At 47.0% G+C, this 144,179-nt stretch overlaps 1 long non-coding RNA gene across 1 annotated transcript; it reads left to right on the top strand.

The window, feature by feature from the left end:
• The first annotated feature begins 40,299 nt into the window (after positions 1-40,299).
• On the top strand, positions 40,300-106,573 carry LOC121833832. The gene is made up of 3 exons (XR_006076875.1): positions 40,300-40,472; positions 76,859-76,888; positions 106,527-106,573. It is a non-coding gene; the product is annotated as an uncharacterized LOC121833832 (long non-coding RNA).
• Positions 106,574-144,179: the final 37,606 nt, after the last annotated feature.

The following is a 144,179-nucleotide window of genomic DNA, read 5'->3' as shown; positions in this document are numbered from 1 at the left end:
AAAAATGTTGCTTTTTATCTCTGCCTCCTTTCTCCATAAGGGATAATTAAAGGATTTGATTTTGAATCCCCGCATCAAGGTCGTGTGCCAATTTCTAAACTAAGCGGGCACCTTTTTTTTTTTTTTTCAGGAGACACGTTGTTTAGTGAAGACATGCAACGATGTTCAATTGGCATGTTTTTCACTTTACACGAGCTTACTGGCAGTAGTGGGACTCAAGGATACTCGCACGCAACGCCACTGGCCAAGAGACTCCTTTGTTGCGGTGTAATTTCAAGGACAAAAGTGGTCATTTTCGTTGAATCTCTCCTTTGCAAAATTTTATGACGTAATGTGGGGATCGCAGTACACCCCAATGACGATATTTGAATGCATTTCATAGATTGGACCCGAGCATTGCGTGGGCACTCGACTTGGGCTCGTGATAATTACTAGCTCGAGAAGCATTCGGGTAGTGGCCCGTGTCCAATCGCTGCAACGACGCCGGGCCCTAACAATGTCTGGAACTCCGCGCGTGTCCTGTGCTTTGCCGACCCCAGCGCGTGGCTATGATCAACATTGGCGGCATATAATCGGTTCCAGATCACGTGACCGCTTGTTCTGGCTGCAAGTTGAGGGGATGAACGCTGCTCGTTTTCTTTAATTATTTTCTGGGACTTCTATTGCGTGTGGTGAAAAATTAACGCGCGTTTCATAAGTCATTAACGTCAGGGATCCGTTCTAAGCGGTATTTGCGCAAAGTACAAAAATTGTTGCATCGCCCCTTTAACCCATATGCACATGACCCACTGCCACGTGCTGAAGAACCTCGCAGGAGGAGTGCTTCTGTCTGACACCACGATGCGCGCGAGTGCGTACCGAGTTGCTCGCTGAAACGAGCCTTGGAGTCCTCAGAAGCGAATAAACAAAAGGCTATTAGCGGCGAGATGTTTCGGTGGCGCCCTCCTATGGTTCCCCCTTGTGACGTAATTACCTTGCGAAGAACAAGTTCGATGGTGTTTGTAAATAGCATGGTGGAAGCCTGAAATCATTGCGGTCTCAAAGCAACACTGCCAACACCGTCAAAAATAAAGTTCTTTCATTCCTCTTATTTCCGTCGATGGTATACCCTTTCCGACGTCATAGTCAGCTTTTGGGCCAATCGTGGAAGGCCGACCACAGCGACGCTTTCGGTCGCGCACGTCGCCAATACCGAACCTGCACGGGCTACAGATAAAAGCAACGGTTAAACACGCCAAGCACCAGCCGAAGTAGCGGCGGTAGCGTCTCAAAGAAGCGCACTTTACGCCACTCGACCGCGCAACGGGCAAGCCCGTCCGGACCGGCGAAAAAAAAAAAAAAAGAAAGAGAACGACCGTGACGTCACAGCCCAAGGTTGCTTTGGCGATCGGTGACCCGCTGGCGGCCCGCTAAGGAGTGGCTGCTCGCAGCGGGTCGCATTTTTATTATCGGCATTAGTTGGGAATGCGGCGTCCCCTTGACGTAATATTTTGGCTGGGCTCGTATTTTGTGTCACTAAAGCGATACCAGTAATTTGTTTCCTTCTGAATTTTGGCCGGAGTTTCCCTTTAAAATGCAAACCTTTCACCCTTGTTGGTGTTAGACTGGGGGCGGCTGATAAAACCCGTTTGCTCTACTGACGTGTAACCTGTGGTTAGCTCAGTTGGTTGAGCGCTCCACTGGAAATCGAGAAGTCCCGGATTCGATACCCGGACCAGGCGGATATTTTTGGTCGCGCACCAGTCACCTAGCTATGTTTGGAGATTTGTGTTCGTCTTTTGTCCCTCTTGTTTCCCTTCTCCAGGGATTATTGACGTCATTTTGTCCAGCCCGCTTGTACCTTTGCATTTAATTGCATTATAATCGCTTTTGAGGTATGGCTGAAAAGCGCCCGGCGCGAGGCAAAGAGCATCGTGTTCGAGGGTACGGACGATACTTCTTTGGATTTACTTGTCTGGGCATGGTGGTCGAGTCCACTTCCTCACTTTAGGGTCAACTGTGAACATAAAGGAAGGAAGAGGGGGCGGGCGCTTACACCATCTAAGGAGTCTCGACAGAGAGAGAGAGAACGCGAAAAAGTGGTGTAATCCTCTATTTTATGAGACCGATGGCCAACGCTTCTCTCGCTTTCTATGCCGTCCTTTCACCTCTCCTGGCCTCCAAGAATATTGGTATGAAAGTGAGAACCGATGAACGATCGATAACCCGTAACCGCCACTTTTTTCTGACTGGCTGAATTTTCGGTCATGGAGTGTCCGTCGTCTCCATCTGAACATCTCTTAATGAGATGTTCAAAATTCAGGGCATCAAGGAGAACGGAAACCTAGAGTTTCAGTGCATGCTTTGCTTGCCAAAAAACACACACACTGTCATTAGCAAGAACAACAAACTCTAATCCACGGAAACACATCAAGGTAACCTGGGACACCTGCATTCTGCATTGGCTATACATTTTAACGTTAGAACCGAGTTTTTTTTTTTTTTTTTCTTCTTGGGAATAACAGGCGAAACACCCGAGTCAAAAGGGAGCTTTAGAAGATCGCTTCTTTAGCTCCGAATCTCGTAGCGAAGGTAGACGCTGCTACTGAGCATGCGCACCGCTAGCGTTGTCTGCACAATTCCAGGGATCATTTCCGGAGGCCGTAAGCTAGCGGAATGGCGGGTGGGGTTGCAGTGTTCGGTGCCTTAACTTACAGGTGAACGGAGTGAACGGAGTGCACCTACACTCTTTCTCTTATAATACAATATTTTATTTTTACAAGCAGTGCAATAAAACGGGCGTATGAGAAATGAAACGTAGTGTTGCCGAACATTTTTGAAAAATATCAAAATTGTTTTTATTGTTTTCGGGATAAGTGTACAGAAAACGTAACGTGAAAGGAATTTGTAACGTAACGAGTAAAGTAATCCGTTACTTTTCAGCAAAAGTAAGTTGTAACGGTAATCCATTACATTTCAGGCTCGTTAATTTGTAATTGTAGTCCTTTACATTTTTCAAGTAACGAGCACAAGTCTGTCTGGTTGCTACATTGAAAAAACACACGTGACCTGTTTCTTGGCATTGTCATTATGTAAAAATTTTATCTTTGCAACAAAAGTACCGTAATACCCGAGTCTCGTGGAAAGGCCTCCAGCGTTGGAATTGTCCGCGGCACTGACAGCACCTTTCTGACTCCGCAATACTTATATTTCTACGCTCAACAGTAGGCATCCGTAATGTCCGTCGCATCGGCAAGTCCACTACTATTTGTGTTCAGTATGCCTCTCCTACACTTCCTAAACGGGTCTACGTCGGCCTGGTTCGACTTGGCGTCGACTTGTATGTCAACAACCCCATCCAATGCCACCGATGCGGTTTGTTTGGCCATGTTGCGGCTGTTTCTAAGCGCTCGCTAACTTGCCTCCGATGTGCACAGCCTCACGCAACTACGGAATGCAAAGACTCGAACACTCTTTGCGTCAACTGCAAGAAACCAAATGAAACAACATTATAACAGTGCCCATTCTGGCAAGCTGAGCACTCTGTGTGTCGCTATCACTGCAAGAACAATTTGTCCTTCGCAGAAGCACGAGTCCAAATCGACAAACGTATGGTCGAGCGCGCGGCTTTACGAGCCGAAGCTACAACAGAGATGCCCCAACGGAGACGACGTCAATCTCGACGACGCCAGGCGGAAGAACCTATTGCAGACAAACAAGACCCGGGATCATAGCTTGTCGCCAAAACCCCGAAGCCATTGGACACAGAGCCTCCGCCTAAGGAAGCACCTGTCCTTGTCTCCTCCGGCGAGAACAACGGGCGACAAATTTACAAAGCAGCGCTGCAAAACAAGGTCACCACCAGTTCAGGCCGGACCTGTACTCCCGGCCACTCAAGCACCTCTGAGTGTTGGACAGGAGGGCTTCGTACGCCAAATACTCGTCAGAGCACGAAAATGTCTTCCGCTTCTACATTATGCATGGGCAAATCAGCTCCTGAATTTTATCACACTTATAGAGCCTCTGGTCGAAAGTGTTCTGCGATGAAAGCTTTTACTCTGCCTCGTTTTTTTTTGGATTCCTGCCCACCCATTTTACAATGGAACGCCCGCAGGCTCACTTCGAAATTAGCAGAGTTGCAGTATTATCTTTCAGCCGGTAACTATACTTGTAATTTCGGAATGCCACCTCAGACATGGCTCTTGAATGCAACCCTATGTCCATTACCCTAGCGCGACGGCCTAACAGCTCGTCACTGGCATCACTCTTTGTTCACTCCAGTGTGCAACAAGCTGCAGAGGATTGTCCCATCTGTGTAGAGAAACAGCTGAAATTTGCAGCATGCACGGTCATATTTCACTCCTTTAAGATGAGCATTGTGTCTGTATATATATCAGGGTGTCGAACCGGAACCTAACCGAACCGAAAACCGGAACCGAACCGGTATTTTTTCCGGAACTGAACCCGAACCGTTATATTGTTATCGCGATGAACCCGAACCGGAAATGAACCGGAAAAAAAATAACGGTTACCGGCTCATGTCAAAACGGTTCGGCCACGCGCTGTTGACAATGAATGTGTTATCAATGCCATTTGTTTTTTAAGTGCCGTCAACTGACACACACCTCGCTTACATATTTTTCTTCTCCACTCAATCTTAGGAATATAAACGCTGCATCCATGAATCTTGACAAACGCTGCATCCATGAATCTTGACATAGGAACCTGTATTGCACTGGTCGCGGCTTGCACGAAAAAAAAAAAAAAGAATTAAAAAACTGTGCAAAAAAAAAAAAAAAATCGCGTCACGGGATTTTATTTTTTTGCAATCTCGTAAATCCTAAATGCTGCTGTGTGCTCATTTCATAACACGTTTCTAGAACGCGCGAGTTCTTGAAGCTTGCTTCCATCGGAATGAGAAAGGAAAAGGCTGTGGAGTTTGGTAATAATGCATCCGGTTTCGTATAGGCACTTAGAAGCTAACATATTTGCGAGACAGCGAACTCTTCTATTTTAATATTTATCCTATTACGTCCTTCTGGCGTTGCGTTCGGTGAAGTGTTTTTCGTATTTCGTATCTTGTTTAATGAAAACTTCTTTAAGGGGCTAATTTGAGTTATCGAAGGCTAGTTCAAATAAAGAAAGCTGTATTTTCTCCCCACTGTTCCTTCAATTGCTTACACGCCGAGGTGGCGGGATAGTTAGCGAGTTCTACTTGTAAGTGGGTTTGTAAGGAGGTCGCGTATTTTACAGCTACTGCGTCGGACCCAATTAGATGAAGTCCGAATGCGTAAACGTCGGTGAGGGAACCTTTGAGTGCACATAAAGAAACCATTCCTGGTAGAAATCCCTGACCCTTACACTACGATGTATCCCGTTTCGTATGTGCTGATTTCAGATGTTTTATTTGTAATTTATTTTGATGTTGCAATTTGTCATTTATAATTTCCGAACCGGTTCGCGAACCGGTTCGCGGATCGAATTAATCGAACCGGAACTGAACCGGAATAAAATAAATTTACCTGAACCTGAACCGTAACCGAACCCGTATTTTTTTCGGTTCGACACACTGATATATATATATGATATGTCCTTCTGGTCACTTTGGTGCGAAGTGCATCCGTAGCCTACGTCTTCGATTTCTTCGTCGTCTCCTTATATGCGGAGATATTAACGCACACCATCCTCTCTGGGGTAGTAAACGCACGACGCCTCGGGGTACGGCTCTCGCAGATGAAATTGAATCAACAGATGTGATTATTCTGAATGACGGCTCTCTTACATTTTTTGGTCATCGCGGAGAACCTAGCGTGCTGGCCCTTACTCTCGCTTCCACAAATCTAGACGTCTACTGGTCGTTGGATGCGGACACTCGTGGAAGCGATCATCTTCCAATTTTAATGAAGATACCCGGAGTGACCCGCCTCCCACGTCGCCAATAAAGTGCAACAAACTGGGACGTATTTTGTGAAAAATTTCGCTTTTTTGAGCCATCAACACTAAAAGCTATTCCTACATGACTCGTTCAATCCACATATAAAATATCTTTAAGGTCCCCGGATTTGAAGTTTGTATACGCTTAAGTGCTGTTCGCCGCCGCACTCAGCGCCGTGCGCGCCGATCTTGTAAAGTCTCCCATTGGATAGACTGTCGTCGTGTTACGTCAGCTCTACTCCGTAATACTCGCGCACTTTGTCGTCCACATTTTCGTCGATTTGCCTCGTCACTAACTCCATGTACACCTAAGCCAAAAATCTACAAAGTACTGAGAGGCATGGGCTGCTCTCCAACACCTCGAGATGTGTTCATCGCCCTCATTATTAAAACTGGCCTTGAATTATCGCGACTTGCTGATGATTTTGCGGTGCGCTACATTGTACCCAACACCCTTCTGGATCTTCATATCCTGAATCACCGACTGGTCATGCACGGAGTCCGCAGAGTCTGGATCGTCCTTTCATTATGTCGGAACTGGATGCGGCTCTTAGGAAATGCAAACGCCACAGTGCTCCTGGGTCTGATGGCATTACTTCCCAAGCATTGCGTAACCTGAGCGACAAGTCACGCGTCGTTTTGCTCGAACGCTCACATTTGGAGTGGACTACTGGTATCCTTCCTCAAGAGTGTAAGCATGCTGTAGTAACCCCCATTTTAAAACGAGGCAAGCCTTCGTCGGAACTGTCATCGTACCGCCTATTATCTTATTATCTTTGCCCTCGTGTGCTGGGAAACTTCTGGAACGCTTGATGCTTAAAGCGTCTCCAGTGGTACCTTAACGACATTGAAGCACTGCCACCTGAATTAGCGGGATTCAAAAGTGGACGCTGCACTGCTGACTGCATTGCGAGCCTTACATCAGTGTTATAAGACGCTCGTTCACGAGGAGACACTGCTTTGGCAGTGTTTCTTGATGTTGAACGAGCCTTTGACTCGGTTCCACATGATGTAGTTCTTGCCTGCTTGGATCAGCCTGGTATTACAGGAGGAATGCTAAAATATTCCCAAGGGTTTGTGAGCAGCAGGACAATCAGTGCTTGCTTGGGCAAGACTACGGGAGCCGTGTATCCACTGTTGCGTAGGTTACCTCAAGGTAGTTGTTATTTAACATCGTTATGACGACAATACCTTTATGCATGCATAAATCACCACACCCTAGTGGTATTTTCATCTACGCAGACGACATTTGTTTCTGGGCTTCCCATTCTGATCGACGCATTCTACGTCCCTTTATGCAAACATGCCTCGCGCGCATGCTAGACGGCCTTGGACTTGCCGTCTCAGCACAAAAAACAGCGGTGCTCGCTTGTTCCCACCGCCATGGATTTCTGCGGCTTACTTTATGCGGGACTCGAAAACCGCGCGTGAGTAACTATCGATACTTGGGAGACGATCTTGATTACCGACCATGTCGGCGTCGGCACGTTACGAATCTTGTACGTCAGACGGCGATGAAGACATCTCTTATTTGTCGACTTCGTGGACTTGAGTGGGGATCGGCCCCTAAGGCCCTAGTAAGCGTGCACCGGGCGCTTAACCTCTCCCGCATTCTTTATGCCGCGCCATATTTTTCGCCTACGCGATCTCTATGGGATCAGCTGGAACGATGCCACCAAGCCAGAATAAGAATGGCTCTCGGCTTTCCCTCGTATTCTCACATCGATGCAACATGGATTGAGGGTCGAGAGATACCGGTAGCTTTACACGCTGTGAACCCAGGGCCGGATTAAGAAATTTCGGGGCCCTGGGCTAAGGCTGTTCAAGAGGCCCCTAATGGTGGTGATATACTGACTATGATACGATAGTGGTAGTGGTAACGACCATGACGGCAATATGTATATTTCACTAACTTAAAAAATACAAATATCTTTCATTTTATGATATATTTCGAAAGGTTTTTGTATCTGTAGATTCGATGATTAGGAAATTAGGGTTTCACTGGGTGGAAATGAAGCAGATGCGATTGTGGATTAGAGGCTGTTTCGGAAATAGTCAATCACTCACTAAGAGGTACAAAACGCAAAGCAATGAACGATTAGGGAAAATGATAAGTAAGTGTCGCGCATGTTGAGCAGGGCCTCGCAAACATCCGTTGAAAAGTTGAAAATAATGACTCCGCGTTCCTATGAACTTGTGTGTGACCAAGTCGACAACTTTATTTATACAGTAACTGTCTCTGCCGACTAATTAAGAACTTTTTTTATCCATTTGAACGTATTACTCTACGCTAAGAATAATAGGTCATATACCTCAGAGGCAGGAAAAGTGCTGTCTTGCACTGGCAGATCACTGAGATCAGACACAAGCTCCAGAGCAGTTTCTTGCTGTTGCTGCCTCTCGAAAACTTTTGGGTGACATCTCAAGAGCCGGCTCCTTGACACGCCTGTTAGTGGTTCGAAAGGATGGCTTCGGGAGGTTCACCGATATTTCTTTTTGCTTGTTTTGAAACTTGTCGTTTCGGAGGAAAATTTCCATATGGAACTACGCTAAGTGACAAAAAAAAAAAAAAGAGAATAATGTGTAGCATGTATGTTGCTCGTGTAGCCTTCGGCAACACTTTTATTGCTTGCTTTCCAAGCCACCATTCTCCACAAAATTCATCGGGGCCCCAGTACAATAGAGAACCCCCTGGCCGTCCTACCGTCTGGCTTCAATTAGAAATTACTTCAAACGGGACAACCAGCATCGACAGCTTTGCTTCCTTCCACAAGAAGCGTGGGAGGCAACGCTAACATTTTGTTACTCTAGCACAGACTTTTACAACGAGTTCACGAACCAGCTCGTCTAGAGAAGGCAACTTTTTGGCAAGACTATAGTGACTAGAAAGCCATGGCCCAGAGGCTCATGTGATCCTCCTTTAGGTTTGAGATGTTTTAAACTGAAACCGACTAGCCTTCTTTTTCTTTTTTTTTTTCTTTCATATTTCCAGTGGCCAACACGGGGCCCCTTCGCAGCCTGGGGCCCTGGGCTGCAGCCCCCTTGGCCCGTACCTTTATCCGGCCCAGTAAACGTGCTCTTCAACACCTCGCTCGACTTGCTGAGTCGAGCAGTGGTGTCTCGCTGTTCACTGACATACAACAGCGCCATTTTTCACAATATGGTGGTCACTGCACCTCTCTAGTTGAGGCTCTCAGCTTCATACCCTCCGTCCATTCTCATCCAGTCGACTCCCCGTGGAGCAAGCACCCGTTCACCAACTACGAGGACATCCCGGGTTTCCACGGAAAATCACGACCCCTGTGTGGTTAGTCGAACCCTGACAGAGGCGGTGATGACGTCTCGACATTCCTCGTTTACGGCAATTTTGACAGATGGCTGTGTCGACTTCATTCGTAATGTCGCGACTGCAGCGTACCACATAACCTCAGAATGCTCCACATGGTCAGGGCGGTTCGACCATGCCGTGTCGTGGGCTACAGCTGAGCTGAGTGGAATCCCCGCAGCTCTTCTTCACATCGCGACGAAACCGCCGAATAAATGGCTTTTGGCAAGAGACTCTCGGTATGCGGTGCAAAATATCCTCAGCAGCAAAGGCGCCAATCCCGATTTGGTTCGTGGAATAATTATTCTGGTTCGTCTAGTTGTCTCCCATGGCTCTAACCTGCGAGTACAGTGGATCCCTTCGCACATTAGCTTAACCGGAAATGAGATGGCTGACCCTCTGGCCTCAACCGCTCTAAAACTACTCACTGCGACGTTGAATCTCCCCAGCCACTCTGACTCCAGATTGGCTATTAAGACGTGGATACAACACAAGCATCCCGATTACAGTGTGGCGTCTGATGAACCTCCTCCTTCAGCCTGTACGCGTGGCCTAACACGGAAGTTCGCTTCCCTTCTCCACCGTCTAAGAGCAGACTGCACGTACACGCAAGTGAACCTGCACCGCATCAAAAGAACAACTAGCTCCTTCTGCGAGCACTGCGATGAGCCAGAAACGCTGACGCATATATATATTTTTTTAATGTGGACACTACAATACAGAACCAACTGTGCTTCTAGCTTCACTGAAGAGCCTCGGTGTTTCATCCATCCTCGTGGACCCCCAAGGGTCCACCATCCACGGGCACACGTCTCCGAAATACTGTGTTCAGCTTCTCGGTTGCCTGTGGGTTTCTGGCAAGGCTGTGATGTGTGAGAAAATACGACCGCCCACTTCTTTTTTCGTGCTTGTGTGCCAATGATAGTTTTCTCTTGAAGTTACTTGCGAGAATTTGTGAACATTTTGTGATACTCGCGTTCTAGATGTGCCCATCTTCTCACTTTTGACTGATCTCTTGCCGACTCTTTATTTTACTTTAATTAGTTAACTTGTGTTTCATCATCCTATATTTCTCATCGCCATCTGTTCCTCCACCTTTCCCCTGCATTCTTTCTCATCAAAATTGCAATAACCGAAGACGGTGAAAGTTTTCCACAGCCAGTGAGAAAACCTCTCGCCAGGCAAACACCACCAGCACCACCACTAAATAGATAAACCGAAACCGAACATTTCAATTCAACTACCAACAGTAAAGTGCTGGGGCAAAGCAGACTGCCTGTGTAAAAAAGGAGGTAAAAGAAACCGAGAGAAAGATGTGGGAGGAAAGAATGCAGGGGAAATCAGCTTTGACTATGTATAGGGGACGAGAACAGGAAATAAGCAAGGGACATCGGTATGAGAATTCGCGGGGGAGCTCGTTGTTATTCGAGGCTAGAACAGAAGTATTGAGGACTAGGACATATAAGACAAACTATGAGGAAATGGATACGCGGTGTCCCGTATGCCAAGTGGAAGACGAGACAATAGAACATGTAGTGGTTGAGGTGCACAGGGCTTGACCCCGTCCTTCCGGAAAGGGCGACGGATTTAGTGGGACCGTTAGGGTTTGCAGACGAGAATGGAAGAATGGATGATAAGTGCATTTTAATTACAAAGAGGAGTTTGGAAGACTGGTGAAAATTGTCTAGGGAGAATTGAATTACGTACAACTAACTGACACAGTTGGGGACAGGCGGGACAGAGGAAAATTGGAACTCCCTCCCACGTGGCTCCGGCCCAAAGTCTAACCCAGTGGTTCTCAAATGGGGGTCCGCGGACCCTTTGGGGTTCGCGAAGCCCTGCTTCATCAGTCAAGCCCGGCAACAAAAGTTGTCTTTTTCCAGATTGAGAAGAAATGTTTCAGTTGTCGCGCGAGTTTTCTCTTGTGTACGTTAATAAGAGAGGTCTACTTCGCTCTAGCCCTTAGTTATATCCATTTATTAAATCAATACTATATTTAACCTATATTTTTTCTCTCCTCTCACCACGAACGGGGTCCTCCATCATCTCCGCCGATCCACAAGGGGTTCGCGAAACATCGATGGTTGAGAACCACTGGCCTAGCCTATCTCCTAGTGGGCCCGGTGCCGGGGTAACGCGATTAGGTTTGACCAGAGGAAAATTGGCGACTCCCTCGCCGGGAAGAAGACGCGGGGGGGGGGGGGGGGGTGGATGGATATTTTTCGTTTTATTTTGCCTGATCCTCGAAAAGTTATCCTGGTGATATCCTACACCACCTGGTGATAGCTACGAAATTGCAGAAGGGAAACAAACTGGCTAAGGGAGGAAATCATACTATCGTTTTTATTGTCTGGGCTAGGTTGCGCAAGCTGTCGCCCGTTATAAATGGCACAGCCGTTAGCATTCACCCATCCATCCATCCGGTGGGCAACAGTGATCAAACATTGCACTCTGGGATGCTCACGTAAACGGTGTCGGTTTGAAAGTTTGAAACCTTTGAAACTCTTTGTTTTGGGAATGTTTAGAGAATTATAGTAGAGGGCAGCTAATAGTACCGGTTTAAGCATCTCGTGAAGCACCTCGATCTTGATGCATACAGCACATCTGCAGCGGCTTGTCTCTGCCCCGTCGGAAGAAAAACGCGACGAAAAACATGAGCGGCGTGGATGACATTGTGCAGTACGAGGGTCGCGACCTTTGGGTGGACCGTTGGGTCGGAACGCTCGACGAGGCAGAGACAAGCCGCTACAGATCTGCCGTCTGCATCAAGACCGAGGTTCCTCAGGAGATGCTGGAGAACGTTCTGGAAAAGGCAAAAGGTGAATGGAAAGAACAAGAAGAATGTCTCAGGTCGCAACTCGAAGAGGGAAGGACAGGATGATAGAACGAGTAAGGAGGGAGCAATTAGAAAAGCGAATCACAGAGCTCGTGAACGCAGTGGAGGCAATGCAAGAAAGGACAAAAGAAAAGTCGCAGCGACTAAATGGCAGTGTTGTGCCCGTTACCGAAAATAAGTAACGAAATAGCGTTGCTCGTTAGCTTGGGATAAAGCTAACGCGTTACAGAGCTCCGTTACCATTTTGCAAATGTAACGAGATACCGGTGTCGTTACTTGCCATGACTAACAGAGGTTCCTTTTAAGTTAGTTTGTCGTTACTTTGTGTTTCACTCTTAGTAAATGATTGTAGAGTCTCAACCACAAACGTCTCCACAACATCGTCCATTGCTTCTTGAGAATCGGGAACCTGGTGCATACGGTCGATCTTCATCTGCTTCAGAAAGGGCGCGTCGGGAAAATGGGTTGTAGTCTCGATCATTCGTGTGTTTTTTTTTGTCTTTTTTTTGGAATTACCGCGCACTCTAATAGCTTCTGCGAATCGAGGGACGGGCGGAAAAGGAAAACAACAACAACAACAACAACAACAAAAACAAACAATCAGGACTAAAGTGAAGCACCGCTGTTAATTTCTAGTTATCAGTGGTGTCGAACAACAAAATATTAACTAAAGAAACTGCATCACGAATTAGTATAGAAAATAACTCTCTGAATAAATCGCAAACTAAAAAAAATAGGCGTGTATATATATATCTGCCATGATTGATTTATTACCCTCCTGAAATATACAAGTAAACTAAACTAAGCCGTTTTTGAAGACTTTTCGATAGCTTACATTAATGAGCATTGTGAGATGTAGCTGAAAAACTGCGACTAACAAAACGATCTCGAAAGAAAGGTGCGTTGTTTTGGCTAAAAAAGCTTAACGACGACAATTTAACAGAAACAAAGTAAGTGACATTCAAGAATAACTCATATTAATGTGCTTTTTCAAATTAGAGTTTGACGTCCTGGATGTGCTCAGCGGCTTGAGTTTCGGCATACAGAGCAGACATTTAAACAGCAAATTGTCTGACTTCGTTTCCCTCAGTTCAATCATAGCACTTAGCCCGGGCCATAATAACGGAGTTTCGGTGGCCGTTGCCATCTTGCAAGAAAAGTGAGTGCGAGATGGCAGTAAAAGGGGATTTTATAACAATCGTTCCAAAAAAACGGCCTTGTTGGTTAGAGGCAGACGTTGCATGGCAGAGGCAACTGTACAGCACACGGACTGCTCACAAACAACGCACCTCATAGCCACACCGGTATTAGTCACAGTCCGGTTTAGGCTACACAAGCAACCAAAAGAGAACACCGATCGCTTATTAGAACCAATAGTTATAACCAAAGAAGATTATTGGTGATTATGAACGAAGTAAGGTGCCGGCCATACTTTGGTTATAATCACACGCATACTCTTAATATCTTTACGTGTATATATGATTAAAAAAGGCGGAGAGTGTTTATAAGCTCTTCACCACAAGTTTCTCTTTCACGTCCAAAAACTTTCTTTTTTTTCACGCCGGCAACAGCAAAGTAAGGGCGAAGCAGACGAAGGCCATCACTAGTGCTACGAATGTGCCTCTCTAGAAGAATGGTACAGTAGCCTTCACACACAACCAGGAACTGCGAGAAGGATAAGGCGGGCACAGCGTCCAGCAATAAATAATTCGGTCTTTGAATGCCAGGGAGTTGGGGGCTAGCTGCGATACAAATAAGGTGCCGTCCGTGGTGGTTACGCAGTCTTTCGTCTAAGTTTCGAGGCGCTATGGGAGAAAGGATGCCCCGAGGATTCAGTGGGAGGCGACCTTCTGAACGGGAGTCGTCCAGCGAGAGACCGCACCTTTGTACCACGGCAGCAGGGATTCTAAACGATGGTGACGTCTTTCTGGTGACGGACGCCTTTCAATCCTGCGATAACCTTACCACTTGTTTTGGTTCAAAACGTGGGAACGACAACGCTTCCGAATTTAAAGTTCATCCTTTCTGTTGTTGACAGAACGAGAATTTATTTATTTTGAAGAAAAGGATTTGACCAGCTGGAATAGCTAGGGGCGATTAGGCAGAATCCTTCGAGCGGCGGCAGACTGTTGCCTTCTGAGCGTATCTCTCTTTCCAGCGAGACGGCTGCTCCTTCAGGGCACGGCGACCGGTAGTGTTAGTAGCTTCTATACAAAGACTGCACCAAGGACGATTAGGAATTCTGCAAAGTGATAATCTCTCGTCTTTTGGGCCCGGTCGTGAGAATGTTGAAAGTGTCTTCCAAGGGCTTTGTTGGGGTTTCTTTTCCACGTTTTTTAGTACGCAGAATAAAAATTGTTTTAGAGCGCAGCTCTTAGGGGCCCGTTCCCGGCTTGAGCGGCGTCGGCGTCAGCGTAACCAAGTTCACCCCAAGGTCACGTGACCCCCAAGATCATCCCGAGGTCACCCCAAGGTCACGTGACCCCCCCAGGTCACGTGACCCCCCGCCGAGGTCACGTGACCTCCCCGATGATGTCATCGTCACTGATGACGTCACCGGAATCCGCATCGTCATCATCATCATCACTGATGACGTCACCAGTGACGTCACTGATGACGTCACCGGCATCCTCATCGTCACTGATGACGTCCCCGGCATCCGCATCGTCATCGCCATCATCACTAATGACGTCATCAGTGACGTCACTGATGACGTCACCGGCATCCGCATCGTCATCATCGCGGATGACGTCATCAGTGACGTCACTGATGACGTCATCGGAATTTGCATCGTCATCGTCACTGATGACGTCATCAGTGACGTCACTGATGGCATCATCGGCATCGTCACGTGACCCCCAAGGTCACGTGACCCCTCCAGGTCACTTGACCCCCCCCCCAGTACCTTCCCTCCTCCTCCTCAAGAGCTGCGCTCTAATTCGGTGTTACAGGGAGTTGTAAACGGCTTTCACTTTTTTCTATCAAACTATCATGCGGCCGTTTTTAATCTATTTATTTATTTATTTATTTATTTACATACCCTCAAGGCCCTGGGGGCGCTAGAGAGGGGAGTGAGTGAAAAAAAAACAACAACAAACAGTAAAAGAAGACATGGAATAGGTCACGGGTCACTTTCGCAAAAATAATTAGTAACAACACTTTTAAACACATCTAACGAGGGTAATAATATTGATGACGCCGGAAGGTGGTTCCACTCTGGTGATGTCCTAGGAATGAAAGAATCGTGATAGGCTGAGGTTCGAGAATGAGGAATGCCGACTTTGTACTGATGATCAATGCGTGGAGAAACGTAAGGTGGGACGAGGAAGAGCTTTTCTTTAAGAATGGGGTTAGAATTATATATTTTATAGAAAAGACATAGACGAGAACACTTACGGCGCAAAGAAAGCAGTGGCAAGGAGAGAAGAGATTTCATGGATGATACACTAGCTGTACGGTGATAATTGTTAAGTATGAAACGAGCGCCGCGGTTCTGAACTGACTCGAGATGAGAAGTGAGCGTCGTCTGACCAGGATCCCAGATTGAAGCTGCATACTCTAATTTTGAGCGAACCAAAGATTTGAATAATATTAGTTTGAGAGAAACTGGTACTAGAGAAAAGTTACGTTTTAGGTAGCCTAACATAGAATTGGTATTAGCAATGATGTGGTTAATATGAATATGCCAGGAGAGGTTAGAAGTAATATGCACACCGAGGTATTTATATGAAGTCACACATTCTAAAGAAACGTTATCAAGATGATAGATAAAAGGCGTAGTGTTACGGCGAGACACTTTCATTGTTTTACATTTTTTAGTATTAAGTGTCATGGACCACAGCTTGCACCAATCAAGAACAGCATTTAAGTCGTTTTGAAGAAGGAGAGAGTCAGAATCATTAGTAATCTTACGATAAATAACGCAGTCATCCGCGAATAAACTAAGCGATGATGAGACACACAACGGCAAGTCATTGATGTATATGAGGAATAACAAAGGACCGAGAACGGAGCCTTGAGGGACGCCAGAAGTAACAGAAGACACTGAAGAATTAGAGTTATTTGCATGAACAAACTGCGAACGATTTGTAAGAAAACACTCAATCCAAGTTAGTATCTGAGGGTCGAGGTTGAGTTTGCTAAGCTTGAGGAGTAGCAGTTGGTGAGAAACTTTATCAAATGCTTTGCTGAAATCAAGAAAAATACAGTCAACCTGGGATCCATGATCAAGTAGTGAAAATAAATCGTTAGTAAAGACGAGAAGTTGTGTTTCGCAAGAAAGAAATTTACGAAAGCCATGCTGTGAGGACGAGAAAAAAGAGTTGGATTCGAGATATTTAACAAGATGTGAATAAATAATATGCTCTAACATTTTACAAGGAGTACTGGTTATGGAAATGGGTCTATAATTGTCGGGGCAGTGTTTGTCGCCTGATTTATGAAGTGGAACCACCTTGCCAGTTTTCCAATCTTCAGGAAGGACACCAGTAAGAATAGATTGCACTAAGAATAGATTGAAAGTAACGAGTAAAGAGTAACGTAATTTGATAGCAGATACCTTAAAATAATAACGACGTTACTTTACTCTTTACTCATTTGGGATTCTAACGAGTACGTTATTACATTACTAAAAAAACTAACGCGTTACCAGTAACGTCGTTACTTCTAACATGATAGTTCCAACACTGCTAAATGGAGACAGCGGGATTTCTAGGGAAGAACGAGGCACGAAGAGTAAGGCGCTAACGCGGACAACAACGAGAACGGGACGCTAGTACAAACCAGCGCGGTTCAACGAAGTGCAGGGAAGAAAGAGGAAAACGTCGAGACCCCGGAGATAGCAAACCACAAACAACCTAACAGAAAGAGCTACAGCGAGATCCTTTACCACTAAATGACAAATAAGGTGGAGTCTCCCGCAAAGCAGTGGAGGACAGACCGAAATAACGGGACAGGAAAGCAGGAGAAAGAAAACGAGACAGACAGGAGAGTCTTGTTAGTAGGTGCCACCAACACTTTCACGAAGAAGAGAGCTACGCCGGAGGGTGTGGATTACGACGGGAAGGTAAAATTTGCAGCTAAACCAGGAGAAATACTGAGAAAGTCATTGGCTTGGGCAGCAAGCAACGAAGATATACGGAAGGTAGAGACTGGAATGGTATAGTCATACGTGCATTGGCGACAGACATGCTAGGAGAAGAAGCGCTGGAAGAAGCAGCTGCAGAGCTAGAAAAACAGCTCAAGGAGTGGACCCTGAAATTTCCACAGCACTCCTTTCTGATGTAAAGAGCCCCGAGATCCAGGACAAGACACCAAGAGAGCGGTCTGTCAAGTGGAACAGGCTCCTAGAAGGGAGAAGCCAGTAGTGGGGACAGCGGTTGAAGTTGGTTGTGAACCGGGTAATAGAAAGAGACACGGAGGACAGCCACTCGAACAAAAAGTGTCAGCTGAGAAGAGACGGAGACGAGGCAACGACATCTGGAATTTTCTAGGCTCGACAAATCAGGGACAGAGTGCGGCCTGGCGGAAGAGGTCACAGGAAAAGAAATAAAACAAGCATAGCACAGGCCTTCACTCGCAGGCTGGAAAGGCTCGATGAACAGGTCTGGGAGATAGGCCTACTACGGAAACACCGAACAGTGAGGGTGTGAGACGGGGCGCTCACAACAGTGACATGAGAGGGGGGGAGGGGGGGGGTGCTCGCACGGATACTAAAGAGAGAAAATGCAGAGGATTGAGGGGAGGAAGAACAAAAAGGAGATATATAGACGTGAAAAAAAAAAAAAAAAAGAAAAAGCGGTGGGAAACGAAGAGTGTTTTTCTCAAAATGCAAGGGGAAAGACGAGCTGGAAACTGGGAGGAGGTGTTCCAGATGCTACAGGAGGTGGAAATTGGAATATTTGCTCTAGCATAGACGCACCTTAGTATAAGGAAGAACCCCCGGCGTGTTAAAGGGACACTGACAGGGTATTTATGCTCGCCGAGGTTTTTAGTTGTACGTGACATTTGAGAGCGGAACTACCCAGAGCAGAATTTGCGGCTCCAAATTCGGGTTCTTTCCGCCCGAAAACCGCCGATCGAGAACTGGCCGGTTTGAGTCGCGCTAACTTTCTTTTCCGTAGTCACGGGCCGTTTTCTAAGGTTTCGACGCGACCACCAAATTTAATCAAAGTCGTGGGTCATTAAAGGCACACAGTCAATACTAAAAAAAAAAAAATGAAACCTATTTTTTGTGGCTTCCAAAACGCTGCAAATACGTTGATTAAAAAAAAAAAGGTTGTACAGACAACCGGAAGCATTCTGTGCGTTCACTGCACAATTTTCAACATGGCGTCGCTTCGCGTTTCGTGGGACTCGCGGGTGGCAGCAGACGACAAGCGTGGGACCTCTACTTCGGAACTGTTTTTCACGGTACCGGCGAATTCTGTCTTCCTTCGAAAGAGAAATTTTGGACCGATCAAAGAAATTAATATTCATGCCGTACGATACGCCCGACCAGCAAGCCGATCGCACTGAGACGCCGCCGAGCCGTCGTCCCTTGTCGTGGCTGAAGACATCGCTCGCTCAAACGTCAAGCACGAAGTGCGTACATCGAGTTGAATACGCACGCGTACTGTTTCTTTACTTGGTACGAATGTGGCTAATTTGTGGTGCTGCCCGACTTGAAACAGGGAGTGCATGTACTGAAAGGAAATCGACAGCAAACTTTCCGACGCATAGTCGACCGGATGCATTACTACGAACGAAAGAGTTCCCTCAGTAGCTCAGTGGAAAGACGTCCACTTCACACGCTGCGGGCACGGGTTCAATCCCGTGTGTGGGCGTACCATTTTGTTTTTTCCAACATTTTGCGATGTTTACATTTCTTTTCTTTTTACAATTATCACCGAAAAAAACAAAAACAATTGTTGTGGAGGATACGTCACTGAACTAAATGGTATGGGATTCTATATTTGACACCTCTGCCGCACAATGCCACTTTCAGATGTGAGGCAGCTCTTCACGCAACATCTTGGCAGTTCTTTTCGGAGCCAATCACGGGAATTCCCCACGGGCACTCACTACTAATTGCCAACACTTAAATGTGCAAAACAACTCATCTTGAAGTACAGAACAGCGAACGGAACAAATATAACTGCAAAGGAATCGCACGGCGTGCGGATCCCAAACGGATTTCGTCTGCTGCACCCGAAAGAAAAAATTACACCATCTTCCCGAGGGGAACCATGGGGTGATGCGGAGCATCGCGAAGTTTCCAACAACGTTGGGCTCCGCGTGCTGCTTGGCTCGCGCCGCCGCTTTCGCTGCGCGCTCGCGGTCGCGTGCAGCATCGGGAGCAGCCTCTCGTTGTTGACGTTTACACGCGGCTTCCCGTTCTCGAAGGTCGGGTTCCGCCGCTCGCTTCGTACGTTTACGTTGAACTTCACGGTCCCGAACCTCAGGTTCTGCTGCTCGACGTTCACGAACCAACGCGGCTTCCCGTTCTCGAAGGTCGGGTTCCGCCGCTCGCTTCGTACGTTTACGTTGAACTTCACGGTCCCGAACCTCAGGTTCTGCTGCTCGACGTTCACGAACCAACGCGGCTTCCCGTTCTCGAAGGTCGGGTTCTGCCGCTCGCTTCGTACGTTTACGTTGAACTTCACGGTCCCGAACCTCAGGTTCTGCTGCTCGACGTTCACGAACCAACGCGGCTTCCCGTTCTCGAAGGTCGGGTTCCGCCGCTCGCTTCGTACGTTTACGTTGAACTTCACGGTCCCGAACCTCAGGTTCTGCTGCTCGACGTTCACGAACCAACGCGGCTTCCCGTTCTCGAAGGTCGGGTTCCGCCGCTCGCTTCGTACGTTTACGTTGAACTTCACGGTCCCGAACCTCAGGTTCTGCTGCTCGACGTTCACGAACCAACGCGGCTTCCCGTTCTCGAAGGTCGGGTTCCGCCGCTCGCTTCGTACGTTTACGTTGAACTTCACGGTCCCGAACCTCAGGTTCTGCTGCTCGACGTTCACGAACCAACGCGGCTTCCCGTTCTCGAAGGTCGGGTTCTGCCGCTCGCTTCGTACGTTTACGTTGAACTTCACGGTCCCGAACCTCAGGTTCTGCTGCTCGACGTTCACGAACCAACGCGGCTTCCCGTTCTCGAAGGTCGGGTTCCGCCGCTCGCTTCGTACGTTTACGTTGAACTTCACGGTCCCGAACCTCAGGTTCTGCTGCTCGACGTTCACGAACCAACGCGGCTTCCCGTTCTCGAAGGTCGGGTTCCGCCGCTCGCTTCGTACGTTTACGTTGAACTTCACGGTCCCGAACCTCAGGTTCTGCTGCTCGACGTTCACGAACCAACGCGGCTTCCCGTTCTCGAAGGTCGGGTTCCGCCGCTCGCTTCGTACGTTTACGTTGAACTTCACGGTCCCGAACCTCAGGTTCTGCTGCTCGACGTTCACGAACCAACGCGGCTTCCCGTTCTCGAAGGTCGGGTTCCGCCGCTCGCTTCGTACGTTTACGTTGAACTTCACGGTCCCGAACCTCAGGTTCTGCTGCTCGACGTTCACGAACCAACGCGGCTTCCCGTTCTCGAAGGTCGGGTTCCGCCGCTCGCTTCGTACGTTTACGTTGAACTTCACGGTCCCGAACCTCAGGTTCTGCTGCTCGACGTTCACGAACCAACGCGGCTTCCCGTTCTCGAAGGTCGGGTTCCGCCGCTCGCTTCGTACGTTTACGTTGAACTTCACGGTCCCGAACCTCAGGTTCTGCTGCTCGACGTTCACGAACCAACGCGGCTTCCCGTTCTCGAAGGTCGGGTTCCGCCGCTCGCTTCGTACGTTTACGTTGAACTTCACGGTCCCGAACCTCAGGTTCTGCTGCTCGACGTTCACGAACCAACGCGGCTTCCCGTTCTCGAAGGTCGGGTTCCGCCGCTCGCTTCGTACGTTTACGTTGAACTTCACGGTCCCGAACCTCAGGTTCTGCTGCTCGACGTTCACGAACCAACGCGGCTTCCCGTTCTCGAAGGTCGGGTTCCGCCGCTCGCTTCGTACGTTTACGTTGAACTTCACGGTCCCAAACCTCAGGTTCTGCTGCTCGACGTTCACGATCCAACGCGGCTTCCCGTTCTCGAAGGTCGGGTTCCGCCGCTCGCTTCGTACGTTTACGTTGAACTTCACGGTCCCGAACCTCAGGTTCTGCTGCTCGACGTTCACGAACCAACGCGGCTTCCCGTTCTCGAAGGTCGGGTTCCGCCGCTCGCTTCGTACGTTTACGTTGAACTTCACGGTCCCGAACCTCAGGTTCTGCTGCTCGACGTTCACGAACCAACGCGGCTTCCCGTTCTCGAAGGTCGGGTTCCGCTGCTCGCTTCGTACGTTTACGTTGAACTTCGCGGTCCCGAACCTCCGGTTCTGCTGCTCGACGTTCTCGAACCGCCGCTGCTTCACGTTGTCGTAGTTCAGCATCCGCCGCTCGACGTTGACGAATGGACGCCGTTTCTCGTTGCCGTAGTTCAGGGTCTGCTGCTCGCTTCAAGCGTTTGCACTCAGCGTCGCTTGCCCTTCGCTGCGCAGCTTTGTCTTCAGTGGACGTAGCGTTGCTGCTAGTTTGTGGGGTGGTGCTGACGCTTGCTTTGCGCCAACCCACTAACTGACGGGACTGTTGCTTCCATCACACTTCATCGGAAGAACGGAGTGAAGTGGAGTCAACAGCGGGTGAACTGAACGCGCGCAGAAAAAAATTGGCTTGCTCTTTATGTTTATACAGCCTTGATGGAGATGCGCCTCAACGGGTAATCGGACTCTTAGCTGTAGATGAGTAACTTAGCCAGTGCAGTACAACCGCTAACCTGGGGTTTTTAACGTGCATCATGCAGTAGTGATCACACGAACGCGTGCCGGTACGAAACTCATCCAGATCGAAACGGGCGGGGGTGGCGGGGATCGAACCCAGGAGGTTCCCAGCGCAAGCTTTCGCTCCACGCTCCGAGCTGAGACGCGTTAGCCCACTCGGCCACTTCCTCCCCTAACGCGCGCAGCGCGCTACCGCTGCTTATACACCAACTCAACTCTCCTACGTCACGCCGCGGTGGTGGCGCGCCGGACGCACTTCCGGTCTGGGGCGGTGGGCAGAAGTCGCCGTGCCAGACATGCATTCCTGTGATCCTTTGGAAGAAACGAGACAAAAAACCTGCCTCCTCGTCAAAATGCTGCGATGGGGGCTTTACAAAGAGAGTCTGGGAAGGTTTGAAGATCAGTTTTCATGTGTTTTTGCATCCTCCGTTCGTCCGAGAACGTCGATAGCAGCCGTGAAAAGGGCAAACCAGACGCTGTCGAACTACGATTGCGTGTGCGGGCCACAATTTGTAGTCGCCAGATGTATTTGCTTTGTTCCAACATGACCGAGAGAAAACCCCTAAGTTGTCCGGACCACCCACGGGTTCAGTGCGTCTTCAAATTCACACGGCCGCCTGATCGTTCGAACTTTCGTCTGCTCTTTCAAAGTTGTCTGCTTTTTGTCGTCTGCTCGTTCAAAGCGGCCCGTAGACCAAACTTTGACCCGGTGATTGCAATAAGAAGTAATTGCAGGCCTCAAAAGACTTAAGTAGGCTCGGTGTAAGCAGTAGATACAAGATGTTGATCATTGGTACCGGTGGCCATCACCTACTTGTTACGCTTTGTCTGTTCCCGCTTCCGATTTTCAGTATCGACGTCGATCATCGCCGCTACCTTCTACACTTTTGCAGCACGAGGGTCGTCGCGACCGAAAATAGCTAGAAGAGTCTCATCATGGTTTTGTACGTCCGTTCTGCGGCGGTCATGCAAATACATCGCCGCACGTCAAATTATTTATGCTAAGTTTAGCAGCGTAACGAGCCTTGATGATTTCGCTCAGGCGATTAAAGTGGTAAGACATTGCGATGAGGACGTAGAATCGACAACCCCAACGCGAAAAAGAGTATGCAGACTCACACAGACGCCGACAACGTGACATTCGAATGGTTTGTTGACGGGGTACGCGGTGCTTCTTGCCCGTACTCCATTGCGCGTGCGTTCCAACTGTCGTCTGCTCTTTCAAACTTGGCTGCTTTTTGTCGTCAGTTCGTTCAAACGACAGCGGCTCGTAAGCCAAGCATTGACCCGGTAATTGCGATAAGAACTAAGTGCAGGCCTCAAAACACTTTTGAAGGTTGGTTGGGGTAAGTCGGCTAAGTGTAAACAGATACAAGAAGTTGTTGATCATTGTTACCAGTGGCCATCACCGACTTGTAATGCCCGATTCTACTTGAGGTTTTCAGTATCGATGTCCACCATCTCAGCTACGGTCCACGCGTTTGCAGTCCGAGCGACGTCGCGACTGAAAATAGCGACCAGAATCTCGACGTGGGAGTCAGGCTTTAGCGCCCATTCTGCGGCGTCCACGTGAAATGTATCGCCGCAAGTCACATTATTCACGCAAAGTTTTGCCTCGATAGTTTTCCTGAAGCCGCTCAAGTAGTCAGACATTGTTAGGAGGACGTAGAATCAACAATTCCAACGCGAAAAAGAGCACGGGGACTCCCACCGACGCCGACAACAACGCAATTCAATGGTTTGTTTATGGGCGACGGCGGGGCTCTTGCCCACCATCCACGGCGCATGCGCGGCGCTGGTGGCGTCCGCTAGGGGCGCTCCGGTTTGTTTGTAAACATGAGTTGGTGTATATTCACACTTGAAGGAGAGGAGACTAGAGGAGGAGAGTTGCGCGTGCGCGCGCGGTGTGAGTAGAAGCGAACGCACGCGAAGTGCACGCAGCTGGTAGAGACTAGGGTGCCTTCATGTGCGCTTTGCATAGAGTGATGCCAACTGCCTGTTTCCTTTTCCCACTCCCTCTTCCACCGCCATTTTGTTCCTCTAATTGTTTCCCCGTGCGCCAGAAAGTGGCCTTTGTGTCCATCGGTCCTCCCATCCGAGGGGGAAAATGCTAATCCTCCCTCCGTGGATTCCACAACGCTGCTCCGAACTTGTGAGATAAGGTGCTTGTTTCTGGGAGGGTTATAAGCCCCACAGATTATCGCCGAGAACCAAAATGGCTGCTGGTTTGTCGGCGAGTGGTACTACAAAGGGTGGCATCACCCTAGCAAAGCACACATGAAGGCTCCCTAGTAGAGACAGAGAGCGGAGAGAGTAACGCCAACACCTCCTAGAAGACAAGGCCGTAGAGCTCTACTCGTGACGTCGCGAGGGAAGGCCATCGGGGGCGCGCGGCGAAGCGAAGGCAACGCGCGTGGATCGATCGTCGTAACGTGCTTTTAGTCACATTAGCGTGTCTTATTAGCTAAATTGAAAGCTGCACATAGCAACGGGTCTCGAAAACATTTAATTACACTGGCAAAATATTACACCGCTAAGTGATCGGTATGAAATGGTACGAGGAAGGCGTATAAGAGAAAACATTGATTCACGCAATTATTGCTACAGGAATGCATATTTTACACAGAAATACTTCGACAAAATGGCAAGACACGCAGTGATTGGACACAGCAAAAACAGGTCACATTGAAAAATCAGGTAGACGTAGTCAACGCGGACACGGCTAGAGGATTGTCACTTACGATCATGTAAGCGATGTTATCGCGTGCAGTCACTGAATTCCTGCATCATACCCCGGCCACATGGCAAAAGTAATGTAATTTCGATCGAATGAAGATATGGGGCCGACAAATCAGCTTGCGACGCTCATATAATCACTCAAAACAGCGAGCTGATTAAATCCCGTATTATTCAATCAAGATATATTAACTTTTCCGTGTGGCAGGGGTACTAAACTTACTATTTCCAGTCAACTAATTTACTTCTCCCTACGGGCTGGAGGTGCCTAAGAGAAAAATATAACCTATTCTGCATACAATAATACTATTACCTTAATACAGTTAAGATTCTAGTATAAACGCGCTAAAGGAAACAAAATAACATTAGTATAAATAAACACATAAGCACAAATAACGCACGTTCAATAATCACACAAACTTGTTGTTTACCTTCCAGTAAAAACTAGCATATTACCACGCATAATTATAAATGTCGACGCAATAGCAAACAGATAATGACGAAGAACAAAACTCCATTCTATCACGATATTAAAAAAAAAAAAAAAAATCGACTGTAGCACTTTACTTGCGTCTTACATGACCAACAAAGCCCGTAACTAAGTTGTTCCTCACCTGTCGATCGTATCCATACGTCCCACACGATCCATCACAAAAACATTTTAACACGAACTTCAAGAAGTCTCTCTCTGTCGAGAGAGGTCATCGGCCAGTGTCATCGTTGACTAGTTGCCACACACGTCAGTCAAACCGTAGCAGGATTTGTTTCGCGAATCCACGTAAATGCCGTAATATCAAGCGTACACAAAAAAAAAAAAAAAAAAAAAAATCTACCCGAGGTGACGACAAAAAAAAAACAAAAAAACGATGGGTAGGACAAAACCACACGCACACACACGCGCGAGAGCAGCACCAGCAGTGTGGGACGAGAGGCTTAACATTGTCGACCCCTCTCTTCCTCGTGTGCGCTCCCTCCCAGCGGCTATGAATGAATTTTTTTTCGGTTCTTTTCCCTTCTGAAATGTCTCAGCGTACCTTTGCATGCAGTCAGCAGCTCACACGCAACGTAAATTTACCAGAATCAGAGCCCGTACGAGGGAAGATGTCGCATCGGAAATTCGGAGCCGGTTCATTCGAAAAGTGTGGGGAGCTGCGGGACTGCGCTTAGTCCCGCGGTTACGGGAATAATCAAAAATATAAATTTAGTACTTTCAACCTTGGTAACGCGTTGTATATTACGTTTATATCATATATATAATAAATTGTACAAGACTGCGCTTTTAAAACGTGTATTAATGTCGGATAAACGCGCACGAACATTAATGCGCCGATACGCGTCGACAGCTACATTTTCTCACGTAGTTGCGCCATGGCCTTCCTTCCTCCGCCATTGTGACGTGCCCGCTCGGAGCTTTATGGCCTTCTCTTCTAGGAGGTGTTGGTAACGCGCAGCTGTTGGAGAGAGGGAAGGCCCTTACAAAAATCATCAATGAGTTTCTATTGAGTTCTAACGTATTCTTATAGAATACATTAGAAACTCAATTGTAACTCATTAATCATTTTTGCAAGGGGGAGGAGAGTTGCGCATGCGTAGTGTGAGTGCGGACTACGACGCCGACGCCGCGGTACATAGACCCGAGCAAGAGATGCTCCGCATCTAAAAACAAATCTCACGGTCGGGTGTAGTCACGTGACTTTCGCCACTCACTCTCTCCTCTCCACATCTCCGTTCTGTACGTGGGTTTTGGTTTCAGTTTCGAGCAGATGCGTTTTTGGCTTTATTAAAAAAATACGTGACTCTGTAGCAACATATTAATTGGGTAGTATTCCGACACCATAATAAATCGCCTGGCAAAAAATTAAAAAAAAAAATTTGGGGTGTGTCAGTGTTTCTTTAAAGCGGTTTGGGATACATCAAATAGAGAGGGCACAGAGAGAAAAGGAGCTGGGGTGGGGTGTTTCAGTGGGCAAGGCTGGCAGAGACAGAACTCAGAGTGCAAGGAGCATCTGTGGATGACGGGAATGCTGGCATGGAAAGAGATGGCAGTGGCTGTAATTTACCATGGACTGGCGCAGTCAGTGGAGAGAGAAACAAGGAACTGGTCAGGTGCATAGAAAAGGATTACCAGAATGTCGGAAGGCCCACCATCATGACGGGGAATTTTAATTCGCATCTGGAAGTGCTGGATGGCGGAAAAGGCAACGATGGAAAAAAATGGTGCTGGACATGGTGCAAAACTTGGACATGCCAATAGTCAACACCGAAAACAAGCGCACAGGAACGGCCACGTGGACAGCCAAAGAAATGAGCTCATTGATAAATAATTGCCTGCTATGTCCCCATAATTGTAAGAAAAACTGACGTACATGGATACAGACGAGCAGGGCAACAAGAGCCTCGGAAGTGATCATAACCAGCTACGGATTGCGTTTGGAGGAAAATCGGCAGGCAAAAGAGTCAGCGAACTGACAGGACAGCACAAAGTAACGCAACGGGAAGCCCGAACCATAACGAAGCTGGAGGCGGAGGCAGAAGACAGGCAGGTTGAGGCGTACGAGGACCTCATGCAGTAGTGGAATGGTCACCTAGGAGATGGGGGGCGAACACGTCACAAAAGGAAGAGAAGAAAGCGATGGTGGGATATAGAAATGAGGGAGCCCATAAAAAGGATGCAACTGGCATGCAGGGCCCTTAGGTGCACAATCAGAGAAAGGAGAGAAACAAGAGAGCCTTCAAGGAAAGATTTTGAGGAGTGGAGGGCATACCAAAGCAAAAAAACAACAAAAAAAAACAGAGGTGACAACTTTGATCCAGAGCAAGATGACCAGGGTAGACAAAAGGTTCCTGGATAAGCTGAAGAAGGCAGAAAGACAAGCTCCAGTAAAGTTCTGGCGACATGTGCGGAGACGGACGGGCAGGCCCAGGGAAGACCCGCTGATCAAGGAGGACACAAAGAGAATAGAGCTTGACCAAGCCGAGACCATCCAGTTCGTCGAGGGGAGAATTAGGGAGATGTTTGCAGGGATCAGCACAAAAACCAAGAACGAAACTGGGGGTGTTGAGGGGGAGCTGGAAGAGCAGCCAATTCATGGACAAAATCACAGAAAGAAAACTGAAGAAAGAAATTAAGAGAGGGAGGGACCACAGCCACAGGTAGGGGCGGAGTCACAATTAGGCTATAGGAGCTGGGGCCGGAAACAGGAAGGATATCCTACAGGAGACCCTGAGCCAAGAAATGACGAAGAGTTCCCGATGAGTGGCGAATGTTACGACTCTGCCTGATCTACAAAGGCATGGGGGCCAGGACGTTTCTGAGGAACTATCGCCCAGTGGCAGTCACACCACTGCTGTACCGAAGGTGGATGCAGGGGATCCAGGATACACTTCAGGCATGGGCGGAGACATAGGGGTCCTTGGTGACCTGCAAAACGTGTTCCGGTGGGGCGGGTACCTGGAAGACAATATCTTCACAACCAATCGAGATCGCCCACAGGAGGTACCGGCCGATAAACCTTTGCTTTCTAAATATTAGCAAAGTATACGACATACTGGACCACGAGAAATTATGGAGGCAACTGGCGTAGCGAGGACTCTGCAAGGAGTGGATCGACCGGCTGAGGGATGTGTACAGAGAGACTAAGGTGGTGGGACAGTGGCGACAAGAAAAGACAGCACCAGTGGCCAGCACGAGGGGGCTGAAACAGGGCTGCCTACTATCGCCGTTGTTAGTCATGCTGTACATCGCAGAAACAGAGAGGGAGCTGTAGGAAAACTCCCAGGGCTTTTTCCTGCAAAACATGGAAGAAGGAGCCAGGAGTCGGCGGGAGGGGTCCCGGGTCTGTTCTATACAGAGAACATCGCGCTAATGGCGGAATCCCTTCAGGACCTACAGGCCCTCATGCCTGAGTGTGTGCAAATGGGGGTAGCCCTGGGGCTGGGATTCAGCACCAGGAAATTGGTACTGATAGGTTTCGGGGGTGGAGTGGAACTCAAGACCGACGATCTGACCATCCAGGGTAACCCAGTGCCGTGTGAGGAGCTCCCAACAGGCACTGCCTTGCTTGTTGGGAGCAACGCCGTCAACCAACGTTGCCGAAATCCCGGCCTTCCAAGTTCCGGCTTCTGACAGTCATCGCTCGGATTACGGAAGTCATCGGCTGCAACTAAGTGTTATCGTCTTCACAACGTCCCTTGCCTCGTCCGGGTCAGTGACATCAAGTTGTGCAGCGTCTCTAAATGATGATCCTCAAGACTTCCACACCAGTGGGCGCGGCGAGGCCATCAACAGCATGTGGCTTACCATCTTTTACGTACAGGTTAGTCACCCTGTATCATGCTTTAAGAGCGACTTTGTTTCTCTCATTGTTGTGCCGTGCCCACGGTCACTCTGTGAAATTGAAGTTGATTGCTTCGAAGTATGTAAGCTGCTATTATGCGGTGAACGTTGAGATTAACCCGGGACCTACAACTGAAGATATGTTTTATTCAATAATGGAGGGTCAAGCCGAAATTGAAAAGGAAGTTTCCGATTTAGTTACAAAACAATCCGGTACCGACAAATCAATCGCCGAAGTCTTATCAAAACTTTCAGGTGTTGACAAAGTATTACTTGAGTTACGAGCTAAGCCCCTTGAGGTCTATGCTCTTAAAAAACTGTCAACGCATTCGAGGCTGGCTGATTTGGAAGATCGGAGTCGACGTTCAGATCTTATCATCTTTGGAATTCCAGGCGAATCAGAGGAAACCGAGAAAGATTCGAGGGGTAAAGTAATTGATATTTTCTTAAGGCGACTGGACGCTACTTGCACTTCTGTTGCGAGGATTCATCGTTTTGGTACACTCGCAGGCAAGCGGCCGATGATTCTTTACATTCAGGACTTCAATGAAAAAAAATAGAAATCCTGCGTAATACAAAAAAAAAAGCTTAAGGGGACAAATATTTACATTCAAACGATTATTCCCAAGAAACCCTTAGCAAAAGGAGGCTACTATGGAACAGTTCCTCCCCCCCCCCCCCCCCCCAAGCGAAGATAGAAAGAACAAACTAAAGGTTTTCCCAGTGAATGACAAACTTCGACTTGCCATTGATCTGTATGAATGGAACGAATCTACAAACGAGCGTGTCAAGCTATCCCCCTTCAATGAGCCACGTGTCAATGTTTGACAAGAATTACCTCCTGTAAACAAACAGTTTTCTGTTTTGAATATGAACGCACAAAGCATTGTCAATGAAACGGAATGGTTCGGATTAGTTCTCTTGAATCATGACCCCCATGTCACGGTCATTACAGAAACGTAGCTGAATGAAAATGTGTCATATAATAAACATTTTCCTGAATCCCACAAAGTTTTCCGTCGGGAACGCCCCTTCGTGGTGGCGGAATCGCAATGGTAACCAAGTTATCAATTTGTGTAACAACATTATTTAAATCGACTATATGATTATCTATTAAAATACAAGGCTGAATTCATTCTTCTGGTTGGTGACTTCACTCTCCCCCATATCGTCTGGTTACGATTATCCAGCCCATGTGATGACGAGACCATTTTTGACATAGTGTTCACATGCGATTTTTCTCAAGTTAATCAGGAATTTACACGTGAGCAGGGCTCGAGCCGCTCAATTCTAGACCTTATATTTGTTTGTAGAGCATTCGCTGAATGTTCTGTAAGCCTTGAGGGAAGTAAGTCTGATCACAAACTTGTACTATTTGATTGCAATCTTAACCGACCTTTGCCAAAGAAAAAAGTAATTACTATGGTAAAGGATTTTTTGAAGTCTAATGACGAGAGTGTTTTGGATTATCTCGACTACTGTTTCGGCAATTTCGTTGAAGATATGATTTTGCTTTGGGACAAGTTTATATCTATATGCAACTATTGCTTAGAGACGAGGGTTAGTCACACGTCGCTACAATAAAGTTTATTCATTCATTCCTAGCCAACGCAAATACACGGGACGAAGGAAACCTTGGATCAATCGAAATATAATCCACCTTACTCGCAAAATAATAAAAAAGGTATAAGAAAAACCGTTCCAACAGGGGAACTATACATCCCCTTCAAGCTGAACTGGCTAGTCAAGTCAAAGAAGCGAGAGAGAAATATTTTTTGTACACCCTTTTAAACTTCATGAAACATGGTCCTGTAAAGCAGAGGTGGCCAGGCTGACCCGGCCTAAGAGCCGCAAACAAAACCACGAAACTTCCAGGAGCCGCTTAGGGGGAGGGGCAAACTTTTGTTCAGAGCAATAAACGAAACTCGAACAACTTTCAATCTATCCGAGGCAAAAACAGTCCAACTGTGCGTAAGGTAGCAGTAGCACCCAAGACTACCAGACCGCAACCTCTCTTTCGATTTAAAACGCGTTCCATTTCATTTTTGTTTGGTAGTGCTCGTGCGAACGGGAGGGAGGCGGGGAGGGGGGGGGGGGGGGGGGGCGTTGGTGAGGGAGCCGCGAGCCGCACTTTGGGGGACACGCGAAGAGCCGCATGCGGCTCGCGAGTTGCAGCTTGGCCATCCCTGCTGTAAAGCTTTCGAACTACCTTTCAGAAAAGGCTAAACCGGTCTACCAGATGAAGGTTAGCAACGTCATAATCAATGACAAAAAACATGCCGCGGAGGAATTTAACCTTTATTTTCAACCTGTGTTCTCAAATACAGATCTTAACACTCCAGTTGCCACCGCTGCAGCTACACTGAACGCCGATTTTATCCCCGTTCGTGGTGTGTTCGTCATGTTATTGAATCTCAATACAAAATCGAGCAGTGGGCCTGATAAGATACCGAACGCCTTCCTCCGTAGATATGCCGAATCTATTTAACGCTTTCTTGCAGTCATTTTTCGTGCGTCTTTTCGTTCACGTGTGCTTCCGAATGACTGGCAGTCAGCGCGTGTTGTGCCAATTCATAAGAAGGGTGATAAGTTGTTGTAAGCAATTTCCGTCCTATTTCCATCACTAGCAACTCATGCAAACTTAAGGAACACGTGGTTAGTAGTTATTTTCAAAATGTTTTGGCAGAGAGGAATTTTCTGGACTTCTTTTCAGCATGGTTTCCGGAGGTGCCGGGTACTTCACAATTGCGCAACTAGTTACAACAGTTAACGACCCTAGACAAGTCTGGACAGGTCGATATTATTTTTTTTTTATTTTAGTAAAGCGTTCGACAAGGTCCCGCAACATAGACTTATTTTTAAACTAGAACATCTTGGGCTACCACCAGAGATAGTTAATGAATAGGACCCCATGTGTTCAATCGTAGCCAGTTTGTTCAAGTTGGAGGCCATTTTTGCGGTACCCTCGATGTTTCCTCTGGTGTTCCCCAGGGCAGTGTACTTGGTCCCCTGCTATTTCTGGTCTATATAAATGATATTTTATCAACTGTGAGTACCAACATTAATATTAGCTTATTTGCAGATGATTGTGTTTTGTTTAAAACCATATCCTCTGTTGACGACAAAAAATGCTTAATTCTTCTCTTACTCTAGTTGACGATTGGTCTAATGAGTGGGGAATGCAATTGAATTCCGCGAAGACTGTTCACTTACGCATGACCAGGAAAATGAAATCTTTGAAATTCACATATCAAGTAATTAATGTTACAGTAACCGAAGTGAATGAATACAAATATCTTGGAGTAACCCTAACAAGTTACGGTATCTACGATGGTCAAGGCATATTCAAAATATCAGTTTCTCAGCTTTTCGAAAATTAGGTTTCCTACGACGCAAGTTAAGAAATGCTCCAACCTCCTTTAAACTCCAAGCGTGCAACTCATTGGTTATGTCAAAAATAAAATATGCAAGTATTATCTGGGATCCGAACACGACAAAAGATGTTTCAAAACTTGAGATGGTCCAAAGGAGAGCAGTTCGTTCTAATTATGGAAAGTGCAAGAGGCTTGACTTCCCATCCTCCTTAATAGTGGCAAACACTATCATGTCCCTAGAACAGCGTAGGAAGATTGCAGTACTGAAGTTCTTCTATCTTATTTATTATGACAAGGTGTGCGTTGACTTAGTTCATATTTATAACCTCATTATCTTCCAGGGCCACTAGAAACAACCATCAGTTTTCTCTTCAACCAATATTTGCTCAAACCAACATTTTCAAGTTCTCATATTTTCCACGCACCATATCAGATTGGAACGCCCTCCCTACAGTATATTCACAGCCTCTAATATTAATAAATCACTTTATGATCATCTTCTTTAGGTATTTCCACTGTGCTCTTGTGTTGTAAACCTCTTTAAACATGTGTTGTACAAACTTTTTTTTGCAGTTGATCGTCAGTTGATGAAAGTGTTAATTAGTAATAATTATGATAGCCGTATGTAATGGTGGTTTGAAAATCTACTGTACCCCACACCTGCATGGGCCTATCAAAATACCTGCAGCATGTTATAAATAAAATAAAATGAATAAATAAACAAGCACTGGGAGGTGTGGATCCACGCGGGACACAACTACCTGATAGAGCAAGAGGACAAGCTCCAGGCAAAGAGTAGAAGTCGCGGAATCGCTGCGGCCAAGGCACTCTGTGGACACAACCGCTACGAAGAGATTTGTGCAGTGTGGAAGATGGTCGCGGTGCTGGGGCTCGCGTTCGAAAATGGCGTGCTGCGTCATTCGTCACGAATCCGGGAATGCCTCGAAGTGCGACTGGGTGAAGTGGAGCGGGCAGCTCTAGGAACCAACAGAGGAGCACTGTATGAGACCGTGCAGGGGGGCATGGGTTGAGCCAGTTATGATGCCAAGGAGGCCCGAGCAAAGCTGGGTTTCGAGCGGTGCCTCAGCAGGATGAGGGAAGGACACTGGGCGAAACAGGTGTACAAATATGTACACCTGAGGAGCATGTCGACCCGATGGGTGCGTCGAACACGCTAGCTGTTACTGAGGTATGTCGTGAGCGATCCACTCTTGTATCCGGCCAAAGAACAACAAGAAAGACAACGGGAAGACATACGGGCCGGGGATGAACGAATGGGAGACGCAGCGGTGGGCTGAGACGGCGGTACGGTACTTTAGAGAGAAGCAGGAGGTCAAGAGAGTGGGCTTCCTGTATAACAGCAGGGGCAGTGCACTACTTACTCTTTGAAGCCCGAAACGCGATGCCGGAACACGTCATACTCGAGTGCGCGGGCCTGCAGCCGGAAGTGGCGTGCGGCAGGAAAATGGCGGTGGCGCTGGGTTTCCGGGACTGCGACGACGACGAAGCCGAGCAGCGAGCCAAGGGGGGAGGCCCACCGATCCCGCCAGCTGAAGCAACAAAACGAAGACTGGACTCTGGAGTGCTGGTGGACCGCGAAGCAAGCGGAGAAAATCAAGGAAAAGACGAGTGGCAAGATCCAGCGCCCTAGTTGATATCCCCAGATAAGAAGGGGTTAGCCCTAAATCTGAATCCGAAATGAAGAAAAGATGGCGCCGTGACTGAACAAACAAATTGAATCTCTCGTTATTCTGATTCTCTAACATTCAAAAGTGGGATAAACCCTTGACTTCATCGGAGCAGTGCCGCAGTAACCACGGTACGCTGATAAAACGTGAGTTTTTCACAGGCGGTGGTCGACCCTATTGTTTACGATACGTTGTGTAAAGTCGTGAAGCTCCTTTAGTCCTTCAAGATTGACCATGGCCGGAAACCGCGAAGTCATACTGTAGACTTTTCCCACAAGTAAGCGACCCCTTATTGCTAGTATCCGGCGGCGCGACTACGCGTATAAGAACTTTCGTGCGAAGTCCGAGCGAGGCACCGAGCACCGAGGCCGCTCCCACGGATCATGTTGCGCGGAGCTGGCTGTTACCGGGCGCGGTCTCCGCAGACCAGACACTCTCAACTTACGGCGCAGCGTGCGTCTCGCTGCGCCGTAATGCCTGTGTGGCAACGGTAAACGAAAACCTCAGCCTGTGTGGCGTAAACCTCAGCCTGTGTGGCTACACGGAACCTCAGCCTGTGTGACGACAGAAGAACGGAACCTCAGCCTGTGTGGCGACAGAAGAACGAAAACTCAGCGTGTATGGCCACCTCGATTTGCACTATAAGTATTAAGTCTCACTTTTATCTTCTTTTACCAATGTGAGCAGTCACCTTCAACCTTTCCGATCTGGGCCAAGACGAAGAAAGATAACAATACGGACTTTGTCAGCCCTCACGGAGTAGCTAGCAAGCATTCAGCTCAGAACCACACAACCGGACTTCGCATCGGTGACTGCGATGCCGGACTTGAAGGCGTCCATTCTTGCTTTCTCTGGCGCGTCGACAGCGTGCGGTAAGAGAGAAAGCACAAGGGATTGAGTTTCGCACGTCAACACAGTGGCTGGCGACGCAAGCTGGATGGGGCGAGGGAATCTCTCTCGCCGTGGCTTCGTCGAAGATAAGCGGGACGGCTCTCAAGTGGAATCGGGCGAGTGGAAAGAGGCTGCAGACTTGGTCGGAACGGTCCGAGTAGCTACTGAAGGTGTTCCCCAATGACAACAATTCTCTTGCGCTGTATGACCGAATGCTGCGGAGAACGCAGAGCCCTCGTGAACCCGTTACGGACTACTTCCTTGACAAAACATATCTGTGCTCAAAAGGTGACGTCACGGAAATTAGTCCCCAGTTGCAAAACCTAGTGATCGCAGGCCTTCGCAACGCTAACCACGCAGCAATCCTCCGATTACAGGCAACTAGCTACGGGACCTCCCTGAACCTCGTAGAGGCAGCGAAACACGTAGAGTCGGGAGAAACCGCCTTCCAAAGTTCACACGGAAGTTACCGCGTGCCGAACCAGGATTGACTCAAGCCTGCGGCAACACCAGCAACGGGAGAAGTAAGGTCGAAGCAGATCAATCGGGGCAAGGTAAAAAGGTCAGAAGGACCCAAGTGCTTCAAATGCCGAAAGTACGGGCATATTCAAAAGATTGTGCGAAGAGCGTAGTTGACAAAACCACCGACAGCGTGAGGTCCAGCGACAAAGCACTGTACGTTGCATCTCAGCCGGCGAGCGTGCAAGGTGAGGTCAAGTATGGTAAAAACTAGTGATGGACCGAATCTGCCAAACTTCAGATTCGGCAAAGTTCGACAAACATCCGGCAAAAATTCCGCAAATGTCTGCGCACGCGCGAGAACGCGACGGGGCCAACGAGGCCATGGACTGGAAATGGGCGCCTTGCAGTCGTGCTGTTACCATCGTACAGTGTAGTACAACCAGCCGTTACGCGTCGACTTGGGGAGTAGGCAACACGGTAACTGTGCGTTTGTGAGCGGGTGTGGTTCTCTTCTATGTTTTCTGCCACAAAAACAGAAGATCGACCAGTTATTTACGCAGTCCACTGAGCAAGTGACATATTATGAGGTACATTCTGGATAACGTGATTTTCATTTGAACTTTCCAGTGATGCAACGAGGTAGTTGAAACATTGACTGATAATTACTTCAAAGCACTCCTCCCAATTATAACAATCCTGTTTTCAGCTCACAAGTAGTTTGTGCGCAAACAAAACAATATTGCTTCTTAATTAGCGTCATTTCACGATTTCCGTGCATCAGCACAAAACTAAACGCAGAACTATCATGTTCGACGTTGCACATCCGACATTCCCAACTCTTCCCATCTTGCGAAACGTCCGTGTGTGCCCTAACACCAGGAACCGGGATTTTAGAGGTTAGAAACGAGACGTTGCGAATATGGCCGGGACGCACGCTTTCATGCAAAGCTGACGTCAAGTGACTCAAATCGAAAAACATGCATGCATATTTACAATAATGTTGTTATCTCTTCTGGTGAAGGCTCAGCAACCGTTGCATTCGGTTTCGCGCACGAAACGGTGACTCCCAGAGAAAGTAAGAACGCAGTGTTATTGCCTTCATTTTAACAACGTACACAAACTTGCGGTCTTGCGCTGATGAGGCCTGAAAACAGAAACTCTCGTAGCGTGATTCGTGATTGCGCCGCTACCAACATCGTTGTCACGCCACTTCTGCAAGCAGTCACTAAAATTGCCAACAATTATCTTGTAGAATATCACTTATATAGTAATAACTGTGCGAATTCGCCTTATATGTTGAATTTAAGTTAAGAACAAGAAAACATAAAACTTTTTTCGCCAGAAAAAACGAAATATCAACCTTAAGTCTGGTAACACTGCATTTCTGCCGAGTCTTTGCCGAATGTTTAGATTAGTTCGAGAAACGTTGGGCTTTGCCGAATCCCAAGATTCGGCGCCGAATTTTCGATTCGGCAAAACATCGGCCCATCGCTAGTAAAAACTGCCTCAAATAACGAGAAAAGCTATGCGGCGCTAATAGACACCGGCAGCTCCTTGTGTACTACAAGGGCATCAGACGCGACCTGATGTTACTGAAACTTTGAAGCGGAGACCTTAAACTGTACGGATTTCGCCAAAACACTCTCAAGTATCTCTCGAAGTTCTGAGCGACGATTGCGATAGATAAAGTAAAGGATAGATAACGAACTTTATGTCGTTCCAGACACGGCGCAGCACATGCCAGATCATTGGACGTACCTTGACGGAGCTATCCAAACGTGGCATATCTCAAAATTGACGACACTTTCCAGATTATGGACAAGGCTGACGAGACGTTCAAGCACTTTGAACCATTCGGGCAAAGACGACCGTCAAAATGTCAGCCAAGAAAGACGTCACCCTCGAGCGTTTTGTTTGTTTTGTTGTGAGCTGCTCCTTCACTCTAAAAAAAGCCCGTGCGTCTACTTTGCCGCGCAACACTCGGAGAGTCAGTCACCGCAATTTTCGGAGACAGCTCAGCGAATGACGATGCTGAAACATATGTTTAGACCGAAAAACGCAGTCTGAGTTGTGACATTAAGCAATGCAAAACGTCACTCTAGCATTGCTAATGTCACAGCTCGAGGACTGCGTTTTTTGGTCTAAACATATGTTTCGGCATCGCCATTCGCTGAGCTGCCTCCGAAAATTACGGTGATTGACTCTCCGAGTGTTGTGCGGGAAAGTAGACGCACGGGCGTTTTTTAGAGTAATTCTATTAATCTCATCATGGCAAGTGTCGACTTTGAACACGACATCGATATCGTTTTCCAGAGAAAGGACTCGTTCACCGGGGGCCTGCTACATGTCTCCGACATGGAAGTCTTCGTATCTGTGGCAAGCCACTCCAACACTGTCATAATGTGGAATAAAAGTACAAGCCTGGTGCGTGGGGAGGAAGGAAGTCGACACAGTCTAGCGCGATCCTCCTAAAGAGGTGGGCCAGCACGACGTGAAGTAAAGGAACTTAATTCCAATTGACGAGAACGACGTGGTAATTGGAAGGAACGTGACTGCCAATGAACATCAGGCGCTGATCAAGGTGCTGAACAAACACAGGGACGGCTTACCACGAGTATCGACTAACTTGGCTGCACCGACCTAGTCGAAGTGGACATTGTCCTGGAGGAAGTGAGCATGCCAGTCTGTTCAGGGCCTTACAGAAGAAGCAAACGAAAACACGCTATTCGAAGACATGGTCGGCCGATTGACAAGATAAAGCCGAAGGTGACGCCGGAAACGAGGACGTTTCTAAAGTCAGAATGCCCGAGTGTTAGCAACCGCCGACACTCCGAAAAGCAGCTGTAGCTCGGAAGAGGGCTGGCAACCTGCACAGCGCGCGGTCAAGCGAAAAAAAAAAAAAAAAGATGGTGCCGTGACTGAACAATCACTTTGAATCTCTCGTTATTGAATTCAGTTCGATTTAAATTTACAACACTATGTGGCCCTGATTCACACATATAAATAAGTAAATAAATGAATAAATAAAAAGCTAATGCGTTTTTCCAGCTAAGACGCGTTTCCAAAAACTAAAGAAGCATAAGTCTAAAAAGGTTAAAAGTTTTCCTGTGACTAAAATCATGTCACATTGTAGCATAACTTTTCTTGCTGACGACATGGACCCCGAGGAAGGGTTCCGGCGGTCTTCACAGAAGGTGACTCTGGTGTAGCAGAATGTCCAAGGAGCTTTTCAAGAACTTTCGAAATTCAAGAAGTGGCAGGAGAGTTTAGAATCATAGTTTGTTGCAATATAAGACACACAGGATAGGCTCCTCTCACAAAGCCCTTCACTTTTTCTACTTGAGCAGAGCGAATGCTGGAGATAAGGCGAGTGGAAAAAAGGATACAACTAATCACATACAGAAAGCTTTGCGGGAGCACCTTGGGCCGCGTTTCTTTAACTTGCGACATACTTTAGGTTAGATTGTTTTAGTTATCTATTGAATGTTTTATCAACACTACATAACCCCATGTGGAGATTTTAGTATTGATCCAAGGGGCTTTCTTTGTTCATTCATTTTGACAGATTTTTCACAACTTAATTTCCAAGTAAAGTTGTAAGTTGATAACAGATTATTCCATCTATTTAGCTGGTACTATACATTATGGAAATAAATGTTAAGAATTTTGAAGCCATAAACACTTGGCTTTCCTTTACAATGAGTTCACTGCAATGGTTCAATATTATCAGCACCCAAGAATGTATATTTCACCTTCGAATCTTTGTCAATTTAGAAGTATATTTTCCCCTTGGTACATCCTCATATTGCAGGGAACCACCGAAGTTCCTTGCACAAAAGACGAGGCATCCTCACCACGAGGAACTTCGACTTCACCAGCTATATTTGCATGTATGTGTGACACCACAGAAGCATACAAACACCTTCACAAAAGGGTACATGTTGCAGAACTGGACATACAAAACCTGTCCAATAATACCTGTCCCCTAAAACATTTACACTGTTTTTCACCGGAAAAATAGACTATGCATTGCCAAACGCTCAGTCTCCGCTCAAATGTAGCGCTAGCAGTCCGGACCAGATGCCTGTGTTTCAGCACCAGTTTATTCGGAAGTTCCAATCGATTTTCGTTAAGTTCCAGTATGAAAAGGGGGCCCGTTCCTGTAAGCCTATGCCATTCATCTTCATGTATTCGAGGGCAGCCATTTCCCTGTATAAAAATTTCCGAGAGTCACTTATAACGTTTGAATCAAATAACGACAATCTCTGAAACTTTCTAATGTAGTCCAGTCTGCTTGTACTACATTTGGGTGCAAACGGAGCGTTCGACAATGCATAGTTATTTTTGCGGTAAGAAAAGCACATCAGTTTTGGGGTGAGTGTGCAGTCAGATGAAAAAATAGAACATGCGCTGACATCGTTTCCAACAGAACATATGTTGTTTTTGAACATGATGGCACTTTCCGTAGCTATAGCAGCAAAGAGCACTTGTACCATTATAGTGGTCTACGGGACACATGCATGCTAACCTTGTTGCCACAACATGTCCCGTGCCAAGGGATAGTGGTACACGTTCTATAATTCAGTGATATGGAACATGCTGTAACAACAAGCTTAGCAGCGATAGGTCCTGTACTTAAACGGTAACAGTGTAGGGGGTAAAACGACTGAAGTTTTTGCTGCATTTTCCTCCTAAAAGGTATCGCTCTGCAGTAGAGCAAGCAGGCTTCGGGACTAGGCTAAGCTCGTCAGCGCGGGCGTACGCCCGAAGAGCGTGGGCCCGCAAGCACAGCGTCTGCGGCCCGGGCCCCGAGAGCGTCCGAGGGCGCTGGGACTCGAGGGGAGCAAAACTACACGAAGCGTCGCCAGGAGACGCCATGAGCGCAGGCCGCGCGCGACCGCCCCGTGGCCCATTTACGCAGTCGAATTTCGGTCCTGTGTGCGGCTGGCTTGCGCGTGCTTCGATCAAACGCCCGGAACGCTCTCGTCGCGCTCGAAAACACCATGTCCGAGTCGAGCAACACAGCCCCGAGTCCGACAGTGACCGGCCCCGAAACCGCGGCGGCTCCCCCGGAGACCCAGGTGGGTGACGCTCTCTCGGGCAGGGTCGGGGCGGCTGCCATGGATTGGCCGCATCCACTGCAGCCGCCCGCTGGACCGCGTGCTGGTGCATCGTTTGCGCTCATTGCTGTCGCCATGAGTGCGGGCGACCCAAACACGCCCACTCGCCGAACCCAGTGCACAGTACGGGGCTGAGCGCACCGCCCTGTTTTCTCGGCGATAAGGACCGGGACACGTGCCTGCCGATCGATATCCTCTCGGGCCGCGCTCCTCCCAGGCCCAGTCCATTGGTTTTCTGCACGGGGCGTCTTTGGTGCGGAGTTGAGCACGCACTCACGCGTCGGGAACCCCGGCGCCCGGCTTCGTGCTGGGCCTCTCGGGCACCGAGGTGCTGAGTGAACGACCGTTGGTAACCTCGAGCAACACGTTCACCCGCGCCACGGTGCGCAGTTGGAGACGTCGCTGAACGCCGTTCGCCGGGGACGTTGCCGAGCTCGGGTCGCAATAAAAGGGGTTCTGACCCGGGCTGGACACGTAACGTTTGGTTTCATGGCGCGCTCTGGTCACCCCCGGAGCGCCCGACCATTTTTGAGGAGTGGTGCGCGTTCGAGACGCAGCTGCCAGTTGGGTATACCGCGGCCTGGCGCAGCAACCAATCGATCGGCTGCCAGCTGACAGCAAACACCGGTCTCCTTTCGGTGGGGTAGGCGTGCCCTGCCCTCCACCTTGTTCGGATCGGGAAATCCCGAGTATTTCGAGGGTGCGCGAGATGTCACTGAGCCTTCCTCGGCGAGCTCATGGCGCCGCTGGGGAGTGGTGCGAGTCCGTTCTCCGGCTGCGTAATGAGCCTCGGAGTGGACGGTTCCGCCATGAACGCGCCAGTTTGCTTGGAGCAAGAGTCCGCGAACTCCGCACACAAACAGGAGGGAGGCCGTCTGCGCTGCCGGTTGCGCATGTATTTTTATCGGTGGGACGCGTCCTTGGCGCCCTGGCACCCTTGGACTGTTTATTTCCGTGCTCTCGTCGCGACGACGAGGCGTTCTCGTGCTCCAACCGCCGCGCTTTCCACGGACTCGGGGCGGTCGACGATGTGTTTTGACACTCGTCCCTGTGATGCGAGCTCCACTTGATGCCCGCCAGCGGAAGCGGTTCGGGCTGTTGACGCCGCAGGCATTCCTTGACGTGCATTTGCTTCGGCGTTTCCCGAGGGAGCCCGTGGAAGGAGCAAGCAGGCCGCGCAGTTGTGAGAAAGAAAGCTGTCACCTAGAAGAGCATCGAAGAGAACAGATACATGCTCAAACACATCTCAGTATAGCAAAGATATATGTCAGGTTGAGGGACCTGAGAAAAAAAAAAAAAAAAAACGCTCAGCCGAAGCTGGGGGGTGGCCGCGGTATTACATTTTTTGTAGAAATGAATGTAACGAGAACTCATAAAAAAAAAAAAAGACCTTCCGCGGGTAAAGAAAAAAAAAAGAAGAAATAAACCCGCAACCCTAGATAGAGACAAACACAAAGCTTTGTGTTGAATCCGGAATAAACGCCTCCGAACTATCTCAAGTAACAAAGGCATCTAGGAATACGAACGTAGGCCATATGGCCCAGATTCATATTCCTTCTTTTTCTTTTTTTCCCCCTGTTTATACACCGCTCTTTATCTGCAATTCAGAGGACAAATGAGATGGTTTTCCAAATTTGCGGTTCGAGAGCCCGTATGCACTGTAAGCTACAAATGGGCGGCGCTCATGTGGCTTGAAGCGTTCTTGGGGACAGCGGTGTGCTCCCAATGTGTCAAGGTGCTATGCACTAACCTTCACATATCATATTAAAAACAAAAACAAAACAAAATATAACACGGGAAAAAAAATACCTTAGGGTAGCGAAATGATGCCTTAAAGGGGCAGTGTCCCCCCCGTCTCGGATTTACAACAATGCTCCGCATTTTTTTTTTTTTTTTTTGTAAATGATTGGAGAGGAAACTTTTGTCATGAAATAAACTAAGACCACCTCCCTCAAAGAAATAGTGCAATATTTGAGTGACGAGGCTCATTTTGAATTAGGCGCGATTCGTAAACATGCTTCTATTTCTAGTCGAACAGTAAATAGAAGCTTATTTTTTAACCGGTCAAGTAAGTATCAAAAACTTAAATTGCGCTCTTTTTTTTACTTTTTTTCTCGGGGTAAGTTTGTTTTCTGAAAAACGCTTTAACATCTAATTGCTTAAGCATACATTATTTTTGAACTCCACTTTAAAAAAGACGATAAATTAAATTCGCTTCTTCGAGTACATCGACCTATTGACGTTTGCATATTAACATAACGGTACACAGAGTTCTGAGTGCGCAATATACTATATAATTTAAATCCATTTTGAAGGCAATGTTATACCCCGCCGTCGCAACGCCAGACGTCTAACTAGCACACGAGTTATGGGACAACTGTTGTTGCCGTCTTCGTAGGCAAGAACATCACGTAATAAAACATTTGTTTTCTGGCACTGCTTCTTTATATGAATAATACGGGCGTGTTCATATTTAATGTTGCGCTTGTAAGCTCGGTGAAATGAAATGAATTTAGTAGTTTCGTAAGTTTGAAATGTCCCAAGAAAATAGTTGACTATTTCGCGGAGTCTCCTGTTCTTGTCCCGACAGTAGCGCGGCTAATTCGCGTCTCTTTGGAACGGGGCCCGCTTTGCGCCAAGTGAGTGAGTGATGAGCACAGGATTAACCGCACCTCAAGGCTAGATGGGAACTCAGCCGCAGCCTCCCGTCACATCGAGTTAGTTTTTATTGCATGCGCAACCGAAATGCTGCGTATTGTGTATGGCCCTAGAAAAAATAAAAAAAAAGATGTAACAGCCTGGGAAAAACACCCTCAGCAAGGGCACATTTGCATGTGTCTCACGCGTTAGCATAAAATAATGATAACCAAAGTCTTTTAGCGAAAGGTACCTTTAGCAAAGGTTATTTTTTCTCACACGGCCGATAAACGGAGGATATTTACTCAGTCTTGTAAACATTCCTCTAAAACGGTAACTAAAGCTCGTTCCTCGTTCCTTCCCAATCTTGGAATGAGCTCCCGTTACAAGTTCCTTTGATTCGAAAGGAACGCGTTCCATTGCATTTCTAACATTGAAACCTGTCGTTATATTTGCGTATTCTAATTAAAATATAGGGCACACTAAGAAAGGCCCGTGCCTCTACTTTCCCTCACAACATTCGGAGAGCCAATCACCGCAACCGGCGGAGACAGTTCAGTGAATGGCGATGCCGAAACATAAGTTTAGACCAAAAAAGCAGTCTGAGTTGTGACATAAAGCAATGTATAACGTCACTCTTGCATTGCTTAATGTCACAACTCGGATTGCGTTTTTTGTTCTAAACATATGTTTCGGCGTCGTCATTCGCTGAGCTGCCTCCGCAAGTTGCGGTGATAGACTCTCCGAGTGTTTTGCGAGAAAGTAGACGCACGGGCTTTTTTTTAGAGTGCATAAGTGCAGCAGTTATGGCACCTTCCACTTCGGTGTTCAAATGGCGCAAAGTTAGAATAGACATCACAGGTAGCTGTGACATATGCAGGAATTCCCTTTTTGGAGGGGGGCACTGGCACCATGCGTACGCATGCTGTATAAGGTCAACTACAGGGAGGGAGGAAGGGAGGGAGGGAAGGGATCACTTAAGCCAGGTCTACAGTAGGATCCCACCCGTCCCTAGCGAGTCTGGCGCTACAGTTCCAAGCCGTTAGTTACGGGGACCGGGGAACAACAGGACACCCGACATTTCAACCCAGAAAACAGTAATGCGGCGTTGTGGTTCTCGGGTTATTCCACAGTCCACTACTGTCTGCTGAAAGCCGACCGCCGTCCTAGTCTGTCGTCGGGAAGCAAATCAAGCATGGCTCACAAACAGGTGTTCCTCCTTCCCTCCTGTAGTAGATTTGTGTGCAAAAAAAAAAAGAAGAAAAAGTAGAGAAGAAGAAAAAGGCTTATTTTTACGAACGGGCTGGAAAATAACAGCTTCAATTGTTTTGATGTTTTTTTGCTTGTTTTTTATGACGTTCGGTGAAACTGTCGTTACTAAAACCATAAATGTTTACTAAACTTCGATAAAAAATACACACACACACACAAAAAGGAACGCCGTTTCTCCTGCCGTTTCCTCGAAATCGTAACAATCTCCCGTTCCAGTTCCATGGACGCTGCAGATGTAATAGCAGCGTTTCTCCGTTCCTTTTAAGAGGAACTAGTTCCAGGAACGCCGTTCCTTGGGGCGTCGTTCCGTATAACACTGTGTTTATTTCGCTGGGATTAACTGAGCAACCGAATAAGAACGCATGGAATGCTTTCACATAGATGCAGTTAAACTGTCAATATATACGCGACTTGTGTCGTGGAAGGAGCTCTTGTTTTAAATGTTTAAGTGCTCGGTAAGAGAACGGGGCCGACTTGCTAAAAACAGCGCCTCAGCTGAGGCTGGTGGAAAAAAAGCACTGCCAAAGGCAACGCTCGAGCTGAGTCCAATCGCGTCGCAAGACGCTCGCGCGCTCCAGCCTTTGCAGTGCCTTCTTTCACCCAGTCTTAGCTGAGACGCTATTCTAGCAAGCCGGCCTAAGTTTCTTTTGCAGTGTCTTGCCACATTCAGTGCCTCTGCAGCTTGACGGGTGCTGTTCACGAGCTCTGGGCGTGATTGCGTGTTGTACCCTCTAAAAACGTCCAACGACGAGCGGAGATTGTCCATCTTGATCTGTTGCCATATTTTGATATCTCAACGTTTCGCGGTCCTCGTGTTATCGTCTCATAAGCCGAGACAGTCCTTTTCCAACGCCGGAGTTCTTTTTTTTTTCTTTTCTTAATCTTGGTGTGTCGGTCAACTGTCACGTGTCCGTTTTGCTTGTGTCGCTACTACTTTCATCGCTAGCGATAGTACATACACAGATACGCGGGGCCCAAGTCGAAACCGTCATGTCACAAAACTCAAAAGCAACGGCAGATACCGAAGAGGAAGTACCTTCTCATGTGGATAAACGAGCCGCGCGTAATATTGAGTCTGCCCATTCAGATCAAGAAAGCAGCGTGAAAGGCATCCTTCACATATTCCTACACCTCACGATGAAAGTCATAAAATAAATGGTCAGAATACCCGAAAATCAGTTCTAAATCATCCGTCAAATCTCTTTTGGCCATGGAACCACTTCTCAACGGCATTCAGTGACTCGTCTACCTCAGGTATAAGCCACCTCCTTTTTATTACAATGGAATGCACGTCACCTAATGTCAAAACGCAGTGATTTCAAGGATTTTATCAGTCGCTACAAATTCTTGGTTTTAGCTATCCGTGAAGGCCCCGTATCGGAACAATATCGCCTGCTTGATGACACGCTAAACCTCTCAAACGCTCAACTCCGCTCCTCAAGAGTAATGTTAGGTATAAGACCCGATCTTTCTTCAATACTAGTTTAGAGCGACATTGATAGTTCTGGAGAATTCGTTGCTTGTAAGGTGCGCATTCGTGGCCTGGTAAGTTATTATTGTCTGTGTATATACCACCAAGGAGCACACTAGAGTTGCAACGCTTAGAAGGCCTCATTGCTTCTTTGGATTTCACCTTACATACTGTAACTTCAATGCGCATAGTCCAACCTGGGGCAGCTCTCATACTTCAAAGACAGGATCAATGTTAGACTCTATACTCACTTCAAACAACCTTGGCGTTCTAAACAACGGATCTCCGACATTCCTCACAGGAGACGTATACACGAGTTGCTTAGACTTGACCATTCGCTCTGCAGGCTTGTTAGCTCAGGCCAATTGGTATACTGACTGCGACACCAGGGGAAGCGATGATCTACCTATTTAAATAAGTCACACCAGATTACATCCCTTTGTGAAACATAGATATTCAGTTTTAACTGACTGGTCCAAGTTTCGTGCCCTGAACGCTGCTACAGCGATAAATTCGAAGACACTAGATGATTTAGTTTCTGGGATAAAAATTAATCCAAATAATTTATCACAAACATTGAAAATCCCCCAAGGACATGTAGGTGTAAATCCTGAATACCAGAAATTGCGTGCCATGTTACCGAAAGTCACTGCCATATGTTATCGAACAGCTTCAGCGACTAGAAGTAGGTGACCGCATAGTGAACTGGATGAGTGATTTCCTCTATAATCGATCGGTGCACGCACGGACGCACAATTTATGTATATCTGAACACTACGTTTTACAAGGAGTTTCTTAAGGGAGCGTATTAAGTCCCACATTATTTAACCTTGTCTTGACAGAACTCCCTGGTCTATTACCAGTTAATGTATCAATTTCCATATATGCCGATGACATATCTATTTGGTCATCAGATGCTAACCCTAGTGCAATTCAGACTCGTCTCCAGACTTCACTTTTAATAATTGAACAATTTCTCATTGAACGAGGTATGTCGATCTCTACTGAGAAATCTGCGGTCCTTCCATTTACACGGCGAAGACTCAATAGCTTTGAACTGACGCTTGGCGGGAAGCCTTTGCCATTGGTGAAGGTTCATCGTTTCATTGGAGTGGACATTGATCGAAACCTCTCTGGGACAGCTCATGTAAAATATTTAGAAGGAAAGATGGCGCCATGCGTCAATATCTTCCGTTGCTGCTCTGGAACCAGATGGGGTGGCTCTTCGAAAGCACTTTTAACTCTCCATGGAGCTCTTGTTACACAGTCCCTTTCATATTCTCTTCCAGCATTATGTGGGCCGTCCCTGACTCTTGAAACGCGGCTTAAACATCTGATAGCCCGCAGTCTACGAATCTGCTCAAGAGTACGAAGAGCCACAGCGAGTTTCTTGCAGGTTGCAGAAGCGCTCGCTCTCGCAATACCGATTTTACGTGAACGGGAAACTCTCCGCCATTTCAATCGCCTGCTTACACGACATCATGATCACCCACTTGTTGCAACTATCCGTCGTAGGGCGTTTTCCAGTGTGCATAAGGTAATAATGGCAAATACAGATATAATTCCCCCAAACTTCGCACTCCCATATGAATCTCTAGCTGCGCTTTGGACATTCTACTGTGCCAATATTTCTACATCAGTACCTGGAATTGAGAAAAAATCGACTTTACACCAAACCACAATGAGGCAAATGACACTTTCAATTCATTCTGAAGCCCCAGATGACGTTACTGCAGTCTACATGGATGGGTCAACAAACGATTTACCATCGACAGTAGCCTTTAGAATTCCATGTTTAAAAATAGAAAAAAAAAGCGTTTTACTTTCACACAGGACAAGCTTAACGTTAGTTGTGTTAGTTGAGCTTGAAGGTAAACGTCCGACAGAGGGCTGCCGTACGTTTACCTTCAAGCTCAACTAACACAGAACTTTTTGCTATTTTGCAAGCGGTTCTCTACTTTACTCAGAAAACAGGTATTACCAGTTGAACTTTCACACAGATTCAATGAGTGCTCAGAACACGATAAAATGTATATCATCAACAAGTTCATCTATTGCCATTAATATTTGTTACCAGCTTTCGAGAGCTATTGAAACTGGAGATAAAATTAATTTTCAATCAATCCCTGGACACTGTGACATTCAAGGAAACGAAGCGGCCGATCTGGCAGCCGAAAATGCTCACAATCTAAATATCAAGACTGTAATTACCTTTACGAAAGGGGACTCATTAGACCTTGTGAGAAGGACATCAAGGCAAAGATCCCAGGCTGCTTGTTTTAGAAACGCTCCTCAGAACTCCCATCTCAAATGAATTGACCCTAACACGAAATTTTGGATGTCGAGGCACATTTTAGGAGCTTCTGAAACACTGATACACAGACTTCGGTTGGGTGTTCCTTTTGAATTACATTTTGTACATCGAATACAAGTTACCCCCCTTTGTGCACCAGATGGGACGAGATGGAAGGCGCAGAACACATACTTATCAACTTGCGAAGGTATACAGATGAACGAGACCATCTTCGAGAACAAATGACCACCATCGATAACCACCCATCGTCCCTCTCAACACTCATTGGTCCATGGAACACACTAATGGCCCAACAAACTGTGATCGGGTATCTTGTAGATTACCTGGTGGACACAAAATTATGTGAGAACTATTGACAAGAACAAATATCATGTATAGTACGCTCCTGACATGCCGTCGTTGTGCTGCGGCCTATTTTTGGAGGGGACAGGACATCGTTTTGGAGACTGTCGGTCTGTCGACCAGGTAGCGTGAACACCCCCTCATGCTGAGGACGGATGCTTAGCCAGGGGACGGTGCCCCACACCAGGGATGGGTCGACGTGTTGTGACGTCGGGTTTCGGGCACTGTACATATGAAAATGGTTATTTTATTGTATATATATATACATATTCTTTTTATTTTATTGTCAAATTTATACGCTACTCATAACCCTTACAAAAAATTGTTACGGTTTTCTGTTGAAAAGCTGTTGAAAAAGGTCAATAAAGGATATCGAATGTCAACAGCTTTTCTCTTTACTTTCTTTTGAATATTGGCCCACTTTTCTAATGAAAGTCAACAGACTTCCCGTGTTACTTTTCTGTTTAAAAGCTTCTGAAAAAAGTCATCAGAGGATGTAAAATGTCAACAGCTTTTCATCTGACTTTCTTTAGCTTTTCTGTGGACTTTCTTCTGAGTATTGGCCCACTTCGTAAAAAGAAAGTCAGCAGACTTTCTGTCGCCTCCAAGATGCTTTCTCTGCAGCTTTTCAACTGAAAAGCTCCAGAAGATTAAAAAGAAAAAAAAAATTCTTTACAGCTTAGCTACTCATTCAACAATGTTTTGGAAGCTTACTATGGCTTCCCACTCCTCCAAATTAGCTGCAGCAAAATAAAGTAAAAAAAACGCGAATTTTGGTTTTGTTGTATTTTGTTAGTAAATGGTGTCCCCTGTGGTATTTGAGGTCACTACTACGTACATCCCATAACAACACATTAGAAACGAACACAAACACGAAGCACTGAATACCTGAATTATTTGTCTTTATTTGCACTGAACACCTGAATCACAGTCCCATAACTCCCATTGACTGCCCCAGTGCCTTATATAACCTATATATTGACGGAAATCATTTGGCCGGTGACCCCCTCAGCACTTATTAAGGTTACAAATATTTGAACTTCTCATGGGGAGTCTGTCAAAGGGAAAACAGTCTTTCGAAGTTCGTGGACGATATCTCTTACTGAAAAGCATTGGTACTACTAATAATAATTCGGCGCAGTCACCAAAACAACATCCACAAAAACGGCTCCTATAAGAAATATTATCGCTCCTCTGCATAGCACTACTCAGGACGAAGCGAGTCGAGGCAGTTTCTCCACTTTCAAATAGTTATTTTGTTTTTCTTTGCTAGTTGACTATTCAATAGGGTCATTAAAGTCACTATTGCCACTTACACAATCAGAACGGCAGGGCATGCCTTTCGAACGCCTGGCCTCCAGCTCGGGCCCCATGCCTTCCGTCGTGCTTTGACTGCACGAGCGCGCTCGAGGTCCATGAACGCCGAAGCGTTGTCAAGGGTAGTAGGCTCGCGCTGGAGGCGGGACAACTGAAGCTGCTTCCCGTTCTCACCTTGTCAGAGACTTTTGAAAAACTTAGCGACTTTTGACATCTAGTCCAGGTGTACAATGCTCAAAGAGAAATCAACAGAAAGTCTGTAGCTTTTCTATTGATACTGGCTACAGAGAGTCAACAGAAAATTTCCAACACGAAGTAAACAGAACGTCTGCAGTCATTCTGATGACACTGTCAACAGAAAGTCAGCAGAAAAAAAAAACCAACATGAAGTTAATAGAAAGTCAACAGCTTTTCTTTTGACTCAGGCTGAAGAAAATCATCAGAAATGTCTCAACAGAAAGTCAACAAAAAAGATCAACATAAAGTTAAGAGAAAGTCAACAGCTTTTCTTTTGACTCAGGCTGAAGAAAATCATCAGAAAATTTTCAACACAAAGTCAACAAACTTTCTGTTGACCATGTCAACAGAAAGTCGAAGTCAAAAGGAAGTAATCAGAGTTCAGTCAACGGTCTGACTGAACTTAAGTTCAGTCAACGGTCGGGGGTAGTCGGCGCTGGTCCTGCAGCTGCTAAAATCGCCACTTTGAACGTTTTGATTTTAATAGATATTTATTCTCTTATTTAAGCAAAATAAAGTTAATATTCACTCAACGCCGAAGTGTTTTCTTACGCAGTTTAGGAATGAGTTTAAAGAACGAGAGTTGGCTATTTCAACAGGTAGGTTATTCCAGTGTCTGAAAGTGTGAGGAAATAATGAATACTAGAATAGGTTACTACGTATACCAGTATCCGCCACTAAACCGGCATTTGGAAAATTCTTACTAATAATAATAATAATAAAAAACAAAACAAAAAAAAAACGGCTGTTTGATATACGGTGTTTCGGCCGGCAGCAGTCATCGTCTTCGCAGCTTGCTGTGAAGACGACGACTTGCTGTACTTGAAGTGGAGGTGCCGCGCTCGGCATTTTGCTGCACCGGAAGTGGAGGTTTTCCTCCAATTCCGGACTGTTTTGAGTTTTTTTGTTTGTTTTTTTTGCCGAGGGGAAAGCTTTTTGTTTGCGTTTATGGACAGAGGCTTGGAGCGTGCTCGTCGCGTGGGTCCGGAAATTCACTCACAGGCTCTGCTGGCTATCGATCCCTAATCTCCCGAGAACAAGAAAGGGGACGAGACGACAGCGAGGAGGCGCGAGGAAGGTCATGCTGTTTGGTTGATGTCCCCACCAAAGGCGCGTTCACACTGGAAGCGGATCCGCAACCGCAAAGTGGATCCGCGCTCTTTCAACCGCGAAGCGGCTTAGATTGAACGGTTGGGGCGCGCTTTTACCAACCGCTTCGGGACCGATTTGACGCAACCGCTTTCGCGAACCGCGAAGTGACAACCAATCGCAACGCGACGCTGACGTGACGTCAGTGGCTTTCGAAACAAGTTGGCATCTGTCGCTAGTGAGGCGTCCAAGGTGCTTAAGTCCTAGCGTTGCAGCAAACAAATCGACGAAGAAACGTGATGTTCATGTCCGTCACTTGAATCCGCCGCGAAAAGAATTGACTCGTAATCTTAACAGGCTATCGCTCCGGTGATTTGGTTCGGGTAAACTAGTTTGTTTATTATTTTGACCTGGTGCCAAAGCCCGTCGCTGCGCTGCCTTGTTAGTCTGCCTGGTAGGACACCGGAACCCGCCACCGATCGACCGATATGGCACCTTTTGTACCCACTAAAGCAGTCGCGTGAACTACTGAAAGCTTTCGACACCGTGCATGACCACCGACACTACCGCGTAGCTGGCGGGGTACCAGCACTAGCTCGACCTGTAACGTTTACTACTATTAAAAGGAATAAAGGGAACCTGCTCAAGAAATAAAGGGTACGTACCAGACGATGCATAGGTAATCCATACAGCGTGCACAGAGAGAGTAACTAAATATCAGTACATCATATTAGAGCGCAGCGGTTAGGCGCCCGTTTCCGGCTTGAGCGGCGTCGGCGTCGCCTTCGGCATAACCGCGCGTTGCATTATGGGTAAATTTCCCCGCTAAATTTGGCGGAAAAATTTCCCCGCTAGATTTAGCGGCAAAATTTCCCCGCTAAATGTAGCGGAAAAATTTTCTAGCGGAGAAATTTCTCTGGGGGTCACGTTGGGGGGGGGGGGGGTCACGTGACCCCCCCCCCCCCTCAATACCCTTCCCTACTCCTCTTCAAGAGCTGTGCTCTAATTCGGCGTTACAGGGAGTTGTAAATGGCTTCCACTTTTTTTTAACCGGACGACGCGGAAACCTCTTCCACCAACGGGGGCGACCCGCGGTACCGAAAGCGCGCGATATATGACGTCTTTGGTCCTGGGCTTACTACTGGTCAGAGCTGCTAAAAGCTTCTTTTTAGTCGAAATACAAAATATAGGTGGCGCGAACCGTTTTAATTATTTATAAAAGTAGATTTTGTTCACGATTTTAGATCAGAAAGGAAACAAAAGCAGTTTACAAATTACGGAAACAAGAAATGACCCGTGGACATACCCGCCACCAAGCGGTGGAAAAGGCGGCGCATACTAGAAAGGAGTAGTGGGATCAGGCGCCGGCACGGAAAGGTTCCGGATGTACGCGGCGGCGCTGCGGTCGTATGGACAGGAGGATCCGACCGACTTTGAGCGTTCCGAAGGCCTTCGGCGAGAAGCTTTGTCTTGCGGTTTGGCCGTTTCGCGGTATGGTAGCGCGAAGTGGCTCCCGTTCTGAACTGATCTTACCCCGTGTTTGCTGTAGTTTGTGGCCAATGAAGCGTCATGCCGAATTAGTGTTTAATCGCGCAGCAAATGCAATGCGAGCCGCCCTGGCTGCCCGCTGCATACAGCCTATCCAAAACATGCTTTAGTGGCGCCCTCTCGCGCCGTCGACATGGAGTGCAGCAGCCGTGAGCGCTCGCTCAGCTCACTACCCCACCTCTAGTTCACGGCCACTCAAGCAACCGGGGACGTCATGAGGGAGGTTATTTTTTGCTTGTTTTTGTAATTTTAATTTGCCTATAACTTTTAATATAATGCGAAATCAGAGAAAAGAAAAGTTTCATTAAGTTACTACGTTCAGTGCGCTCAGGTTCGGTGCAAATTAAAAACCGGTAAAAAAGTCCTTGCAGGGCCCGTTTAATAGTAGCGGGCAAACGCTGGCGGCACGCTTAACCGTGTTGGTCGAGTGACCGATGAGTCGCCCTACTCGCTCCAATTTAAAAGTTCCTAATATAAACATCAAACACGCACGTAAAAAAAATTATATAGGTACAATTAAATTAAAAAAAAAAACAAGTAGCATAGCCTATTTTTTATGTACTTCATTTGGAGATAAGTACACCCCTATCAAATTATATTAATTAAATCTTTCAGTTTTCTGTTGTCAAACAAAGGTTGGCAAAAAAAGGCTTATATAAGCAGTGTATTAAGCTCAAAACATTAGGGCATTACAATTAAAACCAAACTGTATATATGTAAAGTGGCTATAATGGAGACAAAGTGTTCAGGTGGCAATTGTTTGAATTCTTTTAGCTTCCAAACCTGATATACAATTATATAACGAAAATATTTTCCTTTACAAATAATGAAACCTTTTAAAACAACATTCTAGGTAGTTCGAAACATTGTGGAAATGGAAATCTCGAAAAGGAGCCTTTTTCCAGCACTGGACTATATCAACCTATAATAATTATGGTAATAATTATAGCAACCTTGCGTCCTTCTTCTTGGCACCTTTGAATATGAAATAAACCAATAAACTTTCATGAAAACAGGGAACATTTAACAAAAAACAATGTTTTGAATGCATTAAAAACATATTAAATAATTAAAACAAACAACTCCAGGCATTTCACCATTTAAAAAAAATACATCTGAAAATAATATAACACATAAAGGGATATGATTTACACCAAGCAAGATACTGGTCCATAGAACCGACACACCAAAATATAGTGGTAGCTGATGCACAAAAATGTACCGATTCTCTGATGGAGAGGGGACGATGTCGGTGGTTCGACGATCAGGCTGCTACTTGGCGGCAGGCGACACATAGGAAGGGACGGTAGAGTGGCCGGGCTATGGGGTGCCCTGACGAGAGGCGAGAGACGAGGAATGAATCGTAGAGCTGAACATCAAAACTGAAGAACAAGAACGGCGAAAGAGGCGCGAGTTCGGGCTCCAGCTGGCGCTTATAACAGCACAAATGGCGTCCGTGACGAAACAACAATCTTGTAAAAGCCAACTACTGCACTGCCACTGAACTAGAACCCGCTACAGAATTGGAAAGTTAACGGGCTTCGTACGTACAGCCGGGAGATCACAACAACGACGGGTACAGCTTACGTTGGAAATGATCCAAACGGGAAAACCAACGTCCACAAACCACTACCCGGCATCCATCTTGAAAAATAAGCTCCGCACCAAACTTAAGACCGAAGAAGACAGTGCGCGCGTTAATCTTTGCACTAAAATTACACGCAAATATTGTTTTATTCTTAAAATACACAAACGAAATATTAATGCGTTAAATACATTTTCAGAATCGCTTTTCGTGAAGTGGAGAAATACCTAATTATCGAAAGGGGTAAAACAGAAAATGTCTGTTTTTTTCTTCGACGTACACTTCGCGCTTTCCACTTTTGCCCGCCACCTCCTTTCCTATATCCTTTGCACGTTTTACCTTGCTCCAGCCTGGCTCCCCCTCGCAGCTTAGGAGAGGGGAGCGCTAAGAGGATCATCTTCCCTGCAGAATGCCGAGGTTGTAAAGCAGGTTTTGGTTAAAGACCATTAACAGATATTTTCTGTATGACAACAAAAAATGTCTGTAAAAATGCTTGTAATTTCACGTACATTTTTTACAGTGTACCACCGCTAGGGGATTCGTTTCGGCTTCTGGTTGGTCAAGAGAGCATGTCAAGCCCTCTTTCTGAGCCTGGCTCTGCCCGCGCCTCCCATTCACCAAACTCTGTACGCATGGCTCTATGGACCACACTACCGACAGCGGCACCTCCTAAAGCCCCTGTATTTGGGAAAAGTGGCCCATTCTCTTCCCTCCTCCTCCAAAAAAAAAACCCCTCCTTATCCCACCTCTAACTTCCGGTTTGCGACGGAGGCGCCCTCTGGAAGTTCCCAAGCGTCTCAACGTCTAGGTCAGCTGCACCGGGCGGGATGCCCGATCGTGTGGACTTTCCTCGTCCTATAAGTGCGGCAGTGACCTCATTAAGAGCCCGCATTCGCATCCGGCCGTCCTGAAGCCGCTCTAGATATGTTCGGCCAACCCTGAATCCCGAATGTGCTTTGGATAATCGTCCCAATCGTCCTACCGGGGTGGTTCTCATTTGAACCCGTTCGCATTTCTACCTTCTCGTTTTTACCTTCTCATTTCAACCCAGCGCAAAACAACTTTCGCGTTTCTCCCTTTCTCATTTAAACCGTTCTCAAAACAAACTTTCGGGTTTGGACCCTTCTCAAAACGACTTTTCTCATTTTAACCTTTCTCATTTCAAATTTTCTCAAAACATACTTTCTGGTTTTGACCATTGTCAGAAAAACTTTTCTCATTTTAACCTCTCTCATTTCGAACCCAAATTAATCCAACATCATGATCTCGCAATCTTTCTGCGGTATTTATGGCGAATTCGGGTAATTAATTGCCTTCAAGCCCTTGCCTGTGGCACCGGCGACCAAAAACGCGCCAGCGGCGCATCACGTGACCCTCTCCACCCGAATGCAAAGCACAATGAACTGGCGTTTTTATTTGACTGGGTCGCGAGTGAGCTCTGTTAACTTCTTCGATGATTCTATGGTACCATGAGCACGCTGCATACGCCAACAACATAAACTACGACTCTTTGAGATGTGTGTAAACAGAAGCGGCTACACAAAACTTTTCAAAATATTGGCATTACCACAGTCCGTACAGCTGACAGAATATTAAAATATAAAATTAATGAAAGGGCAGATGTATGAATCAGTGTGGTGCTGCCCGCACGCACGTCAAATTTCAATAAACTTCGTTTGGATTTTCGATTAACTGTTGCCACGGAGGCTTGCCAGCGTCGCTTTCCATATTCTGTTTACTGTTAGTAGAGAGTTTTAGTAGATCGTTCCCATGATTCCGATAACGGTACCCGATACTCCGCCACCGCCTCCCTTGCACATGCATAGTATCGTTATCGGGGCTATCGGGGGTATCGGAACGATCTACTAAAACTCTCTAGTACCTTTTTAAGAATCCTCAGTCTTCTCATTGCACCCACCCTTTTTGAAATTTAATGCGTCTTCAAGTTTCAAACTGCATCACTATGCATACTTTTTTTTCAGCGGTGTAATAACTTGTTATTACAGAGTTGTAAAATAAAGTGATGTATGATGCAGCCCGTGTCTCAGAGCAAACATACCTTGCTCAGGCTGGATAAATTCTTCCAAAAATGTTGACTTTCTTTGAAACATAAATTATATTTCTCTTCGTTGTTTTTGCTATCTTGTCTCAGGGCACAAAAGGGTGCCTGTCTCGATGGCTTCGTTTGCCACTCGAACCCGCTATTTGCCGCCTCAGCGAGCATTGTTTCGTTTGGTTCCCTATCCCGATTCGGATGTGACGATACGGATACAGGCTGGCAGACAAGCTGCCCGACCTCTTGGAGCTCGGGAAAACTTCTGCTGGTAAATTGCCGGTACACGCCTGAGAAGCGCAACCCGAAAAGCTTGCACCCGCCAGCCTTTGACCACGCAAACGCCCTTGCCGAAGATATGGGAAAACTTTTTTTCCAGGGAAAATGAACACCCGAATTGGCCATTACAAGCAATAACACACGACTAGCACAATGATCCATCCGCTCCACACGACTACATCTTACGACATACAGCGACAGAAGAGAAATGAAGTACCGAATCTGCGCTAGCACTTTTGAAACCACGTCACCATGTGACCACGTAGCTACGTCAACAGACTCGGGGTGGCACGCAGGCATAAGGAAAATTGTTACATGTGCTATGCAAGGGATGGTGCCGCTTCGCTTCATCTTCAACCTTCATCCTTAACTGTTTTTCCTTTCTCTATACCTCACTACGGTGTTCAAATGACAACGGGTTCAAATGAGAAAGGGTCGAAACGCGAAAGGTTAAAACGCGAAGGGCGTTTTGCGAATGGGTTCAGACGAGAAGGGTTCAAATGAGACGGGTATAAATAATAAAGGGTCGAAACGCGAAAGGTTAAAACGAGAAGGGCGTTTTGCGAATGGGTTCAAACGAGAAGGGTTCAAATAAGAATGGGTTGTTTCGAAATACACCCCCCCTACCGAGTTGCATTATCGGTCAGTGTCTCCCGAGTGTCCGTCCACCCCTCGGCTTCGCAGGAATTGGGAGTCGTTTTTAATCATCATATCAAACCGCCAAACTGCAATTATCGGCTTCGCAGGAATTGCGAGTCGTTTTTAATCATGATATCAAACCGCCAAACTGCAATTATATTTTCCACGATTTCAATTGATTGACTACTTATTTTTATTATGTTTCCTTGGCGAGCTTTCGGAAGGGTTTGGCCTACGGTGCTAAAAACATTAGGCGGCGAAAGCGAGATATTTTTTTCTTTCTAATCGGGGAAGCGTTGATGTGGTTGACGCTAAGCTAGCATTTTTAAGCTGACTGCAGTACTATTGATGATAAAAATTGCTACGTCTTTCGTGCGTGTGTATTGCATGCATGCTCTAAAAATTTGCGACACCGCGGGCCTTTCGGTACGGGCAACGGGGCTTCGCGGTGCCGCTACTCTTCCGAGCGTAATAAATATATACTCTTTTCGTTATTTTATCTGAACCCGTTTGTAGAAATGAAAAATTTCATACTCCATAGTTTTATCAATTTTTATCTTTTCCGCTATTCGTTCATAAAAAAAAATCTCGGTTTAATTACGATTCACGTTGCTTTTAGACTCCTCGGCCAGCGTCCTGGGGCTAGAAACCTGATGCACACTTTGGAACCAGCGCTCGGTTTCAGCACCTAATCGAGTGCTTACAAATTTTGCTTTTACCCAATTTTAATGAAGACCTGGAAATTCATTATTCAACGTGTCAATATTCATATGTATACATATTACTACTTGTAGGCGTGTATAAGGGATTTCAGTAAAAGAGAATGAGATAAAAAAAAATTCAAATGTCATTCTGAGAACATTGCAAAACAAGCGAATGCAAGATAAAAATCTTCGTGAAAATACACAAGCACAGATGACGTTAAAGGGAACAAGATCAAAGTCACAATTTTATTTATTTCACAAAACTGCCAGCCAAGTAAAAGGCCTCGCCAAGATTATGCACTACAAGTAGAACACATGCTGAGTACATAACAAAATAGATCACAGAATGAAAAAAGGAGATAAATGACACGGAGACACATCATACACCATCAAAATGCCTTCTTAACAATTCAGAAATGTGCAAGTAGCAATTTACTGATAGGTACAGTCACTTTTACATATCATAAAATACTTCTAAAGCCCTTACATTTTCTAATGCTGTGAGTGAATGGTACACCTGAACGCTGAATGAATTGTACAAACTGCAAGGGTTTAAACATCGAGCTCCTTGATGTGACGGGTCTGCGGGTATCCGACTTCAGATGTATACTCAAGATAAGGATGCACGAGTGTGTTATATGCTGCAAGTTTCACTCACCTTGTATGCTAAGAATTAATCAGCTTGTGCATTATGTCTGACACGAACTTGAAGTCCTGGAGATGCCAATGAAGTGTGCGTTTTACAGGCAAAAGCTACCCCAATTCCCCAGTACCACATTGAAACCATGGGAACCACAAGAAAGATGCATCTTGACCACTTTCTCGAGGGTGCTTTTATTTCCTGCAGTCCCCTTCATAGTGGACTTTTCGAGACACTTAAGTTGACCTGAGAAAGCTCTTAAGTTCAAATTAAAATTGTTCATGTTGCAACTGATACTCCTGTCGTTGCGACAATATCTGTTCATTTTTTTCTGCATTCAATACAGTTGTCTTTGTAGCTCTTTGTTATTCATCAGTACACCAGAAAGATTGGCATTCTGATGATACAGCCTGATGCCAAGTGTAAACAGTGTGCCTGAAAAAAAAAAGTATTATTATTTAGTCTTGTTAAGTGGCTAACAGCGGGACAATAACCTCGGATGTAACAGTGTGTAATTGTCTGAACTCTGCCAGGAAATAAACAGCAGTCGAAAGTGAAAACTGATCAGCTGTCGCTGTGGCGATCTGTCCAGGACAAGTTGGGAAAGCAAGGGCCTGTAAGGCGCAGCCCAGACCTTGCTCGGGCAGCCATGGGACGGCACACACTTCTAGAAAGAATAAATGAACATAGACGACAGTCGTTGTAGTTGTAGGTGTGCCTCGGTCGACCTGGAAACAGTATCATTGTGCTTAACTAACCAGCAGCTGTAGTTGCCGAACCAGGCTGCTCTGGGGAAGCTGGGAAAGTTCGGTTCTGTACAGCACCGCCTGGAACTTGCTGGGGGGCCTCAGGAGGACACACTCGGCTCGAATCGGCAAAGACGGCACTAGTGGTAGGTGAGCCTCAGTTGACCTGTAAAGAGTATCGGACTGCCAAACTCACCAACAGCTGCGGTCACTGCGGCAGATTGCCCCGAGGAAAAATCTCCGCTCGGACCTTGCTGGGGGCCTTTGGGAGGACACATATTCCTAGAATGGACAGAGATAGGATGGCACTAGTGGTAGGTGTGCCTCGGTCGACCACGAAACCCTATCGGACTGCCAAACTGTAGAGCAACTGCGGTTGCTGCAGCAGTCTATCCTGGATATGTTTCAGTACTGTGGGCATTGTCTTGTGGTGTACTATTCAGGTTTTGCTGGGTGTGCCTTGGGGACTTTCGGGAGCCAACTAAAACAAACAAATGGAACTGCATGTGAAGGAGGCATCCAAAATCATCATTTTGTCCATTGAATTTGTATTGTAAAACTGATGCAACGTGTCTTACTGAAGAAGAAAAAAAATGGTTTGTGAGATGTTGTATGTACATATCATTTACATTTACAGTTCCCTTGCAGTGGTGGTTTACTCTCTTGGTTGAAAGTAACGAAAAAAGAAATGTTTGAGAGAGCATCTTTCCTCAATTTCTTGCAATTTTTTTGCATGACTAGTGTTTTGAATTGGTCGATACTGAAGTGGTCCTGTAAGAGATTGAAGAAATCGGATTTTAGTCGAGGGCACATCATGTAACGCCACCTCAAACGCCCGTTTCTGCAGATCCTAGGTTAGCCTGCCAAAGACCTGTACGTGAAGTTTGCGTTGTCAAAGCTGCTGGCGCGAGTGTGTGGTTGATCTCAAATGTTTTATTTGCTTGCGTTTTTATTTCAATAAGACTGCGAGCGAAGGAGACCCTATTGACGCTACGAGAGCGAACGCACTTTGAGCGGGTTAAGCACACACGCTTGTTCAGTCAGAGAAAACATACTCGTGCGTGTCGCACTGGCTGCGCTCGCACTTATACTGAAACGGATCGTATAGATACATTTACATGCTCGGGTCCGCAGCCGCGGCAGCGTTGTAAGCTATGTGTGCGAAACAAAGTATGATACGCGAGCACGTACGCAACACTTGACGAGAGCGCGTACTCCGCACGCACCCGTAATTGGGAGCGACGCCGATGCCACAAACACGAGCAGGAGCAGGCCGTTTTGAACGACTTAAGGACCCTCGTACCCTCCCTGTACCCTCCCCTCCTCCTCCTCAAGAGCTGCGCTCTAATTTCGCATTACAGAGATTTGTAAAGATCTTTACTTCTTTATTACTGCATTATTTTCAGCAGATACTGTTTTTGTTTTTGCTTGGATATGCTACTTATCGATGTCAATTAGTTGGCTTTCCGTGTTCGTTTTGATGCAATCCCCGCAGAACGTCTTAGGCGGCATGCCGTCGATCCCAAAATAGAGGCATGATTCGAAATTACTCCTTACTCAAAACGAGTGTCGCTACGTCAATATTCCACTAATTTTTTGCTTGTTTCGTGGAAGGCTCGTTTTGTAATGTGCGTGTCCTATCCAGACCATGAATCAATACCAACTGGCAAAACTTTCCACTCTTCTGCTCGAGATTTACAGGAAAATATCGGTGATGACTAAAGTTTCCCTGAAATTCTGTATAGCCGGTCGTTTGTAGGACCGAATCTTCTACTCGAGCGGTGTGCGTCGTTGTGCAAACGCGTCGCTGTGCAAACGCAGTCCAACAACACGAAGCATAAATACGGCAGATTTAGGACAACAATCCGGAGTCCATTGTTCAGTTACGACGTAATTTTGTTGAAAACGCCCCGCAGCTTTTTACTCACGGTATGCGTCGGGAATCTTCCACATTTTGAAACGGAACGAAGGAAGATTTACTTTTAAAGACGTTCAGTGCGTCCTCCCGGACCAGCTGAACCGGATCAGCTGACGGCGACGGGACTGAACCCGTTGAACCTCAACCCCACAACAACCAATTTGCGCTCTGTGTTAATGTGGGTTTCTATCTCCATGTACCGCGCACACACCACGAACGTTTCAGCTCTTTGTCGCATCGCCGTGTTGCATTAAACAGAACGAGATCGCCGAAGTCAACGCAGCGCTGTCGTGAACCTTGGCTTGTGGTTGCGCACTCGTGGACCCTGTGACTCCCTTCGCTTAAGCACACACGACGATTACGAATGGTACTTTCTATATTCCGGGAACATCAAAAGGCCAATTCTCCCGGTCACGTCTTCGCTACATGTGCTCGCAAACCGCGGAGCTTCTCGCGTCTTATCGAACCAAAACAATACTGGCGCCATGTTGAACATGCATTGTTGCCAGATTTTCTCCGACCAAACAAAAACAACGAAAGCAAACCGGCTCTAGCTTCCAGCGTACATCGGCGTTGCGCCGTGGCCAGATTTTCTTCGTCAGCTCTAACTTAAAGACGACCTACAGATGCAGCAACAATGGTACGGTATCTTCAACTAGGGATGTCGCGACCCGGTCGAAGTTCGAGTTCCACCAGGTTCGACTTTTTCAAACTTCTTGTGAAAAGTTCGACAAAGGTTCGACTCGGGTTCGACTGCTATGCGCATGCGCGACAGGCTGGCCAGTTGGCTTCGAATTGGATGGTGATGGCTGAGGGATGAATGAAGGGCAGCACTGATTGGTTATTTCAGTTAATACAGCACAAAAATTAAGTTATTAACTTCTTCAGTGATTAGAATTAGTTTTTTAATTGCAATTGTTTATAAAATAAAAAAAAAAAAAACCTTTGCATAAAAAAATTTTCCAAACCTAGACATGCTTGCATCAAGGTCTGGCCACACTGATCACAAAGTCGAACCGGTCGATTCTTGTTAAAAGTTCGAAGGTTCGTGGAACCGGTTCGACCCAGTCGAACCCCGAAAGTTCGACCTAAAAATCCGGTTCGACAAAAGTTCGCGACACCCTTATCTTCGACAAGACGCACCGGAAGTCGAGACGCTGGTACGTTGTTCAACTCCGCAGCCAAATCAATTTAAGAGCAAATCCAAGAGCGAGAGGCGGGGCGTACTAGAGCGGAGTAGCGCAATCTAGAACGCCATATCTCGGCGACAAGCGGCGAACGCCAGGAGGCTCCAGCTCCGGTCAGAAATGCATGGGGAACGTGAGAAGATCGTTGTTTCTTCAATATTGCGGGGATGAACGGGACGAAAATAGTTTTTGACATAATAAGGGAACATTTTAGAATAATTTGCGCTAAGTTGTGTGCCATGTAAGGACGTAATTTTTTTTTAATTGCCTGAGCGGCATCATGCCGCAGGCGGCGCGGCGACGTCACGGTGACGTCACAGCGTTCACTTGACCTGCTCCGGCCAACCCAAAAAGCCCATCTCCGCTGCGTACAAAATTCGTCTGGTTCAAACGCCATTGCCTCGGAAATTACCTTCTTAAACTTTTCGCACGCATCCGATATTATGAAAAATTTGATGAAGTGTTCAGTGCTTTACCAACTTCACGACAAACTAGTTTGTGTGAACTATGCGTTTATTTTTTAATCAGCCGTGTTGCGTCGATCATCATGCGAATTCTCCCATAGGGCGGGCCGCCTCCTGGAACCCCGAGTACCACGCGACTCGCGCCGAGCTGCTCTGTCGGCCATGTTGTCGGCAAGACACGCGGATCAAAGGATTGCGCTACTCTGCTCCGTAGGAGCTATATAGTGCTCTAGGGCGTACTTCTCCGCGCAGGTCGAAAGAGCGGGAGTTCCACACGTGGAGAGGTTCTGACTCCGACTAAATTAAATCCTGCAACGTAAATAATGCAAAAAAAAAAAAAAATATATATATATATATATATTTTTTTTTTCGCGGAAGATTTTTTTTTTTTTTTTGACATGCTTGTCTTAATTAGGCTGTTTAAAAGAACTTTTTTTTCTTTCTTTTCAGTTACCCTTTTAAGTGTCTTTTTGGTAGCGAAAACAAAAATTGTCAACCTTACCTTCTAGTGATTTCTCCAGTAGTCACGTGATGCCTTCAATTTGAACGGAAGAGATTCGTTCAACGTTTTCTTTTCAATATCTTTGACCTTGGATTCCCGATCGTATACGTGGTACTCTTTGCTTTTGCGCTAACCAGCGATTGACGGTTTTCTTCGTTATCAACTACAAGCTAAACAAAAATATAAAAACAAGCTTGGAAGCCCCGACATGTATATTATTCTTATCGTCCAAAACGATGGACTTATGATTACATAACGCCATTCTAAACTAAGGTTTGTAAATGGCCAGAAAGCAAAGCAAAAAAAAAAAAAAAAAGAGAGATAATTCCCCAGCTCTAGCTAGATAAGAAGCTCCCCAGCGATCGGTGCCATCAACTACCAAAGGAGGCTTGTTTTTGGCTGGCTGCTCCGAACGGAAATGTCGTTTCCCGGTCCGAGGAGGCCTCCGGAGACGCCCTGGGCAATGGCGTCTCATGTTTCGATCATCACGACGATGCGCCTCTTCGATTGCCTTCGGCCTGTTATGGCGTCATCATTTCTACGTATTAACGATATATGTACTGAATTCAGACTTCGAACAACCAATATGTTTTTGTGTGTACGTTTTTTTTTCTTCTGTGTGTGTTTTTTAAGCCGCGTTTCCTAGTTCAATGGGTTAGTCGTTATAGAGCTGTAATTTAGCCGCACGACTGGCACAGCGAAATCGTTTATGATCTTGGTGAACACCGTGGCACCAGTGGTCAGTCTTTGTGAACGACGCAAACTTCGCTGAAGCAAATACACACCCACACTGGTATTTATTTGGTGAAGCTTATGGAAACACGCGTAAGTATCGAGGCATAACGATTTGAAAGGCGAACGTAACAAAAGCACTCGCGAAGTAAGTTTCTTCGTCGCGAGCGCGCTACGTATCGACGGTCACGAAGTAGTCAGAAATTGTCGCGAAAAATACGATCACCAGATTGAACAGCAGTTGAATATACGTATTTCGAGCATAGCGCATGTCAGGGTCACACTGAACAAACGATGTCGAGCCGCTGTGCCCCCCAAAATGTAAAGATGTCTTTAAATGTGCGTCTGCACTGAAACTAAAAGTAATAATTCTATATAAGACAAAAAGAAATTCATGAATTCTCGCCAGAGAAACAAAGAAACGTGCGAAAATGTGTCTGACGGTATGGTGACAAAAGCCTTCGCGAGCTGTTCTTGTTAGGTTCTTGTTGGGTTGTCGTCTTCTATGGCGCCTCAAAGCGGGACCGGGGACATGGTTCTCAAAGGATCTCGTCCGCTGACGCCGGTGAATTGTCCAAGACCCGTCGGACAATGCCGGTGGGGTGTCCAACGGGTCCTGTTACTGCCGTAACTGCAGAAAAAAAAAAAAAAAAAAACAGACCCGTCGCTTTTTTTTTTTTTATTTTGAAGCTCTCATTCTAGTAATTATGTGCCTCAATAGGCGCGCAAGAGGACTAACAGGACGTCGAGGAAGGCAATGCACTTTAATACAACGTGTTATTGAGGGGATGTATTGTGAATGCTATGCACTGTATTGGCGCAATAGAATGGAGTTCTTCTCTTTGACGTCGATTGCTTAATTGAGCGACCATAGCCTAAAAAAAAAAAACGCGCTCCACAAGATGTACGATAGGCGTTCATAAGGTTCGTGTTATTACTATTAAGAACAAACTGCGATAACGAGCGTTGTTGGTTAGGTTAGTTCATTTCCGCATATCCAACACACAAGGCGACACATTTCGCCAACTCACTGATGAACGGCGGCGGATATCCTGGTTGTAGAGGTCCTCATTTGGGCTCTGATGAAATGTTCCATCTCGACAATTACTTCATTATAATCTTCGAAACGCTTACCACGAAGTGGGTTCTTCAGGAGAGAGAAAAGGCAGAAGTTTCCGGGTGCCAGGGCGAGTGAATAAATCAGATTTGGGGGTTTTAGCTATTATATGCCAAACCAGCGAAGGAAATCTGGCACGCCTCTGTGAAGGACTAAGGATTCATTTCGACCACCTGGGGTTCCTTTGATGTCCAACTGAAATATCGGGTAGCACTGCGCCTTTTCCGCAAGAAGCCTTTGTCCGACTTCGGGCACCTCGGCCGGGATTCGAACCCGCTATCTGGGGATTCGTAGCCATGCGCTTTGGCTCGGAGCAACGAGGCGGCTAGCGGGGGAATTCGGGGGCAGAGCAGTTTTGTACACGTTGGTACAAAGAAAAATGTGATCGATTCAATTACAATTACTCTTAGGTAAAAAAGTATTCAATTATGTTACTTGATTACGTAAGAAGAAAAGTAATTGAGATTTACTTGAGAAAAAAAAAACTGTTACTTTTCCCATTACTTCATATTTTCAAAACGACACATTTTTCTGCCGGTTTAAAATTGGGACTTCCGTACTGTCCATTATTGTATTGGAATCAGCGAATTCCCAATCGATTTATATTCTCACTACTCCCGTTCTGGTGGACCACCCTCCTGTCGGATTCTTGGACCGAGGACTCGTTGGTAGGAAACATGGAGAAACAAACGGCGCCATCAGGAAGAGAAAATGCTAAAGAGGAACGCTTACAACTACTTCCAAAAATAATCAGATTATTCTTGCGAAACCCTCCTAATAAAAGTAATCAATTGATTACAAAATTACTCCAAAAAGAAATTGATTACAAGCAATTTGATTACTTGAAATGAGTACCATCTACAAGTCTGGGGCCGAGGCAGAATTTCATAGCCTAAAACAGCCTCATTCGTCCCCGTTGCGTCGTGGTGTAGCGAACGCACTACCTTGGTCAGCTTCCCATGCCCCTTCCTCCTGTCTCCCGGCAATTTTTTCCTGCGGCTGTTTGGCCCTTACAGACTTATTATGTGACACACCATTGCTGTAAAAAAAAAAAGACGTTAGTTATTATTATTTTTTTAATGACGACTCCGCTCTCGCCTTTTTTTACCGGTGTTGAATCCGCGTGCTTCCACTGTTCGTTTTGTTTCTTCGTCTTGGGGTCGACTCGTAAGAGTGTCACCAAACACCCATCCATGGATCAAGTGATCAAAGAAGTCGTCAGGGTCGGCTTGGCAAAACTGCAACATTTCCGCTGCAAATTTCTTTCGGCGCTGTTTTCGCATGGACGTGAGCAGTCGGGGAATCCAGTGGGTGGGGACTTGTATCGTGGTTAAATTTGTTAAATCACTGGAAATGTGTAAATAATTGGACATTTTTAAATAAACATTTTGAACGTGCCGAGACTACAGGGACTTGTCCCTCAACGAAATTTTTTTATTTAATTTTTTTGAGTTATTCATAACTAGGATTTTGCGTTTTCGGAGTTTATTTTTGAGGAAAATCGGAAGAAACGACAGTGATGTCGTATATAACTACTGCATGGTACACGTGAAGACCCCAGGCTGACAGTCATCCCGCAGGCCACTGGCTAAATTTCTTATCTACAGAAGAGACAGACGTCCACATGGGTTGACTAAAGCCGGGGTCCCACTGCTCATACATCATACAAAAGACAGTATGCAAACACGAGTCACCGCGCAATATCCGCGGTTCGAATGCCGCGTGCCAAGTTTTTCCTTGAACTCATTGCCACACGACGTTTGAAACACGAATCACACGGTGACTCGCGTTCGAATCTGTCTGTAAACTGTCTTTTGTATGATGTACAAGCAATGTGACCCGGGCTTAACTTCTCGCTGTCTAAACATACGCAGAACGCAATTACTTTTGCTTATAATTCTGAGACATGTCAGGTGTACCACCACAGACAGTATAAGTCGAAACACCCGATCCGGTTCTCTGTGACTGCGGTCTCTACAAGCTTTATTATTTCTTAATATGTCAAATAGTCCGAAGCGGGACCTCAACTTCACATGCAGTTCGGACCACAGCTCTCTCAAAAACTGGCAGGTACGTAAAGCTTGAAGCTCTGTTTCAGCTCATATAGTCTGCGATAATATATACACCAGTTGAGAGAATCAATATACAGGTTACAGTGAGAGCGCAGGTGAGCTAATCTATACACCATTTTTATTAATTACCCGAAACTGGGGAGATAAACTTAGAAACACCAACCGTGGAAGAGGAAGAAAAAGGTGACAGGAGGACAAAGTCTCAGGAGCGACTGCGGTGCGGCCGTCTACCCTTCAACGCGGCCGTTTGTTGAGACTTTGTCCCATAGAGTTATTTTTGTCCGCCTGTCACCTTTTTCTTTCTCTTCCACGGTTGATGTTTCTAGGTTTCCCACTTCCGGTGGCCGAGTTTCCCACTTCCGGTGGCACACCAGCTTCGAGCACGTGGAGCGAAAGCTCGCGGTGCAGAACCCAGGGATCCTGGGTTCAATCCTCACTCCTGCCCCTTTTTGATCTGGATGAGCACCGTACCGGCGTGCGGTCGGGGATCACTACTGCGTGGTGGACGTTAAAGTCCCCAGGCTAGTGGTTGTACTGCACTGACTAAATTGTTCATCTGCAGCTGAGAGACAAGTCACCCGTTTAGGCAGACTAATTTCAGGCTGTATAAACATACCCACACCCCAATGTTTTTTTTGTTTTTTTTTAATGACGAACACACGTCTTTGATGAGGGGGGTCAGCAGTGAAGAACGTCTATGGCGACCGACGGTCTTGTTGAACTCGCAATGGAATGACTGGAAACCCAGACGGTAACCTTCTTCGGGAAGGGCATTCAAAATCTTGTGCCACGTCATCATAACTGCTTAAATGTGTGTGGTGACTATGTAGAAAAGGAACTGGAGTATGCATTGTGGAGAGTTAAAACACAACACCGACTCCGACGGTGCTCAGACTCAAACTGCGGGGCGTGCCACCCGCACCTCGCGAGTCCCCACGAGCCAAATGCCGCACACATCCTTGGGGAAGGAAGAGGAACCGGAGCACATTGCACTTCTTAAGCTTCTTGTTCCGCTGCTTTGTGCTTCATGTGAACGTCTCTAGTCGGGTCTCCCTCGCGGTAGTAACCCTGCTGTCCAGCTGTCTGGACCCTTATAGCCCCTTGTATAGTTACAGTAGCCCATTGTGTAACCAGTGTTGGGGTAAAGTGCATCTAAAAAGTATACTTGAGGTAAAGTGCAAAGTAAATGAGAGACTATGTACTTCGAGTAAAGTACACCGGGCGCATTGTACTTGAAGTAAAATACTATAAATACGTGTACTTTCAAACTACAATTACTTTTTAACACAATCTTTCATGATGCCCTTCCGTTCCCCCCCCCCCCTTTCCCCCCCCCCCCCCCGCCTTTTTTAAAACTTGTATTCATTGTCCATGGGGTAATCGAGGTGCATCAGTTAGATAAAGTCAAGTGGCCACAGAGTAGTTGCACTACACCTCGCAAGCGCCGTGAACTCTGCGAGTCTTCCCCGTCCTCCTTCCTCGCCCTCCGACTTCTGAATTTTGCGCCGCTTGAACTTGCTAACACCCGAGGAGGTTAAACGTGATAGGAGAGAGTCAGCCGCGTAGCTTTCGCAAGCAGTCCTCTTGTGCAGGAGTGTCCCCTTCTAATATTTTAAACCTCCTCGCTTGCGCTGACCGAGCGAGAAGTAGCAAGGCTTCGAAATGCTGCGGACCAGCCGCCCTTAATACAAACGGTACGATGCATCGTCGGCTGCGTTTCGGATGAGAGTAGAATATTCCTCTCAGTAGTTCTTCAGTCTCGACAAAGCATCATTTTGTGATACAAATTTAACAAGACCAAATTTGGGGAATGCACTTTGAAATCGGGGGTTGTACTTTGCCCTGAAGTACCAGAAAAAAATTCTTTAAGTAAAGTACAAGTACTACATACTCAAAGAATGTACTTCAAGTAAAGTAGAAGTTTTCTAAACCTATTTGAAATAGTACTTTAAGTAGGATTTACTTATAGTACTTTCTAACGCTGATAACTACTGGGCTTGACGAGGGCCAGGCTTGTGCCTGACACGAAGACCGTGTTCCCTTGCACCACCAGGTAGTCCGGCGGCGTATAGGTAGCCTGGTGGAGGTGGCATGCTGCTCTTGGGCAGTACCTGGGTAGGGATCGGGTGGTAGCCTATGCCAGGTCGACATCCCATCGCCTGGCTGTCGACCAGCCGGCCAAGAATGGAGGCGGAGGACGATCCTCATGGTCCGGTGATGGTAATGACTGCCTGCGCAGCACTTCAGCGACAATATCTCGTGGTGCCGACATTGAGGTTTGATGTCCTAACTGCGTACGGCAGGGCAGGAAAACGGCACCATGGGCCCGGCAGCAAGATGTCCGTCGCTGACGTCACCTTGGCAGCAGTCATCGCGGTCAGGTGCACCCAAGATTCGTAGGCTTTAGAGAGAGCCACGCTAGGTCACGTGGTGCCGTCGTCACCGGCTTCGTCATCACGCGTGCCGACGCCCGGTGGCCGGAAGTTGCGTGAGCCCAAGCACGCACCGAATTGTGGAGGCGGCGTCTGACAGTCATCCGAGTCCGAAGCGTTGATTGGTAGCTGTCTGGTAGACGTCTGGTAGTCGGTGCCTCTAGTGAAGCATCGTCGTCATCATAGTCGTCGTGGTCGCTGCTGCCTTCCTCGGATTGGGCATCGACGTAGCCTTCAGCAACGCGGTGTAGGTGACAAAGCTCGGAATAGTTCGGCAGAGCATCGCGCTTCAAGACAATCTCAGGTTCCAGGACCGTTATGGAGCAGTTGTTCTTGGGACAAAGTGAAGAGTAGGGCGAACCACACTTCGTCATTGATGTCTCCTCGCGGGGGTCTTGCCGTGGTGGTAGTAATTCATCAGCGTGCGTTTGAGAGTACTGGGGAGCCCGCCCATGATCGTGACCGTGTCTTGCGGGAGAGCGCCACTGGTGGTGATAGGTCCGCCGGGGAGGGAAGGGAGAGGTCGGCGTGACCGTGCCCACTGACAGCCTGGTGCCATAACTGCAGGTGAATGTGGGTGCGAAGTGTAATTATGTTGGAAAAAGAAGGGGGTATGTTCCTGAACCCTCCTCACTCGTGCCGCGTTAAATGAAGGGCTTCAGATTATTGAGGTTCAGGGGTCTCGCTATTGGCCCCGTGTCGGGTGTCGGAGTCAATATACCAGACGCGAAACTCGTTCCGTGACCTCTAAAGGCCCATCCCGTCGCTTGACGTTGAAGTTGCCGTTACTGAGCGGGTGAGTCCATCTGAGTACCAGATCTCCCACAGAAAGTTGGGCGTTCCTTCGACTTTTGTCATATTTCGTTCGTTTTTATTTTTTTTACCGGATCGGCCGAGTTCGTTACTCCCCCGGACCACTTGCACTGCATCCCGTATGTTCTCGCGGAGTAGCTTCGCAACACTTGAGTGCGATTGGTGCAGGCGACTCCTGGGGCAAGCGCAAGATTATTTTTCATGGACCATGGGCACCCTAGTTCCCGACCAAAATTCAAACGCGCTGGCGCGAATCCTGTAGTTTTGTTTTCGGTGGCCCGGCTAGCTCAGTCGGTAGAGCATGAGGCTCTAAATCTCAGGGTCGTGGAATCGAGCCCCACGTTGACGATGTGGAAAGTTAAAACATGACCACCTACTCTGACGGTGCTCAAGCTCGAACTGCCGCGCGTGCCGCTGTACCTCGCGTGTCCCCCGCGAGCCATTGTTATTGTCTTCTTCAATTACCCACAACATCTACATTTGCATTAAACTACATTTCATAACTTGTTTGTTCTACTCAGTTCATTGGAAGGAACTTGGCGACAATTTTTTGGGGGCAGCATCAAAAAGCTCGTGCCTCGTAATAGTTACTGCCTTAATCTGTGCCGAGATTAAGTGAAAAATTAAAAAAAAAGAAGACAGAGAAAAAAACAGCCCTCGTATTTATCCGATTATTGGAGGAGGGTGGACTTCTTTCAGCTGCCAGACTCTAGCGCGAAGGAACCATTTCCACATAATAATGGCTGCCAGCGGCGTACGTAAGAAGTTAGTCTCCTAGGCGATGGCCTCCGAGCCTCATTTGCTCGCCTGCCCCGGCCTTGGGCCTACTCTTTCACCTGCTCTTTCACCTGTCCCCGTTTCTTCCGAGGCACGTGCGATCTTGCAAAACGAGGTGGGGCAGTGCTCGCGCCCGAACACAACTCGTCTTGCTAAAGGTCAATTGCCAAAGTGGACAGAGAGCAGGGGCAGATTTATGGGTCAGGTTTGGAGGGACGAGGGCGGGGGCAGTGGCAATTTGGCTGAGGGAGTCTGCAAAGAGAGGTAACGTCACGGACGAAACGTACATTATTTTCCCGTTGTATTTAGTGGGATAGACTTTTCTGCTAAATGTAGCGGGAAATTTAATCCCACTAGACGGAGACCGATTCTCTCGGAATCGCCCTAATGGAAAGATTTTGAATAATCATACGGAGTTGCTTTCACCGCCGTGACGTGGCCGGCTAGATCACTCACGGATCATAACGCGTAACGTGTAAAGTCGACTTGCAATCCTATAGCTTTGTGCGCTTGCTTTGTTCCACACCTAAGGATAGCATATCGCCGGCGCTCTGATAAAAAATATAATTGTAATAAATTAACACTGAAAAAAAGGTGGAAATAGTTAGGAGGATAAATAAATACGCAGGGTTTTTGGCAGTAAAATCACATTTAAAGAAAATCGGACCATTGAAATAAAACCATATATAGCTTCTTTATATACTAAATGTGACCGCTCAAATATTTACTAGTTTGCAGTTGCATTTTAAAAACCTGGACTTACTAATTTAGTAATTGAAATTTTTTACACTACCAATAGCGAAAAAGGAGCGAGCTCAGATGCGAGTTTGTGAATCTTAAATGTAGCATAAATGACACACACACACACACGCACACCGTCTCAGAGACCGCAATATGACGGAGGCTTATTGCGGAGAAGGCGCCGTGTAACCGAGCTTTCGGTTGCACGTCAAAAGATCCCCAGGTGGTCGAAATTAATCCTCAGTCCTCCGCTGGGGCGTGCCAGATGCCCGTCGTTGGTTTGGCACGTAAAACCTCCCAAATTTTTGACCGTCTCAGAGACGGTGTGTATGTGTGTGCGTGTGTGCGCGCGCGCGCGCGCGCGCGCGCGCGTGTGTGTGTGTGTGTGTGTGTGTGTGTGTGTGTGTGTGTGTGTGTGCGTGCGTGCTCTTCGTAAGCGACCCTTCTTTTCCTTCCGTAATCTTAACTTTTAGTTGCGTTTATCAATAATGGCAAAGTAGTTCATTGTAGCTGGGGGCAACTTTAGGTAGCTTCAAACAGCTCATCCATGCCGGGACAGTTTTTGGCTTACTATCAGCCGTAGTATATCTTTCATACTTTTATCTTGTCAGTGTATAGTTTCAGATTCCAAATGGCGACTATACACATTTAAAAAAACACAGTTACTTGAGTTGTGCGGTGTGACAGACAGATTCCAAGGAGAAAAATGATTTGAATGCAAGACAAACGCAAAAAGGCCAAATGCTTTTATGAGGGCTTCCTGGTTTAGACGTTATTACCTGATCAAAATGCCTTGAGACTTGGGATGTTTTCCCCGTTTGCGCACTCTTAACAACGTACAATAGTTGAGAATGCAGATACCGTTGCATCATCGCGTGCTATAATACCTTTCGTTGATGTATTTCGCATCTGCTGAACGGCTAAAGTCGTTTCTCCTTGGTAAGAAGGTCGAATCTTATTGTCTTAGTTCGGCTCTGCGCAGTTCTAAATTGCTGACCTAGTTATTGCCGTTTTACCAAAAACGAGGCATTTTTTCCTAACGAAGAACTGGCGTATGCCGTTTTTCTTTTTCACAAAAAGAAAACTGAAGTAGTCTTTGGCGGCAAGAGCCAATGATATAAGCGCGAACTGCAGGCTGCCTTGACTACACCTGGCACTACAAGAGCACTTACGAACCGTTCGCGCATGCTCTGCAGTTGAAGGGACTACGAAAATATACTGGGTTCCAATTTTACTAGCTGCATAAATGGACCGAAAGGTCGCGCAGCAGAACCCAGGGATCAATCCTCACCGATCTGGATGAGCATTCGATCTGGATGAGCATTGCACCTGCAGTGTGGTCGTGTATCACTACTTTGTGATGCACGTTAAAGACCCCAGGCTAGCGGTTGTACTGCACTGGCTCTCATCTATAGCTGAGACCATCGGGGGTGACGAACTTCCGGCTGTCGAAACACACACACAGCACATTCACTAGCAGCATATTACGAGTGAGGCACAAGGAGAGTAGCACTGAGGGAAAGGAGCGAAACAGGTGATTGTCGCAGTGTATGACTTCCCTTGCTGCTAGCCCCCTCTGAGATTGACAGAACGGTTCAACAAAACACGTAGCCATTCATTGTCTGCTCATTGCCGCGCGCCGCGACCCAAAACATTCGGCAGATACATTTGAGACGGCTTACGTGTAGGAATGCAAAAGCATTCCTACACGCAGCGCATTTCTACAAGCAGTGCGCCACGTCTTCATATATCGCACACGGCACTTCGGCGTCTTCCCTTTCAAGTTCCATACCTCTCACGTTGACGCACCCTACAAACACCGTTGATGCCCTACGAACACCGTTCAATACGGAATCTGGTACACGACTCCACTGATACATGGGACATAGGACGTACGGTGTCCCCACTCCGTTTTGTGCATCCAGCTCGATCGAAGGCCGGGCATAAACAAAACATAATTAAAAAACACACAGACACAAACAGCGGGAAACTGACTTGTAACTGCGGGGTGTAAATAAGTTTAATTTCCCCGTTTTTCTCTCGGTAGAAAAATAAATATATGCCTTCGATTAGAAACTCGGTGAGAATCATCGAAAACTTCTAAATCGGTCAATTTGAGAAACACAGACGCGCGGAGTGAACCTGGTGGCGCGCAAAAGTTCCTGTTTGTGGTACAGGCGGAAGGTTGGTGGAGGAAATATTGCGGATAAGAAATGGAAATTCTCGGGGTTGCGTCGAAGTCGGATGCATTTCCATGATCCAGAAATACGAATCACGCGCTCCAGATCTTCCTAAAGGTTGCTTATTGACTGTTTTTTTCTCCAGGCCTGTCGAGTATCTACTTGGAACTGTCTGTTTATTTTCACTAGTTTGAAAGGTCCAAATCTATTTGAAACCTTTCCCAAGCGCAACGGCCTCCGATAAATAGACTCATTCGCAATGACCAGCACTGTACCGAACTTATTTCTGTGCAAATCGTGGATTTTACACAGAACCTTTGAGCGATGTTCAGGAAAGCTCTCGGTACTAAGCCTGCTAGGTATGCTATCGTTGGCGACACCCCATAAGACTAGAAAATGATGGGGACGACCTTGTCGACTCACTCGAGTCGTAAATATGAAGCAAAAAGGATGGCTTGGACACCAGTTTGGGCAGCCTTGAGAAGTCCTTTCGGAAGCATAAGCTAGCAGTGTGTTCAGAATAAATAAATAAATTTAAAAAAATTCACAGGGTCTTTTATCTTATCCCTCAGACGACTTGAAGGCGAAAGCCCAAACAGCGATGTAAACGTGATAGCGAACCTCCGAAGACAGCGCGCCCTCTGAAGACGCACTTTGGGCGCCGTTTCAGTGGTACCTTTCGTTTTGGTACTTTTCGTGTCGCTGCCGTGTTTTGGCTCAAGGACTTTCAAGGTCTACTGAATGATTAAACATATAAGGCTTTCCCCTTGAAATATATCTGCTGTGGCTCGTTTTTGCTGCTGGGAACGTTTTGCAGCAACCACTCGATGTGTCTACGCAGTCGAGGTGTGGTTGTAGAATCATTTGACGTGCGATAAAAAAGATAGTGGCGCGTGGTGCGAACATTTTAACGCGGTAGAGTGTAGGAGCTTGTGTCGCAGAAAAGCCGGCATTGGTGGCGTGACGTGCAAATCCTGATTCGTCGATATGGCGATGCGAACGGGGCCCGATAACGCTCTCGCGTTCCATTCTTAAAGAACCCTTAGAAAAAAAGAAAAAAAAAAGTTTTTTTTTTTTTTTTTAACAATTTGGTTGGGATACGCGTGTCACAAATAAATTTTACGCTCAAAAAAAAAAAAATTGTTTGGAGAATTATTGACGGCGCGAGACGCGATTTGGTCGGCAGTCACCTCCTTTTCACTTGTTTTCTCCCTCGGCATTTCGGGCGCGTGGAGGAGAGGTGGAGGGGCTTCACCTTCACGACCGAGATGGTCATTCCGGAATGACCAGTGACGTCGTGAACTTCGCGCGCGGAATTTTAAACATATCTCTCGCCATCAATATCTCTCTATTTCTTTTTTCGCGTAAAATTAATTTTTTTGACCCGCGTGTCCCAAACAGACTGTTTAAATTATTTTTTTCTTTTCAGAGGCCCTTTAAAGGCGAAGGAAGCTTAAGCATCCTTCAAGTTTTTGCCTTTTTGTCTGAAGAGGAATGAGTAACTGAAATAACCAATAATCAATTAATTTTCATATTCGATTAACGTTTAAACCAAAGCAGCGTCCTTTTCTTGGTCTGCAAGATGCCCTAACTTCCCGATAATTTTCGCAATCGCGAAACACTCGCAATTCAGAAATTTTTAGCATGTTTTACTACATTAAACGTACAAACGACATTCGAAAACTCGGCACATTTCCCAACATCCTCTGGATATACGGATCTTGCTGAAACAGCGTGACGTTCGAATGCCCCCAGGCCTTATGCGCCGAGATACTACGGGAGAGACGACAGCGTTAACGCCGAGCTCTGGTTGGCATGACTGGTGGGTAGACCTAAAGCTGCCTTTGTCTCCACTGCGCTCGTCGAACACATTAGAACGCGGAACGCTGGCGTCTGTCGTTTGGCTCTCGCATTCGAACGCGTTCGACGAGTGCACGAGCACAGCCTTTTCTATACTCACAAAGCCCGGCAGTTCGACGGCGGAGACATATCGAGTGCCCGGCCGCAGATTTGCAGCGCGAGGATCTGGTAGCACAGAGCATCAAAGAGCCATTTCTCGGGCAACCTGGACGTCAGCGCACAGCTTTTGTAGCGGCGAGGACCCGGAACACAGTTGTTCGCTCGGCAGAAGTGCGTTTCGGCGCCTCGCCGCATCGGGGCGCCAGTCACGTGGCTCTCCTCTCATCCATTGTCTGCCGCTGCACCTTTTTCATTTTGGCGGCCGCTTCTCGTGGTGATCTGCCAGGCTTTGTCAGTATATAGGAGGCTATGACAGGAGAGAGACAAAGGCAACTGTAGCTTTATGAGTACCCACTAATAGTTCCGACCGTAGCTCAGCGTTCTGACGTCCGTGCGCGCTCTCGTCTTCTCCTTTCCCTCGGTTTCTCGGCGCATACCGTCGATACTGCTGGTTGTTTGGGATACAGACACCATTACATTGAGCAGCGTATTTCACGTAGCTTTTTGGGGATCCCGAATGTGTATTTCGAATGAAGCGAAGTCCCCATCTCATTCATCGTTTGTTTTTCTTTTCTTTCAGGTGATTCAGGAACATGAATCTTCCGTTAAGGTAAGTGCTCAAAGTGTGCTTGCAATTAGAGCGAAATTTACTTCTCTGAATACTAACAACACCTGTGGCATATTTCGACGACGGGTAACAGACGTCTAATTAAAATGTGTCACCTTAACTAAATATTAAAGAAGTAATATTAGTATGTTTTAGGCAATTAATTTTTAGTTATCAGTTTACCCTATCTGGCGTCCGCCGCGGTCGACAGCGTTATCCTGTAGGAATCAATTCTCTATTCCAGGTGTCTTTTTTTAGAAAGTATTATCGGTTGTTGGTGAGACACACTGTACACGATATCCATTGCCGTGATTACTATTCATATACTGTAAACGACTTAATTTTCGCGGGCTCCAATTTTCGCGAATAGGGCCAAAGCTGAAAATTTGAAATTATTCGCGGGTTCTAATTTTCGCGAATCGAGTGTAGCTTCCGTAGCGTTCACATATTGCCCGAATTGTTCGCGGTACGGATTTTTCTTCACGAATGGTAGGTGATTCGTGAAATTCGCGAAAATTAGGTCTTCGCGAAAATTTAGTCGTTTACGGTATTAATTTATTTCGTAATGCGGTAGCTTTCATAACGTTATAAAAGGTATGGCAAGCAAAGCATAGTTACAGCATCAACCATAAATGTTGGGTCAAGGTGAATCTTGCGTCTTCCAACTGTTCAGCAACGAAAGAAACGCTTCGAAATATACTCGTACGCTTAAATTAAAACAAATGAGCAAACTAATTCAGATTGAACGGAACCTATAACGGAACATAGAAAGTACATAATACAAAGCGAACATAATTTACAGGAACCCTGTTAGTCCGACATGGAAAATCATCGAAAGCGAGCTCTCTCGCGCTGTTCGTGAATGTCTGAGCTTTCTAGGTTCAGGCGTCGATTTGTCCGGCTCATTTTAGAGCGCAAGAGATCCTTGTATGCACCGTACGCTTAAATGAGGAAGAAGGCGTTGACTGTGTCATGTTCACCTACACACGGAGCATAGTGTGAAATGTAGTTTGCAATCCAGTTAATGTTATCAGTTTTTTAGTGCAGTGTTCACTTTATACAAAAGCCTACTGTGGCACATCTTAACAAACGCATTTTAAGAGCATATTACGTCTGTTTACCCTTTTTGACCTTGAACCTCGGCAGTGTCACGGGAAAAAGTGAAGAGTCGGGACGTCATTGCAATTTGTTTTCGGAAGTTATAAGCTGGAGATTAGTCAGGATATCGTCACCTTTAGGGTATCTGCTAGTGTTGTTAAATAACTTGCTTCAGCAGCTTGCAGAAGGATGACGTCAGATATATTGGCCGATAGTTACTAATTGTTTGTCTATCTCCAGTTTTAAATATTGGCCCTATTACGTCAGCAACCACTACGTTAGTGGCATCGTACTGAAGGAACGAGGCCACTCCCCATTGATTTCCGAAATACCTGTACAATGATCGGGTATCGGTCTCACCACCAAGATAAACGTGTAAGAAATGTGTTTGAGTCACCAGGGTCGCCACTCTTCTTGGACTCAAGGTCTAAGAGCGGGCTGCAAACACCGGAAAGCGTATCTGAACTATCAGAGATTCCACTGTTTGCGGGAGCCCGCTGGGGGTGTGCCCGCTTGTCTAGAGAATCACTGGTGGGTGCATGGCTATCGCAAAGTTACCTGTCTCAACTTTTGGGAGAGAAAACGAACTGCCAACTCATTTTAAGCTCATGGAACTCACGTCCAAATACCGTCAAAAATACATTTCATTCGGGGCCTGCGTGCGCAGGTGTTTCAAGCGGTCGAATTCGATTCAGTCGGCAGCATTTGCTGGGTCCTTCGACTTTCGGCGTCTTTTAACACGACGCGATATCTACAATATATCTTAAGAGTCGAGCTTTATTTTTTTTATAAGCACTGCAGTGGGAACATGTAGAGCGATGTAGTTTTTAACGATGTTATAAAATCGGTCAAATAACGCGTTTACGACATTGTGCTCATTTTGTAGTAAAAACGACGAATTACACTTAGCTCGTCGGTTATTCCGACGTCATTATAGCCGTAATGAAATTTTAAGAGAGGGGTGACAATGTAACCACGACGATTCACTTTGTTGTTTTGGATTTCCCACACACAGTTTGACACTCAGTCCGACCGCAGCCTACGTTACGACCGGACGTAGCCAATCGAGCAGAGCGAAACTAGGCAAACTGCTCGTGTCGAGTCCACAGCAAGATTCGGAAGCGCATCAGAAACAACGTCGAGGGTAGGCTCTCGAAGTGAACCAGGTAGACGACAAAGAAGTTAGAATTTTTATTCTGACAACTGACGAGTACTTTCTTTGCGTCACAAACGGCAGTGACACGACTGACTTGGCGACAATCGTTACGCACCCCCTCCCCGGTCACATTTTTCAGCAACCTTACGCGAATGATAAACACGGAAACATTAACATAATTCGAATGAAACCAGACATCGAAATGTTTATCAGTAATAATAAAAACAACGCTATAAAAAATACGGAACCACGGAATTCAAAACCAAACAGCCACCCCTGAAGCGACGTAACAATATACATTAACTTTCTTTTTGGCTTACAAACACTGTATAGAAAGTGACACTGAGCAATAAAATAACGCAGAAAAAAAATTACCCTTACACGTTGTAAGTCAATCCAATCATCTATGAAGCAAATGAAAAAAAATTATGAAAGACGTTTACAATCCCCTGTAACGATGAATTAGAGCGCACCTCTTGGAAGGAGGAGGGGAAGGTACGGGGAGGAGGCTATGCGCCTTCTCTCCTGCTCGCCTGCTATTTAGGGGAAAATTTTCCGCTAAATTTTGTGGTTCGTGTTTCCCACTAAATTTAGCGGGGAAATTTTCCCGCTAAATTTAGCAGGGAAATGTTCCGCTAAATTTAGCGGGGAATTTTTTTCGGCAGATTTGGCGGGGAATTTTTTTTGCTAAGTTTGGCGGGGAATTTTTTTTTTTTTGCTAATATAGCGGGGAATTTTTTCCGCTAAATTTATCGGGGAAATTTACCCATAATGCACCGCGCGGTTACGCGAACGGCGGCGGCAACGCCGACGCCACTCAAACCAGAAACGAGCGCCTAAGAGCTGCGCACTAAAAAAAAAAGAAGTTTATCACCAAGCTTGCAAGGAGACGGTACAAAAAGAAGACGCAAATGCATAAAAAAATGAAAGACGTTTACAGCTCCCTGTAACGCCCAATTAGAGCGCAGCTCTTGAGGAGGAGGAGGGGAAGGTGCGGAGAGGGGGCAATGCCCTTCCTCCTCTCCTATTTAGGGGAACATTTTCCGCTAAATTTTGTGGTGAGTGTTTCCCACTAAATTTAGCGGGAAATTTTTTCACTAAATTTAGCGGGAAAAGTTTCCCGCTAAATTTAGCAAAACAAATTCCCGATAAATTTAGCGGAAAAAGTTCCCCGCTAAATTTAGCGGAAAACTTTCCTCGCTAAATTAAGCGAAAAGATTTTCCCGCTCCAAAAATTCCCCGCTAAATTTAGCGGGAATTTTTTTTTCGGTTGATTTGGCGGGGAATTTTTTTCGTTAAGTTTGGCGGGGAATTTTTTTTTGCTAAATATAGCGGGGAATTTATTTACCCATAATGCACCGCGCGATTACGCGAACGGCGACGGCAACGCCGACGCCGCTTAAACCAGGAACGGGCGCCTAAGAGCTGCCGACTAAAAAAAAAACAAGTTTATCACCAAGCTTGCAAGGAAACGGTACAAAAAGAAGACGCAAACGCATAAAAAAAAATGAAAGACGTTTGCAACTCCCTGTAACGCCGAATTAAGAGTGCAGCTCTTGAGGTGGAGGAGGGGAAGGTACGGAGAGGGGGCAATGCCCTTCCTCCTCTCCTGCTATTTAGGGGAAAATTTTCCGCTAAATTTTGTGGTGAGTGTTTCCCACTAAATTTAGCGGGGAAAATTTTCACTAAATTTTCCCGCTAAATTTAACAAAAAAAATTCCCGGTAAATTTAGCGGAAAACTTTCCCCGCTAAATTGAGCGGAAAAATTTTCCCGCTCAAAAAATTCCCCGCTAAATATAGCGGCGAAAATTTCCCACTAAATTTAGTGGGGAAATGTTCCGCTAAATTTAGCGGAAAAATGTTCCGCTAAATTTAGCGGGGAATTTTTTTCGGTAGATCATGTTTGGCGGGGATTTTTTTTTTTCCTAAACATAGCGGGGAATTTTTTTCGCTAAATTTATCGGGGAAATTTACCCATAATGCACCGCACGGTTACGCGAACGGCGACGGCGACACCGACGCCGCTCAAGCCGGAAACGGGCGCCTAAGAGCTGCGCACTAAAAAAAAAAAGAAGTTTATCACCAACCTTGCAAGGAAACGGTACAAAAAGAAGACGCAAACGCATGAAAAAATGAAAGATGTTTACAACTCCCTGTAACGCCGAATTAGAGCGCAGCTTTTGAGGAGGAGGAGGGGAAGGTACGGAGAGGAGGATATGCCCCTCCTCCTCTCCTGCTCGCCTGCTATTGAGGGGAAAATTTTCCGCTAAATTTTGTGGTGAGTGTTTCCCACTAAATTTAGCGGGGAAATTTTTCACTAAATTTAGCGGGAAAATTTTCCCGCTAATTTTAGCAAAAAAAAAAAAAATTCTCGCTAAATTTAGCGAAAAACTTTCCTCGCTAAATTGAGCTGCAAGTTATCGCCGGTAAAGTTATCGTTCCGCCCTTCCGGGCATGCGATTCGCGGCCGGCTCGCCTAAGCAAGTGGAACCGGCCGTGATAATGACGAATCGCATGCCCGGATGGGCGGAGCGATAACTTTACCGGCACTCTTTCCTGTTTAGTTTCGGTTTGACGCCATTTACCAAAGTGACATTTCTCGACCCCGTAGCGCCTGCTAGGAATTTTTTCTCTATATTTGACGACACGGCTAGACCATACTGTGGCCGATCTTCAATCCTCTAAATGCATTATATGCCCTCAAGTGAAAGAGTAAATAGTTAATTAAAACATTTTAGTTAATTAGCAAACTAATTACCTAATTTCACCTTTTTTCTAGAGGCCGCCATGGCCACTAATTCACTTCCCCAGGGCTCAAATTACTCTATCTCACATTCCCTTTTTTTTGAAAATTTGGTGCAGCTAAAAAAAAAACAAAAAAACACCCTGTATATTTGACGCGATAATATTGAATTCGCCAGCTGATACCGCGGAATGTGCAAGTGGAACGCAAGCAGGTAGCTTCGATTTTTATGTATATATACAGAGAGTGACCGGAAGCACCAGCACATTCGGCACGCCTCGCAAAATTTGAATCCTTAGCATACACACCTAGAAATTAAAGAGGCAAACGTCGTCTTAGAAATATTTTTTTTAGTAGGATTTAGATCTGGTAAACTATAAAAAAAAAACAAGAAATAAAAAAAAACCGCATCTCCACGTGGTGAATGATGTTGATTGGGACGAAGCTCTGGTGGTGCTTGTCTGCGTATTAAGGTGGCGATGCAAGCGAGTTGGTTCATAACTTCGGAAATTCGAAACAGCGCGCAAAAAGACGAAGACGACGAGAGGAAAGCCAACCTTCTGTTTATCTTCACAAAAAAGAGATAGATTTTATAGATGACTGGTGAGCGACACGCCATTGGTTGTTTCGGCGTTGGTTGGCTGTGGGGTGTTTTCTTGTTTGAGCCGTTTTTAATAAAACTTCAGTTGATAGTCAGCGCTTGTCCTGTGCTCTTCTCTCGTCGTCTTCGTCTTTTTGCGCGCTGTTTCCGATTTCCGTTGTCTGCGTAGACGCTGAGCCGCAGCATGCCGAGCCTTTCGTTCGTTTTCATCCATGTCACGCTGCGGTCAAACGCTCCAAATGCGTATATAACCACGTTCCATACCACACATTCTCTTTCTGACATGGATGAAAACGAACGAAAGGCTCGGCATGCTGCGGCTCAGCGTCTACGCAGACAAGCACCACCAGAGCTTCGCCCCAATCAACATCATTCACCACGTGGAGATGCGGTTTTTTCTTGTTTTTTTTTTTTTTTTTTTTGCCCTACACGAGCACAGGAGCACGTGCTCACGTGCTCTTGAGCACTTCAGCACTGATATGTAGTTCAATGAACTGCTTGTCAGTGAAGTGTCGAAGCCTCGGGTTCTTTGGGACGCGCAGCTCAAATAATTTAGGAACAATGGGACCAAAGAGAAACTCTGGGAAAAGATGAGTGAGGCCGTGAAAGTGATCTACAAACCACTGCACTAGTACTACGGGAGGTTCCGATCTAGGAGGTTCGGGTCACCCATATCAGTTGGGCTGTTTACATCTGAGAAAGGCGCTGCTCGTGACGCTGCCGAGATGATCCGAGGTTTCTCCCTCCGCGACAACCCGAAGCTAAAAAAACAAAACAAAAAACATAGACAAATAAGATCAAGGTTTTTTTAGTATTTTAAACGCGTTTGTTTTGTTTTATTAAAGTAAAATTAAAGGAGAAACTGAAAACTAAGGCAATAAAATTGTTGTTAGAAATCGCTGTAACCGACTGTGCGGATCTGCTTGCTGCAAGAAACATTGGTCGTCACAATGGCAGAAAACGCTGATGTCAAATGAAACCTCTCGATCCATGCCGCCGCGCCGTTAGCGGCAGCGATTTCGACCGTTAAATCGCTGCATGTGAAACCCGCTTAACACTGTTTGTATATAGCAAAGCTCTAATTACTTACGCGTCGCAGTCCCAGCCTCGTACTGCTGTTCCATGACAAATAATTGTGGTTGTGTGGATATTTATACAGCATGTAGTTGGTCAGCCATTTCAAAGTTGCGACGTGTCACTCGCTGTAGATTAGCAATTTCGCCATTGCAGTACAACCGCTAGCCTGGGGTCTTTAACGTGCCTCACGCAGTAGTGATCAACGACCGCACGCCGGTACGATGCTCATCCAGATCAAAACGGGCAGGGGTGGGGATTGAACCCAGGATCCCTGAGTACTTCAGCGCGAGCTTTCGTTCCACATGCTCCGAGCTGATGTGCGCTAGCCCACTCGGCAGGTAGTCGATGGCGACGATGGTGTGTTTGTAGCTCGAGATGTCTTAAATGGTCCAGCAATATCTAGCCCTGCCGTGTGAAACGGGGAGTGTACTTCAATCGGTTGCAGCAGTCCAATAGGTACCACAGTTGACATCTTCATATGTTGGCAGAGAACGCAATGCGTGACAAAGTTCTTTACGTCTCTGAAGAGTTTCGGCCAAAAATATTTTGTGCGAATAGCTTCGAGGATGTGTCTGATGCCCATGTGTGCGCCGTACTTTCCTCCGTGGAATTCGCGCAAAACTTCGGCTTTCTTCGAGTCCGGAAGGCAGTTCAAGAAACGTTGATTGATGGAGCCTTGATCCCTCCTGTAGAGGACTCCGTCGTGAACGACGAACCTGTGCTGTGCTCGCCTCTGCTGTTTACGTGTGCCAGTACTTCCGTCCAGGAGCCTGAAAACGTCCTGGCAGTACGAATCCTAATGTTGGTCACCTAAAAGATCCTCAGCCCGTTGCAGGAAGGCCGGAGATGTGACACAAATAACTTTGTCACCTAGCTCCCGTGTTGACTGCTGAGTCCGGGAGAGACAATCAGGCGCTCTGTGTAGAGCTTCTGACTTAAAGATGACCTCGAAATCGAACTCCTGCAGGAGGAGTGACCAGCGAAGTAAGCGGTTGTTCTCCTCCTTGTACCGCATCACCCAGCAAACAGCATGGTGGTCGGTAACAACTTGAAATTTACGACCCATGAGGTACGAGCGAAGCTCATCCATAGCCCACTTGACTGCCAGAGCTTTCGTCTCTGTCGATGTGTAGTTGGACTCGGACCCTTTGAGGGAGCGACTGAAGTACACTACAGGTCTGAAGTATCCCACTTCGTCCTCTTGCAATGTAATGCTCCCAGTCCAAGCATGGAAGCGTCGGTGTGGACTTGAACGCCAAAGCGTACGCCTTCAGAGAAAAGCTTAAGAAGAGGTGGGTCATATAGGGCATCCTTCAGGGCTCCAAACGCTGAATCTTGTTCTTCATTCCAGAAGAAGTTCGTTCTTTTCTTGAGAAGTTCGCGCAAAGGAGTAGCGAGAACTCTCAAATTTGGGAGATACCCGAAATTTGAGATGCGTGCCGTGGAGAAATCCCTGGGATTTCTCCACGGCACGCGTATCCCGCGACGAAAACGTCAGGCTCTGCGATGTGCAAAAGCCTCGCGTTTTTGTCTCGTGATGCGGCGTGCCGGGGAGAAATCCCCGGGATTTCTCCCTCGTGTGAATACCCCTAAAAAAGCGTATCTTACACCGTGGTGTGAACCGACCGTAAGGCAGGCACGTAGCAAGTTGGGGGGGGGGGGGGGGGGGGGGGGGGGGGGGGGCATGGGGCCCGGGCCCTCCCTGAAATCTTCTATTTTGCTGGGACCTCCTCTCCCCCCTCCCCCTCATACAGCATTTTGTCATGGGCGCCCCCCCCCCCCCCCCCCCTCCTCCCCCTGAAACAAAATCCTGGCTACGTGCCAGCCGTAAAGCATTCATCTGGCCAGTGTCCCAGAGTTCGGATCACGCCACAAATATGTCCAACTTTTATATTTGTTCAGTGTTGTGTGGGCGTTTCCCACAAGTGCCTGAGATATTGCGTTGCCATGGTCCGCGAAGAATTACACGATGCAGTGCTTAGAATTGATAATCAAGCGATGCGAGTTTGTGTGTCCTTCAATCATTGCTGAAACGCAAAACTTCCGGTGTTCTCTAGAGATAGAAAACAAGAACGGCTGAAACCTGAAACGTCCGGTGTCCTCTAGAATGCATAGGCGCGTGTGAACTCACGCACATTGAGTGCCAAGGGCAGGCAGCTACAGTGGCAAATAGACCGATCTCACCAGCCAGTTTGACTACGCCATGCACCGCTGCCTCAATGCATCGAGGGAGCTTTAGTCTTTATGCACGTGCGAAAACCTCGTTGGAGCTCTGCGCGTGTAAAGCACGAGACGGCACGAGCCCTCGCATGCACCGCCGTCTGCCTCCTGTGAACTAAAGTTATGGCGGCGTCACGCATGCGCCGAATGCTTAGTGAGATTGGTCTATTCTCCACTATACTTCTGAAAGCGGCGGTGGCAGAGGGTGTTATCGCACCGCAGCTCGGAGCGCGTAATGTGGCCGGATGCCGGGAAAGTAGCGTCATTGCCTTCCCTGCCTGTCAGCCGGACACAAACAAATACTAACATACGGAATAGTGCCACTAAATAAGCTACGCTTCAGAGTAACGACACTCTCCCATATTGTGTCGTAAAATCATGGTTTCCAGTTATCTGAAGCTTTATCTGAACTCAAAAGAAACGCTTTTCCGCCCTCCCCAAATGTTTAAACAGTTCGCAACAGAGCAAAGAAATATTACATGAGCTTCCGAACACCGAATCTAATGCTGAGAAAGTCGCACTTTTGAATCAAGACGATCGGCAGTTGCGTCTGCTCTGCACAAGTACCAAAATGGCGGCGCCCCCAACAATGTCGGGGAACAGAGGGCCGATACTCTAAGCGCAGCTCATTTAGTGACTAATACAAAATAAAAAAACCACGCAAGGTGATCGGCCGATCGGTCTCAGTTGCCACGGCCAATCGCCATTTCGATCCATTCAAATCGCTTCGAAAGGGTTTTTCTGAAGGAGTCGCGCCAAGATCCCTATGAGCATCATATCGTACTGAGTGCGGTCCTCGCCAATATAAGCGTCGGTGGAACTAAGCATGCAATCACCTTATCAATCATTCTTATTTTCAACGTATATTACAAAGATATTGCTCTTCTTACGTGTTTAGCAAGGGGAAAATTACTTTTTTTAACGCTTCCACGCACCGGCGCTCCATGTGGTTGCGGTACGAATATGTACGCTTATCGTTTCGCCGGTGTGTGGATAGCCAAGTATCGGTATACAAGAAACGCGTCTATGAACTTATGAAGCTATACCCGTCACCAGCGAATTTAGATCGGCTCACCAGTAATCGAAAGGTCGAGGAGAAACTAATAAAACTGCACATTCTATGAACCAAAATGGCGATCATGCGCTCAAATTGGCGCCACTTTCCAAGGATAAATTGACTCTAGGAGTGCGTGGAGCAAAAGCTGGCGCTGCGAAACCCAGGGGTCCAGGATTTCATCATCACCCCTGCCTATTTCGATCTGGATGAGCATCGTACCAGCGTGCGATCATGTATCACTATTGCGTAGTAATTTAAAAATCCCAGGCCCCAGGCTAGAGGTTGTACTGCACTGGCTACATTTGTCATTTCAGCTGAGACACCAGACGTCTATTGAGGATGACTCACTTCCGGCTATCTAAACATACATGCAACACAATAAATCATAAAAAAAAACATAAAAAAATTAATCAACTTACATAAATTCGTCACCGCGCTCGTAGCATTCTGGGAACCTATGGGCCAGGAGCGGAGCACGTATGGATTTCCCTTCCCATTGATTCTCATAATGCATAACATGCATTACGCCTCGATGAGGCACTCCGTGTTTTGGAATAAGTCTGTTACTTAGGTAAAGTTGTGTCCTCGCCAAGAAAGCCGTTCTGACCACACGACCTAAAATCTGGTCGTGGTTCTGACACCAGGCACCGCCAACTTCAGACGACAAGTGCTTCGCGCACCCCCTGTAACGCCACGGAAGTTCGCCTTCTTCGCTCTGTAACGTAAGACTGCATCTGGCTGGAGTCCCAGGGCTGGGACTATGCACCCAAAATTTACAAGTTTTCGTGTGTTTTTTTTTTTTCTGTTTTTTTTTCAGTATTGTGTAGGGGTTTACCACCACCGCCTGCGGCGGATTGATGGCCTCTAAGCCAGATTGATCCGGCGAGACTTCCTTTATGAAGTGTATAGAATTGATAATCAACTGATGCGAGTTAGTCTGCTCTTCAATCATTGCTGAAACTCAGAACGTCCGGTGTCCTCTAGATAGAGAACAAGAACTGACAACACGCGAAACTTACGGTGTCCTCAAGATAGAGAAGAACTGCTAAAACCTCAATCGTCCGTTGTCCTTTAGAAATTATGGGCGCCTGTGCGCTCGTGCACATTGAGTGCCAATCAACGTTGTGCCAGTAGACCCTTTCAGAAATTCAGTGCCATCTAGTGGCACAACTATCAGTTTAAATTCTTGAATGCTAATGTTGGTTAAAACCTAGTGTCTATTTCTCAAGGGAAGGCGTGCGAAAATTGCGGTGTTCTTCACTGTAAGGTTCTTTCTACATTCTTTTTGGTTTCAATAATGTCGAGGGACTACCATCCTATACGGGGCGCTTACTTGGGTATTGGCGACGTGCGCGATCGAAAGCGTCGCTGTGGTCGGCCTTCCACGATTGGCCGAATGCTGACTATGACGTCAGCAAAGGATGTCTCATCGACGGGAGTAAGAGGAATAAAAGAACTTCAATTTCGACGGTGTTGGTAGTCTTGCTTCAAGAGTGCAATGATTTCAAGCTTCCACCGTGCTCCTTGCAAACACCATCGAACTTGTTGTTCGCGAGGTAATGACGTCACGAAAGGTAACCATATGAGGGCGCCACTAAAACATCTCGCCGCTAATACTGCTTAATAATATTTATCCCATTTTATTGTCACGAGCTGTCTGTGGCGTGCCGAAACCGAGCATTCCTAGGATTCCCATGACATCCTTAAAATGCGTAGCGCACAGAGGCTTTTGCGTTTCGTCACGCTGACGTCGAAGAACAATACAACGAACTAACGTCTGGAAAGTTCAGGCTCCGCATCGGTGCCTGTCTTCCTACATCAGCCATCAAAAGGCAGCTATTATCATGTAGAGGTAATATGCTCTTAGGTGATAATAGTTATCAGCGCGGCCAGACTGAATTTCTGAAAGGGCCCATTCGCAGTGAGAAGGTCGCCAGGGACGCTTCTGTTTTCCTCACTATGCGTAGGGCACGTGCTACCCACGCGGTCATGTTCTAATTTTCATAGTCCATGGACGCTTGACATTGCACGCGCTTGCACCAGCAGAGGAAGTTGAAGTATCCTCACTCTGGGTCAGACTTGGGAACTAATACGCTACAAGTAACGGATTACTTGTAATCCGCTACTTTTTCAAGTAGTTTTGTAGTTGCTACGTTAATTTTTTTCGGAAGTAATTTGCAATGTAATTTTGTTACAAAATATTAGTAATGGATTACTTTACTTACGCATTACCTTTTATCAATATGAGCATAATACAGTAACTGGAGCAATCCGAGCAGAACATTCATCAGCATAAAGAGAGCACGTTCAACAAAATAGAAAGCATCAGGAAGGGGAGAATAGCCGAAAATCAAACGCAATTTTTTGTATGACCGGTCCCTAGAACCACTAGAAAAACGGGCAAGGCATGTACAAATATACGAAAGACAAAGATCAAGTAAGACAACGCCGAGTAGGCTCTCCGTCGCCTTCCATCGTGTTTTTCTTTATTGTTTATTTGTTCTTGTCTTTTACACCGTTTCACCCTTCGCAACTTCTTCGACATCTCCCGTCACCTGCACAGACATCAAACGCGGGTCCGTACCCCCTCGATTCGCGGGTTCACAACTCGCGTAACAGACGATGTAGCCTCGCGCGAGGGGGTCGAACTTCCTTTTGACTTTGATGTGCGCTACTGTATTCTAGCACGCTCTTGAGGCACGGCTGAAAAGCGCCCGGCGCGAGGCAAAGATCATCGTCATCGAAGGTACTGACGATACGTCTTTTGATTTACTTGTCTGGACATGGTGGTCGAGTCTACTCTTCACTTTACAGTGAACTGTCAAGAAAAAAAAAAAGGGGGGGGGGGGTTAGACCATCTAAGGAGTGCTCACAGAGAGAGAAAGAGAGAGAGAGAACGCGTAAAAGTGGTGTGATCCTCTATTTTATGAGACCGATGGCCAACGCTTCTCTCGCTTTCTATGCCGTCCCTTCCCCTCCCCTGGCCTTCACGAATATTGATATGAAAGTGAGAACCGATGAACGATCGATAACCCGTAACCGCCACTTTTTTTCTGACTGGCCGAATTTTCGGTCATGGAATGGCCGTCATCTCCATGGCCATCTCTGAATGAGATGTTCAAAATTCAGGGCATCAAGGAGAACGGAAACCTAGAGTTTCAGTGCATACTTTGCTTGCCAAAGAACACACACACTGTCATTAGCAAGAACAACAAACTCTAATCCACGGAAACACATCAAGGTAAGCTGGGGCACCTGGATTCTGCATTCGCTATACATTGTAATGTAAAACCTGAGTTTTTTTGTTTTTTTTTTTCTTGCGAATAACAGGCGAAACACCCGAGTCAAAAGGGAGCTTTCGTAGATCGCTTCTTTAGCTCCGAATCTCGTAGCGGAGGTAGACGCTGCTACTGAGCATGCGCACCGCTAGCTTTGTCTGCACAATTCCAGGGATCGTTTCCGGAGGCCGTAAGCTAGCGTCATGGCGGGTCTGTTTGCAGCGTTAGGTGCCTTGTCAGCTTACAGGAGAACGGAGTGCTCCTACACTCTCTCTCTTAGATATATATATAAACGAATATGTGCAGATGAATGAACCGTACTTAATCCAATTAATCAAAGAATCAGAGTTTTCAGGAACCCGCCGAAAGCCGAAAAACGGCGGAGCCAGGTTTTGAACTCTCGGCCTCCCAATGGCCGGTCGGGTATGCTTAGGGTGTGCTAACCTCTACACCACTCCACCTTGGCTTTCTAGTGTTTCCTACCTGTCTTATTAATGCACAAGAAACGAAATGTATCCAATCAGAGGTGTTCTGGAAACACACGCCGCCGCGTGGAACGCGGTACGACGCGTAGTGTCACGTGGTACGTGCTCGTTTGTGCTCCAGAAATCCTCCCACTGTTTGTCTCGTCCCGTGTAGTCCCGTGTACATGTAGTATTCTTTGTTTATGAGCTTTAGAGACACGGTATCATCATCATCTGCGAGAATCAAGAGCCACGTTATTGAATATACAACACGGGCACTTCACACCATCGTACGTGGTCTCCGAGGAGGATATAAACGAATATGTGCAGATGAATGAACCGTACTTAATCCAATTAATCAAAGAATCAAAGTTTTCAGGAACCCGCCGAAAGCCAAAAATGGAATTGTAATCCATTACATTTTCCAAGTAACGAGCACAAGTCTGCTCTGGATTAGGAAAAAAAGTCCACCAGGCGGCGATAGCCAAACTTCTCGCCGCGAATAGCAGGCAGCTGCGGCTGCGCATTCTCCACTACTTCTGAACAGCTATACTCGTGGACAAATAATAATTAGGGTTGTGTGGATATTTATACAGCGTGTAGTTGGTCAGCCATTTCAAAGTTGCGACGAGTCACTCGCTGTAGATGAGCAATTTAGCCAGTGCAGTACAACCGCTAGCCTGGGGTCTTTAACGTGCACCACGCAGTAGTGATCAACGACCGTACGCCGGTACGATGCTCATTCAGATCAAAACGGGCAGGGGTGGAGATTGAACCCAGGATCCCTGGGTTCTGCAGCGCGAGCTTTCGCTCGACGTACTCCGAGCTGGTGTGCGCTAGCCCACTCGGCCGCCGATCCCCCGACTCGTGGACATCTTTCTGTGGCTATGCAGTCAAAACCGCGTGGGCGTCCGTGCGCTTGGGCATCTTGAGCGCCAATCGAAGCTTTGTAATCCCACTGTTCACTTCTGAAATGTCGCAGAAAGTTGTCCACAAGTATTGACGACGAGATGTTTCGGTGGCGCCCCGTTATGGTTTCTATCGCCGACGTCACGGCCAAGATTCTTTGTGGCGAGGACAAGTTCGATGCCTAGTCATCACGTTCCTAAATCAACACCGTCAGAGTTGAGAGTCTGCACTTGGCTTTTAGTTCCGTCGATGAGTGCACAAATAATCCTGCTCAAGCCGTCAGAGTGAGCCTTTGGCCAATAGTGGAAGATGGGGTGCGTGGAAGGCCGATCACAGCGACGCTTTTTGTCCCGCACGTCGCCAATAGACGACAATAAAGCCCATTGAAAAAATTCACGCTTCGCGTTTCTTTCAAGTACCGCGGCCACCATTGTTGTTGCGAAAGCGTGAAATACTTGCTTCGAGCGAGTATTGCGACGTCATGTGCTTCCAAGCCCTGCACGAGGCACGGGCCCCCGTACTCTGGCGCATTTCACGCTACTTGCAAGACAAACACAAACACATCAGGGGGCTTTAGAAGACAAGTCCTTCGCTATAGCTTTGGGGGTATACACCCCTGTTCCCTTGGTTAGATTCTAGTCGCCGAGTGTTCGTGGATCCAGTAAAATCAACTTGCCGCGTAGCGTTAGCGTCGAGAAGCTCTTCTTCTAGCTGGGTTCTCGTCAACAACATAGCTTTACGCACTCGCTACTTAAAATCAACTAAACAATCACTGTCAACCGCTGCTACAACAAGATAAGGGAGCACCAAGGACGCTAAGGTGTCTAAATGGTGATCATTATCCTTCATCCGCAAAGGAAAAAACAATATTTCGCAACACATGTTCTTATCTTAAACTCCTATAGTTAAACCCACCCACTGGAGACCATAAAACTAAGATCGCCGCAAAAGCCGCCTTAGCAAAAAAGAAGCCCAATGAGTTGTGTATAAACTGTCTTTTATCCGTAAGGTCAAAGAGAATATCAAATCCCTATCTATTTAAACTATCAGCAAATTCGGATGTTATTACAAAGGTTGTCAAATCTGATTCGTGCTGATGGGCGCCCAAACCTATATTTACGCCTTCCAAATACTCATTTACATGAAGACCTCATTTTTGCGCATCACCAATAAATTGATCGCAATAAATCGGTCGTGATAATTACGACGAAAATAATCCATGGAGGAGGGGAACAAGAGGGACAAAGGACAAGCATAAATATCCAACCACAGCTATAGGTGACTGGCGCGCGACCGAAAAAATCCGCCTGGTCCGGGTACCGCACCCGGGACCTCTACATTACTACTGGAGCGCTTTGCCAATTAAGAAACCAGGCGTTAGACGTCAGTAGAGCAAACGGGTTTCATTAGCTGCCACCATTCTAACACCAACAAGGGTGAAGCTTGCAATTTAAGGTTAGGATTATAATACAATTACGACGAAAATAATCCCTGGAGAAGGGGACCAAGAGGGGCAAAGGGCAAACATGCGTACCAGTCACCTAGCTGTGGTTGGAGATTTGTGTTTGTCCTTTGTCCCTCTTGTTCCCCTTCTCCAGGGATTATTTTCGTCGTTCTTGTCCAGCTCGCTTGCACCTTTGCATATAATTTCCTTATAGTGATAATTAGTCAAGCAAAACGTCAACATTGCCCAAGCAATATTCACTCTTCGCTTCGATCGGCATTACCTTAAATTCGCACGAACACGTATCCATATTTTATAGTATCATATGTGAATCTGAGCAGGCTGCCTATCAATAAACGTTTCTAAATATGACAAGCGCACCCCTATCTCATCAACGTCTCTGAACTTCCAAAACTCGGGCAGCGGTTTTCGCGACAATCAGAAGATCCTGTCGTCCTTATCTTCGATATTATATTGTCACATACTCACCATCGCTAGACGCAACAACTTAGACATCCATGGTACGGTAGGTTGCAGTTTTGCGGTGTCGGGGCTTTCCCGAGCCAATGAAGAGTATTATTATTAATGTTATTATTATCTCAAGCGATAAATGTGCGCACACGCTATAGAGCTCGTGTTTACATTAACGTGATGCCAGGGCCGCTCAGCTGCTGCGCTGACTCTGGCAGTGCTTTCTTTGACCCAGTCTGTGCTAAGACGCGGTTTCTAGTAGGCCGGCCCTGATCAACAGTAAAAAATAAAAAAGAATGTGGCACAAAATTCCACTGCGGCGAAAGGGTCGAAGCCATGAAATTTCTGCTAATAGCAAAGTCATGGCGAGACGGCGTCCCGGAAACACTTTAGAGAAACGCGAAAAAAGATAGAACGAAAACGATGGGCAAAATTAAACAGAGATATTACGAAAGAAAACAATTTCACTTAAAGTCACAAGTGAATGGCGAGACCAACAAACTCAAAAATGTGCATGACGTTTCGCCTGCTCGATCTCGGAGAGAAAATTGAATTTTTGGGTCAGAAATGTTATTGAGACTCGTTAAGCCCGCTTTGAACGGAGCAATTTCTCCCAGCAACTTGACGTCGCAACACCAGCAACACGGGCCGCTCGCGTTCATACGCAGGAACCGAGCTGCTACGGTATGCCATCATCATCATCATCGCAGTTTTAATTTTTTGCACTATTGAGACCCGCCATTACACGCTCTAAACCTGTTGTTATATATTTAAAAGGCGTTGAGAATACTAAATCATCTATCTGAAAATGTTTAAGCCCAAGAATGATTCATTTCCAACCAGAACCAAGTATTTAGTTGTCATCATCACCGCCATAGATGTGTCACTTGAAAATATCGCGTCCCTGATTGGCTGTTTCAAGCGTCTTCGAGTTGTCCGAGTTGCTCGTCCGTTTCGAGTGGAACACGATCCGAACAATTATGTGGCAGCGACAGGATCTAGGGAAAGCTCGGGAACAATTCGACAGCGATACCGAAATTGCTGGGAAAGTTGCCCCGTCTGAAGCGGGCCTTATACGGAGTATTCACTGGCGGCTATAGAGGCTTTACACACGCGCCAGAATACAGTCGCCATTGCTGACCTTCTCTTGTTTTACCGAGATACCGAGCCACTGAAGCGGGTGTTGACGAGCCTCCAGAAAGGCCAATGCTGGGAAGAACACAATGGAATCTAAGATGGCAAAAACCTGAACTGCTATGGTAATGACGAAGCGAAGAAAATGGAATAAGAGGAAACAAAAACTGAAGGTCAGTTATGGCAGCGCCCATGCACAACAGCTGCAAAGCGTCTATATCTGTGTGCGTGAATTCTGAGCGCGTGCTGATGGCGAGCTTCCGCAGTTCTTTTGCAACGCGCATTCCGCACCGTCGAGAGTGCCGGTCTTAGCAGTCTATTGATGTGAGCTCGTTCTGAGCATGCGCTTTAAACAGCACCCACAAATATGGCGTCCAGTGAATACTTCCTATAGATATTTTCACTGTTTACAAAAATCACTGTTCGCACGTGCCAAATCACAGTCCTGCGGATTTTTCTGGAAAGTAGCGCGCGCCCTCAAGCGGCGCGCGTGAGGAACGGGAACAGTGAGGGTCGCTGCTCCGTTGTCTGCTGGTATACCGCGGTACCGCTTGCGAGAACCACGTTACCTACGTTCGCGTTGGGTCCCTGTGTACGGCACAGGGACTCAACGCCCTGTGCTGCGCTGCGTGGCTCACATGAGGTGAGAAACCCTCAATCACAGCACGTCTGTCCACTGCCCTTTTTTGAATGAGCCATCGTTCTGAATAGGTCACAGTATATTTTTTAACGGGCCATTGCGCGTGTTTAGCTAGCTACACTAATTCCCATAGCAAAAAAAGAAAAGCACGTTGGGGATGCATAGTGAGGTATGACGCATCCATCGTATTTTTTTTTTTTTTTGTGTGTGTGTGTTTGCTGTGGAAATCATTTGAGCTAGCTGGTACATTTTATTTTCCTTCGCCAATAAAAAAAAAAGGATAACGCAGTTTGTCCCAACAACGTTTGAAGACCATTAGCTCGCCTGGATGCATGAATGGATTAGGAATGGTGCTGCAGTTCGGGCGGTAGCGTGCGCCACCTAGCATGCAAAAGCTCGACTAGGCTTTTCTAAAGGGCGCGACACCCTCGCAGTTCCTATAATGCCCCGGAGCGCTCACTGGTGGCGCTGGTGTTTTCAGAAAGGTTCCTTGCAGCCAACCAGAAAGTGCGCGTTCATAACACACAAACACAGCAATGAACGCGCCCTCATACGCTTTTATGGAAAGGTGTATTGACCCCTTCAAAAATCGCGCCCTATTGGCGACGTGCCCGATCGAAAGCGTCGCTGTCTTCGACCTTCGACGATTGGCCGAATGCTGACTAGGACGTCAGCAAATTCTTTCTCATGGGCTATGTTTCAAATCTTACCCGAGTAACCTGCCTCCTACGTCAGCGGGTAATACCACGTGACATCGCGAGTAAACGATCCGCGACTCGATTTTGGAACGGCCAGGATAATCACCTGGATACTACGCGGATTGGCTTCGTCTTGGGCGACGGCAAAAAGAAAACACAGCAGCGATGACTGAAAATAGCAGACGATCCTTTTGATCATGGACAAAGCACCCGAAGAACGATAATGTTAATGACGACGCGGTGTATTTTGAGGTGGATCCACCAGCTCCTTTTACTCACCTTCGTTTTGAGCTGTATATTGAGATCAAAATTACTTACTCCTTACAGCTAGACATAAAAAAATGTGTTTTTATTAATCAGCGCGATCGCTGCAATTCTAGTCACGGTGCCCTAAACGCATATATTCCACGCATTGTAATTTGCACCGATTATGTTTTGCAGAAATATATTCCACACGGTGTAGCGGTCCAGCGCGAGGGTGCTTTCTCCAGAATATGAAACTCACGTTCGCTTTGACGCGAATGTGATTACAGTGAAATTTTCGAAGCCTTCACTGCTTTACAAACGTTATCCTCTCATTACACATACTCTGGAGGAAACAAAAATATTACATTATCATATACCGAGTTCAAACATTTTCGGCCTTGAACGTGAGATCACGGCATTCCCCCAACGCCGAGGACGAGGATGCGGAGAAGCTCCTGTTTACGCTCGCACTCAGATAATAACAAGTACACGTTCCCGGGGAAGGTGGACGGTCTGGATGTAATGCAGTCAATTCCTGCGTTGACACAGCAAATCGCAATAACCACACATGCTGCACCTAATTCTTTGTCATTTCGAACGTCCGCCACCAAAACCCACGGAGCAAGCGAGCTTTGACGGCTGTCGGCGCAGAAAGCAGACGACGAACAGATCACGTGACGTATTTACTCGATTTGATCCGACTTTACCCCCCGATCGAGGAGGGTAGCGCGAGTAATTACTCCGGAGTAAACAACCCGCTTCTGGAACGCGAGTTCTGACGTCATCGAGTAAGCTCGAGTAAGTTTTGGAACGCCACAGTACGAAACTTTTACTCCGGAGTCGGATCGAGTAAATTTTGGAACACAGCCATGGACATGGATAAGAGTAATGTAAAAGCTTAATTTTTAACGGTTTTGGCAGTGTTAGTTTCAAAGCACAATGATTTCAAGCTTCCACCATGCTCATTACAAACACCGTAGAACTTGTTCGCAAGGTAATGACGTCACGGGTGCAAACCATAGGAGGGCGCCACCAAAGAATTTCGCTGCTAATAGGGGTATTCACTGTACTCAATATTTGAGGGCGCTGTTAGAGCGCATGCTCACAACGGGCTCATATTAATGTGTTTATAAGACCGGCACTCTTGATTGTGTGGAATGCATGTTGCAAAAGAACTGCGGAAGCTCAGCATCAGCACGCGCTCAGCATTCGCGCGCACTGCTATGGCCGCCAGTGAATGTGGCGTGCACAATAAACACATTAAAAATGGCAAGTCTATCAATTTTATGTAGTCTCTTGGAAGAGAACATTCTATCAGTTACAGACTTGCCAGCTTGTTGGTGTTTTTTTGCGCATGCCACTTCGCAGTATTTTCAGACCCGTAATTGTTGAAGGGGTATAAGGAGTGTTCACTGGGAGCCATATTTGTAGGTGCTGTGTAGAGTGCATGCTCAGAACGAGCCCACATTAATATGCTGCTAAGACCGGCAATCTTGATGGTGAGGAATGCAGGTTGCAAAAGAACTGAGGAAGCTCGACATCAGCACGCGCTCAGCAGTCGCGCACTCGGCTATGGCCACCTGTGAATACTTCCTATATATTGACTCGCCACTATTTTTTGTCCAAAATAATTGGACGCCAAGTTCGTCTGAAAATCATCGGACGTGCATTTATTATATCTACTTGCCGGTTTTCAAAGAGAAGATACTCGGATTTCAACTTGGAAAAAGTAATGTATGTACATTGTGGTGAGAAGCAACGACTATAATTCGGCCGAACAAGTTCCATTTTATCCGGCTGTAGCTGACCAAGCAAGGTCGAAAATTATGATTTTTCGGGCCTGTACCTAGCGCCACCGCGCACGGAAACAGCCTCAAGCCATTAGTTTCTTTATCTCAGTCTCTCCCGACCACTGATCTCTATTGTAGTAGAGATCAATATTCCCGACAAATGGAATGGCCGGAGGAGAGCTCTGCGCGGCAAGAATCTCGGAGGCCGTGTCCCGCTTCTCATCCTCCGCGTCTTCTTTGCTGCGGTTGGCGTGCGTTTTAGTTGCATGCGACCGTGATGTTTCGTAGTAAACGTAATTTCCTCCTCACCATTGTATTTGGGGTTCAAGCCCAAGCTGATTTCACAGTTTTAGATTGCAGTTTTTTTAAAATAAGTGCTCGATGTAAAATATTCCGTGTTTAATGACTCGGTCACCCCATGCGGAGGAGGCCTACACTGCAGCACGCCATCAGGTTCCCGGGAACTTTGACCTTTTTTTTTCGGTATTGAACATGCTCTTCATCCGAGTCCAGGAAATTATCGTTCAGTGTTTGTGTGCGTTTGGGCAAAGAGATGTTCATACGTGACTGCGCGACTTCTGCCTAATGTGGACGACCTTCTTCGTTCTTGTCTTCGCGCTTGCGTTGGTCTTTAACGCCAGCGTCGGCCTTTGCATCTATCGCGGATAGCATCTATCGCGGATCGCATCTTTGAGGTCCGATTTCTTCATAATGAATAGACTGCATGCATGCTAGCTGCTTGTGAAAATCGAGGGAACGTTCGTCTACATTGATCGGTCCGGCTTCCGTCTCAGTCTCCACGGTCCTTCGTGTTTGTTTCTTATTTCTTGGGCATGAGAGCAGCGTATTTTTATGTCATATAGTTTGTTTTACACTTCACAGAGCAGTAGCATGTTTGTTATTGTGTACGGAAATGGTTGTCCGTGCTGCAATGTACGAAACGTCGAGGTGCGTTAGAAAACACACTGGTTTGTCTCAGTCTATTTGTGACGGTTTATTGCAACACGGGTATGCAGCTTTTAAAATTGACAACAATAAAAAAAAAAAAAAATCTGAGCAATAATTGATAAAGTTTGCTTTGGCATTCTGCTATTTGAATTTGTGAGTCAGGTTAGATTTTGCCAAGCGTGATTGAAAGTCGTACTCTGTCTGGCTCTCTTGACAGAAGGGAGAACAGTTTCCTTGGTTAACACCCGAGAACATAATATGAATCAACATAACCCCATTCATTTGTGGCTCCATAGCTGTCATCGTTTGCTCGCGAAAACTGCCCTTTCCTACGTGTTCAAACTCAGTTTAGTGAGACACAACGCACGGCTTTCAATAACGCTTTGCGACAACTAGCCTGACGCGCGAAGGAAAGTGGACTGAAGTCCATGCAGCGTGATCCGTCAATCACGCTGCACGTACATCAGGGAAGTAATCTGTCATCGACGTTATTAAATTGACTACTGGCGGATACCGAAACAACTCAGCTGTGTGCACGGCTGCTGATCGCGTGTTGACGGCGAGCTTCCGCAATTCTTTGGCAACGTGCATTCCGCACCATCAAGATTCCCCCGTCTGAGCAGGCTATTAATGTGAGCTCGTTTTGAGCATGCGCTCTAAACGTCGCCCTCAAATATGGCGTCCAGGAACCCCCCCCCACCCCCTATATTTTACCGATGTAGGCTAGTCCTTGGCTTAATCCCACTGTTGTGCGTGGGCACTTTGGTTTCGGTTTCAGCTTTTTGGTTTTAACTTAGGAAAAGAAATACGCGGCCGTATCGTAAAAAATAATAATAATTAGGTAGTGTCTATCTCGCTGTAGTCGCCTTTGATGGTCGATTTAAGGTCTTATCAATGCGCCTCGACATTGGCAATCCTCTTTGCATTCGTGCAAAAAGAACTGCCTCCATTTCGAGCGACCCGGCTCCCATGGAGTGAACCAGTGACCTCTCGGACTGGACTGCAGCCGGTTGCGTGAGACGTCTGCGGCATTGAGCCTTGTCTGCGATCCGTACTTGAACCTTTCCAAAGGTAGGCAGGGTCTTTTTGGAAGCTCCAATGGCGCCTCTAAGAACTTTTTTTTTTTTTTTGTCCTCCAGAAACAATATACATTTCTAGCCCCCGCTGCGGAAAACATTTTTTTTTTATAATAGACCGTGGCCTGATTTGCAAAGTATACCAATGTCAGGATTTGTACGCCTGCTATAAAAAAAAATGGCGCTGCAAAGCCGCCGAAGCGTTGCCGATGGTAGGAAGCTCTCGCTGGAGACGCTGTCCCTGTCCTTCTCATCCTGTCGATGACTATAGAGTGAAAATCACACCCATTATTTATGTTTCATTACAGTGGACCCGATGAACTAATATATATATATATATATATATATATATATATATATATATATATATATATATATATATATGTTGACCGTGGAATAAAATTGGGAATTCACCGAGTTCATTTGCCCCTGTCAGTAAAATAATAGATGCGATTACGTTTTACCGAGGAAATCTAAAGTACTAACTGGCAAAAAGCTCGTCCAATGGAAAGGCGGGCGAGCTCCAGTAGTGAAGGACTGCTGGACTCTGACTTCTTACAGTTTTACCAAGATGAACGAAACTTCCGTGTGAGCATGCCCGAATGCGTTTAGAAAAGTTAATATATATATATATTTTTTTTTTTTGTTTAAGCAACCGTAATTGACCACGTTACAAGTTACTTCAGGAACGCAACTGAGCTGCAGTTACAGCTACTTAAATTATAGTGAAATTTAAAAAAAAGCATTTATATTTAGCGAAAATACAACTAATTACAATATTCACCTACTTCGCAATTGTTTATTTTGGAGCCCTGTGTTGTGTAAAATGCTTCGTCGCTACCACGATACACTGACGCACCTTCCGAGGGCGTCGAATTTGGCACTATTTTTGTTGCGAGGTTCCAGACTTCCGAGGTTCGAGACTGTCTACAATACGCATTTGTGTATTTCTTAATTTTGTCCTCGGGGCTGGGCGCACTTCAGTGGGTCATGAAACGATAATGAGTTTGAATGTTGCACACTTTACGCAAACATATTAACGCACATACGCGCGTGTGCAACGCCACCGAGCCAGACGCTCCTTTTGTCTTGGCGTAGTTTAAAGAATGGGGGCGGCAATAAACCGGGTTCATTCCTTTCAGACTCTTCCCCGCAATGCTCGTCAGCATATTCACGGGGAACATGGTGTTTAGTTACAGACATTCCAGCGGGGTGACGATAGTTGTATATCTGGATGAAGAATTGCTCACGAGCACTGCGTGAGCACTCGGCTCGGTTCTGATCAATTCTTGGCTCGGGGTTGCGGCTCCCGTTGAATCGCTGCTGCGACGGGAATAGCCGAACTCCATCTGTGTCCAGAGCTGCGCGTCCCACGGCCTGTGCATTGCCATTTCCAGCGCCTGCTCGTTTGTTTGTTTGTTTGTTTTTACTTAAGCGCGCCTAGAGAAAAAACGAATGCGAGTTTTGTGGGTTATAGTTAGGTAGCTACACCCGTTTTCACCTCCAAAACCGTAGTAAAAAAAAGTCCAGCTCTTCGCGGAGCACTACTATACTTTCCCCCTTTATGTGGATAATTCAGATATATGTAGGTGAATTTGAGATTAGATATATGTTATCTTATCAAAACGCACACGTTCCAAACTCCAAAAGCATCGCTTTTTCCTCCGATAACCAAATCTCGTAAGAGCTACTTCGTACCGCGTATGAACAATGTGGTAAACGTGCGTTTTGCTTGAGGTGAAAACGCGTATAGATGGATTTATTTAAGTGCCTGCTAACGGGCCGAGTGGTCTGGGCAGCAGTGCACCGTCCTGTAAAAACACGTATGAAAGCAGACGATGCAGAACAACAAAATTAAGCGAAAACGTCTTTTTCAATAAACCTGGCATTGTTCAGTGGGCATCAATATGAGCTGACTCGACAGAACGCCGGCCAGAGCTGTGAAAATCCCGCATGGGGCGTCCCTGATATGATACGCTGTGGGGAGCGAGGCCGGCACGGGCTGCCGCAATTTCACGCCTAGGAGGAGGGAGGGTGTTGCTACCTAGCAAAACTAGTCGAGAAAAAAAATTAAGGCTCCAATCCACGCTGCGAAGATGGTTGGACAGCGACGCTGTGGTATCACCTGCAACGACTGCCCACTCCACTATAGAATTCTTCTTTTTTTTTTTTTTTTTTGCAAACGCCACCAGGCGGTGCTCCATGCTTTGATGTCCCAGAGAACTTCCGGTTTATAAAAAAACAATTAATAAAGGCCGCCATAACACCGGTGCTTGAAATGTATATGAAACGTTTAACCACCAATTCTCCAGCTGAACGCCCAAAGAACGAGGGAGTGCGAGATCTGTTAAACTGTTTCGAGTATACTTGTAAACCAACTTGCCTCCTCCGACATGTAATATTGTACAGACGAAGGCCCTCGTTAAATCTCCAACTTTGTTGTCCCTGTAGCATTTTTGCTTTCTAGCACTGGTGACGTAAGCAAGCTCAAGATGCTTGCAAAGACGGTGCGACCGGAGGTCGCTTGGGACGCAAGCGGCAGTTCATCTTTGTTAACAGCTAAAGGGTCTATACCAAATGATCGACGAAAGAAGTAAATGCACTGTACCAAGACCTTTTTTTATATATATGAAAGGCTAGTGACGTCACTTCTCATGTGGCAAGCTGCCGTCGCCGCGGCAGCTTACGCATTAATTATCGGCAGATTGATAATTTAGACCGATGTTGTAAAAAAATCTATCTCCAAACTCCGATCTCAGGACATGCTTTCGTGTAAGGCTTGTCAAATTATGAGGCGCTGGAAGTTCGTTGCCATGGTGATGGCGATGAAAGCAGACGGCCTTTTTGCTGCGGAAGAAGACTGGGCGCAGCGATACGAGGTGCGTGCTGAGGCGCTTCCCGCATGCTTTTCAATGGGCGGAACGGGAACAAAAAGAGCTTGAAATAAGCACTTCACGCAGAAAGCTGGTTTTCTCTAGCGCCTCATAATATGACGGGCCTTACACAAAAAGCGTGTTTTTTTTTGGCCATCCCGCGCCCTGCTTTTTATATATATATATATATCCGTAACAATGGTCTAGCGCAGTGGTTCTCTAGCATTGATGTTTCGCGGACCCCTTGTGGATCGGCGGAGATGATGCAGGACACCAGTCATGGTGAGGGGAAGAAAAAAGTGTAGGATAATTACGATAGGGATTTAATAAATGGATGTATGTAAGGGGTAGTGTGAAGTAGACTCGCTTCATTGACATATACACGAGACAACTCACCGGAAGATTGGAACGTTTCCTCTCAATCTGAGAAAGTACAACTTTTATTGCCGGGCTTGACTGATGACGCTGGGCTTCGCGGATCCCTAGAATGCCTTCGCGGACCCCAAAGGGTTCGCGGACCACCATTTGAGAACCACTGGTCTAAAGTATCAAACTGCCCAATAACCTTTACCGAGAAACGTATGCAGTGAGCGCTACATGCTCCGCATCGTTATCAGGAGCGACTTATCATCAATTATTTGGTTCGGATACTTGTTTTGTGCTTGTTCTTTATTGAAGGGAATGCTGTGCTGTGTGTTGTATGCCTGATAGGCACTTTTCGCTTCCGTCGCTGAAGGGGTTTTAGAGCGCAGCTCTTAGGGGCCCGTTTCCAGCCTGAGCGGCGTCGGCGTCGCCGTCGGCGTAACCGCGCCCCTCCCTCTCCTCCTCCTCCCCCCTCCTCCCCTCCTCCTCCTCCCCCTCCTCCTCCTCCCCCTCCTTCTCCTCCTCCTCCCCTCATTGTGTAGTATGGTCCGGGCGGGTCACGTGACCTCGAGGGGAGGGCGTCACATGACCCGTTTCCAGCCTGCGCGGCGTCGGCGTTGGCGTCGGCGTCGGCGTCGCCCCTCCCCCTCCTCCTCCTCCCCCTCCGCTCCTCCTCCTCCCCCCTCCTCCCCCGCCCGGTAAAGGTGGTAAAGAAGAGGGAGGGGGAGCAGGAGGGGAGGAGGACTAACAGGCATGATCACGAGGGAGGAGGAGGAATATACCCTCCACTCCTCCTCCTCAAGAGCTGCGCTCCAATTCGGCGTTACAGGAAGTTGTAAACGGCTTTCACTTTTTTCTATGAGGATGTCGACACGAAGAAATTCCAGAAATCCGACCTGTGAGTCATGTACAGCTTCGCTGTAAAACAACACGAGCGGCATTCCACTATGTTTGGTCAAATTCACAATCGACAGTGTGAACGATGAATGAAGTTCACCACCAATGCACGATAATTACCGGTAGAAACATCCTCCCTCCCCCGACATGAAATCGCGGCCAGTTCATTCCAGCCTCTCTTCCAACAGCTTATAGCTTGAGGGGTGCCCCATGGGAAATTTTTGTCGCTCCGACCGGCGTTCCAACGAGCCAGCTCGAATTGGTGCCCACTGCACGTCTGTCCTGGCACTTGGAGGTCAGCCCAGAGGATACACGAAACCTCAGCGCCATCAACAACTCCGCACAATCAACAGAACCACGCGCAACTTGGTGCAGAAAATGCACCAAATGCCTCTGCATGTCTATCGCCATTTTTCTGCTATGCAGCGACAAAATACCGAGTTCTACCTGTAGAGAATCGTAGTTGTAAAATCGACGGCGGCCAATGTATCTTTCATATGAAATTTGTATAAACTCACGCTGTACATTTTCAATTAATTTACTGTGTGACATCGAGGCAGAGAACTATATACAACTGACGCCAATAGACCGATCTCACCAGCCAGTTTGACTACGCCACCGCTGCCGCAATGCATCGAGGGAACTTTAGTCTTTCTGCACGTGCGACAACTTCGTTGGAGCTCAGCGCCTGCAGGGCACGAACAGTCTCGTGCACTGCCGATTGCCTCCTGTGAACTAAAGTTATGGCTGCCTCGAGCATGCGTCGAACGCTTGGTGAGATCGGTCTATTCAAGGCGCGATCTCTCAAGTATACAGTAGAGGTTCAAAATATACTCAGAGCGACGAAATGTTATTGTCAGCCGTGAAATTACACCCGGACAGACCCTGGTTAGGAATTCGAGTAATGTGTAAGCCAGAATCCAGTCCGGACTCGACAAAAACGCATTTTGCACGTGAAGGTGTCACTATTTTTCTGTTAATCGAAGAGGGCATAGTCGAAGGCTATGGTCTCTCTCTTCTCATTAAAGGATAATACTACCGCATTTTTTAGGTTCCGTTTGTTGTATCAGAGGATGACTTATGTTCACGGTGTCGTATCGCCAGGCCCTTTTACTTTCCTGTATTGATCGCGCGTGCATCTGATTGTAATCGGTGCTGCCACTAAAAGGCGCACCGTTGAGCTGCTGTGTTGTTGCGCGAGCTGGGACTGATATGAAAACGACGAGGACGATGTGCGTGGGACGGTTGGAACACAATGTTTTTGGCCTTGTATGTATAGTCTTCTGGTTGGATGTCTGAGTGATTAAATGGTTGACTCAAACGAAGTTTCTTAATAACAAGACCATTGGACCCTATTCGTCGTGCACTATTGCTAAACGGAATGGACGTCAATTTGTACGGAATTCAGTCATCCACATCTTCTTTCTTGCGGAACAGTCCAAAGTCACCGGCAAACATTAGCATTTCTGAGCTATTATGGTGGAGAGTAGATGGTTTACAAATACCAGAAACAAGAAGGTTCCAGTTAGAACCTTGCGACACCCTGCATAGAGATGCAGTTCAAAAACCTAACCTGATACTGACGATTTCCATGGTAACTCTCGAACCATGCACACCACAATGTGCATAATCGATATATTATATTTTAGGCAAGGTATTTGATGGTCAACATTATAAAATGCTTTTTTCATATCGAAGTAAATTGTGCACACCTGACCATGCTTATATACGATAGGTCAAACACGACCGAGGAAGACACTGGCCGTTTGTTTCTACTCAACTACACATGAACGTTTTGCATTCATTTTGAGCAGAATTTAGTTAAACTAAGGAAATGATTTCCGTCGCCGTTTCCCCGGTAAATAGCGTAAAACAAAACTTTATTTAAAATTGAACAATGAATGTGGGTTAGGTCGGCGCCCTACACATTTATAATTGGGTCGTTCTAGCAAAAATTAACACTCGAAACAAAAATTATTGTAATTAAATTATTTCATAATTTGGCGGTCATCACATTGCGAGCCTACCGACATGTCTGTCACGGGCGTAAACGTCTACCAGATGAGACGCTTGTTAATATCAGCCTTCCCTTTGTTAAAACTACTTGTAATTAAAAAAAAAAAAAAAAAAAAAAAAAAAAAAAAAGAACAAACCTCTGGGGGTAAAGGTATGACGAGAGTACGTCCCACGGCTTAGAGGAACATTTCATGTGACGGAGTGTTCCTTAATGATATTACGGAATGATCTTACATTTTATTTTTTAATATCGAATTCGAAAGGCCCTAATTCTGGTTGTCTAAAGAAGCGTATAGTTACCGATTCGCAAGGCAAAACGAAACGTTAATTTGTGGTTGGTGCTGACTTGTTCATTCAAGTGTTATACATGCACAAATTATCGTAATATCCTTTGACGTTTCCGTATGCGATCTCGTCTAACTTGCGTTTGTTTCTGTGCAGAAAATCGAGGTCATGACGAAGAACTGTGGCAAACTTACTGTTCACGTCCAGGTGAGTGTCTTGTCCCCTCACATCCGTTTCCTCTAGACAACCGCACTTCCTTTGCCATGTCAGCAATTGCATGGCGCCGTTATTAAGCTTCAAATGTAGTTTTGGAAAATAAAGTTTGAACAGAAACATTTACGATCAAAATAGACTGACGATATTTCGGAGGAACGTTTGTCTAGTTTCATCGAGGAATAATATAGTGTAATGTAATGTCCAGTCAGTCTGCGAACAGGTTCGAACGCGAGTCACCGCGAGATCAGTGCTTCGAATGCTGCATATGGCAGTGAATTCAAGGAGAACACGTGGCACGCGGCATTCGAACCGCGGATGTTGCGGTGGCTCGTATTTGCAGACTGTCTTTTGTATGATCTATAATGCCCGAGTCCCACTAGAGCGACAGGCAGAAACAAAAGACAGCGACAAGCCTCAAACCTATGCAGCATACTCGCGATGGTACCTTTGCAAGGCGTTTAGTCGTTCGGTGCGCGTGAAGTAAGCGCGAGGGATTGCAAGTCTTCCAAAGATACCCTCTTTGGAAGGCTATGCTCAGATACCCTGAGCATAGCCTCCTTTATTCTACAAAGCCTCTCAAATCGGGAAAGACTCTGGTTTGAGGCTTGTCTCTGTCGTTTGTTTCTGTCTGTCGCTCTAGTGGGACACGGGCATTAGAGCAGTGCGACCCTGGCTCTAATGCGTCAAGCAGGCGGTGTGGGCGCCACATATTTTCGAAATCGTGTATTGTGAGTCTCTTATGAAGTGCTAATTTGAGCTTATTCTGACCGACACAAGTAAATAAGAAACATGAGCAGATTATCTAAACTGAGAACATTTTAGGGGGATTACAGCCAGACTAATGCTTCGTGGAGCGAAAGGTGAAATTGTACACTTTTTGAAAACTTTTTCTTGGTGGCTCGACGATATCCACAGTTCGTCATGAGCGAAAGAACATTAGCGGTCGTGTTGCTTAAAAAAAAAAAAAAGATGAACGCTGTACCAGAAACGTTGGTACCAGAGTCATTCGGGAGGACTCGTCTTCGTCACTGATACCTAGTTTTAGAGGGGAGAGAAAAAAGAGAAGAAAGAACGACGTCTTAGATAGTATTGTTGGATATATATATATATATATATATATATATATATATATATATATATATATATATATATATATATATATATATATATATATATATATATATATATATATATATATATATATATATATATATATATATGTATGTATATATATATATATGGGGGGATTCTATCTCAAATCGTGCAGGCAAAAAAGGTTGAAATTATGATTTTGCTGGAAAAAATTGATGTTAGGCGTCGTCAACAAAATTACAGTTTCCACAAACCGCAAGTTCATCGCATTTTTTGTTCTCGACTTATGAAGCCTAAAGAAGGCCGCGACGGAACGCAGTGTTTTTCACATCCGTCGTGGGTCGTATGTTTCACAATCTCCAGCCGTGGATGTTCAGTCCACATTATATTAACTTGTTTTAACCACTGTGTGAGTAGAGTTAAAAGGCTCTAATGCCATGACATAATTTTAGGCCTGTTTTTTTTATTTCCCTTAAAAATGTCAAAAACGCTCCTTCGGTTAATTGTTGAAGGATTTTGACAATTAGATACTTGTGATCCACTTGGGTTAAATGGACAATTTTTATTTCGATGGAGAGCCCGAAACACGCTCTTTATATATCTGATAAAATCGCTTATCTGTGTAAAATTACCTTTGCGGTACGTTGACGTTAATATTATGCAAAAAGTAAAAAGTATAATCTTTGAGCTCAACTTTCTCAGAAAACCCATTTATAATATTTTTTTTTACTAATATTTAGATATGATAAAGTTTTCTACTTGAAGAACAAGTCGATAAAGTGTCAGACTGTCTTTTGTGTGTTCTATATTTAAAGGTAGGCCGAACCAAAGATTTCAGTGTCTATATTAAGTGGCGCACTATCTTTCCATGAGCCGCCGGTGTGCGCGAGCACACGCAACAAAATTGACGTCAATATAATCCCCCATTCACGCTTATTAAGCGTGAATGGGGAATATGATGACGTCAATTTAGTTTCGTGTGCTCGCGCACACCGGCGGCTGCTGGCTCAATGAAAGATAGTGCGCCACTTAATATAGACACTGAAATGTTTTGCTCAGCATCCCTTTAAGCCACAATGTCGTAGAAAAACGTGTTTGTATGGCTCGAAACGGACTTAACCAATTGCGCGTCTTTACAAATTTCGAAAAAAGAAATATTCTTGCCTTTTTCAACGTTCTCAGATAAAAATAAAGGAGTTCCCCGTTGTTTATTTATTGCTCATTTAAATTTTATCATAGGCGGCAAGCTACATTGGAGCAGTTCAAAATAGAAAGCACAGGCGTCGTAAATAAAAAATGTGTAGAAATCGGCAGGACGTCGTATTGATTGGCCTATATGAACGTCCCGCTCTTTCGGAGCTAGCAGATGACCACGACCTTTCGTGCTCGTTGTGAGATAAGACGGCCCGTGACAGTAAAGCCAGCAGCGAACCCTGTGTCACGAGGAGTGAAATGACAGGAATGTGGCGTTGACGCGGCGAACAGTGACGGCCACCCAGGAGGGGTCAGTCGGTCAGAGTATTGCAGAAGGGAAAGCAAAGGAACGCTTGCCCAGGAGGATGACGAAACCACGGCTTTAAACTATCGGCGGTCAACAACGGTTCTGCCAGCAAAAACAACGCCGTGTGCGCGCTAAAACCGGCAGCGCAGGAAAACAATCCTGCAGACACACACACGAAGATGGGCCGGTTCCGATAGGAATGTGAGTAAATCTTGGATCCAGCCATCCGTGCACCCGTGAAACGATGCAGCGTATTTGTCCAAGCTTCGAGCGCCCCCTGCTCCCTCTACCGCGTATATATCAAGGGAATGTGTGGGGTCAGAAAAGAAGCCGCCGCTTAGTTGTCGAAAGGGGGCCCGTTTGTCGTGGTTCATGAAAGACCAGTCAGGAGCCTCTGATTCGCCCCATGGGTTTACTCCTTGAGGAAACAACAATGCACAGTCCGGGCAACCTGGGCCGACCGATCATGGCAGAGAAACCAGCCGACCTTATCCCTGAAACGGCCCTGTTCTATCTGCTTTATCCGCGAGGATTCGATTGCACCGAAGGGTAATCTCGTTTGAAAACAGCAAAGCACGGGGACTAACATTAAAGACGAGCGTGTTGGTAAACGTACTTAAACAAGCGGAAAGAATAAACATGTCAGTTTTCGTCCCGTTTTCGTGTTTATTCTTTCCGGTTGTTTAAGCACGGAGACTAGTTGCGTCGAAGTCTGACTCCCTGTTAACGATAACCGTTTGTGAGGGCTGGTCTGCTCCTGCGATGAAAAGTTAGCGCCGGCTGACGTGTTCTTGTGGAAAAGGTGAGGGGAGAAAGGGAGCTTGAGTAACTACAAATACTTTGGTAACTACTTTCAATGCTCCTCTCCATATGGACCTCGAGGTATGTTACGCCTGGGTTGCCTTCTCGCGCATAAAACTGAGCAGCTCGAATTTCTATTCGTTGCTCTGTTTCCCAAATTCGGCGTGAACGAAACCTGACCCCGTGTTTCATAAAAGCCAGAAGTGCAGAGCCATGACTGACAAATTCAGTACACACCGACTAATTTGTGCCGATTAACTAACGAGACACAAAAGCAAAATCGATTGCGGGTGCTTTGTACATAAGGTTTCACAGCTGAGCATCGGGTTGCTGAAACGGGTGCTGCCAGCTGAGGGCGCCGAGCTTGTAAGCTCTGAAGATGCGCTCTGCATTAATTGCTTCAAGAGATTTCGTAGCGACATTAAAGAACTTCACCGAGAACAAAAAAACAATCATAAGCCATTCCAAACCGTGAAGGTGGATGACTAGCAAAGCTGTTTAGCACACGACACAGACCCGCCCCGAAGAGCCGGAGAAAACTAGACACGCACGACGGGACCGCCACCCCGGTAGAGCGGAAGGAAAGGAAACTAGGCACGCAAGCGGCTTGGAACGTCGACAAAGAGAGGGCGGTGCGAGCGATACATGACCGTCGCGGGTCGCACTGCGGCAAATCTTTGAGAAACCTTTATTATCTACCTGAAAGTCTACTGATCTTGAAATTTATGGGGCCTATTGATAACTAATGTACTGAATAGACCTATTGCTAAATTACCCAAGCATCAAGGAGAATACAGGGAATGGTGTTCTACGCGCCGCAGGTGCCGGCGTCTGCAACGATAACTGTTCTAAAGCAAAAGCCTAAAACATATGGCATCTTGCACGCGCGTTCGTCAATGCTTTATTTGGGTTATTTGCTTCGAATTTTTTATACGGGGAAGGCGTGCGCGTACGGGCGTGTGTGGCGGTGCAAGCGTTATAGTTTTTAGTCGCTGCACTCGAAAAATCCACGAAACCCTAGCCATAAACAGCTTCGCTGTAAAACGCCATCATCGACCTCATCCTAGCCATCTCTCCCACTAGTGGACACGTCATTCAACGACGAGGAATTTCTGCTACAAGACGTGACTGAGGCAATCGATGCAGGAGAAGTGATTGTCACTCCATTGAAACTTCCATCTAACGTAAGACCTACCATTAGCACGACCTACGTTAAGCGAAAACAGTTGGAGGCTACGGAGGATTTCCGCAAGAAAATTAGCCGTAAACCAAGCGATGTCTACGAAGCACCCATAGATGTGGACCAGAGTTCCTCGTGCGAAGAATGGATGAGCAATTTGCGTGTTGCCTATGCCAGAGCCGTATATGTAGAGAGTTTGGCTACTCATTGGGAAGTATAGGACACAAATGAGGAGGCGCCATTGGCCGAAAGGGGGTTGGGCGTGTTCCAGGGCGTCTTCACAAATTCAAATATGGCACAACCAGAAGCTGGAAATAATACCCTGGCGGTGGTCGCGAGAAACGAACTTAACAAGTGCGTCGGAGTAACTCTCGGTGACTGAAAATAAGGTGCACGTGATGTTTCAATCACGGTCATCCAAAATCATGTTGTAAGAGTGCGACTAGCGGAACGACTAACATAATCCGTACGCCAGGCGCCAAGGGCCGAGTATTTCTCGTCCGAGCGGTCATACCCTGTCCGAGCCAAACAGAGTTCAAGTGGTACAGTCGTTGCTTACATCGTTCTGCATGATCACGATCGAAACATCACGTGCACCCTATTTTCAACCATGAAGGGTTACTACATTTATTTCTTACGCGCTTATTAAAACCACATATCTATGATTAAAACTGTTTTTCGCTACCACCGCTAGGGGATTCTTTTCAGCTTCTGGCTGGCCAGGAGAGCATGCCAAGGCCTCTTTTTGCGTCTGATGCACGCCCTGGCTCTGCCCGCGCCTCCCATTAACCAAGCTCTCTCTATACACGGCTCTGGCTTATGCCAAATGCACGTCACAGCAAGAACGCTACCGTCTCGTATCCCTTTTGCCATCTCACATTTCAAAGAAAGATATTCTGAAAAGTATCCTCGAAGTCACGATGCACACTTTTGATAAATCGAGAAAGCTGAAGAAAGAAATGGGAGTTTGGGCGGAAGCTGACCCATATGAGGGACATCCTCTAGACGAATAGTATATCGCCCTGGAGCTTTCTTATTTCACATTTGATGCCACTGACTGCACGAGGCGAAGCCCTAATAAGAAAGACGTTGTGTGGATTTTTATTGACGGTCGAAACGCATTTGTCACTAAGTGGTTTTCAACACTATCCATTTGGGAAACTTATACTTATAAGGAATTCAAAGCAGCCATTCCGGAATCAAAGATCGGCTGAACGAAGTTTTATTCTCTTCGTCCCAAGTGGGTAAAAAAAAAGAAAAAAAGGAAAATCGCCCAGTTCCCGAAGAATGCGTATGCGTTTGCTGCGCTAAGTTTTCGCTCTGCCTTACCTCCATCTCGAATGCAACTGGACGGTCTGTGCTGCATCTCAGACATCATCTTGTTCGCGCGTGTGCGTCTGGTGTCGGACTAACGACGACGACAACCAACAGACAGTCTCGAGAACAACGCGCGAGCAAATCACTGCAATGGAACTGATGGCCTAGCCCAACTAGCTGCCGATGCCCGGTCTGTTGCAAGAGCACATCTCCTGTAAATACTTGTACATAGATTAAAGAGCACTAGTAACGTCTCTAATAATGTCTAGCAATGGCGACGAGTACCGAACCACCCTCTGAAGTCAGCGGACGCAACTCCGAGTCTGCGGTGATGACGTACCAAGTACCACAGTTCGACGAGACGAAAGATAAGTGGACTTCGTATATTATCCGCATTGAGTCCTACTTCGAGGGAAACGGCATCATGGACGATGTAAAGAAGAGAGCGCTTCTCGTTTCGGCACTGGGCTCAAGAGCAATCGACATCTTGAGTGGGCGTTGCGCGCCAAGGAAGGTTAAAGAACTAACCTACTCTCAAGCGATTGAAATTCTCGAGGAATTTTACGCACCGAGACCGAACGAGATAGCTGAAAGCTTCAAATTTTTCACGAGGGTTCAGAAAGAGGAAGAGTCGGCTCAGCAATTCATCGTAGAACTGCGGCAGCTGGCCGATAAATGCAACTTCGGCGACATGTTAGACCGCATGCTACGAGACAAGATAGTGTGCGGAATTCGAAATATCGACGTTCAGAAGGCACTACTTTCCAGGCCCAAGTTGACATTGCAGGAAACTGAGAACATCGTGCTGGCGGCGGAGGCGGCGATACAAGGTGTCAAGCTCATGAAGCCTTCAGACGTGAAGTCAGAGCCGGAACTGCACAAACTGGCGGGTAAGCAACGACCGGGACCGTCACGCCAGTACAGGAAGGAAGAACGTGGACCATCGCTAGCGTGCGAACGGTGCGGCAGCAAGGAACACTCCGAGATGGCCTGCACGTTCAAGTATGCGAAGTGTTTCCAGTGTGGAAAGAAGGGACACATTGCAATAATGTGTCGCTTTAAGGGCAAGCGACAACAGAGGACGTTCGCACTAACCGAAAACTCCGCTGAGGACGACGACACAGCATTCTCCTCGCACCTGCTGTCCCTGAAACAAAATCCGATCGAGGAGAACAAGATCGTCGGTCCAGTTCGGCGCAAGTTCTGTTGGGGCGGAGTCGACATTATCATGGAGATCGACACGGGATCACCTGTGTGCGTGATATCCTGGGACGTTTACAACCAGCACAGGGAGAGTTGGCCAAGACTGGAGAAGTCAACCCTGAAGTTGTCTTGCTACTTGGGGCCACTGCCGATTGCCGGTAAGCTCACGCTTCCTGTTTCGTATGCCGACAAGACTGTCACAGCGTCGATGACTGTACTTCGCCGGCCAGGACCATGTTTGTGTGGCCGAGACCTGATCCAAGCACTAAACAACTTGGGGACTCCTGTTCTCAGTGTGTCAAACGCGAAAAGCCAATGTAAAGGGGAGGATCTGGATAAAATCTTGACCGAGTACGAAGAGGTATTTGAGCCAACGCTAGGACTGTTCGAGATTCCACCCGCCCGCCTGTATGTCAAGGAGGGGTCGGTTCCAAAGTTCTTCAGGGCTAGACCTCTTTCGTATGCTATGAGGGACAAGGTTTCTGACGAGCTCGACAGGCTAGTGAAGAACGGCGTTCTGTCTCCGGTTTCACACTCAGAGTGGGCAACCCCGATCGTGCCGGTTACGAAGAAGGACGGGTCAGTCAGAATTTGCGGCGATTACAAGCTAACCGTGAACGCGGCATGCGTTACAGAGCAATATCCGCTACCTGTGATTGATGACCTCTTCGCCGCTCTCAACGAGGGAGACGTGTACAGCACGCTGGATCTTCGCGACGCTTACAGTCAGATTCCCCTTGACGAAGAGGCTAAGAAACTGACGGTCATCAATACCCATCGAGGATTGTTTTGTTACAACCGTCTGCCGTTTGGAGTGTCTTCCGCGCCCGCTATTTTTCAGCGTACTATGGAGACTATGCTGAAGGGTATTCCAGGCGTGCAGGCGTATTTGGATGATGTCCTGGTGGCAGAAAAGAAAGAAGATGGTGGAAAGAGCCTCAAGGCGGTTCTGAGGTGCTTCCGAGAAAACGGCGTCAAGTTAAGGAAGGACAAGTGCACCTTCCGGATGCCAGAAGTCTTCTACTTGGGACACAAGATCAGCAGCGACGGACTGCAGCCTCTGGAGAAGAACCTGGATGCTGTGATGAAGGCTCCAAGTCCTAAGAACGTAAGCGAATTACGTTCCTACATCGGGCTTCTAACATACTACAGCAAGTTTCTTCCGAACATGGCTACTTTGCTCGCTCCACTCTACGACCTTCTAGCCAAGGATCGCCGCTGGACCTGGGGTCCCGAGCAGCAAGAATCGTTCGAGAAGTCAAAACAAGCACTGCGACAAGCAAAGATGCTCCCGCACTTCGACCCAGCGAAGCCATTGCGCCTGGAGTGCGACGCATCGCCGTGCGGAATAGGAGCGGTGTTGTCGCATCGCGTTGGAAACATAGACAAGCCAATTGGGTTCGGATCCCGAAGACTGTCAAAGGCCGAGAGAAACTACTCTCAACTCGAGCGTGAAGCATTGGCGTTGGTGTTCGGAGTGTCTAGGTTCCGCGACTATCTGCTTGGTCGATCGTTTATTTTAGTCACAGATCACAAGCCTTTGGTTGGACTGTTTCGTGAGGACCGCCCGACACCAGTCATGGCCGCGGCTCGGATTCAGCGCTGGTCTTTGCTGCTGGGAGCTTACAACTACGGGATAGAGTATAAGCCTGGGCCAGACAACCAAAACGCCGACGCACTCAGTCGACTTCCACTGGAGACTTCGGAGGAAGCAACCGATGAGCTACCTGAGTATGTCCATTCGCTTCAACAGCTCGACAATACTCATCTTTCGTCACAAGTGCTCCGCCAACTGACCTTGAAGGATGAGGTCCTCCGTACGGTGAAGTCCTACATTCTCAGAGGTTGGCCTCGGGAGAGGAAAGTGTCTGATCCACGCATGCAAGCGTATTTTACTAGGAGGCTAGAAATGACCGTAGTCCAAGGTCTTATCTACTGGGGCCACCGAGTCATTGTTCCTGAGCCCGCACGAGACCAGATGCTGCAGCTTCTGCACGAGACGCACCAGGGTGCCTCAGCAATGAAGTCTGTCGCACGTACAATCGTGTGGTGGCCTGGACTTGACGGTGAGATCGAACGTCTGGCGAGCAATTGCCACACCTGTGTACAAGCAAGGTCGATGCCGCCGGCGAAGACTCCTGTTAATTGGCCTTTGACTCAGGAGAACTGGTCGCGTGTTCACCTGGATTTCGCTGGTCCAGTAAACGGTGCGATGATCTTGGTTGCGGTGGATTCGCACTCGAAGTGGATAGAGGCAATCGCTATGCAACATGCCACGACCGAGTCCACAATCACGGCATTACGCGAGATTTTTAGCCGGTTTGGCATACCGAGAACCATCGTGAGTGACAATGGCACTCAGTTTACATCCGAAGCGTTTGCCATGTTTTTGTCCAACAACAACGTGAAACACTTGCGCACAGCTCCGTACCACCCACAATCGAACGGCCTCGCGGAGAGAGCCGTACGCACCATCAAGGAGGGTCTCAAGAAACTTCAGACCGGTAGTTTGTCTATGCGCCTCGCAAAGGTGCTATTCAACTACCGTAGGACGCCATTGGAGGATGCAAGATCTCCGTCCCAGCGGCTTTTAGGATACCAAATCCGCTCCCGCCTGGATACCTGCCTTCCGCCTCCTGTCTCTTTTCCTCTCTGCTCAGAGGGAGATACTGCGAGTAAGCTTTGCCCTGGCGACTCCGTCTGGGCACGCAACTTTGGGGAAGGGGAAAAGTGGCTTCCGGGGACAGTTAAAGAAACAACGGGTTCCCGCATGATCACGGTCAAGTCGTCAGCAGGAGAGCTGAAACGGCACATGGACCAAATTCGTCCAAGAGAGAGCACGGCACCTGCACCACCGGTGAGCAAGACGCCACCGGTGAGCAAGACGCCTGAACCACCCCATCAAGATGCAGCCGCACCAGCGCAGCCTGACGCAGCGGAAGACGAGGCCGTCCCAGCTGTTCGGCGGTCGACAAGACCCAAGAAACCTGTTGACCGATATTCACCTTAAAGGAGCTATGCAACAATTTTTGTACTTTGCGCAAATACCGCTTAAAACGGATCCCTAACGTTAATGACCTACGAAACACGCGTTCGTTTTTCACCCCACGCAATAGAAGTCCCAGAAAAAAAATTAAGAAAAACGAGCAGCGTTCACCCCCTCAACTCGCAGCCAGAACAAGTGGCCACGTGATCTGGAGCCGATTATATGCCGCCAGTTTTGATCATAGCCACGCGCTGGGGTTGGCAAAGCGCAGGACACGCGCTGAGTTCCAGACATTGTTATGGCTCGGCTGTTGTCGTCGTTGCAGCGATTGGACACGGGTCACAACCCGAATGCTTCTCGAGCTATCAATTGTCACGAGCCGAAGTCGAGTGCTCACGCAATGCTCGGGTCCAATCTATGAACCGCATTCAAATATCGTCACTTGGGTGTACTGCGATCCCCGAGTTACGTCATCAAATTTTGCAAAGGAGAGATTGAATGAAAATGATCGCTTTTGTCCTTGAAATTACACCGCAACAAAGGAGTTTCTTGGCCAATGGCGTTGCGTGTGAGTATCCTTGAGTCCCAGCTGTGCCAGTAAGCTCGTGTAGAGAGAAAAACATTCCAATTGAATATCGTTGCACAGCTCCTTTAAGGAGGGAGGAATGCTGCATCTCAGACATCATCTTGTTCGCGCGTGTGCGTCTGGTGTCGGACTAACGACGACGACAACCAACAGACAGTCTCGAGAACAACGCGCGAGCAAATCACTGCAATGGAACTGATGGCCTAGCCCAACTAGCTGCCGATGCCCGGTCTGTTGCAAGAGCACATCTCCTGTAAATACTTGTACATAGATTAAAGAGCACTAGTAACGTCTCTAATAATGTCTAGCAGTCTGTGACTTTTGACGACGTTCAGAAACTGTTCCTGTGTGAAAACCCCTCGAAAGACTGTTTCCTGCTAGCAAGCGAAGTCTGCTCGAATAAGAAGAACGTATATCTTGCTGTGCTAGGAGTCGTACTCGAATAGGAACTGGAGTTGGCCTTGTGGAAGTGTGGGTGCGATTTGATGAGAAAAAAAAAATTTGTGAGCCACGGCATTCCTCAACGAGTTTGAAAAGTTGGTGAAAAAGTATATTCCCCAGAGTTACATCCGGTGCGCTCAAAGAAAGCCATATGGTTTGAAAAGCGCACGTAAAGTTACGTAATGTGACTTTGCACTTCGATTTTGCAGAAAACTGGAGTGTTGTGATCCGACGTGCTGTACAGGGATATCATTGAAAAAACAAGCTATAACCTGCGTTGCTACGACCAAGCAAGGAACGATAAGCTTTGTTGTTGTGAGCGACGACATTTGACATGACTCGGTTCATGCGGTGTTTGCACCGAACATCATCGAAGGGCAGCCGGTAGAAGTTCTACCTATTTTCTCTGAGCTCGTTTATTTTCGGACGGCGCTCCGTGACACTTCAAAAACAGGCACGACCTGTATGAGTTTAAGAAGAAGAATGTCGCCACCGAATGGATATACACAGCGCCAGGGCACGGAAAAAGCGTGTGCGACGGAGTGGGCGGCGTGCTCAAGCACCATGCATCAATTTATAACTTGTCAACTACAGAGTTGAATTCTACGACAAACACTTCGTTGAAGCGCCCAACCAGAAAATCAAAGGAATCATTCTACTCTTGATATGCCAAGAGGAGATCATCCGTTTCCGGGAATCAAAGAAGCAAGAGTGGGAAAAGGAAATTCCCCCAAGGGGAATTCGATCCTCACACGTGTGGAGGAAGGAGGAAGGCAGCTCCTCCTTCATCTTAGAAAAGGTTTGTGAAACACGAGAGTAACCGAACATATCTGCTAAGACTATGGCATAAAATGATAACAGGTACTACTTTATGTCCCGAATGGTTGCTAAACATCAGTGAGTGCGTGCCGGTAGACTCAACAGTGCAGTTGTGGACAGAGTAGCTCATATAGACACTGCCAAAAGCCTCGACATAATCGACAATTACACCGAACTTGTTTAATAATACGAAGAAGGTGCCGTGTATCTCTTCCTGTGTTTTGGACCGTTTCTGTGTCCTCACTTTTGGTTATTATGGAAGTAAAAGACCGTGCCGTCAACAGTTGGCGATCTGTGCCCGATGTGCGCTGAACAAAACCTAGCGCTTGGTTTCAAAAAGAACTGTATATAACTAGGGTTCGGCGTTTTCGGTTTAAACCGATGAAAACCGATAAAAGTACGCCGAATCCATTTTCAGAAATTCGGTTTTAACCGAAAAAGGTCAGTTTGTAGGTTCGCCATTTTCGACTTAAATCAATAAAAACCGATAAAAGTACGTCGAATTCATTTTCTAAAATTCAGATGTAAAGGGATACTGAACCGAAATTTGGATTTCGCAAAGTAAGGCTGCAGAACTGTTGAACGGGAGGCTACGAACTCCAAAACATCACTCGTACATCGATATCTCAAACGGATGGCCGTACTTTTGAAAAAGGGCGCGATCAAGCGAGTTCTTTGACATAACTGTCCTCCGGGAGAATTTGAGAATGAGAAGAAGCGGCCTCGCTTCTCTCCTCCTCGCTTCGGTTCACCAACTTGACGGGACGCAGCGAGGAGGAGAGAGAATGGGAATCGTGACGTGCCTTGTCTTGTCGGCCTCGTCGGCCGGGTTCAATCGCGCACTTCTTTTCCAAAAAATACGGCGATCCGTTAGAGATATCGCCGTATGAGTGATATTTTTTTGGTTTTGCAGCTTCCCGCCTATCCGCCCGGCCTTGTTTAGTGAGCTCGACATTTTGGTTCAGTATCCCTTTAACCGGTAAAGGTCGCTTTGACTTTCCAGTCGTGCCGCAGCGCCGTGGCGAAAAAGTGGAACGACAGTGCCGACCGAAACCTGTCTGAATGTATGGGATACACGGATGCCATCATGACGTTATGGTTTAATGTGCGCATCATCGATCTGAACTTAAAGTCTGAAATGCCCCATGACTTCCCCGTGTACGAGCCAGTTTTCAAACTCGTTGTAAGGAAGACTGGACGCAAGCTCTGCATGTTGTGTTGTGCTTCAAAACGACGCACCGTGTCTCTTTTGGCTTTCACACCTGGTTAAATGGCAGATTTTCGCTCAGGCAGCGCTTCATCTCCTCAGCCCGCCAGTGTCCAGTATTAGCGTTGAGAGGGCATACTCGAAGCTAAGAGTCATATTAACAAAAAAAAAAAAAAAAAAAAAAAAAGAAAGTGCGGATCAACAAAGAAATTTTGGGAAAGTACATGTGCGTGTATTATAATAAGATCACGTAATCCCGATGTACAGAAGGTAAAGTTCCATGTTTTGGGGGCATAGGGTTCATATCTGACTTGTTTGTACTTCCGTCTTTTTGGGGTTGTTTCTTTTACAGTTGCAAACATTTGCCAAATAAAGTGTCAATTTCTTTTTTAATGTATCTGTGCAGTTATTCTTCGAGTGATCACAAATATCAAAGCTACAAGGATCGTCTGATCCGGTGTCCGTTAGTGTTTATTTTAATTCACCGAAAGAAGCCGATAAACTTTTTTGGGTATAAATATACACCGAAAAAAACCGAAAATTGAATTTTAAATTAAACACCGAAAAAAGTACGCCGAATTTTGAAATAATAGAAACCGAAAACGCGGAACCCTATATATAACGTATCAATAGTGTGGTGACTTTCTATGTCTTAGTAATATGACAGTTAAGAGCTAGTCATGCTTGTTTACACTGAGTGTTTTATAAATAAGAACAATACAACGGCTGTGCCTCTTCGACATTGAAAGTCTACTAGGCCTGCTGATTTGATTAGATATGCTGCTCGTGGTTTCCTGCTCTTACCTAAATAAAAATATTTGTTCAATACCAAAAGATTGCATTTATGTTTGATTTCAAAACGTAGACAAAAATGCAACAAAACATTTTTTCACAATTCAAAGAAACACGTACACGTTGGCATGTCTGACTTAGGTCTTGCAAAACGAACACGTTGTTTTACGATACTGAGACTTAAATAATGAGCATACGAACAAACTACACACGTTCTCAACTTGTTTTTTCTGGTAGACGACTATAACATATAAATTCTAGCAAAATATAAATAAATAAAAAAAGAAAAATCAATTTCAAATGTGATACTTCTAGGTTTTTGCATAATGCTAACGTCAACGTACTGCAAAAGGAATGTTATACAGCTAAGTAATCTTATACTTTATATAAAGAGTGTGTTTCGGGCTCTTCGTCAACGTAAAAAATGTCGATGTAACCTACGTGGATCACAAGTATCTAAATGTCAAAGTTCATCAACAATTACCCGAAGTGGCGTTTTTGCCATTTTTAAGGAAAATAAGCAAAAACGCCTCAACCTATTTTATGGCATTAGAGCCTTTTAGCTGTACTCGCAGAGTGGTTAAAAAAAGTTAATATAACGTAGACTCAAAATCCACCGCGGGAGAAGATTGAAACATACGACCCACGACGGATGTAGCTTCGTAAGTCGAGAACAAAAAGTCCGACGAACTTGCGGTTTGTGACAACTGTGTTTTTGGAGACGACGCCATAACATATACTTTTTTCAGCGAAATTAAAAATTAGACTTTTTTTCGCCTGCACGATTTGAGATTAAATAACCCATAAGAAAAAAGAGAGAGGAACATCACAAAAAAAAAAAAAAAAATTAGCTGGGCCTTCGGAATTTTTAGCCTCTGCGTTTAAGACATGTTGATTTTGTGACATTGGTTTTGTTATGCAATGTTGGTGCTGATTATTAGATGAATATTTTGTTATTTTTATTTTAAAAAAAAACATGGCTGAGGTTACACACCTTAATGTCTAGTGCTTTTTAAAATATTGTGGAGGGTGCTTCACTTGAGATGAGTAATGACTGTCTTAAAGGGACCATGAAATGACCTTTTTACTTTTTCCAGATAACTTTTACATTAAACCGTCAATGTTCACTGAATGCCGAACAGGCATCCGTTTTCGTCTCGGTTTATTAACTTCTACACAAAAAATTATTGAAATATCGACTTTTTCATTCTCTCCAACTGACCGCAAAACAAGCCGTGACGTAAACCGTTTCCGGAACCGGAAGTTCTCTCGGCAATAGGAGAATGGGAGTGTTAGCGGCAACGAGTTGGGGTGCGCCGGTAGCTTTTACTGCGCTGATGTCACCGACGTATTTCCTGAATCGGCGCCTCTCATCGCCGCATCGCAGCTGAGCGAAATTCAACGAGATATGTTGCGCTACAGCGACAGCATGGGACTAGTCCCATACGCCGGTATGCCTGTTGGGAAGTGCAGCGAGTCTTCCGGTGAAGACTCCAGAAGTCAACCACCCTGTCATTGTTGGCAGAAGGGCCGGCCCGTGTCAGTCGTTTGCAAAGCGACGTAGATGGCGTTTTTCGAGGCCTCGGAGATGCAGGAGCGAGCCGACGTTAAAAAAGATACGTTTGAACTACGAGTGTCAGCAAGAGCCACGTAAATACCTGTTTACACTCGGAGCGGACGCGCGCGTTCGATGGAAGTGCTGTATTCGCGCTGTTTGTAAGCGCTTCGGGACCGTTCTTTTACGATTGCAACTCGATACTGACGCGACACTCGGCAAAGAAAGGTTGGACCGGGGTTGTACGTATACCTCCCACGAACTGTTATAGCTCGACAGTGACGTGCAGTCTGTCAGAATAAAAATGGCATACCAATAACAAAGTGTACATACCGTGTTACGAAGGTAATCCATACAGCGTTTATTTCAGCTCTATGTCACACAAAACAAGATAGAATCGACGAGAGTCCCTTTTCGACGAGTGTTCGTCAACACTGCCTCGGAAAACAAGGGGAAGAGATTGACCTCACCTCTTAATCTAGAATTGAGGTCAGTGATCAAACTATAATACGGGAAGGGTCCACAAGGGTCGCGCGGGCATGTTCCATTTAGCACGCCAGCCGGTCGTAGGCAGACGGTCTTGCGACGAAGCAATGCAGCGCCGAGTCGGAATGCCTGCTAGGCCTATATTCTGAGCACCTCGCTTCGTCGGAGTCGGTGGATCCAGCGTTCTTGTTCGTCGTGGTCTGTTTTAAGTACTGTTTTCTTGCTGCTTGAAGTCGGCACGCACGGGAAGAACACGTAGAAAAATAAACGTTCAGTCAGTCAGAGTTTTGAGAGGAAGGAAAACAAAGAAAATAAACGTTCGTCGGCGGCCGCCGCAACCCAAGTAACTGTCGGCCCTGCCCTACTGCGCACGCGCAGTAGTTGCTTCGTTTACCACACGATAGATGGCGCTTGGCTCTCAGCATTATCAAATTTGGCAATTTTCGCCACACATCTCTAATTATGCTACAAAATGTGGATCTGAATATTATTTAACAAAACTTTTAGGAAACATTCGCCGGCTATTTATTGTTTACGATCGCGGAGCTGGTGAGGTAGGCTCTTACCCAATAGGCAACCTGGATTTGGCTGACGTGCTCCATTTCCGCGGATGCATCGTAGTGAACAGGCGAAGGAAGGAAGGCGCAAAAGAGTCCAGTTTTCTTTTAGAAGTTCTATAGCAAATAATTTTTTTTGGCTCCCTATTTTTGTGTTTTTGTGTTTCTTTTCACACCTTTTACGACGTGCGGTGGATGAAACTCGATTTTAAAATCATTTCATGGTCCCTTTAAACCTTGATGGTTTCCGTGCTTATCACAACAAATGTGATTAATATTTTTGGGGTGAATTACATTTGCGATGGCACAAAGTAAATTGTTGTAAATTTGGTTGTCGTGCGAAGTAGCACCCTCGTGAGACCTGTTTTCTTTTCCTAAAACAAAAACGACATTTGATGTGTTTGAAATATAACCAAACTAATTTTGAAACACAATGACATTTATTTATGAGCACGTGCACTTTATTACGAACGGCATGGTATCTTTACACAAAACGAAAAACGCAACAAAATTTCCCAGTAAGAGTATTTCTCTGCGTGAGGGTGTCAAGGTATGTCCTTACAGGCTCCGCTTCCCATCGCTTTTGTAAGTATCCCTCGAAAGACGTCTCGGCATGCGCATCCGTCGGACATTTTTTTTATTTATTTTTTTACATTTCAAAAAGCGGACGAAAGCGCGAGTCCTGCAGGAACACACTTTAAATCTTGCAATCGGTGCTCGCCATTAGAGAAAAAAAAAAAAAAAAACACTTGGCATTGAAGTAGCAAGGTGAAAATTCAACTCGGAGATAAATGCTCAAGAAAAAACTTTGAAGAGAAAGATATCGCTGTTGACAAATATAGTGAACAAGGGCACAAAACTGTTTCGAATCGTCTCTTCATTCAATGGAATCGTCTCAAAATATAAACGGAAGTAGAATCCCGAACAGACGGTCAAAGCAGGCGTAAGTCTGTCTGCTTCAGAGCTCCTGTCAAATTAATCTTGGCACATGAAGGCATGATTAGGGTGCATTCTTTACAAGTATGCTTGGCGCATTTGTTTCCATACCAGGAGGGCGGTGAAATGTGCACCCTGTACCCCCATCCAACTCCGCTTTTATTCACTGTCTTCCACCAATCCATAACCTTCTCGTGGTACTACTTTTCATAAAATATATTTAGTGTTCCCTTTTATGAGCAATTATGACATGACTATTTACTGTGGTGGGCTGATGTCTAGTAAGGTACGTTGTTGGGCTAGTTGGTTCATCTTAGTAAAACATATAAAATAGCGCAACAGGAACAAGGACAAGAAGTAAACAGGACAGGCGCTAACTTTCAACTAGTTTTATTCTGGAAAATCGAACACATATATACACACGACAGGCAAAGCAGCACCACGTAAAAGTTGATTAATTGTTCACCCGATCATTCAAAAACTGAAATTCATTACAATGAAGAACAATAGAAGTGTCGCTGACACATGCCGTCCCACTTTTTTTGATAAAGAAAGCTTCCAATAGCTCTCGAGCGACCGTCTCTCGGCTTCTTCCTAGTATCCGCATCTGCTGAAGTCGCGGAACACAGCCACACGTGTTGCAATGTATAGGCAAATGAGAGCCATATTTATTTTTTAGTGATAATGCGTGCTCCCGTGCTCGGTCATTGATGCACCGCCCCGTCTGGCCAATGTATACCTTACCACAACTCAGGGGGATTTCGTAGACCACACCCACTGTGCAGTCCACGTAAGGGGTGACGTGTTTTTTGTCACACGGTGCTTTTGCCTCCTCATCAGAGATGCGGGTGCACAACCCAGCCAACTTCTTTGGGGCAGAGAATACAACTGGAACATCGTACTTGGTTGCGACTTTCTTCAGATTGTGGGCAACCTTGTGTATGTACGGAATGACCTCTGGTCTTTTTGTTCTCTGCCTCGTTGGGACCTTTCTTTTCAACCCCTTCATTTTTTGTAAGGCGGTCTCCGCCACAGAAACCAAGACCGAACACGGGAAGCCAGCTAATTCCAGTCTAGAAATTTGATATTTAAAACTAGCATCCGCCTGATGGTCACAAGACTTTAGCAGTGCAGACTCCAGGCACGAAGTTGCAATAGCTCTCTTAACAGTCTTTGAATGCGCTGAATCAAAAGGAAGTAACTCTTTCCGCGCGCGAGGTCGATACATCCAGCACACACGTCGTTCGTTGATGGTGATGTTAATATCTAAAAACTGCAAATGATTGTTGTCAGGAAGCTCATGAGTAAAAAATAAACGCAAAGGCATTTGTATTGGGTCATGCGTCGCTCCGGTGATTTGTAACATTTTTTGTCCGCTGTTGATCGTGAATTGAATCGTGTTTTAGACGCCGACAATGTTCTTAAGGTTTTTAGATACGTGGACGATTTTCTTGTACTTTTAAAAACTAACACCCCTGTGACGCACTGTGATACAGTACGAAGTATTCTGTCAGCTTTTGAACAACATGGGAAAGGTTTATTTTTTACTCATGAGCTTCCTGACAACAATCATTTGCAGTTTTTAGATATTAACATCACCATCAACGAACGACGTGTGTGCTGGATGTATCGACCTCGCGCGCGGAAAGAGTTACTTCCTTTTGATTCAGCGCATTCAAAGACTGTTAAGAGAGCTATTGCAACTTCGTGCCTGGAGTCTGCACTGCTAAAGTCTTGTGACCATCAGGCGGATGCTAGTTTTAAATATCAAATTTCTAGACTGGAATTAGCTGGCTTCCCGTGTTCGGTCTTGGTTTCTGTGGCGGAGACCGCCTTACAAAAAATGAAGGGGTTGAAAAGAAAGGTCCCAACGAGGCAGAGAACAAAAAGACCAGAGGTCATTCCGTACATACACAAGGTTGCCCACAATCTGAAGAAAGTCGCAACCAAGTACGATGTTCCAGTTGTATTCTCTGCCCCAAAGAAGTTGGCTGGGTTGTGCACCCGCATCTCTGATGAGGAGGCAAAAGCACCGTGTGACAAAAAACACGTCACCCCTTACGTGGACTGCACAGTGGGTGTGGTCTACGAAATCCCCCTGAGTTGTGGTAAGGTATACATTGGCCAGACGGGGCGGTGCATCAATGACCGAGCACGGGAGCACGCATTATCACTAAAAAATAAATATGGCTCTCATTTGCCTATACATTGCAACACGTGTGGCTGTGTTCCGCGACTTCAGCAGATGCGGATACTAGGAAGAAGCCGAGAGACGGTCGCTCGAGAGCTATTGGAAGCTTTCTTTATCAAAAAAAGTGGGACGGCATGTGTCAGCGACACTTCTATTGTTCTTCATTGTAATGAATTTCAGTTTTTGAATGATCGGGTGAACAATTAATCAACTTTTACGTGGTGCTGCTTTGCCTGTCGTGTGTATATATGTGTTCGATTTTCCAGAATAAAACTAGTTGAAAGTTAGCGCCTGTCCTGTTTACTTCTTGTCCTTGTTCCTGTTGCGCTATTTTATATGTTTTACTAAGGCTGATGTCTTTTTAATGCGAAAGGATTAAATGACTCATGGAGCTAGTTAATGTTTTACTCTGCGCGCGCAGCTCCGCGCAGTGTAAAAACACGTCAAAACAAAGTAAATTAAGGGCTTTGAAAAGAAAATTTCGTACATTTCGGTCTGAGTGGAAATCGAACCCGGGCCTCCGCGGTGCGAGACGAGCACGCTTCTCCGACGCCACGGCGGCGACGCTGATTGCCATGAACCCGAGCACTCGACTCGAGGTCATGAAAATCGCGAAACGTTACGGTGTCACGTGACTCTCGATGCGAAGTCGTGATGTCATGTTACGTCACGGTATCATCAATGATAATACATCTAGTGACGTTCTCAAGTTAATAGACCATTTGCAGTCTCTCCCAAGCGCCCCGGCGCGCGCGCGAGGAATCTTGGGATCGGTGTTCTGTCGGCCCCCGTCGTCTGGCTGCTCTCCGTTGGAATCGCATCACCTCGCCCTAGACATACTTTTCATCTTCGTTGTTTATACTTAATAATCCTCTTTTTTATCTACTCCAGTGTATTTTTCTTGTTCATAAGTGTATCTATTTCGTTCAGCGCTTTGTATTTCTTCTGTATATTACGTGTTTTTGTGCATATTCCATCGTTTTCGACGCGGCCGTCGACGGACACCACGCCGCTTCGTTCGCCGCTCCCGGGGTGAGTACTGACTGTTGCCGTTACGCTCTATCCCGCTCCTAGGCCGTTCATTTAACTCGTGTGCGGTCGCGAGAGAGCAGTTTCGAACATCACTACAAATGTCACCGCTGTAAGCAGAGAAATAAAGTAGTCATCACGAAGCGAAGGCCGACATGCCTTCGCTTCGTGATGCGCTCGCCCTGTGAAATGTGAGCGTGGGATATCGAGTACTGCTTGCGTGCTCAACATTCGGGACGGTGCTTTGTCGTTGCGATCTTTTTGCCCTTCGGACGCTTGCGAAGCTGTACCAGCGGTCGGCGTGCCTCGGCAGCGCTCGTCAACAACCGTCCGCGCAGCATCACATCCTTCGCGTTCGGTTCTTCGTCGCGGCGGGAGAAGGGGTTCTGACTGCGTTTTATGCATAGTATGGGGGAGATTCCATTGTTTATCGAAATTACAGTTCAGCTAGCGCGCTCACTGTGGTGAGGCAAGATTGCCCCTGCGAACCGCGCTAACACAGCGTCCCGCGAGTGCATATCTTTATTGATCATCCCGTTTTCACGCAAGCGCGTGCATATGAAATGCTAGACACTTTTTAGTGGCTCTGCGAACTGCTTCTTTTGGACGAAAACTGACGCATTGAAAGCTGGAGTGTCTTTGCCACTCCTGTACAACACTTCACGGTCGTGCCAGCAGCTTTATGCTGCTGGCACGAAACGGATTATGGTCAAAACGCGTTCTTCGTATTCAGAGCTGCACTATATCATGGACACTGACAGGGCAGCAGCAACAAGCAGCTCAGTGACACTGGAGATGCTTGTCCCCAATGCCAGTGCGTGGCTTGCTTTCAGAATGCTCCTTCGACTGTGTAATGTTCGAAAGTGCACAAGAAGTTGTAGATTACAAAAGCTGGCATGTTTGCCTAATAGCAAACGCTCTTTTTTTAGCACAAAGTTTACAGCAGGCTTTTTTTGAGGGGTTGTTACCCTAGATGAACTCTTACTTCGCAAGTTTAGGTTAATTCTGTCAAAACAACACCAAACCCATTAAAAAACTGTGTTGGTCAAATTTCCGTCCTCCTTTTAAAACGCTGACTGAGCTGCCTTTTTTTCAGGGAAGGCTATGGCGACACGGGATGTACCAGAGCCGCAAGAGCTACCACTTCCAGCAGGACCTTGGACCAAGCAGCTGAAGGACTTTCCTTCCGCATTCTCGGAAAGCCACATCCAAGGGCATGGCCAAGCAGCTGGAGCACAGAAGCACACAAGTTCTGGCTACAAAATGTTCAAGGCCCACAAAGTGCAGAACATCTTCCTCCACACCACAAGTGCATCAGAGACAATTGTCAAGGCTAACGTGGAGGCTTCCATGACCCTTACGAAGCGATACGCAGTGCATGCTGTGCTCTGCCAAGATGGGCAGGTCAGCAAGGCTTCCTGTTCCTGCAAGGCTGGACAAGGCGGTGTGTGCAAGCATGTGGCAGCACTGCTTTGGCACATGCTAGACCTGATAAGGGAGGGAAGGTCCTACATCCCGGATGCTCTGGCCTGCACTGAGGGAGCAAGGCAGTGGGGCCCATCTTCAAAGAGAGGTGCAAGTACGGTGTCGTTCAACGAACTAGAATTCGTCAAGCACGACTCTAGCAACAAGGCGAAGAGTGCGAGAAAAACCACGGAAGTGCATGTGGACGTGGCGCAGGCAACCGTCAAGAGGCTGCATACAGATTTCATTGAGAAGGGAATATTCCCAATGTTTGCGGACGTGATGGAAGAAGCTGCCTTCACACCCTTGCCAAGGAAGGTTCAGGAGCACTCGAACACGGATGATGGGGCCTCTGCAGCACGGATCAGCTTGCCCATAAAAGAGTGCTGGAATCACCAGATGCCACCAAGCGATCCATGCACCCTGACTCTTACACAAGCTCAGCACCTGGAGGAACAGACACGTGGCCAAAGCAGAAGTATGCTGTGGCACACGGAACGTGAGAAAAGGATCACGGCATCACAGTTCGGAGACATCGTCAAACGACAAGCACCCGTGAACGAAAAGTTTCTCAGGACGATTTTCTCGGGCGGACATGGCACGACACGTCACATGAGGGCGGGACTTCAGAATGAGGCGGCTGCTCTGAAGCGCTACAAGGCCAAGCAAAAGGTCCAAGTCTTCAGTGTTGGCCTTTGCATCAACCCTGGCCTTCCCATGCTGGGGGCATCACCAGACGGGCTGGTCTGGGACGAAGATATACAGGAGTACGGACTAGTCGAAGTGAAGACCGTGTCACGGGCGATAGATGCGAACCTGACGACCTTCGAGGAGGTGATGAGCAGAGGGTTTGTGGAGTTTATCCATGCGGACAAGAGTGTCGACAAAAAGCACAAGCACTACTACCAGGTGACAGGACAACTTGCGCTCACAGGACTGGAGTGGTGTGACCTTGTTGTTGACTGGGCGAAAGACTGCTGGGTCACACGGGTGCCCTTTGATGAGGCACTCTGGGTGAACGTTATGGTGCCACGCCTGACAGACTTTTTTTTTAAATATCGGAAAGACTGAGTGTTGATCATAAAATTGTAGTGTCTGTTGTGGGCGGTTCTAGTGCCAAGTTTGGACACTTTTGGTAATCGGGTTGCAAACACTGCCCGCGTGGGTGGGCGGCTCCGTACGTCAGCCTGCTGGTTTCGACTTCGACAACACCGGTTCTTGGCCTACCCGGTTTACGCAACTCGAGGAGTACGCTTATGCCTCCGTACTTCGCCAAGCACCACCGGACATTCAGGTGCGGACACTTCTCTACTGCATGGGCCCCGAGGCTCGGGTCCTTCTCGACATGTTCGGCTTGAACGCCGCCTCCCTGAACAACTACAACACGGTGGTCAAGCGCTTCTCGGAACACTTCCTGTACCCCGTCAACGAGGTGTAAGAGTCCTCGAGGTTCCACGAGCGGGTTCAGCAGCCGGGAGAGAGCGTCGACAGTTACTACGCCGAGCTCTGCAAGCTTGTCAAGTGGTGCAACTACCCGTCCCCCAAAGTCGAAGAACGCCTGGTTCGCGACCGGTTCGTTGTTGGTCTTTGCGACGAACGCCTGTCCGGCCAGCTCTGCTGGAAAGCCAAGCTCAGCCTCAAGGACGCGTGGACGCAGGTGAGGCAGATCGAAGACGCCGAAAAAGAAAAAAACTGCTCGCGGGAGTCGAGAGTGTCCAGGTCACCGTCAACGTTGACGCCACCAAGTCTTGTCATGGTCCGACGCACCAACGCAAGACAACAAAACGGTCAGACGACGCATCAGCAGTGTCTTCACTTGGCGATAACGACCCAGGTTCCTGCAGCTACTGCAGTCGGGCCCCCCACACACGCTCAGACTGTCCTGCTCGGCAGTCTCTGTGCAATTATTGCAAGAAGAAGGGCCACTTCGCGGACGTCTGTTGCGCTCGGAAACGAAAGCAGAGCAAGGTGGCGTTCCTTACCGCTCCACGCAATCCTCGAGACTGAGAAGGCCAAGGCCAAGTACGTTGAGGTCAATGTCGACAACTACACGGCGATATTCAAGGTAGATTCCGGCGCGGAGGCGTCTGCTGTTTCGGAAGCCTTCCCGAACTTACCTCATCATCTGGACAAGGTCGACGACCTGCTGACAGCACCAGGAGACCAGTCGCTAAAAGTCATTGGGTACTTCATGGCTACCCTCCTGTGGCGAGGCAAGACCGGTCATCAGCGTCTGTACGTGATCAAGTCCCTCTCTATGCCCCTGCTCGGGTTCCCAGCCATCCAGGCTCTGGGTGTGGTAAAGTTCTTGGACGACATGAAAGTGCCGGCACCGCAGGGACTTTTCAGAGGTCTCGGCACGCTCAAGGAGGAGTACAAGATTCGGCTACGCCCGGATGCGGTTCCGTTTTCACTTAGTGTTCCATGCCGCATACCGATACCCCTGCGCGAGGTGGTGCAAACAGAACTGGCCAAACTGGAGCAAGACGGAGCCATTCGGCGTGTCACCAACCCCACACCTCGGGACGCTGGACTGTTCATGGTTCCAAAGTCGTCGGGAGGTTACCGTGTCTGTATCGACTTTACAAAATTAAATCAAGTTGTCCCGAGAGAACGTCATGTGCTCCCCACCGTCGATCAAGTCCTGGGACTTCTGGGCGATGCGGCAGTCTTCTCGAAGCTCAAAGTTACCTCAAGCTTCCATCAGGTCAAGCTTTCCAAGGACTCTCAAGAGCTTACGATGTTCATTACGCCGTATGGGCGTTATTGCTTTTGCCGACTCCCATTTGGCATCACGTCGGCCCCTGAGTTTTTCCAGCGACAGGTGGCGTGGATCTTGGAAGTCCTAGACGGATTGGTCAACATGGTCGACGACATCCTAGTCTTCGGCAGAACGAAAAAGGAACATGACCAACGCCTGCGGCAGGTGCTGTTGTGTCTCTCCGAGGCCGGCGTCACCCCTAGCTTCCGTCGACGGTTCGGCCTCAGGTGGACCTGTCTACTCGCGTCATCGTGATGTGCCTCGTCCAGCATCACCACCACGTGTTCGTGGTGATGGTACGGGCCGACACTACTCAACCCATTCTGGAAGACAAGTGGTCGCTCCCAAGAGACTCAATCTGTAAAACTTTGTTTTTTTTCACAGCCAAGGTGTCCGATACTCTCCTTGAACATTCTAAAGGGGGGATTTTGCGGGCGGTGCTAGTGCCAAGTTTGGACACTTTCGGTAATCGGGTTGCAAACACTGTGCCCACGTCTTGTGTAAAAAGCCATTGCCTCGTGTGATAAAGGTGCCTTTTGGTTCCTAGCTCTGGACGCTCAGTTGGTTGCTTGCCGTCGCTGGTGGGCTGTGCAGTTTCACCGCCGGCCACAGCCCGGCACGGCAGTGTCACAAAGGAATCAACCTCATTTTTAATGCCAAAGACTTGGAGAACATATAATAAACCAACTTTTGTGAACTGAAAGTGGCTGTCATGACAAGTAGTTGGAATGCCTCAGACTGCTCATGTCGGCACAAGAATTTGTTGCAAACTGTAGCGCGTACCTCTGTCCGATATAGTAGTCGCAATATTTGTGTACTGAAAATAGAGTTTGTGCACTGTGCATGCTAAATTTCATACACTTTTCCATTGTTTACAAACCCACGCCCCAGCGTGTAATCTTCACAGCCTAGCATGCGCGTGGTCGTCAGTTGTGAAACCGTCCAAAGCACGCGCCATACACACAAACACTAAAGATGGTATGGGAGCGTGTGACACCTAAAGAGGGCATGATCCTCTTCTGCATTATGCGCGAAAGTTCCAACAACGACCATGTGCTGTGGCTACCAACGCCGCTTCCGGCGGCCCACCTGGGAGCAAAATTGGTTTACGGTAGTGTCGTTACTGATTTCAGCGCTATTGATGGTGAAATTTTGGTTGCACGTCAAGGTCCCCACATGTTCTTCCTCTGGGGTGACAGACATCTTCCTTTGGTTTAATCTGTAAACCCTCTAATCTTCATTTGCTGGGGCATATTGACGGAGAATTTTAGTAATTCGCACAATTTACAATGCAACAGCTTGTTTTCAACATCTTGAATTTTTGCCTGTGGCACACGCAATGGCATCTCAGTTAAAGCCCCTTCATGTTTTAAAAGTAGCGCAAAGTGCGTCGATGCACGAGGCACGTGCAACATGCAGCCCTTGGGAAGATCATGGCGACACAGCGCAGCACTGAGCTAGATTTCAGACGCCATGTCCTTCCCAGAAGTGGCACACGGTACGTGTCTCGAGAATTTCCACAACAATGAATGGCGCCACTTTTCCCAGGATAGAGGGGCTTTAATCTCAGTCTGCCTGTTGCCCCACCAAACAGTTCTGCTAGGAGTCGACTGTGGCCCCACCATTACGTCTATTTTTCTTTATTAACCACTACATTTCCGCCCTTTTTAGAGGATATGTGTGTATTAAAATAAAACATCCAAAAGTATTGAAATTAATTTAATCAGTCCTAGTTAAAAATTAAGAATAATCAAATGCTCGCTACTCTGTCGTGTAGTGTGCAACCAATCTAAAATTAAAACCTGGCAAGTTTGGACAACATTTTATTGCGTTGAGTACTTCTGACAGGAATCCTAACGTCCTTGATTTCTTTCATCATGACCATCTACCTTTGCTTTGAAACATTTATTTAACGACCAAAGAAGTGGCCACCATATCTGCCCTGCTGTTTGGGCATAAAAAGAGGAAAAGCTTTTAATCTTCTCGGGAGCTTCCAGGGCGAATGAGACAAGTGGCAGCGATCAGGGACTCCTGGGGCTTCAGTAGTCTGGAGTCACCTGGTTGATCTCGGCGAGTATGGTTTCCTTGAGTGCCGTAGGGAGGTTCTGAAGTTGCCCGACTGTGACGTTGTTGGGGGCCAGGTGCACTGCGAGTGGAGGGTGAACGGGCAATCCATCCCAAGAGCTTGGTGACAGGGTGAACACAAGTGTAGCATCCAGAGTCATGTTGCGCTGGTTGCGGAAAAAAGACGTCCGAGGTCCGTTCAGCTAGCTCCTCGGGAGAGACACCTTTGCGAAGGGCAACAGTGGCAGCAAATTGCCTAGGTTTGTGGTCCCCGAGGAGAGAACGGAGGAGCCTTCAAACTTTCGAAAGATGGCTATTGCCGGAGATGGATCTGCACAGGGAAGTCCAGCAGTTGGAAGCGAGTTCCGAAGTGTAGCACGAGATAGTCTTTTGGAGTTTATGTGAAGGTTTGAGGAGTCGTCGTGGTCTGCGAGAACGGCGGTAACAGGCCAACAGGTGAATGCGGCGGTCCAGTAAGTAAATGCTCGTCAAAGCGGCATCGTCCGGTACGGTTAGCCGCTTTGTGGCAGACTTGTGGGCGGACTGGATAGCTTGTATAATGTCGGAAAAGCCAGCAAGTTCCATGACAGAAGAAAGAGCTGCTCGGAAGTTGTCCCACTTAGTGAAGAATGTGTCGCAGCAGGCGCGACAGTGAGATAGGGTTGCGGATAGGAAGTCGTAGCGTAAAATAATGGGGAGGTGATCACCGCCGAGGCGGTCGCCGGCGACATGCCATCTCCAGCGTCGAGGGTAACGAGCACAGGTAAAGTCGGGGCAGGTGTCCTGCTGTTGGGAGGATTGTTTGATACGTGTGGGGGTGTCTGGGATGTTGAGGAACGAAAGTTTCAGCCCTGTGAGGTCTGCAAGAAGCCGCGTGCCGTGGGGAAGGTCAATGTCGTAGCCCCATGCGTGTGTTTGGCATTAAGATCACCGCAAACGGGAACGTCGTCTTTTGGATAAAGACGGGCGAAGTGCTTAAAAAAAGGGATGTTTAGCGGCTGCCTTGTCCAGCGGTTTAGCGATGTGTCTGGAGCCACATAGACAGAGAAGAGAAAAACGGGCCGTTGAGGAATTGGCGGCAACCCGTAACGCTGGTCATTGCAGAGCACCTCTGTGAGGTGTCGAGAAGAGTGAAGCACACTGATCGATGAACGTACAGGGCGGAACGAATCCAAGGCAAGGGGGCACTAGTCTCAATGTTCGGAGCAAGTCCATCGTACTGTGGCAAAGAAGGGAGGGGGCCGTTGATTTCTTGTAGAGCAAACGCAGCGGCCATGTCGGATGACGAGTGAAGATAAAATTTTTCGATGAAGTCTGCCTTCTTCTGTTTAAGCGAGCAACAGTTCCACTGAACAATCCTGGGGGCGCTAACCATGTTTGCGTGGTGATAGTGGGGGGCCGCCGAACGGAATGATGCCCTGCATCGCGAGGCGCCCGATTACTGCACGGGTGCAGGTATCCACGAGAGTAAACAGCGAGTTTTGCATCGTCGGAATTCGCTGCGTGGCTGCCAGCATTTGTTTTGTGAAAAGGGTGATTTGTTGTTGCAAGCCAGTAAAGTCTGACCCTGACGGAAGTAGGGCAGGCGTCTCACTAGTGCTGTTGACAGCTCTCGCTGATTCTGCGAAGGTGGTCCGAGGCGGTTCTGATGTTGGGACTTGTGTGAGGTCGGCGGTGATGTTGTGTGCCGGCGTTAGGAGTTTTGTGGCGAGCACCGGGCGGGAGTCAGTCTTCTGCTTCGCAGACCTCGGTGCTGCGATGAGGGCTTTGGGCGCAGATAACAGCACAGCTTGCTGAGCAGGAGCTAGTTTCAGGCGTCACTGGTGGTGACGCCGGCTTCTCTTTGGATGTTGATGAAGGCAACTGACGACGCTGTGTTGTGCCGTTGGCTTGGGTGCTGTTGGGGCACTGGGCAACGCGAGGCTGGTGCCGTCGAATGTAATGAGTGCCGACCCAGAGTTTGTGAGAGGACCGGCCTGGAGGATAGCAGATTTCCGGCAATGAAGGTTTTTTAGGACGCAGAATCCAGGTCGCCAGACTTTTTTTATGAATCCGCGAACCTGGCCACGGCGAATGGCCTCGTAGCCTTGCACGGAGACCTGCAGAGTGCCGATCGGGATGTATGTTACATTGAGGAATGCATCGCACACTTGAGACAAAGCAGCATCAACTGCAAGTTGATTACTGCAGTCGAGGTACCTCACTTGGTAGGGGGCTGCAATGGTGTAGGAGACCTGAGGTCTATCTGTGCAGCAACTGCAGAGTCAATGGCAAGAAAGACCCCGTCCATGATGCGGCATGGTTTGGCCGGCCGTAGAATGACAGTGTGGGAGAACTCACTGCAGAACGATGCTGCTGGAGGCGCCGCGGGCGGGGCCGCCTTACGTCGGCGAGAGACAGGATGCCATCCGTCCTCCAGGGGGAACGAGTCAGGGTTCGAGTCACGTTGGATGCACCGGGGTGAGGTGGTAAGCTTAGTCGCAGCGGCGCCGAAGAAAAAAATGCCACGAGCACGCTTCGTTTCATTGGCGGCAGTGCGGATGTGGCAACTGTTGTTGAGGGGCGACAACTTGCTTTCGGGATCATCGTCGCCGAGGATGGAGAATGGATTCTGAGTAAAGACCGCAGGTTGAATTCACGCGGCAACAAGTGGTGCATCAAGAAGCGACGTGACGGCAGGAGTGGTTGCACCGGCTGTGGGTGGTGCATTGAGCGGTAAGCTTCAGACAGCGGGAGAAGCCAGCGTGGCCTCGGTGGGTTGTGAGTCCATTTCGTTGGGTAGAGGAAAGTCCCGAGGGCCGTAGTCGGTGCTAATGGTCGTCATGGGTCATGAGGGCGTGTGGGCACAAAAAGTTGCCGGAGCTGAAGTGAGCTAGATAGAGAGATATGGCCTCTTTTTTCTCCACGACCATCTACGAAGCCACAAGACTGCAGCTCTAGCTTCGACTGAGCAGTGGCTCTCTCGTGAAATTGCACAGCAAAGCACAGACCTTCCAGATAGAGTCCAGGCTCTTGCTCATACTGTTTGGGAAAGTACCCCTCAAGATTCGAAAACACTTCATTTGTCCAATCACTCGTTCCACGTGGATCCGGACCTTCGCAATCGCCCTAGTTTTCGCTTCGTCCTCCAGGGAGAGCTGTAGCCTTCCCCCAAGGAAAGGTGGAATGTTCAGGTTAGCCCCTGCAGCTTCGACCTCTTCAGTGATCAAAAAGCCTCTGTCCGCCATGACAGAGTCTCCGGGCTCAAGAAGGTTGCATAGCCCGGAACATGCGGTCAGGGCTTTGTCAGAGACGCGGCCAGGGGCAAGGTCGCTCACGAACGACACGAACCCATTGGGGGTGATGCCCAGCAGTCCCTTGGCAGTGTTGTGGCACTTGTAGCTTGAGTAGGTATCACTCTGCACCCTGAAGTCGCTAGGTGTCTCGATGAAGATTTCCGTGCAATCCAGAATGACTCTCGTCGATGGATACGCCTCGATGAAGCACTCCGGCATGTGCTTGTTCACAACCTGTCGCGACGGCCAGTAGTTGAGTTGAGCAAGGTAGTCCGCTAGGTAACCAATCCAGAATGTCCACACCCGGCTGACTGTGCTGATGTGGATACGAAACCGGTATGCAAGGTCCTGCTCCAAAAGTCCCACCCTCAGGCGGGACAACACGAGCAGCAGCTGATCATCCATGGATAGATAAGGTGACCTTCTCTGCGGACCTTGACTTTCCTTGTGAGCTTCATAACCTGCCTGAACAAACTTGTAAAAGGCGAGAAATCTCTCCAGGGAGTCGAATCCCGTGTAGAAGGCCAGTTTCTTTGGGTCCTGTTGCACGGCTGTGAGCGTGAAGTTCTGAAAGGGGATTGTAGCATCGATGACCTCCTCTGCTTTGTCATACATCTCCTCAAGATGGGCTACTTTCTTCCGCAGAGCTTCATTTTCTTTCTGTAGACGGTCGTTGTCCTTGCGCAGTTTCTCGTTTGCAGAAGCGAGCTCCTCTAGCTGCCTGATGCGATCACGCAGGGCTTGATCGATACATCCTGTGATGCTGTACTGGTGGTCTGCCAGATGGGGAGATAGCAAAATAAATATCACATCATTTTTGCAGTCAAATATCAAAACAAAAAACTAGGCTTTCTCCTTGTAATTGCCTTGGCTCTGCCAAATAGCATATCATGTGCCATACAAAAAAAGCATCACATGTTAAAGGGGCCAAGAAACGATATGCATTTGGATGTTCTGCACCTCATACAAGCATACTGACGTCTGTAGCACAAATATAATCTATATAATAATCTATATACCACAAACCAGAGGCTCCCCTGCCAAGGTTATATTCTGAGGAATAGAAGGCTAATTTACAGTCAGAAATCACAATGTTGAGAAAGCCTAGGGTTCACACCAGGGTGACGACACTTGAATACAGACGGCTTATGAACTGGACCCAAGCACTGAGTGAGCACCTGACTATTTGGTTACAATCAATGCCATGGTAACTATTGGGGCTTGGGCTTGTGTCTAATCACTGCGCCAACAGTAGCAGCTAACCCCTAACAGTAATCATGTGATTATTTTACCTGGCTGTGAGGAAGAGCAGAATATTGCTTGTTCTCAAGCTTTATTGTGCGACAGCAGCATTTAGCAGAAGTAACTGAGTCGGTTTATGACCTCTTTAATGCTGCTCTGTTCCACACGAAGGAGCTATAATGGGAATGCTGGCTATTCGCCTTGAGATCCGATCGTCAGGGGTGCTGCGGGGAAATGCGGAACTAAGCTTTGTTCTACACTTACTTGGAGCACGGAGAATGCTGCGGACGCTAACTCGAAGCCCTGAGAGGCTCCGGTGCAGCGTTCGTGCGCATGCATTGGAGTCAACTGCGAATTCTAAGAGCATGCATAGCCTTGCCCGTGCTCCATAACAAAAGTGGGGATGGTTTTTTTGTGGACGCCAGAGAATCGCCGCTTGTCTTGTAGGAAACAATGGATAAACAAAAGCATGTGTCCCCACTTTTCAATCTGGATCTTGAGGCAAATAACATGCAAGCAGGGCTGTGGCAGCATCTCCTTTGTACCTGGCAGACAATGAAGTGAGGGTGTGACCGCAATCTGAAAGAACAACTCCGCGGGTACCTTGCATGTGCGGTATCTTAGAGTGCACCGTGCCATATGGTGCTGCGAGTATGGAACGGCCACAACTTGCGTGCTATAGCCAGCGGTGACTGAGTTAGTACAGTTTGTAAAGTTCGACGTACTGCATGTAAGTGTTCCATGCACCTATCGGGACTGCTGCACAGTTGACAGGGATGCCAAATAAACAGACGAGCAACACTGATGCTCAATGTTAGGAGCTTACCGCTAGCTATTACATCATCAGTGTCAGGGGCACCAGCGGAGGCCAAGGGGCTGCCGGGTTGTGCTGGCTCCTGGCTAGCAGGCAGGGTCACGGTCTGTGCCAGGTCAAGGTCCGACAGAAAGTAGGCCGGCAGCGGCTGCAGCGCATGGCGCTTCCTTGCGCAGATCATGTTTGGGACCTTTGGGCAGGCCGCAACATCTGCAGGCAAGGATAAGGCAATTGTTCACGCAATTATTTTATAAGCATTACATACCGGCTGGAATTCTGTCTAGCACAGGGCACAGCTTACACTGTACGGAGCACATAACATGTCAAACAACCAAGAGCTCAGCTGGATCAATAGCGGTCACTGTTTCTACCCTTTGGTAGCTGGTCTGGAATGTTGTAGCCAAATAGCGATTGTTGCAGTTCTTTCTGAGACGAAGTGCATTCAACAGCCACCGGCGTATAAAAGAAGGGAACAAAGTTTATATCCTTATTCAACATAGTTTGGCACACAACAAAAGGTTTGTCCCAAGCGAGCCAATCAGAGTACACTTCTCTAGTAAAGAGCTGTCACATACATTTGACTTCAACACTTCAATCAGTTCACAGGGGTTATAGAGTCTGCCACCTGCCATGTTACTGTGAAATCGACTATATTCGGTGCCATCTTAGGCTGTCCATACTTGCCTAAAGGGCCCTTTATTAAACATAATTATATTTCCGCATTCATATGTGTTTCCATTTGTGACACGAACGATATGCACAGCTGCAACTTCTTACAAAGCAGTTGGCTCAAGCATATTACGACCGCAAACTCCTGACAAGGCATGTCCAACTCTATCTGCTTGAATGGTCACTAGGAAGCTGCCTAGTCAAGCAAACACGGTGGACAGTAATTATAGAGTCCTTGCACCTGACGTCAGTTTTCGCTCAAAATATTTCTAGAATTCATGTTGGTACATTTTCTCCTATGTTTTTCTATGTGCTAAGAGAGTGTTTTCCAGCTCGCTGAAGTCCTCTTGCATTGTGACCGACTGTGTCAGATAGAGCAGTCGGAAATATAAAGAAGCATCGTCTGGTACCGTTCAAACACACTGCTGTTATTTAGAGTCGAGATGAGCTGGCACTTCAATGTACGACAGGAAACATGCAGAGCCTTCACTACTTTCCACAACGAGAGAGCTGGATTAAAAGCTGTCATTTGGGGCCATCAGAGATGAAGGCAGCAGAGCGACATCCCCTGGTGCCTTGAGCAGCAAGCTAGCTAAGCCAAGCCAAATCCTTGAAAAAGGCAGTCAGTAGGTTTATATGCCACCTATTCCCACTGCAAATTTAATGACGGACGAGAATGTTATACTTTTTCAGTTTCAGTGATATCCTTGATGCTACTTAACCGCACGTCGCAAAACCTCTTTTCGATTGCAGTCCATTTGCGTCGTCTAGCCGTTGAGAGATCTCATGTATTCAGACAAAACATTGTTATTATGTCTGCAGCTCTACAAAATCTGACATTACGATTGCTTGAAGCTCCGTCTTTTTCTATGAGAGCGATGATTGCTTCCGTAGGTCACGTATTTCGCCATGCTCACTGGGTAGCACCGCTGTCCACAAATCACCAGACGCCACCAGCAGTGACGTAGCTCACGTGAGAAACGACCCATGTATACAGTGATCACAAGCAAGAATATAAGCAGGGAAAAACAACTATTGCAGAAAGAAACAAAAATAGGCAAATAACATACACTTCGGAAATGTCCTGGTTGGAAAAAACCGGGGAGCTTTGTCCTCGTACTTCTTTCTCCCAGTTTCGTTAAAATGAGCGCCGCATATTCTGCTGTCAGAGGTTGGCGTCCACAGAGAGAACCGTCCAGTGGTACCTGCATGCAAAAGAAGCAGTTAGCACCATATTAAGATTCACCCATTCAACTTTGGAGCAAGTGCAACTCAATCTCAGTGGTAAGAATGGATGCAGCAGCCGTGGCGTCTGAACAGGGGCGTCAGTAAACTATCCGGGCAAGGGGGTAGAATTCAGTTCTCCTCCTCCCCCATCGTCACCCCACCGCCTTCTAAACACTTCCAGTACCATTGTGCAGCGGGCACTAAGAACAAGCACATAGTTTATGCCTAACAAACCTGGAGTGGATGCACGCTGAAAATGATAGAAGCACTGTGAGAGTATCTTTGCTTTAGCTGTAGGGTAGTGAGATGAAGCGACATTCCTGCGATGCAATCAAATATTGGTATGTCGGTGCAGGTGGAAGTGGCCAAGAGAGTGAAAAGGGCACATGCAACATCTGGGATTCTTTGAGATTGTCTTTTTTGTTTCAGTCGTATGTTGCACTTATAGGTCAAAAATAATGAATGCTATTTTTATTTTTAAAAAAAATGTGTTTCGCAGGTATGTTGTACATATGGGTAAAATGACTTGGGCCACGTCGGACAGTACACACACTGTACCTTCCTGATCATTGTCAGGAAAGTGTAGATAACAAGTAAAAAAATATGGTAAATACCTTTCCTGTTGATTCGCTGTACCCAAATGTTGCGTAGATGGCTGTTCTTCGGAAAGCGATTCCAGGACACATGCTTGGCAGTGAGAGTGGTGTGGGCACAGCCCGGTACACAGCAGGTTGTACCGCCCGTCATGTGGCTTCTGAGGGTGACCTAAGAAGATACTACATTCAGCTGACATCTCGAATAGTGAAATAAATAAGTGAAGTGACCATCAGTTTCAAAGTTGCAGTTGCTGACATAACTCGCTTGCTAAGGGCCCGCTCAACTCACAACCGCTGTTAAGAGCGATTGTGAAGCTATGCGATGTACTACATACGCATACCAGCCGCGACGATGAATCACCGGCGCTCGCGGACGGTCAGCGAACGCGAGAAAAGTGACGCCGCGCGGACGGTTGTTGACGAGCGCTGCCGAGGCACGCCGACCGCTGGTACAGCTTCGCAAGCGTCCGAAGGGCAAAAAGATCGCAACGACAAAGCACCGTCCCGAATGTTGAGCACGCAAGCAGTACTCGATATCCCACGCTCACATTTCACAGGGCGAGCGCATCACGAAGCGAAGGCATGTCGGCCTTCGCTTCGTGATGACTACTTTATTTCTCTGCTTACAGCGGTGACATTTGTAGTGATGTTCGAAACTGCTCTCTCGCGACCGCACACGAGTTAAATGAACGGCCTAGGAGCGGGATAGAGCGTAACGGCAACAGTCAGTACTCACCCCGGGAGCGGCGAACGAAGCGGCGTGGTGTCCGTCGACGGCCGCGTCGAAAACGATGGAATATGCACAAAAACACGTAATATACAGAAGAAATACAAAGCGCTGAACGAAATAGATACACTTATGAACAAGAAAAATACACTGGAGTAGATAAAAAAGAGGATTATTAAGTATAAACAACGAAGATGAAAAGTATGTCTAGAGCGAGGTGATGCGATTCCAACGGAGAGCAGCCAGACGACGGGGGCCGACAGAACACCGATCCCAAGATTCCTCGCGCGCGCGCCGGGGCGCTTGGGAGGACTGCAAATGGTCTATTCGACTTGACGCAGTGAGACACGTGACGTCACCGGGTCACGTGACACATGTACACCTCGTCCGCTTGACGCGCAAAGAGCACCATCTTCACTGCATTCGACCATATTATTTATACAAGAAAACTCGCTGCTAGCGTATTTATTTCGCACCCCATTTGCTCTGTCATGCCCTGTACAAACACAGTTAAAATCGCCCCGAAAATAAGAAGTCGATCAGTTTGAACATACTTTCAAGGTGCTCAAAAAATACTCCGCCTTAGTTGGGTCGTATGTACTACGTATACAGCACCCCGCCACGAACGCGGCAATATCGCCTATCCTACGTCCAGATGCAGCCGACGCCACCAGCTGATGGGACCAATCAGACAACATCAAAGCGCACCATCATGGTGTTCCTAATGTTTCTGTACGTGTTTTATCAAAGCTGAATCTATTATCCACAGAAAAAGGCTTAGTGACTTGCGCTTTTGACGCTGCTTGATTGGTCCATTAGCTCGTAGCGTCGGCTGCGTCTGGGCCTAGGCTGACACGAAGTATAGAAACTATCGCGTATACGGCATTTACACCACGTCCGAATGCAGTACATTAAATTTATTACAGTTATATCATGTACAGGGTGTCACGAAAGAAAATTTACACGGTCTTTTTTACCGCAAAAATAAACTAGGCATCGCCGAACGCTCATTCTCCGCCCAAAGGAAGAGCTAGAGGTCACAACCAGATGCCAAAGTTTCAGCCCGATCCGATAACTTAATCGAAAGTTATAAGTGATTTTCTGAAAAGTTCAATGGGAAAATGGAGCCCATTTTTGCCCGTTTTCGGTTTCTGGTGCCATAGAGCCCCGTGTGTTTGAAAACTCCGTCGGCCGCCATTTTCCGATTGAAATTTTCAGAAAATCACTTATAACTTTTGATTAGGTTATCGGATCGGGCTGAAACTTTGGCATCTGGTTGTGACCTCTAGCTCTACCTTTGGGCGGAGAATGAGTGTTCAGCGATGCCTAGTTTATTTTTGCGGACCGCGTAAATTTTCTTTTGTGACACCCTGTATACAGGGTGCTTTTTTTTTCATGTCGTTACTTAAAAATCTGTTGAGGCTACACTGATGCAGTAAAATCACATGCGTTACAGTACGACTAGGGGGACAATATATATGGGGCTAATCGTCACGATAAGTTGAATAATTAACTAAAATTTGTCGAATAATTTTAATAAAAATAAACACACTGTCCAAATTAGAAACTTGGAGAGCGTCATCGAAAACCACTAAATTAGTAAATTCGAGAAAGAATCGCAGCACATGACAAACGCGATGCTGCGCTAAAGTTCCCACTCGTGCAAGAGGCGCAAGGCTGGCGGTGGAAAACCGTGAATGGTAATTTCATCATCCGCGCCCACCATGTCAAATCATCAAAAATCAACGCATACAGAATAGCATCGTCTCAAAATGGCGATGGTCCCGTTTTTACGCATTCGTTCATCTTTTGAAATTGGGGCACTCGCGCCCCCCCCCCCCCCCCCCCCCCCCTCCCCCCGGGGTGGGGACCTTTTTGACGCCAACCCAGTTCCCAACTAAAGGCGGAATATACAATTCAGATCCCTCGAGCCCATCCTGGTACTATGGCTAATAACTCCAAAGCGAATTCCTTTTTTCGAAAGAACGGTGTCAAAGTGAGGATGGTTCGGCAGTTTTTACGCATTCGTTCATCTTTTGAAATTTGGGTACCCGCGCCTCGCCAGTGAACCTTTG

This window comes from Ixodes scapularis, unplaced genomic scaffold (assembly GCF_016920785.2).
Source record: "Ixodes scapularis isolate PalLabHiFi unplaced genomic scaffold, ASM1692078v2 PGA_scaffold9__187_contigs__length_104089568, whole genome shotgun sequence".
NCBI classification, from domain to species: Eukaryota; Metazoa; Arthropoda; class Arachnida; order Ixodida; family Ixodidae; genus Ixodes; species Ixodes scapularis.
The sequence above is the reverse complement of the archived record's forward strand: the minus strand, read 5'-3'. Positions and strand labels throughout refer to the sequence as shown.